Source organism: Delphinapterus leucas, chromosome 7 (assembly GCF_059928025.1).
Source record: "Delphinapterus leucas isolate spDelLeu-1000000601 "Yukka" chromosome 7, BTC_Dleu_Yukka2, whole genome shotgun sequence".
In the NCBI taxonomy this organism is placed as follows: domain Eukaryota; kingdom Metazoa; phylum Chordata; class Mammalia; order Artiodactyla; family Monodontidae; genus Delphinapterus; species Delphinapterus leucas.
This window is the reverse complement of record NC_143135.1, coordinates 70572263-70716441: the sequence shown is the minus strand read 5'-3', so window position 1 is coordinate 70716441 and position 144179 is coordinate 70572263. Positions and strand designations below refer to the sequence as shown.

At 39.6% G+C, this 144179-nt stretch overlaps 2 protein-coding genes and 1 long non-coding RNA gene across 12 annotated transcripts; 2 read left to right on the top strand and 1 right to left on the bottom strand.

The window, feature by feature from the left end:
- Positions 1-29018: 29018 nt before the first annotated feature.
- LOC111168387 (uncharacterized) lies at positions 29019-49275 on the bottom strand. 9 transcript variants are annotated; one of them, XR_016393895.1, is made up of 5 exons: positions 48840-49270; positions 47349-48188; positions 46618-46699; positions 35477-35530; positions 29019-30945 (listed from the first exon to the last, which is right to left on the bottom strand). XR_016393895.1 is itself a non-coding variant. In XM_089915421.1 (5 exons), the coding sequence occupies exon 1, from the start codon at positions 48322-48324 to the stop codon at positions 47956-47958; it is 369 nt and encodes a 122-aa protein (XP_089771547.1). In that variant the 5' UTR covers positions 48325-49275; the 3' UTR covers positions 29019-30945; positions 35477-35530; positions 36051-36177; positions 46618-46699; positions 47349-47955. The 9 variants fall into 9 exon arrangements, 5 of the variants coding, with proteins under 5 accessions (XP_089771547.1, XP_089771548.1, XP_089771546.1 ...); XM_089915421.1 differs by adding an exon at positions 36051-36177 and having other exon boundaries at positions 47349-49275; XM_089915422.1 differs by adding an exon at positions 36051-36174 and having other exon boundaries at positions 47349-49275.
- On the top strand, positions 48186-122070 carry SESN3 (sestrin 3). 2 transcript variants are annotated; one of them, XM_022562074.3, is made up of 10 exons: positions 48186-48556; positions 95048-95113; positions 97704-97901; positions 99359-99541; positions 101576-101812; positions 102549-102723; positions 108314-108453; positions 109277-109467; positions 111855-111999; positions 114058-122070. In XM_022562074.3, exons 1-10 carry the CDS (start codon positions 48479-48481, stop codon positions 114142-114144), a joined length of 1500 nt encoding a protein of 499 aa, XP_022417782.1. In that variant the 5' UTR covers positions 48186-48478; the 3' UTR covers positions 114145-122070. The 2 variants fall into 2 exon arrangements, with proteins under 2 accessions (XP_022417782.1, XP_022417783.1); XM_022562075.3 differs by having other exon boundaries at positions 48187-48556; positions 108335-108453.
- Positions 122071-139098: 17028 nt separating this feature from the next.
- LOC115802215 (uncharacterized) lies at positions 139099-141452 on the top strand. The gene is made up of 3 exons (XR_004022632.2): positions 139099-139699; positions 139809-139902; positions 140725-141452. It is a non-coding gene; the product is annotated as an uncharacterized LOC115802215 (long non-coding RNA).
- The last annotated feature ends 2727 nt before the right edge of the window (positions 141453-144179 follow it).

The window sequence follows — 144179 nt, the reverse complement described above, 5'->3', positions numbered from 1 at the left end:
AAGTGCAGGAAGTTATTCATATGTTTTGGGAACATTTTTAATGACAAAAAGAGAACTACATGAGATTTTTGTGGCTGATCCCCAGTTAACCAGAATATGCAATTAATCACAACTTCCTGATCCTTAAAATTCAAAGTAATCAAATAGTCTCTCCTTTCCCAGACTGGCTATCCCTTCACATTCTGATGAGAGTCTGACTTAGGAGTTGATATGTTAGGGAGTCTTTCAGTACTTTTCACTGCATCAGATCTTTAAGTAAATTCTTGGCCCCATGGGAAAGTAGATATCTGTTGACCTATTCTGTTGATTGATGGAGACTTTCAGACATTGAGTGATGTCCACCAAGTCCTCATAACACATCTTCATCAGAACCAAGCATTTCAAATTCCTTACCCATGCCTCAGATTTTCAGATTGTTATCTTGCAAAAATCCACAGCTTTCACCATTCCTGAGAGAGAAGAGTCCCTGATAAAAACCTGTTTTGACTCTAGTCTGATTCTACTGGTCAAGAATGAGGGGAAAATATGTATATGTGAAGAATAATCATCTTTCCAGGGCAGAGTTTACAGCCTCATAGACCAGATTAAATGGAATTGGGGAAAGATAATATGTAGAATTAAATTCTTCAAAGTATTTAAAATTAAGAGAAATAGATAATTCAAACATTTCTTTTCTACTGGAGATACTTGGACTGCTTTGCTTCCAGAGCCCATCTCTTTCAAAGGCGTATTATATTTTTATAAAGGAGATTTTGAACTTCTAAACACTTAAAAATTTTTTTTTGCTGGTTTGAAAAAGAAGGGATAAATAATAGGTAGAAGTATTACAAGCCAAATGTGGGCTAGAATGATAAAACACAAACCTAATACTCATAGAATGGGAAATTATATTGACACTGTGGCTCATGGATGTTTCTGATGCTTTCAGTGGAACTATTAAAAAGGGATATAAGTTAGATTATGGAGTTCTGTATTCTTCTATCACGGGTATTTTTTGTTTCTATGAAAGCAGTGCTCTAGATCTTCAGACCCTATCTAGATTTGATTTGCACTTGGCAACGAAAGACTTTGTATCAAAGAAGAAAATCCAAAAAAGAGATTTCATATAGGTCTTCTAGTATAAAAAAAGGAGAATTGCAATGTAATCTCCAGTATAAAAAAAAAAACAAAATTTGTAACTTCATTCTACTAATGAGTATGCATTTTTACGTGTTTTTGAACATCTCCTTTCTCTACAGCTGAATCTCCAAAGGTTGGCAAACACCCATTTTCATTGTAATAATGAACACTTGGCTATCAACATCTCAAGTGATGCTTATAACGTGAAACACAAAACTAGTGTCATCAAGTGGAGAGACCAGTGCCCTGGGCCTGGGAACCTGGATTCCAGCCCTATACAAACTAACTTTGTGATACTGGGCATTTACTCATTCTTTCTTGGTTTCGTTTTCCTCAGTTGCATATTTAGAAGATTGAACTAGACGATCCCTAGGGTTTCTTCCAGCTCTATCTTTATGTGAATTCGCATTTATGAAATTAGTTTAAGTCCTTTGGAGAAAGATCTCAAAACCTCTATAATCATTTTCCCAAATTAAGTGAATTATATTTCTCAGAGCATTTCTTTCTAGGCTACGGTAAAATGATGAAACATAGCTCTCTCCCCAGAAACATATGTCATGTTGAGATCGGCTCCTTTGAAATATATTGGTATTATTGAAATCATGTTGAGGTCAGATATGTGAACAAGGAAAATGTGATGGACATAGGTGAAAGGAAGTTATACAAGAGCAAAGATCTGGATAGTGACTCCAGACTAAAAAGTTTGGACAGACAACATAAACCTAGATAAGTCAGAAGTCAAGTCCAAACAAATCAGCCAATGCAACAAGAGTGGAGCAAATATGGTAGGTCAGAGCAGACAATGTTCAGAGTCTGGGATCAAAGAATGGATAGTAATAGCATTGAAGAACAGAAAACATCAAGGAGAGATCAGATTTTAAGGCATAGCTTATTTCCCCTCTATGCTATTTATATTTATAAGTAGCTGTGTCTATGGGTGCTCACTGTAGTCAGGATAATGTGAGAAGTTGTACTGATAAAGTAAGATACTGGTTCAAGTAGGATATTGACAAAGATTTGGGAAGATTGCTTTCCATCAGAAAGCATCAGAAGATTCAGATGACTTGAGGATACTAGAGAGGAGATGAGATAAGGAAGGAAAAAGCAATATATCTCTCTTAGACACTTGTTTTGTCCTGGCTCTGTATGGAAGGAAAACAAGCTACTCCCTACTTCCCTTTTGCTCTCATACCAAGATGAACCAGTAGAGCTAGTACCAGGGAACATGATCTGGGTAATGAAGGTAGGGCCATAATCCCCACCCTCACAGAGGACTCCTCACAATAACCGGCATAACCTTCACCTCTTTCAGAGCAACCCCTTGGGTTATACACAAGAGAACAATGTAGAAGGCCACTCTGTATAAGAACTCTCTTATCCATCTCTATCTGGCTGTGTGTGAAAATGCTCTGACTCGTTCTTCATTCAAATAGAAAAATTTAAGAGAGCAGTTGTTATAGAAATACATGGCAACGTAGAAGGTTCTGTAGACACAATAAAAGTTCCTTTCCCAAGAGAGAAATCTTCTTCTGTGCCAACTGACTAGTTAGAGAGGGATATTCTGATTTATATTTTCAATAAATCTTCTAGCAGCTCTATGGAGAGTACACTTTCAGGGCTGTAAGAATGGAAGCAGAAAAACCAGTTAGGAGGCTTTTTAGGAATCCAAGTGAGAGATGGGAGTGACTGAGAACTCCAGCATTCACCTGTATCCGTTTTCCTCACCTTCCATGCACGTGGAAGAATTATACTTCCTTTCCCCCTTGCAGTTGGGTGGTGATCCATGACTAGTTCTGGTCAATGGATTGGTGTAGAAATGGTACGTATTGCTTCCAGACTGGAGCATTTGATTTCTGGATGAGACCTTCTTGTGTTCTTTTATCCCCTCAAACTGTGGCTAGTAAATTTCCAGATTGTGCAGACACTTCAGTGAGGGGCCTGGAGTGTAGAGGAAGTGGAGCTGAGCTCCTCGCTGATGTGCAGTGGACATGTAACTGAGTGAGAAGTAGATATTTGTTGTTTAAACCACAGAGATTAGGGGATTATTCGTTACCACAGCATAACTTAGCATATCCTAAACAATATTGATACTAACGGTAGAAATGGTGAAAATTAAGTAGATTTGGGATGCAGTTCAGAGGTTTGATTGACAGGACTTTCTGACAGATTAGAGATAAATGGCAAAAGGGAGAAAAATCAAGGATGACCACGACAATACAATAAGCCCACAGCTGGCATTGCTAATCAGTTATAGCTCTTGTTCATACCGAGCTCAATTCCGTTTCACAAGCCTTATTAACACAAGCTCTAGAAATGTACTAGAGTAAGAAGGAGAGATGAATGATATGACTGGCCTTACCTGGGAGAGTATGGTCTCTTGCATCTTCTAATTCTTATAGTCTTTGACTCTATTAGGGGCTTAGAGTCAGTTGGTTAGAATTTTTTATCATTGGGTTGGGATGAAGTGAACACAACCAAATTCATTTCAACCTCCCCCAACAATAAAACTGAGGACATTGCTATACCATTACTAACTTCAGAGAAAGTCAGGAAATAACTGAAGCATTAAAAGACATCTACCTCACGGGCTTCCCTGGTGGCGCAGTGGTTGAGAGTCCGCCTGCCGATGCAGGGGACACGGGTTTGTGACCCGGTCCAGGAAGATCCCACATGCTGCGGAGCGACTGAGCCCGTGAGCCATGTCCGCTGAGCCTGTGCTCCGGCAACGGGAGAGGCCACAACAGTGAGAGGTCCGCATACCGCAAAAAAACAAAACAAAACAAAACAAAAAACATCTGCCTCAATAAATATTTTATGAAAACCAAAAATCAGAAAAAAAGAACTGACTTCTTGAGTAACAACTATTGGTAGATTTAGGTGTTCAAAAAACTTACCCTAAAATACTTCACCCTAAAGCTATATTTGATTGAACTAGATTTAAAAGGGAATTGACACAACAAACTGGTGAATATAACATAAAAGAAGCAGACTCACAGATATAGAAAACAGACTAGTGGTTACCAGTGCGGGGGAGAGGCAATATAGGGTTGAGGGAGTGGGAGGTACAAACTATTGGGTGTAAGATAGGCTCAAGGATGTATTGTACAATGTGAGGAATATAGCTAATTTTTTGTAATAACTGTAAGTGGAAAGTAACCTTGTCAAGTTGTATAAAATTTTAAAATTAAAACTAAAAAATAAAAGGGAATTTCCAAAGTCCTTTGTTGAAAAACCTTGCCGTCATACAGGACTGTGGCTCTGACACTGATTATGTGACTCTGGACAAGTCACTCTAACCTCTCTGAGGTTTAACTTAGTCATTTATAAATCAGGAGTAATCATGAAGGTTGTTTTGAGAATTAAATTAAGTAATGTGTATAAAACTCATTGTCAACTACACAGTAGTAGCCTAATAGGTGGAATTATTATTATTTTTAAAGACTGAACTACAGAGGTTCTCTTTCCCTTATTTTTGAGCCCACGTAAAACCTGATGAAGCTACGAAGGAGACATGAGAAGTTTAAATCACTATAAATTCGAATCATGACACTGTGGCATTTTCAATATATCACTGCCCTCTGACCCTGCATATCAACTCATGTGGGAGAAATTAAATCACTATTCACTGTTAGTTATTAGAACTAATGAAATCAGTAGAGCATGCTCTCACTAATTCAAGCATTTGTTAAGCATTTCTTTCTTTTTTTTTTTAAATTTATTTGTTTATTTGGCTACGTTGGGTCTTTGTTGCCGTGCACAGGCTTTCTCTAGTTGCCGCGAGTGGGGGCCACTCTTCATTGTGGTGCACGGGCTTCTCATTGTGGTGGCTTCTCGTGTTGCAGAGCATGGGCTCTAGGCTCATGGGCTTCAGTAGTTGTGGCGCACAAGCTTAGTGGCTCCGCGGCACGTAGGGTCTTCCTGGCCCAGGGCTCGAACCTGTCTCCCCTGCATTAACAGTCAGATTCTTAGCCACTGAGTCACCAGGGAAGCCCTGTTAAGCAGTTTCTGGTAATAATCACATAGACTAATCTTAGCTTAATTCTCCCCACCCCCAACAGATCCTACTTCTAAGAGGCTGATAGAAGGAACATATCTGAGCCTAGCTCCCAAATCACTCCAACACCAATTTCTCAATTCCCTAGATTTTAACAATGGAATTAAAGCATGACAGCTGAACACCAAAGATACAAGGGTATTGATAAAAGAACGGGAGCCCACCAAAAAGAATCTTTTAGTGACCATTAAGTTTAATGCATGCACATAAAAATAGCAATTTGGTCATAAGGTTTGAAGACACCCTGTATCTCTATTATGGTGCTGCCATGAAAACTAAAGCAAACTAGTCTTGGCAATAATTTAGAAATGTGATTAAGTCCAATCACGGGTAGGTACAATTTTAAAGAGTTTCTCTAATTAGATTCTGAACAAATTCAACCACATCTTGACTTTTTTCCCTTTGGGTTATCCAATAGCTTAGATAAGACGTGTAATGTCTATTCCCTAAGTCATTAGTTTTAGTTAACAGCTAATTGAGTCCTAGTTTTTGATATCAAAATTCCTCTTTGCATCTATCTCCAGGTCTACACAGCACAAAGCAATTAAAAACTCGAACAATTATACAGTAAATCTAGAGAAGTTAACTAATAAGATACATTCAGACTCTGGTTCTGTTTAGAGTGTTTCATTCAAAATTACCTGAAGGCCTGTTTGCAGTATGAATCCACATGCTAGTTTCTGATTCTCTACTATGACAATAGTTTTAAGAAATATTTATTGAACACTTATAATGGGTCAGATACTTGTGTTAGGCACTAGGAGTGCAAAAATGATTTACACTTTCCTGCCCTCAAGGTGCTTAGAGTCTAATAAGAAAGACACACGAACCACACTGACACAATGTGATAAATGCTTAGGGAGACGCACAGGTGCTGCTGAACTTTCAGCACACCTTGGCTTCCTCGAAGAGATGATACCTGAGCTGAATTATAAAGATACACAAGAGTTATTCACACAGATGGATTAAAGCAGGCACCTCGGACACAGGAAACAGCCTGATCAAAAGAAATGTAGGCGAAAACAACTATACCCCAACTAAACTAAAAAAAAAAAAAGTAGGAGCCACAGATTTGGAGACAATGATTTGCAGTTCAGCTTGGGATGTGTTGTAGGAGAATGAAGTAAACCTAGCAGGCATCTTGATAGAAAAAAAACAAAGCTGAGAGGAGAGTTAGGGCTGGGAATGGAGATTTGGAAGTCATCAAATGGTGCAGGAGAGGAAGACAGGGAAACACACCAAGGGAAAAGATCGTAAGGTGAGCTTGGGATCTTGAGGAGCACCCAGGCTTAAGGGGTGGGAAAAGGGGAAGAATTCATGACAGGAAAACAGAGAAATGATCAGAATGGTAGAAGAACCAGGAAAGAAACCCAGAATGTTGAAAGTTTCAAGGAGATGGCCAACAATGGCAAATAAACACCAAAATGCAACTAATACCAGCCTAAAGTAATATGCATTCCATTTAGCCATAGGAAGAACATTTACAATCTCTTAAGCCATTTCAATGGTGTCCGAGGAGTAGGAAGGGGAGCACGAGTTTAGATTGCGCTTCTTGACTAAGAAGAGGAGTGAGCTGAAGGAAAGTTAAAGAAATAAGAGGGCATTCTAAACTAAAAGGAAAGAAGTACTAGAAAGTAAGAGATTGACTAAGTAGAGAAGATAGAAGATAGTGGAAGGGTTGAGGATGCTGTGGAAATGTGAAGGAGCAGGGAGAACAGCTTTGGATAGGCCGATGTTCTTAATATTTTTTACTGTGGCCCACTGTAAGAAATACATCTCACACAGTACACCCTCAAAGATATATGCACAATCATAGATGTAAAGCAAAGTCTATGAGACAATATTTGCCCTTACTACATATTGTGTACCCTGAAATTTTCTTTTCATTCTACTTTATTCCATTAAAAAGTGCTAGTCATACCCTGATAGTTGATTTCATGCCCTCCCGACATATCAGGGCCCACAGTTTCCAAGAACACTGGAATGAGTGACTCTTCAATCTCAAACTTCAATCTCTAAATCTCTAAACCTTCCAAAGTTAGAAAAAAAATAAAGTAGGATAGAGATGAGGATAAATATATAGTTATACAGAGTAAGCTGAGGTATTTCAGTCCTCACGGCCTCACTTTTCTTTCCTTTTTTTTAGTTGAAGTATAGTTGATTTACAATGTTGTGTTAGTTTCAGGTGTGCAGCAAAGTGATTCAGTTATACATACATATATATCTTTTTTTTTCAGATTCTTTTCCCTTATAGGTTATTACAAAATATTGAGTATAGTTCCCTGTGATATACAGTAGGTCCTTGATGTCTATCTATTTTATATATAGTAGTCCATATCTGTTAATCTCAAATTCCAAATTTATCCCTCCCCCCTTTCCCCTTAGGTAACCGTAAGTTTGTTTCCTGTGTCTATAGGTCTATTTCTATTTTGTATATAAGTTCATTTGTACATTTTTTAAGATTCCACATATAAGTGATATCATACGGTATTTGTCTTTCTCTGTCTGGCTTACTTCATTTAGTATGATCACCTCTAGGTCCATCCATGTTGCTGCAAATGGCTTATTTCATTCTTTTTCACAGCTGAGTAATATTCCATTGTACATATGTACCACATCTTCTTTATCCATTCATCTGTGGATGGACACTTATGTAACTTCCACATCTTGGCTATTGTAAACAGTGTTTCAATGAACACTGGGGTGCATGTATCTTTTCAAATTATGGATTTCTCCAGATATATGCCCAGGAGTGGGATTGAAGAATCATATGGTAGCTCTATTTTTAGTTTTTTAGGGAACCTCCATACTGTTCTCCTTAGTGGCTGTACCAGTTTACATTCCTACCCACAGTGTAGGAGCATTCCTCATTGTAGTTTTGATTTGCATTTCTTTAATAATTAGTGATGTTGAGCATCTTTTCCTGTTTCTTTTGGCCATCTATATGTCTCTTTTGGAGAAATGCCTGTTTAGATCTTCTGCCCATTTTTTGATTTTTTTTTTTTAATATATATTGAGTTGTATGAGCTGTTTGTATATTTTGGAAATTAATCCCTTGTTGGTCACATCATTTGCAAATATTTTCTCCCATCCTGTAGGTTGTCTTTTCATTTTGTTTATGGTTTCCTTTGTTGTGCAAAAGCTTTTAAGTTTAACTAGGTCCCATTTGTTTATTTATGTTTTTATTTCCATTACTCTAGGAGACACAGTCAAAACGGTATTGCTACAATTTATGTCAAAGAGATGGCCTCACTTTTCTTAAAGTAAAAGTTGAGGTCATTAGTTGAGTCCAGGGAGAATGGAGCAGGGTGGAGGGCATAATGACAATGATGAAGGTATAGAAAAGTCACTGAGGAAAATGAAACAGGATGCTGAGCAGAGAGAAGGAAAAGGCTGCCCAGTGGTGCTGAGGACCCATTTAAGCCAGAAAGCAAGCATTTGTTGTAGCCCCAGGCTTGATGGTTCTACTGATCAGGTTCTCGGTTCCATCAGGTTTGTCAGTTGTATTTGCTACTCTTTCACCAGAGAATCTGGTAAATTCTCAACAAATGGTTACTGAGTGAATTTTACTCTACCTAGGTGAGCTAGTTCACTACCTGAGTTGAAAATGTCACACTGGCCGTTTCAATTCCTGTCTCTTGTGCAGAAAAGATACAATGCACCCTCCTTAGATCCTCCTACCTCCCGCCACCCCCACTAAGGCTTCCCTTGGGAGCTTCTGCACTCGGAGAAGTGTTGAACTGTCCAGTTGACAGCACTGAGCATGGCACTTTGCACCCTGTAGGTGCAAGCTGTTTACTGATTGGCATCTAGCTTGTGATACGTTGTGGGAGTGTGCTGTATAACCAACTTTGTGTTTATGCTGTTTGTCCAATAGGACAATTCTATGCAATGAAGCTGTGAAACAGTTCTCTGTGTTTGAAGCAATCTAGCTCCATTCATTCATTCAACAAATATTTATTGAACCCCGACTACATGCCAAGCACTAGGGCAAGCATAGGGATTGAGTGTGAACAAGAATGACAGGGTCCCTGTGCTTAGGGAGATAATATCCTCTCTGGGGGAGAAAGAGAGATGATTTTGTTTTATTTGGTTTGGTTTTTGAGTGATGGGGGAGGGGGGTGTGGACTGTACACATGCAGGAAGAGAGAACAGCACGTGCACGCTTAAGGCTGTGATGACGTGGCACATGGTGCTGGCGTGTTCCAGGAACTGAGATGAAGCCAATATGACCACAGCCCAGTGATGGAGGGGACAGGCACAGACTGGGGGTCTTGCAGGCATGTTAAAAATATCCATCTCCTAAGAACAAAGGAAAGTCATTTTGGATAGGGAAATGATGAACAGATTGCCATTCCTGGATGTACCTAGGCGTCTGAATACTTAACCAATTGTTTATCCTGGTGAGGTATCTCTCAGCTGACAGATTAGTCCCAGATCTGGTTTCTGTTTTGCTCTTGTAAGTATTGCTGAGCAGGGTCTGCTGAGCCACTTCCCTTCCACCCTCACAATTTCATTTTAATTGTGTAGGAGAATCTTCTGCTTCTCCCCCTTCCAACTTTCAGGCCAGATGGTGACAGGAGCCTTTGGAAGAAATTTACATTATTAAGAGCCTGGGGTTTGCAGAGCAGATAGGACTGAGCACTCAGGAAGTTTTAGAGGCGAGCTTAAATTTCAGTATCACAACAGAAGGCAGTACGGAAATTTCTCTTTGTCAGAGTGGAGAGGTTTGCCTCCACTCCAGTCCACAATGTTGACTTCATTCCATAGGGGGAATCTGGGAACTTCTAACTCCATTTTGCGGTCTCAGTTCTCTTCTGGATTGCCTGTTGCCCTGGGAGCTTCGGAATTCACAGGAACAACTCCCTTCCCTTCCCTCAGCTCCAGTGGTGACTGCGGTTCTAGGCTGGGGTGCAGAGCTGACTCGGGGAAGTACACCAGGCCGGGTGTGGCAAGGGAAACTAAGTTCCCAGGGCATGCACAAGGTTTATGCCTGGTGCCTGCAAATCTAGGCAGAATAATTCATTCAAATGACAACAGAGTCCTGCTCAAGGTGGGTGCCCAAGATTCAAGCACAGCTGTACCTCAGGGAGGCCTGGCAGTCTTGCCCTTGTGGCCACTGACATGGGGCTGATGCACTGTGTGCATTTTATTCAAAATAACTGCTCCTTGACAAGGAGACCATGACTCCAGTCTTAAGCAACCACCTTTGTTAACTGTGAAGGATGGAAGCTATTGTCGCCTTAGGAGAAAAAGCAGGAGCTGTTAGTTTTGTAATTATCTCCACTCCATTTGCTGACCTTTGACTTCTGCCTCTTATGCATTCTGAAACTCACCCTCCCACCCTGCTAAATCAACCCCAATTCTGGGAAGTTTCACGTTTTCCCCTCAGTTCTTTGCACCCGTCAAAGAAAATTTTCTTTAATTTAAAAAAATGTTCTATGATTGCAATTAAATCAACAAACAGACCTGGCTTTGAGGCCGAGCTCTGTGTTTCACTATTTCAGCAATCTAATCCCAATCTAAAACAGTACAGCTATACAATAGTGGAGATAATAAAAGTCATGTTGATGGGTTGTTGGGGAGATTAAATTCAATGAGATGATGCAGTGATTGGCACATAGCATGTGCTCAGTAAAGCATACACTATGTCCTCCACTAATCCAGGCAGCAGTGAATCTGGGGATTGATCTTATAGAGAAATCTTGGACACGAAGAAAACCTGAAGTTTGTCCACTGCAGCTCAGTTCTGTGTCTTCTTTGGTGGTGCAGAATTTAAACAGGATTTCCAGCAGTTCTAACTGCCTAGGTGAGGCGGTGTGGGTGGGGATGAACCACCTGCTAGATGCAGCTCTGCGTTATACAGATGCGCTTCAGGACTGCATGCCCTTCCAAGCAAATGGATTCATGTAATGGAAGTACAAGTATTCTTTATGTAGAGTCCAAATGCAGAGACAGGCTAGTTCCAAGCCAATAAACTCAGGGTTCCAAAGTCTTAATTTCCTAGAATTTGGTGAAATCCTCCCATAAACTTCTGGTGGGTGAGTTTGGAAACAACAGGCTAATCAATCCCATGCTTCATCCCTGTCTGTAGCTAATTCCACAGCGTGGAACCTTCTCACTGGGCCTTGGGGATGCTCGCTTTCACAGCCCTCCATTGAGGTGACTCATAGCTTGTTTACTGAACCTTGGATGGGCTTCTGGGCTCTGTGCAAAGTGTTCCAGAAACAACCCCTGTCCTTAAGTTCCCTTCCAGTCTTCTGTTTGTGAGTAAAATTGTACTTCTCCTTGCCCCCAAATGTACCTGGTTCTTTGCTACCTCCAGACCCTGGCTTGTGCTGTTTCACTTCCGGAATACCATCTCTGTTCCCTCCTCTCCTCCCTAACCCTGTTATCTCTGCTTGTCAACATTCTTCCTATTTGATTTAAGCTCAGTTCAGATACCACTCCCCCTTCTTCCTCTGAATTCTCAGCTTAAAGTCCTCATCTTATTCAAAGAATTACTTGGAGTATCATTTCTCCATGTATACATTTCTCTCCCCTAATTCAGTGTAATATACTAGGGAGAGAAATCATCATTACCAGTCTTGGTGTCTCCCATGACATTTACAGAACTTAACAGTGGACACTAAAGGTTGAGTGATTGATTGAGTCAATTCATTCATTCCACAAATATTTACTGACTGCCCACTATGGACCAGGCACTGTTCTAGATGTAGAGGATACAGAGGTGATTAGATAAGCAAAGTCCCTGTTCTTGGGAGTTCACATTCTGTATGAATAAATTCCAAAATTGTTTAAAAAGTAGAGGCAAGAGATGCTAAAACAACAACAACAACAAAAAACAACTAAAAAACCTGGATGTTATCACAAGACAAGAAACTATTGCAAATATCTACTCTCTTTGTTATTCCTATCCTGATTTTCCCATCGACTAATATTTGATTTAAATTACCACCTTCTATTGTTTAGTATTTGCTGGGAACTCTGCTAAGTGCTTCACAGAAAATATTTCATTGCATCGTCACAACAATGCTAAGAAACAAGAAGTAGTAAAATCCATTTGAGGAAACCATAGCCCCTGACGGCTAAATAGCCTACCCAGGCACAAGAATGTAAGGGAATGAAAACGCTGAGATTAGAACCCCACTCTACCTGACTCCACACAGACTATCTCTCAACCACTGTGTTGTATCAACCTTCAAACCTTAGCAACAAGAGTCTCAGTGCCATAAACCACATGGTCTACAGTTTGCATTTGTTGGTCTTCTGCTAGGCAAAGTTTCCCTGAAACCAGCCTTCGTTGCCAAAACTTTGCATGCCCCTTCTGATATACGTTATCAACTGGAAACATTTTCTCCATAAATTTCAACACGCTCAATTGCTACATTTAGAAAAACATGAGTCCAGTGGTTCCTTTCTCCAAAGATCATGTGTTGGGACAGCAGCCATTGTTAACCTGGGGTTCACCGTGTCACGTGCAACAACAGCTTAACCCCTTGGCAGGATTGCCACACCCATCCACCCAACATGGCAAACTACTCACAACGTGTCCATTCTCCACACGTTGTCAACGATTAATTTATAAATCACCTTCTAAAGCTCTCATGATTTCAACATAAGATGCCTTTATTGGGATTTGATATGATTCTATCCAATACCATCCCTGTGGGAAGCAGATCCAAACAGAATCAGTTGACCTTACAGGCAGATTCACGTACTCCTTAAAATAAGGCGTTGCGGAGCCAGCCCCCAGTGGAGAACGACGGTCTTTCAAACTTATTATATCCACTGACTATGTCTGGAACACACTCCTCATTCGATAAATGTCTGTTGAACAAATGAATGAGTAAATGATTTTTTGAATCACTCTGAAAATAATTTAAGGTAAGATGTATAGTGTGGCCAAAAGAACATTGAGCTTGCCAGTTTAAAAAAACTAAAAAAGAGGTTTTAATTCCTGGCTCTGCTACTTAAGACCTGTATTGTGTGCGGCATCATGCAAGTAAATGAACTGCTTTACAGTTGCTATAAATTGAGGGTATTATTTGGCCCCACTGTTGAGAAGAAAAAATGGAATAACATGGCAGAGCACCCAACAGTCTTGGTACATGGTAGGTCCTCACTGTTGTTTCTCTCCTTCAAAAAAGAAAATCCACTTGGCTGGGTTGCACTTTTCTGTAAAACATAAATGGAAAGAGTTAGATTAGATCTGGGGTGCACTCTTCTCTTGAAACTCTTTGTTACTTGGAGAAGGGGGTACGGAGTAGGGGTTCTCTAATTTTAAAAAGTCATTGACGGGCCAGAGGCAAGTGCTGAGTTACTCTACTTGCTGGGAAGTCGGCAGTGGCACATTAACTCACAATGGCCAGGTTGTTGTGCTGCTTGAAATAGCTGCAGGATTCACAGGAAGACTGTAAGTTAGTTGAACTTCATAATGGAGGGAGTTTCAAGTAACCAGATGTTCCAATTATCCCACATCAGTGAATGTTACTCTCATCTTCCAGAGGTTTTCAGTCCAGCGATCTGATCTATCTCCAGATATCACAGAGTCCAAATAAGGGAGAATGAAGTAAGCAAGATCTCAAGAAAACACTCAAGAGTGCTCGAAACACGATAATGTAATGTCAGCTCATTTGACTTGTTCACCCATTTCCATAGGCTCTGCCATCAAGTAGCTTCAAGAACTGTAGGTAAAGCTCAGGGTGCTGGTTCCAGGTACAGAGCAGACTCTCAAGAAATGTTACTGCCTCTCCTCACTCTTCTCCTATAAGAGATCCTCGTAACATAGCCACGGTATTTGGGCAAAAGCTAAAAGTTGATCAGAGAAAGAGGAATAAGAGAGTGCAGGGCAGTGGCTTTAGCAGCTACCAAGCTAGTGGCTTTGAGCATGTTTTTCGCCTGTGTAACTGAGTGACAACCACTTGCAAGTTACTTGTCTCTTTCTACCCTCTTATTGGTTCTTTGAGATAGGTATTGTTATCCTCCTGGTGACAGATAAGGACAACAGCTATCAGAAAGGTTAGAAAGTTCCCCAAGATCACACAGCTTGTGAGTATTAAAGCCTGATTAGAACCCAAGGTCCCTTTGACTGTAGATTATGGTTCTTATCTCCATACCTCCAGATCTTCAGCTCTAACATGGCATCTTAATCTTTTCCCATCTCTAAATATCTAGCAATTTATTATTTAATTCATTCAAAAATAATTGAGGTTCTACTATGCTAGGTAGAGTTGGGTGATATTGGGAAGAATAAAACATGAAATTTAAGATCTATGTGGACACACATAATAATAACACAAGATAGAAGTAGAGACAGTCCCCAAGGGGTTCTAGAAAAAGGGCCCAGGGACTTTAGAAGAGAAAGGAATTTGTCTTGCTGAGCAGGCCAGATGAGACTTCCTGATGGAGAAAGAACCTGCTCTAGACCTCAAATGTCTACTCAGTGTCCAGAGCAAGAGACTCTTCTACTTCCCAGGGACTGAAACTCCTGAGCTTTTTCTGCTTCTCCATTAAAGTTGAGAGAACCCCTCTGTGAATTGAGAGCTTGATGGTATTTTGGACAATTTAAAAGCAAGAGAACTCTGAGTGCCCATAATAAAGTACACTTCAAAATGCTTGCTTTAAAAGGCCATGACATTTAAGTTTCAGTTCACCTAAATTCTTCATTTCATCATCTTTGTCATTTGTTCCATAAATCATGGACACATGGACATCCAAATAATACAGGAACCTTACCATAAAGCTTCTCCTCTTGGTTTGGGAGGGTACAGGGTTTGGATTTCAAACCCTTGACACTAAACAGAGCTCTGCTTGGGTAGAAGTCATGCTATGGCAACAGCAAACACAAGGACACTCAGTATTTGCCCGGTGTGGTTCTAAGTGCTTTATATATACTATTCTCATTTAATATACACAGTTACCCTATGAGGCAGATACTATTAATATTCCCATTCGCAGATGAAACTCCAAGAGGTTAATTAATTTGCCAAATGTCATCCAGCTAGTAAGTGTCAGAGCCCAGGAATAAACTGAAAAAGCCCAGTTCTGGAGAATATGCTCATCACCACTATTCCACATGGCTTCCTTCTATGCTTACCCAGGTTGATTTACCTGGTTTAAAAGTAATAAAGGAAGAAAAACTAGCACTATTCTAATATGTGGGGAAAGCCGAAAGTGTTTTGTTGTTTGTTCATCTTTTTGTTTTACTGTAAACTTTTGGTTCAATGCATAGTCATAGTGGTCTCAATTTTGTAGGCTTAGATTTGAAAAATTATTGTTAAAATGTTTGTATTGCTATTTTCCTAACTATAAATGTAAATCAAGGTCATTGTAGAAAAATGTTTAAATACAGAAGAGACAAAAAAGAAAACAAGTCACTTATGAAGTAACCCCTGTTTACCCTTTGGGGTATTTTGTGGTCAATTATTTTTTCCTATGTAGAGCTTTAGCTTTGCCTTCTAGATATGCCTATTGAGGATCATGGTATACCCAGTTTAGTTTCTTGACCTTTGTCCATTTTGTACCTTGTTACTAAAAATTCTTCTGAAGGCTCAGGCTTCAGAAGAGGGCAGAAAAATATTCCACCAATTGGATATTCTATGGCTTATTTAATCAAACATCTATTTCAAGCATTCAGACTGTTTCCATTTTTCTAATTAAAATAAATGCTTCAATAAGCATCTTTGTACATTTTTATAACTGATATTACTTTCTTAGGCTTTGTTAAGATTATATCAGATTTGCTTAACTAATTCCACAAATACTAAACATCTACAATGTGCCAGCTGCAGGGCCTAAGGATACTATGGTGTTCCTGGGTCAAAGGGGAGGAATATGGTTAAGAATCTTGACATGTGGCTCAGGGCTTCATTTGAAAGGTTTTTCTAGTCATTTATGCTACATGAGCTGTTGAAGAGTTTGCATTTCACTGAATCCTATATGGATTAAGAAACATATTTTCCAGTTTGAAAGATGACAATTATGTTTCATTGTTGCCTTTGTATTTCTTTGATTTTGAGTGAGGTTATACTTTTTGGTATATTTATTATTCATAAATGTTTAATTTTTAAATTCTTGTTCACGCCTAGTCTAATTGAAGAAATTTCTCATTTCATATTTCTTTATAGCTTAAGAGAATGCAAAAATACTGCCTGAAAGCCTTAATGTTGCCTTTTGGTACCCATAAAAGTCAAGGTCAGGCTTTTGATGCCTCCAGCTCTCAGAAATCTGGGTTACTGGAGAATATCAAAACTGGGCGCACTGTATGAACTGAGGGCTTAGAATTACCTGGGCAGGGATAGTAAACAAATCTGGGCAGAGGTATAAAATCTGTTGGTCTCCTGGCTGAAGGAAGTTAACTGTATTAATAGTTGGAGTTCTTCTTTCTACAAAATAGTTTTTAAATCCTAGTTTTGTCTCTAAGTTTAATTGTTACTTAATATAATAGCATAAATTAGCATAGTCATGTCACTTAATGGAACGTGTGCATTTCACTGAATCTTAGATGCATAAAGTATTTCAAAGTACTTTAAAAAGATTTTCACAATCTATTGTCAGAAATGATGTCCATTTACCTTTGCCATATTCCATCAGTTAGAAGTAACCAGGTCCAGCTCACACTTAAGTGGTCACACAAGGGCATGAAAATCAGAAGGTGGAGATTGTTGAGGACTGTCTGCGAGGCTGCCACTCACACTCTCTATGCTTTACAGTTTTATTTTTTTCATAACACTTATCATTAGCTAAAATTATTTGCTTATGTTTTTATTGTCTATCTCCCTTGTCTAAACCGTAGCTCCATAAAGGCAGGGGCTTTGCCTTGTTTGCCACATTACTCCCAGAACCGCAACTGTAATTGGCACATAGTAGGTTTTAAATAAACATTGTTTAGTTACTTAATTAATTTATTTATTAATCTGATAGACTACAATGGACTGGGAAAGCAGTATTTTAGTGGTCAAGGGCAAAGTCTGTTAAGTCAAACAGACCTGACTTAAATTCCTGTCTTTGCCACTCACTAGCTGTGTAAATTCCTGTCTTTGCCACTCACTAGCTGTGTAACCTTGGGCACATTGCCTCAATGTCCACATCTGGAAAATGGGGATAACATTATGTACCTTGCTGAGTTATTGGAATTCACTTTAATCATATATAGAGATATGCAATATCATATATATTCACTTCATATCATATTGTATATATGTATTTTATTGTATTTATTTTATTTTGTATATATACACATATATATTTTAATACTACATAGATTTTATACCATATATAGTATATATTTTATATAGTATATATATTTTATATTTTTATATTTATTTTATATGTAGTATGTATGTGTGTGTGTGTATATATATATATATATATATATATATATAAAGACTGAGAGAGGGAGAGAGAACTTGGTACACAGTAAGTGTCCAGTACATGGTCATTATCACTACAATTATAACAGTTCAAAAGATGATTCTCCTGACCTGTGGGTAAACTCAGCCCAGCAACTGATGCTTTGCACTGAGCTCCTCTGCTGTGAACAGCTGCCTGAAGAGGAGACTGTGTGTCACTTCCTCACACCCACCCAGGGTCTTGTTTGGCCAAACTTAGCCATAGAGAAGGAGAAGTTGAGGGCGGGCATCCCAAAGGAGAGATCCACATTGTGTGGAGCTCATTTCTAGTTACTCCCCAGCTCCTGGCCTCCGCCCTCAGGTCGAGCTGCTGACCTTCACGGTGAGCTTGTGCCAACCCCTCCACACCCTTTCACTCTGGTACCCTAGTAACGGAGGGGGAGGCCCTGCCCTGAAGTTTCCCAGTGCCACCTGGGGTTTGGGAGCTAGCTGCGCCTGACCCCAAAGGAGGGCAGGGCTCTATAGGAAACCAACCCTCGGCACATGTCTTGACCATCTGAACTAAAGCGTCAGGGTCACAGTCTGATGAAACAAGAGAAGTCAATCAAATTGGGGTTAAAATTTTCCACTTACAGCAAATGATTCAGTTTCACACTAATCAACAACAATACATACACACATTTATAGTAATAATGTGTCCATTATGTCTTTGTCCAACTACTCCACAAACATTCATGTAGTACCATGTACCAAGTGGATTCACAGATGGGAGAAAGGATATTATAAAATCATGACAGAGTGCCGCAGGAGCTTGGAGGGAACACCTAATTCAGATAGTTATAAGGGAAAAAAAAAAAAACATTGAAATGGGTTTGGAGGAATAAGAGATTCCTTCCTTCAACTCATACTTATCTTACTTAGTCTTACTCTATGCTCTTGCTCTATGCTCAGGGAAGTGCAAGGTAATGGAGAAAAACAGTGAATAAGGTACAGTTCCTGCCCTCAAATTGCTCATGGTGCTGTGGGGAATCAATCGGTAGGTGAGAAGTCTCCTGGGAGTAGATGGGTGCAGGACTTTAGGAAAGGGAAGTCCATGGCTTGTTTGGGAGACAGTATGGTAGGTTGGCTAGAATACATGAAACGCAGGGTGAGGGGAACTTGGCGGGAGTTGGTGGGAGGCAGCCTGAAGGGAGAGGTTTGGTCTCGATGTGAAGAGCCTCATGCCAAGCTAAGGAGTTTCCACAGTATTCTGTAGGCAACATCAGGTTGTAGAAGGTGTGTGCAGAGGAATGATGTTACTGGATCCATGTCTACAAACACCCCTCAGGCACTTGTGTTATGTATAGGTTGGGGAGAACCATTTTCCAATTTTCCAAGCAAGAAATGACGGGGCCCTGACCTAAGACATGGGCAAGTGCAGAGAGAGAGAGATGGGGAGGGATTCAAGAACTAGATCAGAGGAAGAAAAACTACCACATATTGGGAAATAACTGCCTATTCTCAAAGGATGTTAGAGTCCTTTTGAATCACTTACTCCATCTCTGTTTCACGGATCAGAAAACATTCTTCCAGGAAGGTCAATAATTTGCCCAAGCATACAGATGCCAGCTTTATCCAGTCTGAAGTGACATCAGTAATTTTGGTTAATGCCATATGTATTAGTTTCTTAGGACTGCTGTACCTCTAACCAGGTGCCTTAAAATGACAAATTTATCACCTCACTTTTCTGGAGGCTAAAGTCTGACTGAAATCAAGGTGTCAGCAGGACTGGCCGTGCTCCCTCTGAAATCTGTAGGAGAATGTGGTTTCCTGGCAATCTTTAGTGTTTCTCGGCTTGCGGATGAAGCCCTCCAATCCTCTGTCTTCGAACTGCATCCTCCCTGTACATGTCTATCTTCACACCATCATTATCTTGGAAGGACACCAGTTATATCTGATAAGGGACCAGCTCTACTCCAGTATGACTTCACTTAATTTAACTAATTATATCTGTAATGAACCTATGCCCAAATAAGGTTGCATTCTGAGGTACTGGGCGTTAGGACTTCAACATATTTTGGAAGGGGGACACAATTCAACCTATAGCACCGTATCAAGTTGTCCTGACACGAAATGGCACTCTCTTGGAATAAATTGGCTTCACCTTGCCTAAATACAGGAAAGGATCTGCTAGGGCCTATATACAGAGGTCCAATCAATCAAAAACAGGCAGGTCTGGACTCTTGGTTAAAGTGCAGGTGCAATTTTACCCATTTCTAACTTCTCTGCTTGGATTTGAAATGATTGTAATAACGGAGGTAGGTCAGGGGATCTCAGATTTCTGTTTCATTGTATCCCTACTCAGTATCTCCATTCTGCTGTCCTAATATGGGCTGATCTTTCACAAATCCCTGAGCTTTGCCCACAAGCTATCAGTTTATCTCTCTGTAAAGTGGGATGAAGGTAGCTTCTCAATACATTCTCTCTGGCGCAATAAGCCTTGAGTGAACAGAGAATCTAAGACATTATATCTTAGACAGCAAATGCATATTTCAAGAGAAAGGCCCTGTTGAAATAATAGAATGTTACCGTTTCTGTAATCTTCTTGACTGCTGACTAAAGAGGAACCAAGGAGTCTAAAATAGCTAATTCGGTCTCGCCCAGGAAGTACACCCCCCCACCCCGACTTCCTCCTGTCTTCTCCTCAGGGCACCACAGCTGCTCTGACCTCTAACCTGCCCTGGGGCTTTCACATCCTCTAAGACTCCCAGTCTGTCCCAGTCGCAGAACGCTTTTCTAAACTCTGGGCACAAGAAGCATGTCCCCTTCAGGGATGTTTAGATGAAGAAGGGGATGAACAGGATGGGTTCAGATACTTGACAGTTCCATCTTTCTTGTCAAGAGTGCCAGGGCTTTAGAGAAGTATTAGAAAGCCCACCGCATTCATCTCAAGGCTTCCAGAAAAGTGAAACTTAGATCACAGTAAAGCCACCTTCATTTGGAGTTTGGGGTCATTCAAACAGAGCCTGAGCTGAAATTTAATTTCGTCCTAGCAGTAAGGATTTGCTGAGCAAATTAATGCTAGAGTGTAAACAAGGCTTCCCAAGTACGCCTAAGAGCCTGTAAGGGACTACCCGCTTTCAAGGCTTGGAAGCAATCCTTTTTCATGCTAATTACAAACCCTTCGGTATTTGTGAATGCGGGTCCCTCTGGGATTTCTATTTGCCAACAAGTTGTTTATTTCCAGTGTAAAAGGGGCGGTGGGTCTATGAATTATTGAGTAGCTACAACGCGCCTGCCTGTGCTCAGTGAGAGATTGTTCCTCTATATCTTCACAGCCATCCTTGAAGCTAAGCATTGCCCCAGTCTGCACCTGTGGAATGGAGATTTGACCGCAAGGGGCAGAGCCGGTAAGTAGTGGAACTGGGATTCAAACTTGGGTGAATCTGATCTCCAGAACCCATATGCTTTCCTCCAGCAGAACCACCCTTTGAACATGTTAGGTCTGCTTTTCTCTAAAATAAATTCCCAGAGTCAGTCTTCTCAATATTTCAAAATGGCTTGCCCCTAATTAGCCCTAATTAGCTAGCTTTTCTCAACTCTGTCTTCATTTCAGTAATGAGGAAAAAAAGAGGCAGTCGTCCAAGAACCAAGCTGTCGAAGGAGAGAGAGGTTACGGCAGGTCTGGGCTTATAAAATCCTAGTCCGCGGTGCTTCCTGAGACCTATGGCACTGAAGGAGACAAGGTGGAAAAGCACTCCCTCTTTGTTACATATATTTTGCTTTTGGAAAGATGTTTCCACCACTTGCAGGAGAGATGCCTCTGGCCTTAGTGCCGAGTTAGTGCAATTGTCCTCCCGCAGTGCAGGCTGGGTAGGTGAGGAGCCGGCCTGGGAAGTGTAAGAAAGAGACTGGGATGCTGCGTGAGTAGGTTTAACCTTTTGCGCCCTTTTCCGAGTCTGCTGTCACTGTATACTAAGGTCAGAAAAACTAATAAAATGCCAGAAGATAACTGCATGTTCTCAGCAGTACCACAAAGCTCTACCCTCACCAGCGTGAGCCGACTTCTGCAAGTCACCTCATAACCTTCCCACTTATTTTTAAAGCATACACAAAACACATTTTAGTGCAATTAGACAACTGGAGCTTTTGACCCAGAAATGAAACAGCTGTTGACTTCCAGTCTGCCCGTCTCCTCAGAGAGGAGACTTGAAAAATCAGAAGCAAGTTCAAACTCTATAAGGTACAGTTATTGAACTTCATATGTAGCTCATGGGCCCAGAGCTGCCCAGCAACACATAATGCATGAAACGAAACAGGTTTCAAACAATTATAAGGCATGACATATAAATCAAGCCTTTAAAATATTTATTAATGCTGCCTTTTTAATTGCCAAAAAGTACTCGCCGGAGAGCATAGCTATGACTCTTATTACCCATAGGACTGGCTGTTTGGACGCGAATAATCTTAACTGCTTGCACGCCCATTGGTACCCTTTCAGCTGAGGAGCCATTGAGTCTCAGCTTCAAGTGCAGAGGAAGTGCAAAGAGCCTCTGCACTTCAGAGCTGAGCTTGCTTTGCTAGGAGACCGTTGAGCAGAATCCCAGCACGCTCTGATTCATTCTGCCTGCTGATTGGCGGTTCTCCTGGCCGCTGACGTCATCCTGTTGCTGGGTGGAAAACTTCTGCCGCACCATCCTCGACACTGACTTCATTCAGATTGTCCTGAAGGGGACGGTGTACCCAGCAGTGAAATCAGATTACAGCTCAAATGGAATTAGAAGGTCTTCTTTTTGTGTGATCGTTTCACTTACCTTACACCTCTTAAATGAGAGCGTGCTTCCCCCTCCCCCATAATCTAGCAACCCGTTTTGTGTGGCAGTGTCTCCTCCAGGCCACCCAACCCCCAGCACCCTCTAGAGCACCATTTTCCTTTGAGTGTAGATGCAAGGTGTTTTAAATATCTCCCAGTTGAGCCTGGCTTTCTGACTAGTTTACGTTTCCCTTTATCAACAGATTTGAAGTATGTCCTTACTTGCCATAATGATTGTGAAGTAGTGCTTTGGACTTTCTATAATAAACCCTTTCTAGCTTTCATTTATTCTCCCAGTATTCTGTGAGGCACAGAAAACCAGAAGTGAGGACTCACTTGTCTATTGCCTTTTACAGATTGCAAAGCCCTTTTTATGTGCATCATCTATTTGTCCCTCACAGCAATCCCATGAGTGAGGTACTATTACCTCCCCGATTTTGTAGATAAGGAAACAAGCCTCCAAATATTAAATTCTTTGCCAGCCACATAGCTCATAAATGACAAGGTGGGGACTCAAACTCAGGCTTTCTGACCTTCATTTCTGACTTCTTTCCACTCGGACATAGCATCTTCTGGTCCTGGGAAATTAAGTGGTTTGCAAGAGCCAGTGGAGAGTAAAGAGCTAAACCAGTGCCAGGACCCACCAATCCCCCCTCTCCATACAGGGCCTTTTCTTCCAAACCTCTTGCTAGATCTCAAGAGGTTTTCTTTAGAGAGGTTCTTAGATACACATTTATTTTAGAAATTTCTAGGCTTTTACAAGCTTTTACTTATTAAGTGCAGCTTTGAGGGGGAAAAAAATAGAAGCCTAATAATTTAGATGCACATTTGCATACATTACATAATGCTTCTATAAGGGGTAAGAGTATCTAGTTGCAGGCTTATTTTAACTTTTAATAGAATGACTTTGACAGAGCAGAAATAGCAGGCTTAGTACCCAGCTCAGGTGCTTAGATGTCAGAAACATTTTTGCCCTGGCAAGTGGGGCTTTTCCTCATCTCTGAGGAGACACTGGATTTCTCTTGTCACTCTCCAGCTGGGATGATTAACTGCTCTTTGCTTGGCTTTCATCTTGCCTGGCACAGATTTCTCCTTCATCGCAGTCATTGCTCCAAACCCTTTCTCTCTTGAACTTTTCCTACCCATTTGAAATAGTTCAGCTTCCCTAAGTTCCTTTTACATAAGCAGAGCAAAAAAACATGGAACCCCTGGTTTGCTCAGGCGAAAACAATTCTCCCTCCCCCATCCTTATTTTTCAGTGAGACAGAATCCTTCAACAAAGGCTGAAGAGACAAAAATGTTGGAGGAGGGAACGTGGGAGTGAGGGGCACAGATGACTCAGACACCAAAGTGTAAGTTTTTATTTTCTCTCTCAATCTCTGTGGCTGCAGCCCCCAAACACATAGCACTAGGACTTATGTTTCACAATTGACATAGCTGATTTCATGGACTTTACATGCTTCTATCATTTTCCCAAGAGTTACCTTTTTCCCTCTGGGGACATCGTGGGACCATGTGTCCCCCTCCATCCTCCTGTCTCTCGCTTGCTGTGTGACTGACGCACACACGTCACTCTCGATTTCAGCAAAATGCTCTCTCTGAAACTGGCTTTGTTTCACACCGCTCAGATGTTCATGTTTTCACTGCCTGTGAAAGTATAAACTTATTAATTTTTATCTTTCTGGGTTATTTTAAGGTAACAAATAATTTTTCATATTGAAAAATAGAATCGGTCTCATGGACACCCCAGAGTGAACCTAGACAGTTCTGACATCCAGATCTCCCCTCTCTGTTCTGTGAACACAGCGCACCTTCGCTCCTGCTATCCTTTTGCCTGAAATGTATGTCTTTAAAAATGCACAGTTAAGACAGTAAATGTTTGGGAAAAAATCCTTGGCCACATAGCTAGTTGATGACAGTCAAAGCTAAAATGAGATTCCAACCTCACTTAATTATTCAACAAATATTTTCTTGTTGAAGTAATACATTAATGTAGGCTTAGAATTTTGTATAATATCCATCCGATTCCAGAGTTTTGGACATGAAATTCCTCTCCTGGGATCCCAGGAGTTAGAGCCACCCCCCTTCTCCCATTCCACCCATCCCCCTGCTCAGCCTGTCACTCTCCATTGGGAGGGTCATTTTGTCTAGAAAGTGATAGAGAGAATCAGGTTCATAAGTGTACATCATGTCCTAAGCTAGACAGTCTCAAAGGGCACTTCTAGCACAGCATTCTAAGTCTCTGGGCCCTTTGCAGAATTGTGTGTGCTGGCTTAAGAGTCTGGGTGCTGGAATCAGGCCTTATTCAAACCTCAGGTCTGCAACACACTAGGAGCCTGGGAGTAGGGACAGAAACTAATATAAATGTGTAGGCAATTTAATCTCCCCCATTTATGTCATTTTTTTAATAAGTCAAGAATAGTCATATACATACCTCTTATAAATGAGGATTAAATAAGATAATGCCTGTGAAATCCATATTACAGAACTGGGATGTGGGGTGTAGAAAAGGCCCAAGAAATGTTACCACGAATTTTTAAAAATTTTTTATACCATTTTTAAAGGTGATACTCCATTTACAGTTATTTAAAAATATTGGCTATATTCCCCTGTAGTACAATATATCCTTGTAGCCTATCTTACACGCAGTAGTTTGTATTCAATACCTCCCTCTCCCGACCGGTAACCACTGGTTTGTTCTCTGTATCTGTGAGTCTGCTTCTTTTTTGTTATATTCACTAGTTTGTTGTAATTTTTAGATTCCATGTATAAGTGATATCATACAGTATTTGTCTTTCTCTGATTTATTTCACTTAGCATTATGCCCTCTAAGTCTATCCATGTTGCTGCAAATGGCAAAATTTCATTCTTTTTCATGGCTGAGTAATACTCGTGGTGTGTGTGTGTGTGTGTGTGTGTGTGTGTGTGTGTGTATACCACATCTTCTTTATCCATTCATCTGTTGATAGACACTAGGTTGCTTTCACATCTTGGCAATTATAAATACTGCTGCTAGGGACATTGGGGTGCATGTAACTTTTCGAATTAGTGTTTTCGTTGTTTGTAGGGGGTATATACCCAGGAGGTGAAATGCTAGGTCATATGGTAGTTCTATTTGTAGTTTTTTTGAGAAACCTCCATACTGTTACCCACAGTGGCTTTACCAATTTACATTCCCACCAACAGGTTGCCAAGTACTTTTGTCAAACTGACAGAATTTCAGATACAATAAGAAAGAATCAAGGTAGCAAGGTATTAATGAAAGCAAATTTCAAAAATGAGTTATCTATAGTATCCCATGGTTAAAAAAACACAAGTGTGGGAATTCCCTGGTGGTCCAATGGTTAGGACTTGGCACTCTCGTTGCCAGGCCCTGGGTTCAATCCTTGGTTGGGGAACTAAGATCCCGCAAGCCGTGCAATGAGGCCAAAAAATAAATAAAATAAAATATGAAGCTTGCAGGGATAATATGAAAAGCTATAAATTTGTCTAGATGATTAACGTCAAAAAGAAGAATTTTTTTATTTTTTATTTTTATTTTTTTCTGGCCTCACAGCATGTGGGATCCTAGTTCCCCAACCAGGGGTGGAACCCGTCGTGCCCCCTGCCTTGGAAGCACAGAGACTTATCCACTGGACTGCCAGGGAAGTCCCTGATTGTTGTTATTAATAACCTTTGCCAAATTAAACCATGGCTGTTATTATATTTGGTATACCTGTTAACCAAAGTTCTGTTGGCAAAATCCAGCCAATATGTTGGGCACCATACAGTATTTTTTTCCTAGAAAGAGTTTTCCTATCTTGTAGCTAGAGATAAGTGTACTCTTTATAAGAATCCATAGCACTTGTGAATACCCACATCACAGTATGTGTGACATCGCATTTTAATTTTGTTACCTATCTGACTCTCAGTATGGGGCTGACATACCCTGCCCATGAAATTGGGGGATTAGTTATGTGCAGAAGGGGTTACACATCTCTTTTCTCCAGATTTCACTGCATCACTTGCAGAATCTCTAGGATAAACTGAAGACACTAAAAACTTTTTATGAAATATCAGGAAATGTTCCAGAAAGCAAAGGGTATGATACTGTGGCACCGACTCTGGGGAATGAATGTGAGGTCTTGTTACTGACCCGTGTAGAGCTATACTGGCCACAGACCTGGGAAAGGTCTGGAGGGCTAAACTCTATATTTCAATCCCTGAAGTGTATCAAATAGCCTGGCTGTTTCTGCAAATTCATAAAAAATTATGCAGGCTAAGTCACTGAATAAAGTGTGTATTGAGTGCCCACCATATGCAATACACTGTGCTTGCTGTTGGGAATATGGTGATGAGCAAAACAGCAGCCCCGTAATGATGGTCAGAGAGGTAACAAAATTAAAATACAATGTTACAAATACTGTGACACAGGTATTCACAGGTGCTGTAGGTTCCCATAAATAGTGCACTTTAGCTACAAGATAGAGAGCTTCTTCCCAGGAAAAAATACTATAAGGTGCCCAAGATGTATTGATGAATCAGTCAGTAATCACCCAGAAGGGAAACTCTGTTACTACCCCGCTAAGAGGCTTAAGGTCCCTCTGACACCTGTCACCAATTTTTAATGTAGGGTCTTAAGTTTTCTTAAAAAGAGGACATATTCATCAGATGGGCATATGGCATAAAGTTGGGAGAGAGAGCTAGAAAATTGATGACCAAAGCAAGATTCAAAAAGATATCGCAGGTTGGGAGGATGGCCTGAAACCAAGAAAAAATGTGAAATTTTGTATAAAAATATACATAAGAACAGAAAAAGGGAAAACTGGCTCAGAAGCAGCCTATGTGGGAAGACTTAGGGAATGATTAACTGGAAGTTCTTCTTGGTCTGACTGTAAGCTTCTTTTTTTTTTTTTTTTTTTTTTTTTTTCCGGTACGCGGGCCTCTCACTGTTGTGGCCTCTCCCGTTGCGGAGCACAGGCTCCGGATGCGCAGGCTCACCGGCCACGGCTCACGGGCCCAGCCGCTCCGCGGCACGCGGGATCTTCCCGGACCAGGGCACGAACCCGTGTCCCCTGCATCGGCAGGCGGACTCTCAACCACTGCGCCACCAGGGAAGCCCTGTAAGCTTCTTTAACAAAGCAAAACGTCATTACTAAACTATGGTATCCTTGAGGGCAGGAATCACATCTTAAATATTGAATACCCCTCCCTTGCCTTGCATAGGACCTAATACAGAGTGTGAGCTCAGTAAAACTTTCTTAAATGGAGTCAAAACTAAAGAGCCCAAAGTAGTAGACTCCACGAACGAATGGACTTTGGTCAGAGCCATCAGGAAAGACTATCAGCTCTCCCCCTATGTACCACCTTCCTGATACCGCTCTGGGCTTTCTCCTCCTAGTTTCTTCTTGCAGTAAAAATCAGAATCCTCTGCATGATTGACGAGTTGACCCCATCTCCCACCTGACCTCCAGCCCCACCTCACAGTGCCTTCCTCTATCCTCACACGCTGCTCCAGCACTTTTCATTCCTCCAAGGCCCCAGTGGCCCTTCCAGCCTGGTCTCTGATGGGAGACTCCACCCCACCCCCTCATACGTATACACATGTGTTCCACTCGCTTCTCCTGGTTCACCCTGGCTTTTCACTGTAACCTACGCAGGGAAACCTCCCCTGAGCCCCCAGACTTGGGCATGTGATGGTGCAGACCTCAGCTGTCTTGTGTCTTCACCACTAAATCTCAGGTACCAAGAGCAGTATTTCTCAAGCTTTAATGTGCCTATGAATGAATGAATGACCTGGCGGATCTTGTTAAGCTGCGGATTCTGATCCAGTAGGTCTGGGGTGGGGACCGAGAACCTGCTTTTCTTCCAAGTGATGCTGATGCTATGGGTCCTCTGAATCACTTTGAGTAGCCAAGTCTTACAGCACAGCTTGTCCCCGTGTCCTCACTGCCTTTAATCCATCCCCTTCTTTCCATCCTTACAGCTATTGCCTTAATGGAATCCTTTTGCATCTCTTATCCAGATGATCTTATCTCCCAGCTGTTCTTCCTGCCTCAGTTTCCTAGAGGTCCAACGCCTGGGTCTTACACCTTCAAAGTGTCTTTCTAATATGTAAACCCGTCATGTTGTCCCTCTTCTTTAAAAACTTTAGAGATTCCCTGTCACCTTGTAGGAAAAAAGTCTAAGCTCCTCAGTATGGCATTCAAGGCTCTACCCTGCCTACTTTTCTGATCCTACCTCTTTTGTACCCCAATCTCATATCCCACACTCCTGACCTATCAAAGCCTTTGCAGTTCCACAGACTCACTAGGCTGTTTCATTCCTCCCTACCTTTGCTCAGGCTGCTGACTCTCCCAGAAATACCCTCCCCCAGCTCCATCTGCCTGTCAGAAGTCCACACTCATACTCTGAATTACCTCCCCTTGGTAGGAAGTATTTCCAAGGATTCCCCTCTCCAAGGAGAACTGGCAGCTCCCTCATTTTCTTACCAAGTCCAAGCTCGTACTGCTCACCGCATGACAGGTCAATAAATTGGGAGACAATTTGTTGGGGCAAGGAGTAGGGACTTTATTTGGAAAGCCAGCAGGCCGAGAAGATGGTGGACTAGTGTCCCAAAGAACCATCTTCCCTGAGTTAAATTCAGGCTTCCTTAATACTAAAAGGAGAGGGGGTAAAGTCCTGGTTCCAGGATGTGTTAATTTCTTCTCTCCTGTAGACATTTACAGGTGGGCCTGGTCAGGAGGTTTCCTGTGGGCTAAACAAAGGTATTTTAGCTTAAGGCTCATTATATGGGAGGCAGGGTTCTCCGAGATGAGCCATTATGTATACCTCAAGCTATAGGCAACATCCCTTTAGTGATTAACTTGTAGCAAAAGCAACAGAATACGAAGGTTAAAGTAATTTGTTCTTCCCTATTACAATTTGGGTTTCACTGTAGCTGTCTATGCTGGACTATCTTATTTACAGGGAAGCCTCCTCCTTCTGGGCAGTGAGTCCTCTGAGCACAAAACTGTCTCATTCATCCGTGTTACCCTTACACCTGGCCCATGGGACACTTAAGACATGTTTAACGCATATGAATGGATGTTATCATGGTTTGCTCCAGATGCCGTATTTTAAAGGTGATGCTTTGACACAGTGGAGTCCTTCTAAGGAGGGAACACCAGTACTGGTCCAGAATCCCCGTGACATGAGAAACAGTTCAAAGAACAGTCTAAACATAAATCCTGAAGAAAAGATGTGCCTGCACATTGTAGGTGCTCAATATTTATTGAATGGATGAACAAATGAGTCATAATAGCTCTCTTCATATGGAGCTGTCAGGTAGAAGAGAGCACACACGCATCCTGAGTTACCTGTAGCTCCCAAAACTCCAACATTATATCTAAGGCAGAGATTTCGGTCCATTAAAATAATGAATTTCCTAACAAGACCAAGATGTACCAAACCGCACTTCCTCTAGGAGCCATCGAAATGATTTCTTTCTTTTACAAAGATAAAAACAAAGTAACACAACACATTCTCTGGACCAGTTAGAGTTATTTTTGTGGCAAATGACAGAAAAAAGTTAAGTTGTGGGTGATTTATTGCCTCTAATGATGTATGTCATCAGGACCCTCTATCTCCCGCCCTCTTTCCCTCTATCTCCCCACTCCCCACTTCCTCCTCTGTTGGCTTCAGTGTAGAGACTCCACACACAGCTCCAGCTCACTTCTCCCCAAAGCAAAGAAAGGACACGCTCCTCTGACAGGACCAGCTGGAACTGTGGCTGAACAAAGCCCAGTGGCCCCGGGAAGACGGTTCTCTGGTACACAGAGGATCACCTACCAGTGTAGGACCCAGTGTACCTGGGGGAGGAGAATAAGATGGGACTGAGGGTGAAGGAGGGGGCAATTTCCTAGACTAACACTGGCTAAGAGTTACCCGAAGTAAAAATAAAAGCTGGAGGACAAAAACAGCACTTAGCCACCGTGGCCTGAACACTTGTCCCTATTCCAGAACTTATAACTGCATTCAGTATTACATTTGCCCATAATATACATTCAGCTGACAAACACTGGTTATTAAAAATTCCTGAGCAATTCAACCCACATTTTACTAACCTAAAAAGATTTCACTATTCCTATAACATAGACTGGAAGACTTTTTCTGCGTTGACTGTCTTTATTCATTTCTTCAAAAAAAATGTTACTGTATTGAGGATACAATGAGGAGGAAAACTGTCCTCATGAAGCCTATCGTCTCGCAGAGAAGGCAGCCAAGTAAAACGACAATCACAAAGCAGGTGACAAACACTTTAAGAAAACAACTCGTCTCCATATTGTGGTATTGAGATAGAAAAAGATAAAGCGAAAGTTTCATCACATTCCTTTATGACCAAACATCGTTTTCTTTGTTAGCACGATTAGCTGCCTCTCTGAGATAGGATGTCAACTGGCAGAAATGTTATTTTGGCTGAAGTAATCTCAATGTTTCCCCGGCATAGCAGCAGAAGAAAAGGGATCTTCTTGGCTTGGAGCGCTCAGTTTCAAAGCTGGAAGAACTCATGGATGTAACATTGCAGTCGTTGGAAATCAGCGCCTTCAGAGCACAAGAAGCAACTGATCACTTCACATGAAATCGGCAGCTCCTATCAGTGGCTGGGTCTATAAAGAATAAAAAAAGGAGGAAGTGAGGAGATTAGCAATGTCTTGATTCCCACACCATTTAATCCCTTGTGCCACCCATACTTCCCACTTAGTCATCAGTTTCACTTATTTTTCTCAGGTTGATGTTTTGAACTTCTATCATGATCCCACAAAGTATATGACCTCTCAGATGTCACCTTGGCTGTGGACATCCTTTTCTCTGTCCATAGTGACATGGCATACTACTCGTCTTTCAGAATCTGCAGTAGGTGAAAAGGTTTGGGTGACACCCTTTTCTCAGGCAGAGAATAACAGCATTTTCTTTTACTTGCCGCTCCAGCCTGGATCATGTATTTCAGGTTATTTAGGTTTTGAGTGATGGTAGTGGTTGCTGAATTACAAAGCTCATCAGAATTCTGATCTCTGCTTCTCACCTTGCTTTTAAAAATTTTCCTGTCGCTTATTAAAATCTTAGTTGCTGTTGTTAAGTAGCAACTGTGTTAACGCTGAGTTAAACAGACATCTAAAATAACTGCTCTGGATTATTTTGCTATCCCTTCTGCAGGAGGCACAGATGTGGTGCACTCAGGTGATCGAAGAGGCAATGGGTTCCATTGTAATTGCTGTGGGCCCAGCTGGGCTGACATTTTAATTTCTGTCTCTTTTGTGGCTCCCATTATCCTGGGGGCCAAGGTAAGAACGTGTCTGGAATCACAATTTGTGGAAGGTTAGTGAAATTCTGGAACAGGGCCAGGACAATTCAGTGCTTGGGATGGATTTCTTGGAGTCTCTCCAAATGTATGGGTTGTCCATTAGTGCCACGTGGCCAGACCTAAGTTTAGAATAGAGAGTTAAGACAAAATTATGCTTACTGCAGCCTGGTTGTACAATGGAAAAAAACAGAACGGAGGTGAGTGGTCTGGAGAGGGTTGCTTCAGTACTTTAGAAAGCTAGGTCCACAGAGGAATGCTCCCTGGGTGTCTAAAGGGTTTAGGGTGCTTAGAAAGCAGTTCTTAAATAAATATAAAAGATGAATTACAGGGAAAATAATGGCTAAGACTGAAAAGGCTCTGGTTTGGGGAAAATGTTCTGTCCCCCACAAAGAAGGTAGTTCTATGTAATGAATAAAAGCATGGCATTCTGGTTCAGCCTGGGTGGGTGTCCCAGCTTCACCAGTTATCAGCTGTAAGACTTTGAGAAAGTTAACTTCTCAGAAAAGCAGCAGTCTTGTGAAGTTACAGTTAAATGAGGTAAGACATAAAAAGTGTTTAGCATAATGCCTGACACATAGAAAGTGTTATTTCAAGCCTTATAAGGAGACAATCTAAAATGTTATAATCCAGTGGCTTATAAGGTTTTGGGGTCTCAAACTACCTTGGGAATTTGATGAAAACTATGGATCCTTGTTCCTCAGGGGAAAAAATGCACATATATAAAATTTTTATGCACGGTTTTAGGGAATTCAAACATACAAGGAAGTACAACCATACACTTCAGGTTAAGATTTTTTGTTCTAGGGCTACACTCATTCCCAAAAGAGAATAAAGACATCAGTTTTATTTATTTTTTATATTTTTTGATGATTTATAATTATAGTCTCAACTTTTTAGAATTGGAGGGAATTTTATATAGTCTAAAGTCCCCTCGACCCCTGCTTTTTAGGAATAATAATATTAAGGTCCTAGGAAAACTTGGTGTTTCAGATAAACAGGGAATTCTTTATCAATTTCACATTTCTATAATTAAAAAGCTTAATTTTCTCTTTATCAGCTACCCTTCATGTTCAAGATGCTCCTTAAAATTGAGTATATTTCTACTCCATTCTTAGTCCTGTTCTCTGAAATATATTTACAGCCCTCAGAAGCTCACGTTCATTCAAAGCCCATGGTATTTACAACGATCTTTTTTTCCGTTGTGTATATTAATTAGCATATTAAAATCGACTCTGCTATACTTGTTTGATATTGTGCTATTTGGTGGAGAAGAGCCTTGCTGAAATGCGGTACTAGAGTAACAATTCCATCGGGCGGGAATTCAAATTAACAAAGACTTATCGGGCACCTACAATGGGACAGGCTCCATTCTGTGCACCTGGGATACATGAATGAAAAGAACTCAGACAGGGATGTGCGCCCTCAGGGAGCCTACAGGGAGCCTCAGGGAGCCTACAGCCTACAGTCTACGACTTGCTTTTGGAAGGATTTGGCTGGGGTTGAGATTCTGTTCATGGGCAGGACCAGAGCTAACCTGAAAGGTTATTATCTACATGAATGTCACCCACGCCTCCATCACTGTTCCTCAAGGATACTTACCTTCATTTGTTTCAACAATAGCTGACTCAGCACAGGCAGCACAAAACGCAGAATGGCCAAAGTGTGCCTGGGTAAAATCCCACCATACCTTCCCCCTGGCCAGAGCATGAACTACATCAGGCAGCAAATAGGCCATGCTTAGGTAAGTCATCTCTAGGCTTTCCACTGCAAAAATAGTTTAAGCTCTTCTCCTTTGCTTCCTGGAAACTTTGGGTGACTTTTGAGGGGAATGTGAACAAGAGAGCAAAGGTACTGGGGTTGGCAGTTTGCTCTAGTGAGAAGGGAGCAGAAAGTAGGGCTGATGATATGGGAGAGAGTCAGATGAAATAAAAGGGATGGGAGATTGGAACATGAAAAGTTGGAAGTAGGTCAGATAAGTGACATGCCAAAGGCAAGAGACATTAAAAGGCTCTGAAAAATCATGTGATCTTGTTGAATCTGCTTCTGGAGAAGCAGAGGTGACACAAAGTTGGTGTAGCTAACATGTCACTGGGATCCACGGGCTCTGAGGAATTCACCTAATCTCACTCTGAAATAGGGTAGAATGATGTCAATGAAGCCCCGAAGATAAAGAGCAAATAGAACCAAGCTGAGGGGGCGCGGAGCTGGCAGGTGGAGCTAGAGCCGCTCTTCACCCCCAGGTCGTTGTCCTGTCTTAGGGCTCAGATGGCTGTTCTTCACTCTGAAGATACTTTGGGCAGCTCCAGGGCTACAGAAATTAGGCCACCGACACACCCAAGCATCTGCCTTCCCTTTGCTTTTTCCACCTAGAAAAATCTTACCGCTCCTTGTTACCCTCCACATCTAGAACCTTATCCTTGTCTGGCTAAATCTACTCCTTAGTTCTTTGAAAAAGGGGAGAAAATCTTCTTGATGTTCTCAGGAGGATCCAACTCAGACTTTGCTTCAGGCCCTTTTTACCTGAGATGTCACTGCACAAGCAACTAAGAACTATAGTGAAAAAGCAAAAATTATGTTCCTGACATCTGAGGAAGGTGAAATCAACCTAAATGAGTTACATCATTTGTTCAAGAGAACAAAATCATTGTCTTATGACATGGTAATGCGGTGACTTCTTTCTCGTGCACTCAGAATCTTCAAGCCGTAATATTTTTGTCAGATGAATCGCTTATCTCTTCTCCCAGTGAATGCTATGATAGACAACAGTACAAATATCCTGTAGCCTGGGCCCTTGGTTTTGTAAACAACCACGAAATAAATAAGGCATTTTGCCTGATGACCAAGGCAGACTCATAAATAGGTTTCTATAAACAGAGGGCAATTGTGAAAGGCAAAGAGGAAAGAATCCATGGCTTGGTCCATGCTTTATATATCCTGCCCATTACACCTCCCAGAAGACCCTCTCAGCCCAGACCTATATTTAAAAAAAAAAAACAGACCTATTTATAGTATGGTTAAGTTCTTCTAGAGTCATACAGAATACATGAGGTATATTATCTTTTGTGATTTTGTCCATCTCCCTAAAGATAGTTACCTCCTGTAGAGTAAAACTGAGAATCATCAGCTATTGGCTAGTAGGCAAAGCTCTTGATGGCAAGAGCCAAGGCACTCTATCTTAGGACTCCAGCTCTTAAATGGGGATAATACGTCCCGTTCATTAACTGGCAAACTGCAGTTCTTCAGTTAAAAGCTTAAGGAATGGGACTTCCCTAGTGGTGCAGTGATTAAGAATCCTCCTGCCAGTGCAGGTGACATGGGTTCGATCCCTGGACCAGGAAGATCCCACATGCCATGGAGCAACTAAGCCCGTGCGCCACAACTACTGAGCCCACGCGCTGCAACTACTGAAGCCCGTGCACCTAGAGCCTGTGCTCCACAAGAGAAGCCACTGTAATTAGGAAGAAGCCCACACACCAGAACGAAGAATAGCCCCTGCTCGACACAACTGGAGAAAGCCCGTGTGCAGCAATGAAGACCCAACAAAGCCAAAAATAAATAAATAAATAAATAATTTAAAAAAAAAAAACTTAAGGAATGATTATGACTCACTATCTCTAGCTTAGCAAAAAAGAATTTGTTGGGAATTCCCTGGCAGTCCAGTGGTTAGGACTCCACTGCGCTTCCAAAAGCAGGGGGCTCCAGTTCAATCCCTGGTCGAGGAACTATGAAGAACTAAGATCCTGCAAACTGTGAGGCACGGCCAAAAAAGAAAAAGAATTTGTTGAGAGCAGGACACATAAAGGCATATATCCATGTGTGTGGACGCATACACTCACCTAATACGCGTGAGAGCCCAAGTCCCAGAGAAGATGGTCCTTCTTCATCTTCATCTAGAGAGAGGTTACGATGGGGGTTACATTGTGGTCATATAATTTCTCCAGACACTTAGGTTCTTCATTTTCCCACAGGCTCTCTGACACAGAATTCTCTATCTTGTAATGTGATTGAACAGACTAACTAAAAGAAGACCAAAATGTACTTTGTGAACACAAGTGCAATAAAGATGCTTTGATGATCAACCTTGCATGTTATCAAGTACTTGAGGCCCTTTTAAATCAAAACAAACAGTGGTAAATGGCATCAGGGAACCCAAAATATTAAAATTCAAGTAAATTTCAATTGCTACTGAACAAATATATTATTGTTGTATGAAAAATTTTAAAAATAATAATAACTAACATTTATTGAGTGCTAATAATAGGAGGAACACCGTTCTAGGCACTTTACAGAAAGTTTTTCATTTAATCCTCAAAAAACCCTACAAAGTAAGTACTAAAAAATGAAATTTGAAGAGTTTTTGAACAGCAACTTGATTATACAATACCGAGATAGAAAAAATTTCACCCGTACAGAGTTCTTAGGTGATACATTTCAGGTCACAGCTGAAGTTCCACCTGTGTAATATATTTTCATTTGTTTCCATTCCTCAGCATTCCAATTCCCCATAGACATGTGACTCTCTAGATGTTCATGTCTTCTTAAAGAAACAGAAAATGCAAAGCGACAGGCCTTGAGTATACAGAAATAACTGTAGAGTTATTGCATCAACAGCAAGTCCAACACGACCACAACCCTTCTAGTATGGCCCAGGGAGAAGCACCACTTCCTTTAATTTCCCATCCACAAAGTTTCCAAAGTTGTGGCAAAAACAATCCTCACTGGTCAGGTGAAGTACCTCCTTTATTTTCCAAGGTCTTAGCAAATCCTAAGAACTATTTTACCTACAAGATAGAGAATGGGTTCAAAGGTGGCTGAGCTCAGAATAAGCCCAATATAAATGAGAGAGAGAGAGAGAGAAGGAGAAGGGGAAAGGGAAGAAGGAGAAGGAGAAGGAGAAGAAGGAGGAGAAGGAGGAGAAGAAGAAGAAGGAGGAGGAGGAGGAGGGGGAAGAGGGGGAGGAAGGGGAGGAGGGGGAGGAGGGGGAGGAGGAGGGGGAGGAGGGGGAGGAGGAGGGGGAGGAGGAAGAGGAGAAGGAGAAGAAGAAGAAGAAGAAGGAGAAGGAGAAGGAGAAGGAGAAGAAGAAGAAGGAGGAGAAGGAGGAGGAGGAGGAGGAGGAGAAGGAGGAGAAGGAGAAGGAGTAGGAGACAGAGAAGAAGGAGAAGAAGGAGAATAAGAAGAAGAATGGGAAGAAGGAGAAGAAAGAGAAGAAGGAGAAGAAAGAGAAGAAGGAGAAGAAGAAGAAGAAGAAGGAGAGGGAGGAGGAGGAAGGGGGAAGGGAGAGCGGAAGAAGGAGAAAGAGGGAAAGAGGGAAGGGGAGGGGGAAGGAAGGGAGGAAGGAGGGGAGAGAGAGACTTAGAAAGGGAAGAAAAAGCAGCGGCTCCTGCAGAGACAAGGCATGTGAGGCACAGGAATGGGAACCAAGAATATTCCAGATCTATTCTGGTTAGCTGAGTTGAGCTCCTCCAAGGCTAGTGATTGGCCCTACGGAAACAGATCACTTGTTGAGGCACATTCCTCACCTGGCAAGTTGAGTCAAATTAAAGCATTTATACCCGTTCATATTTATATGCCTGGTCCCCTTTGTATTTCATAAAGACCACCACAGCGATCTTTAATCTGCAAACTGATACAAAGCTGCCCTCATTCACTTTATCTTTTTCTTGACTAACTACTTAGTTCTTGGAAACATTCAAGGACATTTAACTTTGACTTCTGTTTTTACTTTAAAAAAAAATCTTTTTGGTTCAAAAACTCTAGAAAATCATTAAACTGGGCCAGCAGGCGTGAGGTCTGAATGAAGGATAAAGAGTGGAAAGGGAGAAAGCCTTTTGTCTCTCAAAGTTTTCTTCACAGGCAGTTGCTCACATAGACACATTAGAATCACTTTGACATTAAACTTGGAGAGAAGCAGTTCGGCTAATAGATTACTGATCTCCATTCTCCAACTGGGAACACAAAACATTCTAAAAAGTTTGAGAGCAGACTTTCTTAATGAAACGTAAAAATTTTCTATGTGCAAAAATCAAAATGCGGTTTTCTGGCTCAGCACATTCCAGTTCTTTCTTTTGAATATCTGACTTTTCACATCCATTTACTAATGAGAACTAAGAGTAATACTTCATATTTGTAAGTGCTTGACATGTAAGGAAAGGAAGATGGTTTTAGTCTCTTTTGATTGAAAGAAACAGGCGCACTCAAGTTACTTCACAAAATTAATGGTGGAAGGAGATTCAAATAGGGGAAGGGGCGATTACAGGGATACATAGCAGGGACCAAACTGGAAACACCCAGGATCGAAGGCACTTCTAAATACAAGTGTCTTAGTGTCTTTGCCTTCTTTCTGTGCATTGTCTCTATGCTTCTTTTCCAACCAGCTTCCTCAGCCTTTACTCTCTATCTGTTCTGCCCCTTCATAGTTTTAGCGTCCATATGGTTCATGGCATCCTCTCACAATCTGACTTTGCTGCCAGCTGGCCTGGTGCCTTAGTTTCCAATTGCTGAATTTCCCAGAAAGGCAACTGATCGGCCCAGATCATCATTTTAAGCTAGTCCATCCAGATAGCTGGCCAGGTCACAGAATGTCTGTCTTCCAGCAAGCATCTACCCCTTGGTCCACTCATCTGAGACAAGGGGCAAACACACAGTATAGAGCACCACTGTGTAGAATGAGGCCACAAGCAGAAAGGTTTCCTTAGAGGAGAATCTGGATGGGACAGGTTGAGATAAATATCTCTAGTTCGCTGGCAGATTATGTGGAAACCAGTTCATTCACCTTCTTTCTTAGAGGAGCTAATCTCAACCAATCACAATGGACCCAGATCATCCTTGATACAGCATGTAAGAGGAGCAATGGCAACTTCTTTCCTCTCCCCTCTCCCTCAACTTTATCTCCATTACATCCATCACTTTACCTTCATGACTAACCAAGTGCCTAGGAATCATCAGACTTATACATCAAAACATTTGGGATTTCAACTTAAAGTGTCAACAAAAGAATTTTTCACATCCCAGGATCATTTAGTTTTATTTTAGAGTAACATGCCAGTGGGCAATAAAATATTAGAATAGGGAATAATGCGTATTTCTTTTCCTACTCCCATAGCATTGATCTCAGTAGGAATCCAACTACTGGAGGTGCCCACACTGTATTTGGTGGATGTTGGGAGATCTAAGTCAGTGGACCTCACAGTTTGGTAACCTATCACAGAGAATTAGTTCAAAGAATATTTACAATATTCTGAATGTACAATGCCAAGGCAGGACTGAATAATACTATAAACACTGGCATCAAGCAAATCTGGGTTCAAATCTCAAACGTCTTGTAATAACTGTGACTTTGACCAAACTTTTAATCCCTATAAATCATTTGAAAAATGGAGATAATAATAACCATTTCATAGGCATCTTATAAATATTAGGTAAGATAATGTATATAGGATATTGCAAAATGACTGGTACATAGTAAGCATTCAGTAAGTGATAGTGGTTGCTTTTATCACTATATCTATTATGATTATAGTATCATTACCATGGATGTTGTGGGGATTAGAGAAAATAGGTTAGAGATATGAGGATTACCTTCAAATACTTTAGAGTCTTAAGAGAGATAAAATAGATGTACCTCTTAGAAATGGTGCCTACATTTAACCTGCACATGCACGGATGGAACTCATCATGGTGGTGGCCTGAGTGAGAACTGTCAAGTGTGAAATAATGATGTTAAATGATATTCTTTAATCTGGAAAAAGAAGTTAAATAGGGATAGTGCCTCTTAGAAAAAGAAAGGAGGATTGCTTCCAGCATAAAAGTTTGTCTACTGTACTGTAAGAAGTCAGGATTCATAGGAGTTTTATAACTGGAACAGGAACTATATTAAAAGGAGAATTGAAACAACAAGATGAGAGTTGCAGATGCAAAGGACCTACTGGCTGGAATATGGGGGAGTCACTGTCAGAAACAGTGGACACCCCGCCACTTGGGTTTCCATTTTACTTCCTCAGGGAGGCCTGGACCAAGTTAGATTCCCCTGCTCTATGTTCCCTTCCTGTGTTTTCCCTACTATAATACTCATTACATATTGGCATTACTTGTTTGAAGTCCATCTTCTCTGCTAGATTATCTGTTCTGTAAGACCCTGACTCTCATGTTTATCACTTTATCTCCATGGCTAGCCAAGAGCCTGGCACGTGGTAAGTACTCCACAGACATGTTGAGGAAATTAATGTGTGACTGCAGGAATGAATTGAGTAATGAACATGGAATTAAAAGGTGATCTCATTATATACTCTTCTGTATTGTTCTCTAGTATTTATAAGGGTTAATCCTATCCTCCTGTTGACATTGTAAATTGCATGGAGACACAGCAAGAATTCTGTATCATGTGTCTCCATCACTACCACTAAGGCATCCAGTTACAGGCATAAATGCTCAAAGGATCTTTCTGAGTTCTTTGCTAATAATTCTCTTACCCTCTATTCTCCATTTTCTATTTATCTTCTACAGCAATGCAGAGATTATACCCCAGTCTCACTATTAGATTATAAACTTATCTTTTGTTATTTTTGTCGCCAGGACTTACCACTTGCTGAGGGTCCAATAAATAAATGAGCAAATAAAAAACTATCTGTACAGCATGTATTTCACAGCATACTCTTCCAAAGTTGCAGCCTTCCAGAATCTTACAAGATGCTATTGTGATTCCAAGCTTGCAGCTCATGTGGGGATGCCAACATTTTATCTTTGAAATTGCTGTGTTTGTTACATTTATATAATTGTTGAAAGTTGCTTCTTGAGAACAAGGCAAATTTTACCTTTGCATGAAAATCATTTTACAGTTTTAAGACAACTTGGGAACTTTATTTGGTAAAAATATGTGTACTCACTTTCCAGTTAACAAACTCTAATACATCCAACCATTTCATCCAACAAGCTTTTTCAAGCACCTCCTCTTAGGTTCCAAGTACTTGAAATACTCAGATGAATAAGACTCATCCCTGAAGATGCTCCAAGTCTGTATGTAATTGTCACTTTCAGAAGGTCTGAAAGTTGAAGTATAGACTGTTTCCTTCTAAAGGTCCCTTCAATCCCACCTCGGTTCTACATGTTGATTTCCTGCAAATCCTTCACAATAGAATACTATGTCATCTAAGATACCCGAGTCTAAAAATTATAACTCTTCTGTGCTCTTAATTGGATCGTACTCCCAAACTCCTTCACTTTCATGTGGATTTTTGTTTTATTTATCCACTTTCTTTTCTAACACCCAGACAGCCAGCATATTTCACAATGATCTTTCCTTAAAATATATAAAATTATTTCTCTATCTCAGTTTCCTTACATCTGAAAGAAGGATATTGAGAACTGGGGAGAGTGAATTTAGATTATCAAGGAGATGAACAGACTCACAGAAGAAATAAGGGAACAAAGGAAAACCAAGGCAACTTTGGGGATTTTTGAGACTAGAGCTGCTTTTACTTTCTCCCTGCTTACTTGCAGAAATTCTCCTACTTCTCCTATCTTACTAATCCTGCTTGCACTAGATTCTCATGGAAATCCTAAGACAAAACAAATTCACAGAATTTTAGAGCTTGGAAAGGTCTTTGCAATTCTCAGACACGGATTAACCACAAATTTAATGAAATTTAAACTTTAGTGTCCATCACTAGCACTGGCCCCTTCCAAGGCCCTTGGAGAGGCCAAAGCAATGTGTTCACGTGGTCATATTCTTAATTAAATTTCAAAAGCAAGCTATTTTAACCATTATCGGTAAACACCACAGTCTCTTTTCACTCAAGTTACCTCTTTCAAACTCTCCTTCATGCTGGAAGAATTGGGAAGCCATGTGTATTGTTGTTATTCTGGCTAAGGGAAAGTTAAGATGCAGACACCTTTAGCTTGGGTTTGGTGGGTTATAGACAGAGAGCAAGATCACAGTCATTTCAGTGCGTGGTTGCTATTTTGAGTTGTCCCAACGTAAGAATGGGTTCTAGGAATATTTCTATCGCCCACCGGGCCAATTCACACGCATCAGATCACAAAGATGTAGGTTGGAGGATGTTTCATGATGCCTAACTATTCTAGGGCACTAGACTAGAGGAAAAAATTGAATTACCTTTCTATTTTCTCCATAGAAGATAACATTTCAAAAATCATTGTCATATGAAGAGGAAATCAAAATATACAGCCCAAAATATGTAGGGAAAAAAGTAATACAGGGTTGTGTCAGGTAGTTAATTAATAGAGATTTGTTATTTATTTGGATTTTGTGATGTTTATAGTATTTTCAACTTTTTAAAGTTTATTGATTCTATTGATGATTTTAAATAAGTATTTGCTTTCATAAATAATTTTGCATCCATAGTTTTATATTCTTTTATTAAGTAAGGTCCCCACATTATATAAGCTTCAATTTTCCTACAATCTGGATTTGGCCCTGACCCTACTTAATCACCGTTCCACATTTAATAGGTAAGAGAACTGAGACCCAAAATCACATCGTTTACAGCACTACTGAACTAAACCCCGGATCCTCTGACTTTCTGTCCATTGCTATTTCTACTACCCTACATTACCTTTTGAGAAGTACCTTGAAAATCAAAGATCTTCACAGAAAAGAAAGAAACAAATAAAAAAGATCTCCTGACCACTGTATATAATAATAGTAAATATTTATATAGCATTTCTTATATGTGAGGCATTGTTTTACAGTGCTTTACATATAGCTCATTTAACCTTCAAAACAACTCTATGACCAAGCTAATATCAAGATCCTCTCTTCAGATGACAAAAATCAAGACATAGAACAGTTAAGTAACTAGACCGAGGTCACACAGTATGTGTAACATCCTTTGTATTGTGGCAGCTAGCAGCAAACATTTTCTGAGGGCTTGCAATGTTCTAGTCACTTTGCTGAACACTAAAGTGCATTAATCTCATTCAATCTTCACAATCACTCTTTGAGGAGGTAGCATTATTACTCAGTCTTACAGATGAGGAAACTGAAGCCTAAAGACAGTAAGTAACTTGCCCAAGGTCATATATCTAGTAAGGGGCAAAGTCAGTGCTCAAATCCATACCTGACTAGAAAGAAACACTCTCATGGTCCTTCTTCTATTGCCACATTCCCCTTGGTCCCTTTCTTCTAAAGCTACAATTAGAATGGGGATGCGGGCAGACTTAGAATAAGGAGTGGGGTGAAGAGTGTAAAGGACATAATAGTCCCTTCTTAGACAACTGTCCTTCCCATTTTGTACACACACATGCACACACACACACACACACACGTGTCAGGGTACCTAGCTATCCATCATGATATTCCTTTTTTAAATATATGTTTTTATTGAAGTATAGTTGATTTACATATCATGATAATCTTTACATCTGACCCCTTTCCTCAACGTTTGCTATAGCCAAGAGATGACGTTTCTTTTCCATTCATATTCTATAATAAAGTTAAGAGGGACAGTCAGCAGATCAGTAATTTAGGTATTTAGGTGCTAGAGAAAGTTTATAGAGGTGGCGAATCCTTACAAGGATCAAGAAGATAATGTAAATAAAGTGGCAAAATAGAACCCCAAAGAGTGACAGAGATGTTGGTAAACTAGAAAGTGCATGTCCAAACCCAAATAGCAGGTACTGGGTTCCAGCAGATGGTTGCCATGTGGCAGTATGAGTCCAGTGTGATCAGATCTGACAAATTTTCAAGAGACACCAGAAATCTAGAGTGGGGGGGGGGGGGCGCAAAATATCCTAAATTATAAATATTTAAAGTAATTCAATGTTTAAAAAGCACTGTGCTGGCTAACATCTTGCAGGCCAAACAAACAACAACAAACCCACGTCTGAGGGCCTCGCTCGCCTTTGCAGTCTGCTTTACATGGGGTTAAATGCAGGAAACTCTGAAATAGGAAGTTAAAAGAGAAAGCCAACAAAAATTTGGATGTTGGTGGAATATTTGTTCTTTGAAAAATGAGCTTTAGTAAGAATAATTTTCTCGGTGGAGGTGGGCGATGGAGGGGGTGGGATGGGAATGGGCACTCAAGCAGTGGCCTTTTTGGATCAGATCCTCTTAATTTCTCCTTTGGAGTAGTATTGGTCTTGGACCACAGGAATCTAATTAACAGCTCAAAGGGAGCAATCAATTTATAATTGTGTGAAGTACAAATTCCTTTGTGCACAAAACAAATTACAATATTTGCAAATTTGTAAATAATGCAGTACTTTCCCTGAAATCCAAAGGCTTTGGGTGCTCCCAAGGGAAAGAAAAAGAAGTCTGAGGAGGCAAAATGTTAGAAAATGACCTATTGTCTCAAGAAATGGAATTTAAAAAATATCTTCAGTAATTGATTTTTTTCAATCGAATCCTTATTTAGGAACTATAAATGGGCCTGTTCTTAGGTCAGTAGAATGAGAATATCTAGAGAAATAAACAGTTTCAAATCCAAAAGTCACAGCACGTTACTAACAGGGTATCTTCTTTCAAAAGCACCGAGCATTAAAATGTGCCTCAGCCCTCCCTCCCTACACCCTTGGTTTGTGGTAGAAACTTTCATTTTATAAAAGAGATAGCAAGTCCCAGTTATGATCATTATGTACAATGTCAGAGAAGGAATTGGTGACAGATAAGGACACGAATCCAATCTCTCTGCTTTGCAAAATAGTTGTTTTGAGCCATTCAATTCACAAATATGTATTGGGATCCTTTTATAAGTTCCTGTAGCTGTTATTAGAGATTCAAAAGAGATGTTCTAGAAGAACTTATGGTGTACTGAGGAAAGTCAGAGTGAAAACTCCTTATTTTCTCCAAGATTTTTTAAGCACTTCTCTTCAAGTTGGTTGAGCTAGGAGTTGGGAGTGGATAAGTGAATGGAGTCCATCCCTGCCCTTAAGGGGTTCACCAGTCTAATGAGAACATAGAATTTGAACCAATCATTTCAGTATTGAGCTTGATGCTAAGGAAGAGCTATAGGAAAGCACTTTGGATGCTTTGGCAAGCGCTTATTTCTACCGGGAGATCTTTCAAAGAGAAAGAGATGGAGGGCATTCAAAGTAGAGGTAAGTGGACTATTGACTGGCCTTCTATAAGAGGATGACAGATCAGATTTGTGCTTTCAAATGATTCTCTCCCCTGTGCTCTTATTCACTGTGAGTTGGTTGCAAATTGGTTAAACCTTTCCACAAAATCTTTTAGCAAATTGCATCAAAAGCCTTAAAACATATTCATATCCTTTAGGTTAGAAATTCCATATCTAGGAATAAAAGATGCTGCCAGAAACTTACATATGAGGAAGCTTATCAGAGCATTATTATTTATAATCATGAGAAACTGGAAACAACCTACATGTTCCATAGTGGAGTAATGGTTAAATAATTTACGGTACATCCAAGCCATGTGATTTTATGCACAACTAGGAAAAATAAGTCACATTAAAAAAAATAGTTCAAAACAAGCAAAAACTATTTTTAAATGATGTGAAATGTTTCATTCTCATTTTGTAATTAAAAAATTAAGAAGTAGTGCTCCACATTGGTTGTTAATTTTCACCCAGATCTTACTTTCCTAAAGTTCTTTCTTGTTTTAGATCAACCACACAACAAAAGGGGCGGAGTTTTTCCTTGCTCTGTACAAAGTTCAAAGAATGGGCTTTTGTTTCCTTCCCTCTTAACTAACAATGCGATCCAGGATTTGCAAGTCACTTATTCTCTAAGTTACAGTCTCCTTCTGGTATCCAGGCTAGCTGGGAAAGAAAGGGAGGTCAGGTGAGGAATGGAAGAGAAAGGAAGTGTCCAGAAGTTGAACATTACCGTGAGAGGGGAGAAGAAGGATGATGGGACTGAGGGTGTGAGAACCAGAAGAAAGAGTGGTCATTGTGTATTGAGAATGAGTTACTGGATTGGAGATTTCAGGGGTGGGACACAGACACATATACCGTGGTTCAATAGAAGAAATGTTACAGTGCAGTACATGGTTGACTGCCAAATAAATGACAGTATAGACAATGTTATAACAGTTTGGAGGATTTGGTGGAGAGGGCCATCATTTGGTCACATACATGTATATGACCATGGATCAATGAAGAGATTCCTCTAAAACCTCCTTTTAGCAATTTTTGTTAGACGGTATAACTGTATAGGGCTGGCCTCTCTTGGCCTCCCTCTTGAGAGATTTAGTTATGGAAGAACTTAAAGGACTGCACTGTGAAAGAATTTTAGCTATTAAATAGAAGGAAAGGATATAAAAAGTATATGATAGAAAATAATTTGAAGTTAAAATACTGTTTGAGAAAACTCAGTCTCTGCACAAAAATTCACTTCATCCTTCAATTTCTCCTTTCCTTTAAAATGTATTCACATAAAATCTGCTTTACAAGCCAGGAACATAACTCAAGATATTTACCATTAAATGGGGACACCTATGTGTTTCAGTTCTTAGGACAACTGAGACCTCCTTTCTCCCTGGATTTCTTGGTTCTCTGCGTTGAAGTGTACGTAGTAATTTCTCCCTTTGCTGAATCTTCTTGCTTTTACAGTTTCTTCTAACTGCATGTTATACACCTTCCCCATGCCATTGCTATTCTAGGCTCTATAAATCTGCACAGCACCAAGAGAACTTTAGCTATCACTAGTTAAATGGGTCAACACATTTACCCAACCACATAACTTAGACCCTTTGGGGGTTTTCCAGTCTATTTTAATCTATTTAAACCTGACACTGGCAGATTTCCATTTCCTTTGTTCCTTGTGTAGACTTGGTTTATGCCTGTTGGTCTCTAAAAGGGACAGAGAGGAGGCAGCTGTCGAAAAATGAGGAGATTGGCAGTTTTAACCACACAATTTGGTCTAATAGCTTTGATATGCTAAACTTGCTAGCTCCTCCAAGTGTACCTTTCTGATTTTGCATCACAACACTACACTGAATCCCTAAGGAAACCAGGGTAGTTTTTTAAAAAGAAAGGGAAGAAAAGAAAGAAATGCAAACCAGTGAAACCGTTCTTTTAAACCATCTCCACAGATTCATTCTGCCAACTGCAGGCCTTCACAAATCCTCGTACACCAGAGACCTTTAAAGAGAAGCAGAGAATACCGATCGTGTTCTCAACAGCGAAAACAGGTGATGTCATAACGCACAGTCCTATGTGGTCCCGGCCAAGGCCGGGTGGGGAGCTGGGGCGCCAGTGCGCACGGAGCTCCGCGCCAGTGGGCAGAGCAAGTTATCTCCGGGGTCCGGAGGACACCGGTGAGGACCGGGCACCAATCAGGTTCTCGCTCGGAGCCTGCCTTTGTTCTCACTGGGGAGCAGGTTTCCGGGCGTCTCGCGTCGGGAACCAGCATTCGACTAGCACGCGCGCTGCTAGCTCCTCGGGAGACCTCGCTCCCCCACTCGCCTGTCCCCCACACCCCGCCAGCCTGAGCTTTCCCCAATTACATCTGCCTTCTCTCCCCAGAGCGTGAACGCCAAAGTCCTAAATCCATTTTTAGCTTCGGAAGAGGCAGGTCCAGCCCAACAGTTTTAAATGGCAATTTGTTCTCTGAACCTTCGCTTCCAGGCAGAGCTCCATGCTCTGCGTTTATCTAACCAGCTACCTCAGAAGGACTTTTGGGTGGAAGACAACCCTGTCTCTTTGGCCTTTTCGTGTTGGACAAATAAAGGAATTTTCGTTGCTTAGAGACTGCGAGAAGGGGCTTTAGATGGAGGAGGAAACCACTCACCCACAGGTTTTGTGTCTTTTCTTCCCTCTAACTCGATTATTGGTGCAAATATACTTAAACATCTATCCCCTACCCGCTGCCGAAGCCTCAGGTAACTGGTCTTTTGCAAAACAGGGCTCACGATAAATGATGCATAAAGTTCTTTGAGATCCCTGGATGCAAAGTGCTACGTGATTGCAGTCTTCTTTACAGCTAAGATTTTGGTTAAGAGAAAGCCTAACCACTGCCCTGACGGTAAGGACGTTTTAGCTCCCCCCACCCCCACCCTCTTTCTCAAGAAATCAGGAAATATTTAGCTCAGTCTTAGACCCACTAGCGAGCTCTAGCTCCCAGTTACTTATCTCATTCCCTCACCATTTCTGCAGAGACCTAGAGCAGGGGCTGTGCCCTGTCTTAGGGGAGGGGCTGGACTTCACGGGGTTATTTGCATATGACACACCCTCTTCGTCCTATTGGTGGAGCAGCACACTGTATTCCCACCCACTCCACTACCTAACTAACCCGCCATCTCCCTTCAGTTCGGAGCCTCGGAGACAAACTTAACTTGCCCAGAGATTCAAGGCGTCTTCGGCCTCTCTGATTGGCCGGTGCAGCTCCCAGCCGGGCTCTAGTTGCTCATTGGCTGTGGGCTAGCGCCCGGGGGGCGTGGCTGGAGCGGTCCGATTGGCGGGAGGGGGCGGTGCCCGAGCGTGGAGGTGGTGAAGGTGGTGGGGAGGCGGGGGCGGGGCCGCACTGAGGCGCTGCTGCTGCGGCTGCGGCGGCGGCGGCGGCGGCGGTGGCGGCGGCGACGGCGGCGGCAGCGGTGGCGGCTGCTCGTCCTAGCCTGGCGGGGGCGGGGGTCTGGAGGATGGGGGCGGGTGGAACAACGGGCCGGTGAGGAGCAGCCGCCACCGTCTCCGCCGTCGCTTCGGTAGCCGCCGCGGTGGTCGCTTCGGGCAGCCGTTCGCTCTCGGGGCGTCGCCTCCCATCCCGACATCCCGCCCGGAGGACGCTGAGGCTGAAGCGCGGCCGGCGGCTGGGGGACGGTCCGGCCCCTCAGCTGCGCGGGCGGCCGCAGTGACAGCCCGGCCCCAGCCCGCCGCCCGCCCTCGCCCTCGCCCTGGCCCTCGCCCTCGGTGCCCGCAGCCACGATGAACCGGGGCAGCAGCAGCCCGTCGGCCGCCGCCAACTACCTGCTCTGTACCAACTGCCGGAAAGTACTGCGGAAGGTACGGGCTCGGCCTGGGGTCCGGCCCGAAAAGGGCGCTTCCTGCCGGCCGCGGCTCGGGCTGCTCGGCCCCGGGGCGCACTCTTGGAGCAAGGCTCAAAGGGATCCCGGGGCACCTTCCCTACGCCGAGACCCAAAAAGGGGGCATGGGTTGAGAGTGGAGGGTTTAGCCTGCTGCTGCTTTTGATGTCTGCCGGGACAGACGCTAGTCCCCAGGGGTTGGGGATTTGGGGCCGCGGGGGGGCGGGGGGACCTGTGGTCTGTTCCTCCGTTCACCTCCTTACCTTGCCACCCCCGGCCTGCTCCCAGGGCGGAGGGAGGGACGGACCTGTTCGATCCTCCTCCCAGTGCTCTTGATGGAGGTCGGTGTGAAATCAGAACTGCTTGGTCTGGTCCAGAGGACCTGGCTCCCTCTTTGCTGTGCCTAACTCTTGCGGGTGTTGTTTTTGTTTATTCGGTTGCTTCTGCCTTCCTTGCGCGCTTTCCCCGAACACTCCCTTTTTACATTCTTTGGATGGTCGTCTTGTGGCTGCAGTTCGATCCTGAAAGGAACTGGTAAAGCAGCTTGAACTTTATGCCCATGGGAAATGCTATTCGACGTTACAGTTTCTCAAGCTGGGGTTGGGGGAGGTGGAGACTGAGGTGGACGTGAGTTATCCCTTTTTAGCACTTACTCATCCCCAGCCCCCCGGTGTTGCTCCAGAAAAATCAGACGCAAAATCAGCTTATTGCTTCCCAGAGTGACTGATAGAAAGTTTACTCCAGTATTGTTTAGCTTACTTGGCTTAGTCGCTCCGTTAAGGGGGGTGGGGTGAGGGGGCTGTGAAAAGATGTCGTTTTAGACGGAGAAAAGCTTTTAATCAGACTTTAACAGCCGCCACTGGGTAATATTATAATCAGTTTATTCTTCTCGAGACTCTATTTTTACATTTCATTAAGTGGAAACAGTAGTTGAGGTGCTTCTGTTTGTCCAGTACAAATGAATTAAAATTGCTGAGCTGTGCAAATGCGTCGGGACTGAAAGACTAAGATGAATACCGCACCGTTTTTAGTCAGTTTCTCTAAATACAGTTCAATTGGGATTGTTCTTTATATATTAAAAAAAAAAAGAAAAGAAAGAAAGCATGTAAGTAAGCAAGCTCAAATATTTGCGCTCTTTGTCCAAAAACTGTTTTTCTTCCTCTGTGGGTCAGGCCAAGTGCCAATCAAAGTTGTTTTTCAAGCCTCTTTTCCCTGCAGTAGGGCTGCTGCTTCCCCCCCCGCCCCCCCCATTTTATTTGAGAGCATGAAGAAAGCAAAGGGGTTGCATATTTGAAGTTAATCAAACAGTGAAATATGCCTTAAATTGTGTTTATCGGATATGTTTTTCTTGAACCAGATTTTTATTAAATGTGCATGTTGAATATGTGCAGTTATTTTTTTCCATAAACTCTGGGATCAAATTACAGTTGATACTTGCTCAGCTCATTGTAGGGCAGCTCGTGAGAAATGTAATGGATCAGAAGCGCAGAGCAGCTTAGTTGAATGTTAACTCTTTCACTTCTGGGCCAGATGGCATCTGAACTTAGCTTTTTAAAAAATGATGATGATGATGATTTTCCAACTTTAAAAGTGATGTTATGTCTTTAACATGAAAAAAAAAAGTGTTGTTGAGACATGTTTGATTAAACTAAAGCCTGGTTTAAAAAAAACAGCTAATTTTTTTTTAACTGAATAAGGGAAAAACGAGCTGTATTGACGTGGATTTTTTTTTAATGGCTCTGTCAATTTGGTGGACTAATTAAATTTTTGGAGGTAGCAGTAAGTTTCAAAATCTATTTTTCTTTTGAGAGAACCATGGCTGTGGATCCATGACCCTTTGCTAGCTTTCAAGACATCTTTATATCTTTCTCTTAGCTTTTAAGAAACTATTTCTATTTACCTAGAAGGAACATCCTCACTTCTAGCTATTATTAAAAGACAGAGGTAGTATATGGAAAATGGATATTCACCATTTTCATATCTTATAATTGCTATGCACACCTCTGCTAATTCCCAGTTTTCAGTAACTCCAAGGTATTTAATATTGATTCATGCAGTAGCATGAAATAACTTTAGATGGAAATGGGATTGTTTGAGCCAGTTATGGCATGACTTGGCAGACATTTGTAGCTTTTTAAGAGTGCCTTAAGTGCTCTTAAAAGATATCAAGTGTTTAGCATTTTAAGTTCTTCATCATTCTAAAAATAGCATGTAAGAGTTTTCTAATAAAGAAATGGTTTTCTTTTTGATAGAAAGTATATAACTCTAAGCAAAATTCATCTATAACGCTCAAAATGGGATTCTCTGGATTTATCTTGTGTTTTCCACTTAATAAAGTGTTCAGTAATAACCATGTGAGTCACAGCATTTTGAATTTTAGTTCAGTGTAGTTCATGATGGAAGAATGAAAATCATGCACATCCAGTGTGAATTACTCTTTGCTGTTATAATCCTAATTATTGATGGAGGAAGAGTTACCTTTATTTATGTGGCATGACACCTTTTTCTCTAAGTGGCTTAATTTGTTGCAATGTATTGAATTGGGGGGGAACTTCAAAAAGAACTGGATTCACCTTCAAAGAAAATAATTTGGTTCAACCCAACATCTGAAAATTTAATTGTATATTGTATGAGAATTACATTTATTCTTAGAAGTACCTTCATAATTTTGATTCAGTGTCTACCAAAAAAAAAAGAGACTTTTTTACGTATTAAATATACCTAATTTGGTAACCTTAGGTCAGTAAAAAGAATGGAGAGGTAAACCACATAGGGAAACAAATGAACAAACGAAACTCTCCTCAAATCTATAACTCCTACTTATTCTAACTTGCTCTGTTATCAAAAATAATTCAATAAAGGTTTTAATAAAAGAGGAAATGTTTCTATTTACTTTGGAAAAGCTAATGAGTTGTGAAGTGTAATACATTTTACTTGAAGAAATTCCACTGACAACTAGATAAATTTCAAAGTGGAGTGCCAAACTGCATTAAGAAAGGTAGGTAACTCTCAGTCCACTCATCTTCCAATAAATAAAAGGGTGCATATTACAATGTATTTTGAGTATTGAGCAGTTAGTGCTACTGAAGTGAATAAAACTCTGCACTTTAAGTTAGAGGATTTACCACTTTATAATTCTTAATATGTTTAGGTAGTTCCAGTGATTTATCTTTGTTGGATATTGCACTTTTTCCCCTTTGCTTATATGATCACTTATTTTGACAACTTTTTGATGAGTGAAGAGACTGGGAAAATAAAATGGGAAGTATTAGTTTAAGCCATATGAACCTCATTTTTATAGTCAAAATTGTCAGTTAATAGCAGTTTTATATGGTTCAACCAAAAGAATCGTATTGCTTTGACTGTGGATGAGTAGCTGTATTTTTCTTTGGTTAATCAGGTTTCTTATGTACATATTTTTGATTGTCAAAAGTAGTTTTTTATTTAGTTTTATCTGAAAATGAACTAGACAGAGACCAAGCAGTGAATTTATGACAGCAAGCCATTATGCAGTGGTTTTCAAACTGCTTTTTACGGAGCCCTAAGATGCTTCAGTGTTCAAAAATACTTGAGTTGGATTAAATTTTAAGTACTTTTTAAAATTATAATTTAAAAATACAACCACCCAAAAATCTTTTGTTACAAGACTATTCTTGTGCAGGCCTTGAATTAAAATTTATTCTGCTCCCTTTGTACATATACTTGAACATTTTTGTTAATAAGACATTGATCAGAAAGATTGTCATTGATTATGAAGGCACTGGCCTTTAAAAAACCTTCCTTCCTGTGCATATCTACTCATGTTCAATTTTCACTTGTGAGAAAAACTTATCAGTAATTGTTCATTTTTAACTAAAACACTTATAAAAATGCTTTTGTGTATTTATGTGTTTCATAGTTCAGATTCAATGTAAGGTTTCATTTGTAAAGGGATTCTACTGCTTCTATAACCTCCCCACCACCAAATAAATAAACTGCTAAAATATAACTGCAAATGTAGTGATACTGGGAGTCACAAGATATGCTCATCATTAGGTTTTTGATAGGTCTTTGAATTTTGGGCAAGTTAGTTCACTTCTTGCAGCCTAGTTTTCTCTGTAAAATGTACATCATTTCTACTTGCCTTGCAGGTTGCTGCATAGCTGGAGAGAGGTAATCTGTGTTAAAGTACTTTGTAAGCCATAAAGTACAACTACAAATATAAGAAAGACAAGTCTATGTATTTTCCCTATTCCTAGAATAGGTCTTTTGTGTGTTGTGGCAATATATTTCAATACATACGGAGTAATTTGGTTAGTCTTCACTTTTCTGTCTTGTCTACTTATTGCCTGTAAGTGAGAGGTAAAGATATTATGCTTTTAATTAGAGTGATCAACATACCGATTTTTATTTGCATATTCTACCCCTCCCTCTCCTTAAATAGTAATCCAATGCATTGATTTTGATGTTTCAAATAATTAAATAAAATAAAATTGCCTTTTGGACACCTCAGCAGATGAGGGATATTGGTATTAAGTTTGAAAAGACTAAGAGTTAAGGATGATGGTGCTTAATAGAAGTTGGGGCAAATCTAGGGTAAAGCAAAGAATGTTTAATTATTTTAATTTAGGAGAAGAGCCTGGAAGTAAAAACATGTCTCAATCTTTTTCTCCCGATTTCTTCATCCTCTTTTTCCCCTTTGAAGGGACTGGGTTATAACTTATGTTTGGGTAGACCTTCACAATTTTTACAGTGCTTTCACATTATTAGTTGATTCTCATAAACTGAGAAAATTTAAAAGGCATGGACTCTGTCATACAAGTCGTATGAAGTCCATTTAATTTTTAATAACACCTCTGTAATAAGCTAAAAACTACATTCGAATTGTCCCCTGTAGTATTGAGGCCATCAGGGAATATCCATCCCCCCCATCCCCCAGCTTCAGCATCTGTGGAATGCCTATAGGTACCTAAAACTCTCCAGGTAACATTAGTTGGAAATGTGACTTTTAGCCACTCTTTGACACATTATTGCAGATCAACTGGAGGGGAAAGAGAAGAGTTAGCTGGCTATTTTTATTATCTCTTTAACAGTAGTTTGGTTAATTCTTTAACGAGGTAAAGCACAGTTCTCAAATATGATCTTCAGACCCTGGGAGTATCCAAGATCATTTCAGCGGGCCTGGGAGGTCAAAACTATTTTCATGATCATACAAGACTTTATTTCTTTTTTCACTGTGCAAAAGCAGCGGAGGTAAAACTGTGCTGGCCCCTTAGTGTAACTCAGGGTAGTGGCACCAAACAATAATCACTGTTAAATTTTGTTAAATCCTGACCCTTGAGTGATGAGAAGTATACCATGTGCTTCTACTGCACAGCAATCTGGTTGTCTCTAGGGAAAGAATCTGTGCAGTTGTTTTAGTTGCAAGCTAAACTAGCCACTTTTAAAATGAACCCCATTTTTACTTAAAAGAACACCTGTTAGGCAAACTTTGGTTTGTCATACTTGGGTATTTGATAACAATTTTCTTAAGATTGAGTAATGTGACCCTGAAAATTTAAGGAAAAACACTGACAATATTTATTGCCAGTGATAAAATTCAAGCTTTCAAGGAATAATTCGAATTTTGGAAAATGTATATCTGTCACCATTAGCCTGAAAGCTTCCCAGTTCTTAAAGGTTCTCCTTTTGAAAGCAAGGGTGATTAATGGGTGTGATTTTTTTTTTATAGTATATTATATTACAAAATGTGTCAACGTTTGGAAGATCTGCATGACTCAGTGAGCCAGTATCTTTTAAATGACCAATGCATGAAGACATTGCTACTCAGGACCTTTCTTGCCTTCTCAGCTCAGAACCAACCAATTAGAGCACAATGGACATAATCTTTGCCATCTGACCATTCTTTTTACCACTGCCAATGAATATTGTCAGTTGTTTTCCTTGAATTTTCAGGATCACTTGACTCACTTTTGAGAAACTGTTTATCAAAATCATGCATGGGTAAAAAATCCATTCAAAATACAACATAGACAAATGAATTTTAATATAATATAGAAAGTGAAGTTTACTGATGGGGCTTCAGATTCCACATTGTGACTCACCTTTCAGAAGCTCTACTTGTCAAGTTTTGGTGTAGTATCAAAGCAGAATATTCACAATTATCTCTTGCATTGTCCAACTAAATATCTGTGTGAGGCCAGATTTTCCTTCCATACCTTCAATCAAAACCTATCACAACAGATTGAATACAGAAGCAGATATGAAATCCAGCTGTCTTACATTGAACAGACATTGAAGAGATTTACAAAAATGTAAATCTCTTCCATTTCTTTTGTTTTGAAAATAAAATTATTTTTATAAAAACCATGTGACATGATAACATGTAGTGGATTTGTTATTATTTTAAATGAATTAATAGACATTCAAAATTTTCTGTTTTAACTTCTACACTAAATCCAATAGTAAATATTGACAGTTATAACGCACACATAAAGAGAAGCTCTTTGGGGACCTCAAGAGGAGGTCCTCTTTGGAGTTCCAAGACCAAAACTTTTGAGAACTGCTGAGCCAGAGATCCTGACAGCGGTGTATGTTGCATATACATGTAATTCTTTAGAGTGTCTATGGGGGAAATAAAAGGCTAATATCACTGGCAGAAAATGTAGATAAACCCAACCCAGTCATCTCTGTTCTATGTGGGGATCACTTGCAGATGCTGCCTAGCACCTTTCAGTGACATCTCAGAAGCTTCTCTAGTACCACAGTACAGATGGTCCTTGATTGAGGAAGGTTTGACTTACAATTTTTTGACTTTATGGTGGTGCAAAGGTGATAGGCTTTCAGTAGAAACTGTATCTTTGAATTTTGAATTTTGATCTTTTCCTGGGCCAGTGATATGCTTTATGATGCTCTCTTGTGATGCTGGGCAGCACTAGCAAGTGGAGCTCCCGGTCTGCCATGTGATCATGAAGGTAAACAGCCAATTCACTTACAACCATTCCAGACACATACAATCATTCTGTTTTTCACCTTCAGTACAGTAACAGTAAGTTCCATGATGTATTCAACACTTTATTATAAAATAGGCTTTGTGTTAGTTGATTTTGCCCAACTGTAGGCTAATGTAATTGTCCTGAGCACATTTAAGGTAGGCTAGGTGTACTAAATGCATTTTTGACCTAGGATATTTTTGATTTATGATGGATTTATTGGGATGTAACCCAATAAGTGGAGTAGGAGCTGTAGTAAGACTTAGACTTGCTAGAGATATCTTTCTGTAAGTTTTGTGAGCATCCCTTTACCTGGTAGAAACCGGGGATGGACAAAAACAAAGCTCTTTGGCTCTAAAGGAATGCTCTCCTTAGTACTTACTATGCAACAACTAAAGAATGGTCAGATCCAAAGATTATGTCCATTGTGCTCTAATTGGTTGGTTCTTGGCTGAAAAGGAAAGAAAGGCCCTGAGTAGCAAAGTTAGCCTTTTTTTCTTGAAAGCTGAGAAGTGTGGGAGAAGTAACAGAAGAAGGGACAAGGATCAGAAGAAAGAGGAGTGTATCAATGTAGACTACTGATAACTAGATTGTTTCAATAAAGAACAAGAAAACCACTACTGTAGACAGGAGATAGGACAGCTCTGAATGTGGAAGTCCCTAAATATTGCAGCCCTCTAAGGTATAGGGCATTTTCCACTTTGTGTGTGTGTGGGGGGAGTTGGGAGAGGGTGGGTTACCCTGTACACAAAGCTATGGCAGCCAACAACTACCTGTAATTCAGTGTGGTGTTGAAGGCATGGGCATAAGGATCTATCTGATTACATCTGGTGAGACCTACGAATGACTACCAGTAGCTGACCTGTCCATTAGACATCACTGTGGTAGGAGTGGGGATAGAGGGAGGAGGTGGAATTCACAATACACAGTACATACGTTGCCAAGCCAAAACATTTAGTAGTGTGTTGTGTTAACAGTTACGTTAAATGTATGAGTAGATGTATAAACTATTTGAAAATATCTATCCTATACCATCTAAACCTACAGTTAACATGTAGAATTTCTATTGTTCAAACTTTTTCTTAACAACTGTGACATCTCTAAAAAGTCTTTCCTAATCTTCAAACGTTTTTTTCTTCTGTCTTCTGGACTGCCATGCTAGTCAAGTATACTGCATTTATTGCACTTTGCATGTTGAATTATAATTAAAATTTATATATATCTTTCCCCTACTAGGTTGCCTCTTATTTGGGATCAGGTTAATGGAAAGTTTATTTTTAGCAAATATTGGCAGTACATTTATATTGAATACAGTATAATCTAGCTAAGAAAATGACAACTCTTTCTCACTTTCCAAGATTTGTCTGTTCTTTATAGCCATATTTTGTCCTCTTTATTGATAAGATTTATCTGAACACTTTGAGAAGTTTAATAACAAAAATTATTTTTTCATCTTTGTGACCATGAGAATGTTTCAATTAAATATCATACCACTTTTTGGAGGGAGTTCTGATAGGCAGCAAGAATGTTAGGTAACTAAGAGGATCAGGACACTGGCCTTAGCAGTTGGTCTCTCTCAGTAATGTAAAATGGCCATTGCTTTGATAGGTACACATGCTTCATCTCCTGGAATCTGCTAGACTTCTCTAAGGGAAGGCTACTTTAAAGGAGTAACCTTTAAACCTCAATTTCTCTGCAGGTCTCCTCCTGAGGTTTGTTTCACCAGAGAATTCTGGCTAAACCTTTCCCTCTTCTACCTCCCCCAAGTCTTTTACTTTGATCTCCTTGGCCACCAAGGAGATCACCCTTGGTAACTGTTAACCAGAGAATTCTTCATAGGCCTGGACTACCTCTTAGCTAGCCTTTACTTTTTAGATCCTCCCAGAAGTTATTTATTGGTCTATGGGCCAGAATACTGACTGCCGCGCTAAGGGACACGTGAATATTATGGGTTATTCAGTGGTGGGTTGCATTTTGCTGCTCAAAGCTAATAAGGAATGACAGCCATTTTACCTATGTTTCACAAAGCATGTATTGAACATAGCATATGCGTAAGTATGACCAAGTGTAAAACTGGCTGACTCGGGCCATGTTATTTCTTGTACCAGAGATTTTTTAACGTATAGATTTGAGTAAGACTTACTTTCTCTACTAATTAATAGCTACTTGTACTGCAGGTATATGTTCTCATTTCTAGATATATATTTTATTTTTACATCTTCCTATATTGCAAAGATGGAACTAGGCATTTGAAGAAATGAAATCTCTCTTTCTTTTTTTTAGATATATGCAGAATTAGAAAGTTCAAATTTACCTCACATGTAACTAAAACTGGATTTTGTGGAAGACAATGGTAATTATCTGAGGCTGTAACTCTTAGTTTTGAAATGCATTTTATAATGTCAATAACAATAGTAGCTTCTATTGAATACCACCTATGTGCCATGGACTGTGCTAAGTATTCAGGCCCTACATGTGTATTATTATATTTAATCATCACAACAAACCTATAAAGAATTATTATTCACACTTTATGGATGAAGAAACTAGAGCTCAGAGAGCCTTAGTTACTTGCTTAAAATCATAGTACCAATAAGTGACAGACTCAGGATTTAAAACCAGTCTAACTCCAAAGCCTGGCTCTTTATACAGCTATAAACACTGTACCTTGTACTTCACATGTTTTCTTTATGTACAAGATTCAGAAAACGTAAAATTAATGAAACAATAGGACCTGATTACTTGAGATTAATAGGAGTGATTTCAAGTTCAGATATTTTCTACTACTTTAATTTTACATGAAAAATGTAATTTTTTCTCTTTATAAGATTAAATCAATGAGAATCAAATTGAAGTTCTCATTGAACAGTTTTGACCTATCTAGTTCATTGTTTTATCTATGTAAATCTATTGTTAATTTTGTGACCATTCTTATCCCAGGATATATTTTTCCTAATTTCCCAGCAAACTTTGACCGACTCCTTTTGCCAACCAGCCATACATTAGTTCAATAACATTGATTCATTCAATAGTGCTATAATGTCTGTGACCAACGACACTGTCTAGAAACATTTTACATATTGTGTCTCATGAAGAGGACCTCTAGAAAACATTCTCACTTTTTGGTAAATTTTTTTTTTGCAGTAACAAAGAGTTAATTTATGAAGATAAGAAGTAGCATGAATGATTATTTCCACTGTTCATTTTATTTAATTAATTAATTTTTATTTTTGGCTGCGTTGGGCCTTCGTCACTGTGTGCGGGCATTCTCTAGTTGCGGTGAGTGGGGGCTACTCTTCGTTGAGGTGTGCGGCTTCTCAGCGGCAGCTTCTCTTGTTGCAGAGCATGAGCTCTAGGCATGTGGGCTTCAGTAGTTGCGGCACACAGGCTCAGTAGTTGTGGCTCACGGGCTCTAGAGCGCAGGCTCAGTAGTTGCGGCGCACGGGCTTAGTTGCTCCGCGGCATGTGGGATCTTTCTGGACCAGGGATCGAACCCTTGTCCCCTGCATTGGCAGTCAGATTCTTAACCACTGTGCCGCCAGGGAAGTCCCTCCACTATTCATTTTGGCTTCCTGTGTTAAAGCAACAATGATAATGAAAGAAAACGAGGAAACCCTGGGACTTCATCCTTCCACTGGCCTTCCCCTGCCAACACCCCTACAATACTGTGTCTGCAGAAGAGTTTTTTGTCTTACAAAGGGAGAGAGATTTGTGGGAAGACGTGGTTTTGCTATTTGTTAATTGGAACTCTTGAGAGTTTTCTGTAGAAACACAGTTAAGATATCTAGTTAGGTTCTGCAGTACTGTTAATGTAACTAGTATTCTTAATAGCCATTTACTGATTAGGCTGGAAACCTAACTACTAGGTATAAGATTGTTTCCAGGGGAAGATACATTGTGAAATCGTAAGTAACTGCTTCACTGGAGCTATCTTTCCTAACTTGTATGCTTAACACTAAGAAGGGTAATGATTTTGACAAAAAATATTTTTTAATATGTTCACTCTGAGGATATGTTTGGTTATTGGTTGTTGTGTCTAATAGGAAGACTGCAGTCTCATCCAATATTCAAGCAGGAGTTGATGGAAGGGATAAAAATTGGATGATAATCAGGATGTTGAGATAACCAAGGGCCAGTATCAAGCTGGCCTATCTTTGTTCACTTTGTGCTCAGTAAGACTCTAGTCCAGAATGGTGCATTTTAAGCTGTTTCTACTACCCATTGTTGTCTTTAAGGTAATATAAATGAAAAAAATAATCAATTTTAACTCCCCAGCAAGTTTCCTTTTTATTTGAAATTAGGAATTTAACATGTGTATCTTAATTCTTTTGATATAAATTAATAAAGAAAACAAATTAGCCCAGCAAGTTTACTCCACTCAAAAATAATTAAAACAAAACAAAAATCACCTAAGCTAAAGGTACCTTAGCACTAAACCCCAAGTGATGCTCAAATTCTTTTATCAAAGCTTTTTTGTATAATATATTACTTGAAATTAATGAATTCTCAGATGGAGTGTGGAATCCTATTTGTGTTACAGTTTTATTTTTTTAAGTATGACATATAGTTAATAATCTTGTGAAATATCAATTGTTTTATATTGTACAACTATTAAAATGACTACAAGGTCTAGGTTCTAATATTCTTTACACAAAGTATGTGGATTATTGAGCACCCAAGATTAACATGAACTTATAAGTATTCTTTTGACTATGCTAGAGACCTATTTAATATTTAGTGCCCTTAAAAATGAGGGGAAATATATATTTTGGTAAATAGGATTGTAGAAACAATTTTCCTTTTTTGGTAAAAATATATGGATTGCCATTTTACGCTCATTCTGTGTCTCAATGCTATCACCCTTTAATGGCTTTCATATTCTTAAGCAGGCAAGAAATGTAAAGGCTGTAAACATTTATAAACCACTCACAAACTTTGTGAATATCTTTCATTCATTTATTCATTCAACAGACATGAAGTGCCCCTGCCTGTTAGATGCAGAAAGAACCCCAAATGAGGACCCCAAGTCAGGGTTCTTGCCTAAGCAATGTGATGAGTTGCAACACACACCTGGATCTCACAAAGAGATCTTCAAGATTATGCCCCTCCCTTGGCAGATAGTATAGATCATGTTTGGCAACTGTTTCTATAAAGGGGTAGATAGTAGGTATTTTAGGCTTGCTGGCCCAAAGTAAGGGCTAAGTAGCTGTCTCTGTGACAGCTACTCACTTCTGCCTCTGTATTGTGAAACCAGCCACAGACAATTCATTAAAGAATGGATTCAGCTTTATTCCAATACAACTTTATTTAGGGGTCCTGAAATTGTAATTTCGTATAATTTTCACATGTCATGAACATTCTTTTGATTTTTTTTTTCAGTCATTTAAAAATATAAAACCCATTCCTAGCTCCCAAGCAGCAGAAAAAGAGGTGGCAGGCCAGATTTAGCCAGCAGTCAGAAGTTTGCTGACCTCTTGGTGTAGAAGCAGTGCAAAGCATTTTGCATCAGAGACCTCGGTTAGGTGACCTTTCTGATAGGCCTATTAAAAAGTTTTTTCTATGTAATTCTATCTACTTTCATTGGTGTACAAAATTAATCAAAAGCCAACTATGTAATAAACATTACCATTTGTAAAAACATCTAACTGGAATGACCTGCCTATTTAGTACCTGGATAGAGAGCATGTAATTTGGATGGATCCAAAGTAAAACTTTAAAAATCTGTAGATACTGAATATACTTGAAAGCACATTTGTCAGATCATTTAGCACCTATAAACAGAGTGTTTTTTACCTCTTTTGAAATTGTCACACCTTGTTTGAGTTCAGTGGAAGTGCCATTAGTATTACAGAGGCTAACATTTTAATTAAAGTTACATTTTGAGAGTTTTCCAAAATCTAATATGAGCTGTTTGGATTGATATGTCACAGTGCACAACTAATCACTTAAGAATCTGTTTTTGTGCTGGCCAGAGTCCCCGTGTTAGTATCACAGAGCTCTGTTACTCATACTATCTTTGAGGTCTCACATGAAGAGAATATACAGTAGCTCCATAGACATTCCTATGACTACAGATTGGCAGTGCAACAAGCATTGTAGTTTTTGTTTGTTTGTTTGTTTTTGTTTTTTTTGCGGTACGCGGGCCTCTCACTGCTGTGGCCTCTCACTGCTGTGGCCTCTCCTGTTGCGGAGCACAGGCTCCGGACGCGCAGGCTCAGGGGCCATGGCTCACGGGCCCAGCCGCTCTGCGGCATGTGGGATCTTCCCGGTTCGGGGGCAAGAACCTGTGTCCCCTGCATCGGCAGGCGGACTCTCAACCACTGTGCCACCAGGGAAGCCCTGTAGTTTTTATAGTAAATAATTTTAAAGAGTTGAACTCTGTCTTATTGCATTAAAGTCCTAATTCCTTATCTACCTTCCTCAACCAACATTCACATAGCGGCACTCAAGAACATTAAATGAAATGAACACATGCTCCAGAGCTGACAAGAGTAGTACCTGAATGCAGAGATACGTGAATGTTGGTATTGGAGGGTGTGTGTGAGGGGAAGATAATTCCATGGAAACAAACCCCTTTCTGGTGAGTAGAAGTGATGGCTATCAATAATTTTAACCTGGAAAATCATTAGCTATTCAAAATACTTTTTATGGAAATGAGCTTTAAAAATTTCACACTGAGCATTTAATCAGTGAACATAATATGGCACCATTTATCCAGGTCCCACATTTGTAAAAGCATCAGTATATGATATTTTCCATGCTTGAGATCTAATGATACCCAGAGCAATGACACAGCTAGTGCAATGTGCAAGATTCAAACCTAGTCAGTCAGAATTTTCATTGAAATGAAGATCGGTAACTATGCATTTTAATAATGTGTCCTCCAAACTACATCTGGTAGGGAGTTCTACTGACCAACTCTTGTTATGATTGCATATGGTTATGATGATATGTGGGAGAATTAAATGTACATAACCCATGTATTGATACGGATGATCGTTCTTGTTCTTCTATCTTATGAAGTAATCACAAATCTGATGCACTTGGTTTAAAAAAACAAATTTCCATAATGTCTAAGCAGCAGATATTAATGGAACACATTTTACTTTTAATTGATGTTCAGCTTCTCAAGGTAAGTACATGACATCTATGTGTTTTTCTATTGCTTCCTTTACTAATGATCTGGATCAAAGCTACTGCAGAGAACATATTTGTCACAATGGCAAATGGAAAGATTTGATAATTAATGAATACCTGGATGATAAGTTCATTTAACTTCAGATATTTTTAAGGAACAGTTTCTTACTGAGTAAGAAACTAACTCAGGTTCCTGCCATCAATGTGCTACAGGGAGTTGAATCTTTTAGAGTGCCAGTAAAATTTGAACATGCGTGGCAGTGTGCATTTAGTAATTTTAGTATTTAACAAACCACTGTGTTTCGTGAAAGGTACTCTGATGTCATGAAAATGAAGTGATTTGTCCTCTAGAACTCCTAACTTGTCCATCACTTTTTTTAGCGACAGGTATGCATTTCATGACCATAAAAAAGGAGAGGAGTGCACTGTTACTATAAAAGGCCGTTTCCTTTTATTCTATCTTTATAGTCATTTTAATGCATTTTAGTGTTTATGGGTAATTAACTATCTGACAGAGCTGTAGAGCACTTGAAAACTAAAACATAATGTGCTGTCAGTTGTGGATCAATCAATCCAAGATCAAGGATTTCTAAAAATGAAGATGTAAGTCAGTGGAAAAGCTAGATGGGACTCATAGAAACTCGATACATATACATTTTCTGGAGCATATGTAATTGTCATAATTGATTTACAGTTATGTCTAAAAATTTTACATTCAAGTACTAAGTTCCTCTGCACAATTTAATAGTAGATACTTGTTTTTCAAGGATTCACAGGCGACACAAGCCATTTATTGCTGGTCAGGGGGTTATTTTCCTGAACGTCATTGTAACCTCACAGCAGCTATCCAACCACTAGATAGCAGTTTTTTAGGAATTAACATAGTCTTGATTGAATTAATAGCCTTTCCAAATTGCTATGATTTACTGTTTTCCCCGAGGGACTGAAGCTATTGTTTTCTTTAAAATGGTTCATTTTGGGAAAGATTGAAGTAATTTATTAACAAGGAATAACAATTCTCTAATCTAAGGAGTTTGTTTAAGGTCTAGGACAATGGTTCTTGAAGTGTGGTCCTGGAGCTTGCAGCATCAGCATCACCTGGGACTTCGTTAGAAGTGCAAATTCTGTACCCCATCCCAGACCCGCTGAATCGGAAACTCTGGAGGTGGGACCCATCAATCTGTATTTGAATAAGCCCCCCAGGTGATACGGATGCACTCTATGGATTGAAAATTACTAGTCTAGGATTCTTATCTAAATACTTCTACAAATCAAAATTTATACATCCATTTTATGTTCAGTATGCGTTATCAATTATTTGAGAAATATGGGAAAGGAGGAAATTGTTTCCAATTAAATTGATTCTAAAGCTCTACTCTTTAGAGATAATAATGGCAAGTACCAGCTCTAGAATCAGGAAGATTTCTTTTGCCTGTTTTAAAAATACAGATTTGAGACTTTCAGGTACAATTTGCTCTTACCTTGAGAAAAATGTTATTACATTGTTGCTAGATTCTGAACTTCAGCTTAAGGAAAAAAAGAGATGGGTTTTGGAAACTTGTTTATGACTGAAATCAAGTGAAAATATCTCCTGGAATTGCTTGTCTACATAAAAATAGGTGTTTTAGCACTAACACTGGTAGACTCTGATGGGTTTTATCATCTTAGGTGACTTTTATTGCAAGGAAGATTGATGTTTTAAGTTTTCATGGAAAATAAATTATCTTAGACATTTTTTTCTTAAATAGAAGGAGAAATGAATATATGTGTCTTAAAGACAGATTTAGAATTGCCACATTGTCTTTTTTAAATTATTTTGAGTCTCTTAGATAAGAGTAAATATGTATATAAATTATGAGTGTTCTTTTTTACCTGTAAACTGGTAGCTTACTCTTCAATTACAAATGGGATGTCAGGAAGCCTGAAAATTAAAATAAAACAAACTTAAGGAATGTATATTACACATGGGCCCTAGATAAAAGGATAAAAGATTGCTCTTTGAAAAGGAAAGATAGTTCCAGTTAGTTGCAGTTCATCTAGGATAGTGAATATAAGTACTTTTATTTTGTTGCATCTAATTTTGAGGTAATGGGAGTTTTCTTCATATTGTCTCTACCTTAGTACTAAAATTTAACCTGTGTTGCTCTTACTCAGGAAAAATAATGGACTGTATTAAATTGCCCCCTTCTAACCCACTCCCAAATTTCCCTTATGTGTTGGCTGCCCAAGAAGCATTTTTAGTGACTTAATTCTAAACCATGGAGATCGATGCCTTTTTATTGACCACTTTTTTATCCTCCTTCTGTGAGGAAAGGACTAATGTAGTACCTTAAATAGAACTGTCTCCATGGCAATGGGCAGTCAGCTTTTGACTTTGACACTTATAAAAAAGGAAATTTTAAAAGGCATTTTCATGGTCTAAAATAGCAGTACAGCAAAACTAAGGTATGAGACTATTTCCTGTCAGTTATTGCATGACTGATTAAGCTAGCATAACATCTTTCTTTACATAGCACTTTTTGTCGGAGTATTTCAAAATGCTATACAACAATTCCTTCCCTTAATTAATGAGTGCTAATTGTTATCTTCAGGTTAATAGAAAATTTGAGGAGCTCAGATATAAGATTAGAATTGGGTCCCTGAGAAAAAAGGGTTGCCTAGGTCTGGCTGTAATTTTATTCTCATAAGGAATAAAAATACTGACTAAATTATGGGCCATTCTTTTTTTTTTTTTTTGCGGTACGCGGACCTCTCACTGTTGTGGCCTCTCCTGTTGTGGAGCACAGGCTCCGGACGTGCAGGCTCAGCGGCCTTGGCTCACGGGCACAGCCGCTCCGCGGCATGTGGTATCTTCCCGGACCGGGGCATAAACCCGTGTCCCCTGCATCAGCAGGCGGACTCTCAACCACTGCGCCACCAGGGAAGCCCTGGGCCATTCTTGATTATAGTTAAACAGAATTATCTCTGAAACACTGGAAACAATGACAAGATTAAAAATAAAAGCTTAACAATTTCTGCCATCTTTTTCTAACTGGTTCCTACAACTGGGGATCTGTGCATTACTTCTCCTGTTAAAAGACTTCCCTGGCAACCGCCTCCCTTGTTGCCTCTTGCATCCACACCCACATAAGAGGTAAAGCCCTGTAGTTCTCATTGTTGGGCCACCTAGCCTTCCGTAAATGTCAGGAGTGTGCTGTATATTAGAGGTTAGAGAGTAAGACCACATTATCCTTTGTAATCTTTTGTCCTTTTCTTTTCTGTATTCATTTCCTCCTTGACTAAGCCTTATCTTAGTATGGGGTTAATTTCCAGTTGAATCATCTCTCAACTTAAAAGTATCATCAGTAAATACTTAATACTCTGATGTTACCGTTAACAAGGGAATTGATTAAACAAATTATGTGACATAAATGCAGTGGAGCACTAGACAACTCTCAGGATGTAGATCTATGTGTTGATGTGAACTGATGTCCATAATAGGTTATTGGGTGGAAAAAAAAACCTTTATTAAGGATATTAAGTTTTTCCTTTTTTAAAAAAAAATAAAAAGATAATACAGAAGGAGAGACTCCAAAATAAATAGTATTTGTTTCTGGGTGGTGAGGTTACTGGAAATTATTTTTACCATCTGTTTCTCTTCATTGCCTTTTGTTTGTTTTAACAATAAATATGTCTTTTATAAAAATGTTAAGACTCTCAGCATTTTGAAATAATAGAGTAGAACAAATTAAGTGAAGGATAGTGCTGAGAGCAAATCCAAGTGAGATGGTAAATTGAAGATGCCTTGAGATGTAAACAAAAGTTCATGCATTTAATAGATAACCATCGAAGCTACAGATAAACTGCCAAGGGAATAATAATGTGTGTGTAGGTGGCTAATGAGAACTCAGATATGTAGTCACAGATGTATACAATCTGAAAATGAATGAAGGTATCGTAGCTGTTTCTATACCATATTCCTTTATGTTATCATAGCAATCATTCCAGGATTTCCCTTTAGGAACCTTATGTACTTACTAATATTTAATCAGAAAACTAGTTTTTTCTCTTTAACTGAGAATTCAAAAGATAGCTGCAATTGTATTCTTTTTTTTTTTTTTTTTTTGCAATTGTATTCTTTTGCTTTTATACTGTATGGTAGGTGAGACATTGTATTTTCAGAAGTGTATCAAATCTGTAATTTGAACATTATATATTAATCTAGAGGTGTTTTCAATTAAGACCTAAAGATAGGAAAAGATGCTTAATTTGTGAAATAATTTAATTTACAGTTACTTAATTGGTATTTATGTTCAAGGGTTTTTGAAGAATACAAAGGTATACAGAATATGACCTAGATTTTAGAGAGCTTACTGTGTGGTTGGAAAGGAAGACCTTTTCTAAATTATTATGAAGGGAGGTAAAAAGGAAAACATATATCCTTTTGGCTTTTTATAGATAATCATAGATTATTATTTATCTTTAACAATTATGAAGTCATGAATAAAACTTCAATCACCCAAATATGCTAGTGTATCGACAAAAAGGCTAATCAAGTATTAAATATCAAATACTTGTTCTTATTTTTAAGGCAGAGTGATGTGATCTTGATGACTTTCTGCATTTTTAAGGATTTTTTTAAATCTAAGTTTTAATTCTTGAAAATGAGCATCACATTATAGAGTATCTATAACCAGTTATTTTGTAAATGAGTGTTTCTCACCTAAGTAGCTTTATTTTCTAATTTTGTTTTCCATTTTTAACTGTCTGGGTCATTTGTTGAGCAAAATATTGAATTAAGCGACTACTGTGAGTCAATTAATAGTTTTCTAAATCCAGTCTAGTCTATAAATCTTTTCTTTGACTTGTTAGATAATGATTAAACACTTTGACTAGTTACACTGAACTTTATGAACTTGATGTTGCATAATTCTAATAATAGCAAACACATGTAGTAGATAATATGGCACTGTTTTAAGAGCTTGACAGGTATTAGCTCATATAATGTTTTTACTATCTGTTTCAATAGCCTTTTATTCACCCCGTTAGTGAGGAAGGGATTTGGGTCATGGGGATCACCAAAGAAACAACGCTCAACACTGGACAGGTGAGATCAACAGTTTATTAGTTACATATACCACAGCCCAGGGAAAGAAAACACCGCATGCCACTCAGGCCATAAGGAGGTTGCACTCAGGAGTGAGCAATCAGGGGCCCTGGGAGGGAGGTTTTGTAGTATCAAGAAAGTGAGGTACCTACTGGTTCCTGTGGGAATCTGTGATTGTCTTGCTTGAGTAATTCCATGGCTGGTGGGGAACTGAAACCTGCCACTCAGAGATCAGCAGGAATTGCACCTGGTCCATTTGATAAGAAGGGTTATTTCGCCAAGGGACCTTATCTGCATGAGCAGAGTGGGGAGAGGAACTTGTGTTTGAGCCATTTGAGGTCTTCCTGATTTCATCAGATACCTAGGCAGCACGTAATATTGAGCCTTAATTTTAGGCTTTACACTATACGACACTATGAGGTAGGTACAATTATTAACCCCATTTCGTAGATGAGGAGATCAGGTACACAAGCTAACTTACTTAAAACTATGATGACCACACCTCCAACCGTTGTCTTATATGTTTACGTTCCCCCAACCTAGATAGAAATTCTCAATATCCAGAAATAAAAGGAAGGCATATAGAAATTCAATGTTTTACACCCATTTCTATCTCGTAAATAGAAGTGAACTGCTTTTGTGTTTGTTTACTAGTTGTCATGAGTTTTCATGCATGTGCCCTGATGATTTTATTTCATTTCCCTTTATAAATCTATAAACTCTGATATAAGTGAATACCTTTGCATTTCTTGATTGAGAGTTGTTGGATATAGTCATAATCAAGAGAGGCAATAGATTTGGGTTTTGTCTTCTAAGAGCCTTTAAAAGCAGAAGAAATATTAAGATAATTTGGATTTTATTCTGTCTAGCATGGGAGGGAATGGTCTACTGATCTAGTGTTTCTATGAGTAACTTAGCTATATTTCTTATAAATATTTAAAAAAACCTTGGGGTGATAGAAATTTTGCTGGTTTACTTGATTCCAACTTTGGAATTTGCAAATGTGATTTGTCATTATATTTTTAAAAACATACTTTAACTATACAACAGAAAGTAATTGATGGTTATCTGCGATACATATCCTGTTTTATCACTCTAATGATCCATTTTTCTTGATAAAATTGGGTATCTTTTTCTGTGGATTTGGTCTTCAAATAATGCAAATCTAATTATAAACTGCCTGAATTAACCCTGGTTTTGTTTTTACTTTTCTTTTTTATTATGGCTAAATCTTTGATATAAGGAAGATAAATACTTATTTATAGAGTATTACTTATCATGAACTATATGACAATTAAAAGCAGAATTTCCACACTTGAGTTTTTCTCATTGCCTTCACCTTGCCTGTGAACTTTGTCAAATTAACTTTTTTTTTTTAAAAAACAATTTCACATCTATTTATTAAATAGTCTTGAGTCGTCTGGTCCATAGGGATAATAAACTTTTTTAGTATTCCTTTCTGTCTTAATGAGAGCTGTGCTTCACTGATGTAGTGTCATAATGCAGCATGCTGTTAATTCTGCTGTAATACTTATGCAGATTTGTTCCAATTGATGTAGGGAATAATTTGAGCATGATGGTGAATTTTGCATTTGCTTATGGGCAATTTCATCCAAGAGAAATACTAGGTGAATTCAGAGAACCACACCTAGTTGACCTGAACTGCCTAGGAATACCCTAAACACACATGTTGCTCAAACATTCACCCTCCACCTCAGTTCACCAGTGTGTTTTGAGCTCTGTCCATCCACATCTGGTGTCACAACTTTCCATCCAATTTCAGATCATCTTCCTTCCACTGCTTCATAACTCACAAGCTGTAGACCCTCCAGCACGCACTTCCATAAACAATCTTTAGATCTTTTTCTAGGTAATGGGCCATATTTACTGTAATGCTTATATATTTTTTAGCAATTTAATGTGTGTGAAACTTTGATACTATTTTTTATTAGGTTCCTTTTTTAAAGTGTAAAACTGATGCACTTTTTTTAGTATTGTGCCCTTAACTTCACTTTCCCCATAAGCCTGTGGTTTTATTGTATGATTTTGCACAGTGCAGTGAATTTTTAGGGGCACATATATTGTGTTATAGCAGAATGACTGTAATTGAAAAGGTTATCTTCTTCGTTTTTTTTTCCCTAAATTACCCTTGGCTTTTAGTTAATTCATTGTAATAGTGTGATTAGCTTAGTAAATTTACTAATTATAAATGTGATAAATCAGGCATAGAAACTCAGTAGATTTTTTTAAATAATTAGATCATTAGAGATCACAGATATCTTTAAAATATGTCACCTGTGAGGGCCCCAGAGGGAACTGTCATGTACTCATCACCTAAATTCATAGTTAAAAGCATAATTTATTATTGTAACATTATTAAAATTTATGTTTGGGGGAAATTATGGGGAAAAGGAAATTACAAAGTTGTAAAAAATCATGATCTCTAGTAAATTTATATTTATGCATCTACATATGTATGCTTAGAAAAACATTGGAAGGATAGAAATCACCATGTTAACAGTAGTAGTTTTTGTATGAAGAATTTTTGTTTGTTCTCTGTGTTTTTCTTTATTTTCCATCATGAGTAAAAGTTAAGCTTTATAATGAGAAAAAAAGAAAAACTACAGAGGGGGGAAGAGCACACAAGTTGTGGGGTGCAGTATAGTACTAACAATCATGTAATTTAATTTTTAATGAAGCTCTTAGGAAAACATAATCCAGAATGGAGGGAAATTAGTAAATCTTGCCAGAAATTCTGTCTAAAATTTGAATATAGGGCTACTTTTCATTTTGTGCCCACTATATTCTTGACACAGTACTAATTTTTTTTTCTTCATACCTTATCTCATTTAATCCTTATAACGTATCTTATGAAGTTGAGATACCATCCCCACTTGAAGAGAATAAATTGAGGCTTGAAGAGATTAAATATTTACCTGCTGCCTTGGATGCTGCACTATTATCAATATAATGCATTACTTTTTCTCTGAGGAAATGTGTGTTTTTGAAACACTTTTGTTTATTTTTTATTTGTAATAAGAAAAACTATCATATTGTTCTCTAAATTAGAAAAAAGCACTTATTTGGGGGGAAAATGTTGTTAACTTTTGTAGAGAAGGACCCCATTGCCTTAAAATCTTGTGGAACATTGCCACTCAAGGCTTATGAATCTGTATTTCATGTTTTGCCGCTAAAGGAATAAATGTTACTTCAAGGCTTATCCGTGAAATTAAACTGGGCCCTCTGTTCCATATAGCATTCTTATTTGATATTTTCATGTTTTTCTCTGAGAAATCAAATAATAACATTAACAAAATACAAAAGAAATCATTGGCTATCGGAAATGCAGATGTCCCTTGGTACCTTGCAATTATTTAAAAAGTATTTGCCAACTAAATTCTGATGATTCAATAATCACACGTCTATTCAAACTGTTATTTAAAATAATTGTATTCACATGGGTAAGAGTGTCAACTTCGTTAAGTTCACTTCTGCTCTTGAGTATAACATAAAATCACCATTTGATTCATCTTTAAATCCTCTGAAAACTATCATTGGACTAGTTTTATTGATTTGGAAATGTACTTTCTCATATGAACTTAATCCCTAGGTCTTATAACCACTTATATAATTGTGCTGAGAAAACTCAAGAGTTGCCCCCACTGTAATACACTCCTCTTAGAGAATAGATAGTTTGGAGCACAACTAGGGAAAAAAATTCTTTGCTTTAGAAAGTAAAATTAAGCTTTGAAGGGCAAACAATAAAAACTCATGGGGAAGATCTGCAGCTTCAGCTTTTCCATTGGTATGCTTCTTTTTGGACTCACTGCCATACTTGGAGGAAGCAAAAGCATCTTCTTCTCCATGTGGAGAAGCAGCAAGACACCCATTAGACAGCCAGCACCAGCTGCCAACAATTGAGTGAGGCATCTTGACCTATCAGGCAATCTGTACGTGCTGATAATTATATACATGTTTGGCATAGCAATGATCATGTGGCTCTTCTTATAGAGGAGAAAAATCTTGTATCTTTTGGAGACTGCATTCTAGGGAAGAAACAGCTGTATCTGAAGACCTCTAAGATTATATAAACTCCCTAAAAATATGTTAGGGAAGTTAGAACTCACAAATATAGACAGGCCTAGTAATCCTTAATGCTGAAGCTAAAAATCTGTAATACATTTTTAAATAGAAATATCTGAGAACAACAAGTCCGTACATCATTTTGTGATGACTTTGAAAAATAATTTATGGTATTTATAAAAGATTATAAACATTATTAATCTTATAAAGATTACTTACAACGCTTTCATCATTCACATAAAACAGCTTATCATAATCCCTTGATTTATTTGGGGGGAAAAAGAAACGAGAGAAAGAAGAAAAGCTTTAAGCAACATGGATCCTGACAAGAAATAGATTTTTTTATTTTTAACTTTTTTGGAGTATGGTATGTTTTCTTAACTGGATTATTGAAAAGAATCTTAGATATACTTAAAGTCATTCTGTTTTAAGTATGTATACATTATATATATATATTTATAATATAGGTTATCTTCTAATCTTGGCTTTATAACATTTTACCGAAAACTCTTTTTTAGTTTATTAATATACTATAAGTAAAATGGTTATCTTTAAAATAACATTTATTTTAAACTAGTTAAAACAATGAGAAAGTAATTCTAAAAACAAATTGGTTATTTTGCTTCTGAAAACTTTCTACCAGCATTTAGAGCCCCTCACAACATTGTGTATTACCAGAGAATGTTAATGCAAAAAGGCCCTTAGAGATCATCTTTCTCATTTTTTATTTTTCAAATGAGAAAAGTGATGCCCCAGAAACTGATCAAAGTCTCTCAGTGCTTGAGAAGGGAAAAGAACTCAGGATTTTCATACCCTTTTCATTGTATCACCTTGCCTATATCATTCAGTTACATATCATTCTGTTTATTATTGTTTGAGGTATATATGTCTAATTTCACCAGCTAGGTTGTAAGCCCCTTTTAGGTAGCTTTTATATTGATACTTTGTATATTCTTAAGAGAGCTGTTACATAAGCTGTTTAACAATGAAGAATTCAGTGCATAACTGAATGGTTATGGATGGTTGTTTGATTTGAATATGTGTTTTTAACTTAGAATGCTTAGTGCAGTGTTCTGGTTCCCATTAGATGTCCTTTTAATGCTTAAAAATTAGTAATGCTTAAATCACATGAATGATCGTTATTTATTTTGAGTTAACCAGAAGACAATTCAGTATGCTAACACTGAAGACTTAAGTACAGGCCATCCTTAGTTAAAATAAGTTGTCTGTTAAAATAGAATAAGAAAGAACAGAACATTGCATGGATAACATCTGTATGTAAGCTAATCTGGAAAGTGGGAGGAACTATCAAGAGAATGACAAATTAAAGAAAGTCTTCTTGATTATTAGAAAATAATTATTTTCACAGATCTCAATTGTAACATAATTGCAGCATGTTCCTTCAATCAAAAACTACATTATGAGAATTTTTTTGCCAAAACAAATTCAAAAGCTTTGGATGTTGTGAAACAGCGGTCCCCAACCTTTTTGGCACCAGGGACAGATTTCATGGAAGACAGTTTTTCTGCGGGGGAGGGGGGATGGTTCAGGCGGTAATGTGAGCGATGGGGAGCGGCAGATGAAGCTTTGCGTGCTCCACGGCCGCTCACCTTCTGCTGTGCAGCTGGTGGTGGGGGACCCCTGTTGTAAAATAGTTCTATTCATTTATAATAGGTGTGTGTGTGTGTGTGTGTGTGTGTGTGTGTGTGTGGTGTTTTTTAGGACTACCATGAGTCCAGGATGCCAAGAAATGATTTTTAAAGTGGTTGTTGTCCAAAAATTTTTACTTAGTATCATTAAATGCGTAATAGGCTCAGTAATACATAGGAAAATTGTGATCAAGCAACATTTATTGAGCACCTGATTTGAATTAATTATTCAAGTTAATTAAGATGGAACACTTCTTTTATAATCAAATTGGTGATAGAGAAGATAAAGACATGTGTAAAGGTATGACCCAGAAAGGAGACAGTTCACTGGATTTGAATGATTCAATATTGTCTATGTAGGAACTCAGTTGGGCCTCATGAGATGAGTGAGCAACATTGTAATAAATATGAAGAGGGGACATGGCATTCCACATGGAGGTTCAGGGATGAAGGAACAGAAATATGCAAAAGAATATTTGGGAGTCAGCAAATCAGTGTAGCCGAAGTGAAGTGTTCAATTCGGGAACACTTGGAAGACAAACACTGGAAAGCTAGGTAAGGGCCAGAATGTTGAAAACCTTACCTTCTTTGTTTCTACTGTACTTCCCCCAATCCCCATCCCCCACCCCCACCCCCACTGGGGATAAAGTAATAGCCTAAAATCGGTAGTGGTGATGGAAACAGAAAGCATAATAGAGTCACTGAAAGAAAGTTTGTGAGCAGGTGGTATTAGAACCTGGTATGAAGTTATTAAGCGTTATGGTGTTATGCATGATAGGAAATTTGGGTCTAAGTGCAGATTAAAATGATAAAGCACTTGACTCTTGCCAGCAATTTCATCTCCCTGAACCCCATATCCTTCCATATACCTGCCTTATAAACGTATATCTCTGGATTATTAGAATCAACCTCAATCCAAGCTGCCTCATTCTGATTTCTTTTATACCAGTTGGTGTCACCATTATTCATCCATCCATTCATCCAATTCCGAATTCTGCGAGGCATCCTAGACATCTCACTATCCTCATAGCCAATCAGTCACTCAATTCCGTTTATTCTACCTCCTAAAAAACTCTCAACATAATTCCTTTTCTTAATCCATACTGCTTAGTTAAGCCAAGTCATCTCTTTCCTAGAACTTATAGTAGCTTTATAATGGGCTTTATTGCCTCCAACTTCCCCACCCCAGTCCATTTTCCAACTGATGTCAGAAATGCTTTCTCAAAAGACAATATCCTTTTAATATTGTCTGTCATTTATATGAATTCAAAACTCTTGGCATTCATGATATGGCTCTTGCTTATGTCTCAAGTCTTCTTCCCTGAGAAATATTCAGGGATCATATAGAAACAGCATATGGTTCTCCAAATGTGTCATGTCTTTGTATTTTCTTTTCTTTTTTTTTAAACATCTTTATTGGAGTATAATTGTCTTTGTATTTTCTATTCCTTTTCTCCAGGATGTTGTACCCTCATGGACCTAGCCATCCTTTTCTAGGTAGTCTAACAAATCTTTATTTCTTCATAAAGAATTATCCCATCTGGAGGGCAAGTTTGATCCATCCTCTTGCAGAATTAGGCTTTCCTATCTTCGTCATCTCCATTAAAGCTCCTAACAGGTATTGTAACTGTGCATCCAAATTTATTCACCTCGTGTTTCCTTGAGGTCAGCACCTATACTTTATTTATCTTTATACTTCCAGTTCTTAGCCCAAGACCTTCCAGATAACAGTCTTTAAAAAATCAAAAACAATATTGAATGAATTAATAGTTCTTCTTTATAAAAGTTACAGTGCTTAATCTTAGTAAGGTTTAAATATACATAACACATTTTTTCCTCTTTAACTTGTAAAGTACCAAAACTTTATTGTAATAATTGCCATTTATTAAATGCCTGTTTCATGTCAGGGACTTTGCTAGGCACCTTTAAAAAATTATCATGAAAAATGACACTCTATACAAAAGCAGAAAGAACAGTGTAATGAGCCCCCAAAACCTATCACCAAATTCAACATCGGCAAGATTTTGCTACTCTTACTTTATCAATACTGTGGTGTTGTTATTGTGGCTGAAGTAATTTAAATTAAATCTCAAAACTCATTTCCTTTTACCCCTACATATGTTAGTATGCATTTCTAAAATATACAGACACATTCTTGTATAGCTACAATGCCAGTATCACACTTAACAAAATTAGCAATAATTGCTTGATATCATTTAATACCTCATCTTATTCAAGTTCCTGCCAATTGTTTAATGTCTTTTTCGAGGTAACTCTTTCTGAATTAGGTTCACCATTACATTTGGTTGTTAGGCCTTTTAAGTCTCTCTTAGGAGTGTTCCTCCTTTTATTTTTGTTTTTGTTTTTCATGGCTTTAACTTGTTGTTTTCAGCTGTCCTCTAGAATATTTTGTAACCTAGATAGTTTTCTATGCTTCCTCATGTCATTTCACTTGCTCCTCTGACCTTCTATTTCCTATGAATTTGAAGTTGGGCCTGAAGGCTTGATTAAGTTCAGGTTCAAATTATTTTTGTATAATAGACATTTTCCTCATCCTATTTTATGGCTATGTTGATATGTTAGATTCCTGCAAGTGGGATTGCTGGGTCAAAGGGAAGATGAATATGTAGTTTTTCTAGACATTGTCAAATTCCTATCGGTGGGGAGGGGTTTGTTTGATTTTGCATTCCCACAGTTTTTGGGAATGCCTGTTCCCCTATAGTTTTGTCAATAAATATGTTGCCTAACTTGGATTTTTGTCAATCTTTTGTGTGAAATATAATATTTGCTTTTCTTTTTATGAGTTACTTCTTCTGTTAATTGCCCATTCTTTGTTCACTTTTTGATCTTGTTGTTGGTTTTTCCCTCATGATTTACAGGAGCTCCTTATATAATTGATATATTAGCCATTGTCTGTGTTAAATTGCAAATATTTGTCTTCTGATTTTGTTTATTGTATTTTTGTACCATAAAAAAGGTTTTTTTTTTTAAGTGTGTGTGTGTGTGTGTGTAGTTGAATTAGCAATTTTGTATTGTTTCTGGATTTTGAGTCATAATTAGGGAAGTTCCATTGGTTTGTCTATTTATGTGATAACACAACTCCTTTAATTATAAAAGTACTATGTTTTACTATATGGCAGAGCTTGCACCCCTTCTACATTGCTCTTCTGTTATAGGGTTTTCTTGATCGTTCATGCTTAACTGTTTTACAATTAAGTTTATTTTACAAATAAGGAAATGAACACTTCCACAGAAGTTCTATGACCATGTAGTAATGAGAAAAGTAAAAAATAATAATTGTTCTTAATGGTTTCTTAACACTTTGTCTTCACGTGAAGGTTACTTTTAGCAATCCTTTTGCAACTGTAACCGTTTATAAGGATACATAATTAAAAGGAGGAGAGACGAGAGTGTATTGGAAACATTTATTTCAATCAGTGGTTCCCAAAGTGTGGCAGTGGACCTCTAGCTTTTAGCACAGATCAAAGCAGTGGCATTACACTGAAATAATAATCATTATTTAACTCACCAGCCTGTATTCACACACACAAAAAAAAGTCAGTTTCACTGAAGAATATCCTTGATGAAACAGTAAAACTTATGCATTTTATTAAATCCTGACCATTGAATACTTATCATTTTAATAGTCCCTGTTTCAAAATGGAGAATAAAAACAAAGCTCTTCTCCATGCCAAAGTATGGTGGCTGTCTTGAGGAAAAGCAGCTGTGGGACTGAGTTGTGAGCCAAACTAGTCATTTTTTTGAACACCATTTATTTTTATTTATTTATTTATTTTTTTGCGGTACGCGGGCCTCTCACTGCTGTGGCCCCTCACGTTGCGGAGCACAGGCTCCGGACGCACAGCCTCAGCATCCATGGCTCACGGGCCCAGCCGCTCCGCGGCATGTGGGATCTTCCCGGACCAGGGCACGAACCCGTGTCCCCTGCATCGGCAGGCGGACTCTCAACCACTGCGCCACCAGGGAAGCCCTGAACACCATTTTTATATGAAAAAATGACCGACTCATAGCTATGGTTATTCAGACTTGGGTATTTAGTAGATACTTTTATAAAAATGAACAAAGTGAATCCACCACTCCCGGGAAAACAACTGATAGGATTTATTGCCAATGATAAAATTTGAACTTTGAGGAGAAAAGAATTTTGGAAAACAGGTATCTCGACCATGAGCTTGACCACTTCTCAAAACTTAAAGATTTTTCTGATATGAACAGTGCTGACATTAACACATTTTATTTTAAATAATATATTCAATGTGTCAACTTTGGAAAACCTGTCAAATGCAGTGATCCACTATTTTCTAAATGACCAATGGTTAATAATACAAAATCATGCATGGATAAATGATCCCTTGAAAGTATAAGATAAACCAATGGATTTTTTTTTAATTTTTAAATTTAATTTTATTTATACAGCAGGTTCTTATTAGTTATCTGTTTTATACATATTAGTGTATACATGTTAATCTCAATCTCCCAATTCGTCCCACCACCATCACCACCCCTCTGCCACTTTCCCCCCTTGGTGTCCATACGTTTGTTCTCTACATCTGTGTCTCTATTTCTGCCCTGCAAACCGGTTTATCTGTACCATTTTTCTAGGTTCTACATATATGTGTTAATATATGATATTTGTTTTTCTCTTTCTGACTTATTTGACTCTGTATGACAGCCTCTGGATCCATCCATGTCTCTACAAATGACCCAATTGCGTTCCTTTTTATGGCTGAGTAATATTCCATTGTATATATGTACCACATCTTCTTTATCCATTCATCTGTTGATGGGCATTTAGGTTGCTTCCATGACCTGGCTATTGTAAAAAGTGCTGCAATGAACATTGGGGTGCATGTGTCTTTTTGAATTATGGTTTTCTCTGGATATATGCCCAGTAGTGGGATTGCTGGGTCATATGGTAATTCTATTTTAAGTTGTTTTTTTTTTGTTTTTTTTGTTTTTTTGCGGTACATGGGTCTCTCACTGTTGTGGCCTCTCCCGTTGCAGAGCACAGGCTCCAGATGCACAGGCTCATGGCCATGGCTCACGGGCCTAGCCGCTCCGCGGCATGTGGGATCTTCCCGGACTGGGGCACAAACCCGTGTCCCCTGCATTGGCAGGTGGACTCTCAACCACTGCACCACCAGGGAAGCCCTATTTTTAGTTTTTTGAGGAACCTCCATACTGTTCTCCATAGTGGCTGTATCAATTTACATTCCCACCAACAGTGCAAGAGGTTCCCTTTTCTCCACACCCTCTCCAGCATTTGTTGTTTGTAGATTTTCTGATGATGCCCATTCTAACTGGTGTGAGGTGATACCTCATTGTAGTTTTGATTTGCACTTCTCTAATAATTAGTGATGTTGAGCAGCTTTTCATGTGCTTCTTGGCCATTTGTATTTCTTCTTTGGAGAAATGTCTATTTAGGGCTTCTGCCCATTTTTGGATGGGGTTGTTTATTTTAATATTGAGCTGCATGAGCTGTTTATGTATTTTGGAGATTAATCCTTTGTCCGTTCATTCATTTGCAAATATTTTCTCCCATTCTGAGGGTTGTCATTTCGTCTTGATTGTAGTTTCCTTTGCTTTGCAAAAGCTTTTAAGTGTCATTAAGTCCCATTTGTTCATTTTTGTTTTTATTTCCATTACTCTAGGATGTGGGTCAAAAAAGATCTTGCTGTGATTTATGTCAAAGCGTGTTCTGCCTATGGTTTCCTCTAAGAGTTTTATAGTGTCCAGTATTACACTAAGGTCTCTAATCCATTTTGAGTTTATTTTTGTGTATGGTGTTAGGGGGTATTCTAATTTCATTCTTTTACATTTATCTGTCCAGTTTTCCCAGCAACACTTATTGAAAAGACTGTCTTTTCTCCGTCATATATCCTTGCCTCCTTTGTCATAGATTAGTTGAGCATAGGTGTGTGGGTTTATCTCTGGGCTTTCTATCCTGTTCCATTGATCTATATTTCTGTTTTTGTGCCAGTACCATATTGTCTTGATTACTGTAGCTTTGTAGTATAGTCTGACGTCAGCAAGTCTGATTCGTCCAGCTCCGTTTTCTTCCCTCAAGGCTTTGGCTATTCAGGGTCTTTTGTGTCTCCATACAAATTTTAAGATTTTTGTTCTAGTTCTACAAAAAAATGCCATTGGTAATTTGATAGGGATTGCATTGAATCTGTAGATTGCTTTGGATAGTATAGTCATTTTCACAATATTGATTCTTCCAATCCAAGAACATGGTATATCTCTCCATCTGTTTGTGTCATCTTTGATTTCTTTCATCAGTGTCTTATAGTTTTCTGAGTACAGGTCTTTTACCTCTTTAGGTAGGTTTATTCCTAGGTATTTTATTCTTTTTGTTGCAATGGTAAATGGGATTGTTTCCTTAATTTCTCTTTCTGATCTTTTGTTGTTGGTGTATAGGAATGCCAGAGATTTCTGTGCATTAATTTTGTAACGTGCTACTTTACCAAATTTATTGATTAGCTCTAGTAGCTTTCTGATGGCATCTTTAGGATTCTCTGTGTATAGTATGTCATCTGCAAACAGTGACAGTTTTATTTCTTCTTTTCCAATTTGTATTTCTTTTTCTTCTGTGATTGTCGAGCCTGTGACTTCCAAAACTATGTTGAATAATAGTGGTGAGAGTGGACATCCTTGCCTTATTCCTGATCTTAGAGGAAATGCTTTCAGTTTTTCACCATTGAGAACAATGTTGGCTGTGGGTTTGTCATATATGGCCTTTATTATGTTGAGGTAGGTTCCCTCTATGCCCACTTCCGGGAAAGTTTTTATCATAAATTGGTGTTGAGTTTTGTCAAAAGCTTTTTCTGCATCTGTTGAGGTGATCATGTGGTTTTTATTCTTCAGTTAATGTGGTGTATCACATTGATTAATTTGCATATATTGAAGAATCCTTGCCTCCCTGGTATAAATCCCACTTGATCATGGTGTATGATCCTTTTAATGTGTTGTTGGATCCTATTTGCTAGTATTTTGTTGAGGATTTTTGCATCTATATTCATCAGTGATAATGATCTGTAATTTTCTTTTTTTGTAGTATCTTTGTCTGGTTTTGGTATCAGGGTGATGGTGGCCTCATAGAATGAGTTTGGGAGTGTTCCTTCCTCCTTAATTTTTTGGAAGAGTTTGAGAAGGATGGGTGTTAGCTCTTCTCTAAATGTTTGATAGAATTCACCTGTGAAGCTATCTGGTCCTGAACTTTTGTTTCTTGGAAGATTTTTTAATCACAGTTTCAATTTCATTCCTTGTGATTGGTCTGTTCATATTTTCTATTTCTTCCTGGTTCAGTCTTGGAAGGTTATACCTTTCTGAAAATTTGTCCATTTCTTCCAGGTTGTCCATTTTATTGGCATAGAGTTGCTTGTAGTAGTCTCTTATGATGCTTTGTATTTCTGCGGTGTCCGTTGTAACTTCTCCTTTTTCATTTTGAATATTATTGATTTGAGTCCTCTCCCTCTTTGTCTTGATGTGTCTGGCTAAAGTTTTATCAATCTGTTTATCTTTTCAAAGAAGCAGCTTTTAGTTTTTTTGATCTTTGCTATTGGATCATCATGTTTTCGTTGTCATTTGTCTCTAGGTACTTTTTGGTTTCCTCTTTGATTTCTTCAGTGATCTCTTAGTTATTTAGTAACGTATTGTTTAGCCTCCATATGTTTGTGTTTTTTACGTTTTTTCCCCTGTAATTTATTTCTAATCTCATAGCATTGTGTTCGAAAAAGATGCTTGATATGATTTCAATTTTCTTAAAGTTACCGAGGCTTGATTTGTGACCCAAGATGTGATCTATCCTGGAGAATGTTCCATGCACACTTTAGAAGAAAGTGTAATATGCTGTTTTGGGATGGAATGTCCTATAAATATCAATTAAATCTATCTGGCCTATTGTGTCATTTAAAGCTTGTGTTTCCTTATTAATTTTCTGTCTGGATGATCTGTCCATTGGTGTAAGTGAGGTGTTAAAATCTTCCACTATTATTGTGTTACTGTCGATTTCCTCTTTTATAGCTGTTAGCAGTTGCCTTATGTATTGAGGTACTCCTATGTTGGGTGCATATCTATTTATAATTGTTATATCTTCTTCTTGGATTGATCCCTTGATCATTGTGTAGTGTCCTTCTTTGTCTCTTGTAACATTCTATATTTTGAAGTCTATTTTATCTGATATGAGTATTGCTACTCCAGCTTTCTTTTGATTTCCATATTCATGGAATATCTTTTTCCATCCCCTCACTTTCAGTCTATATGTGTCCCTAGGTCTGAAGTGGGTCTCTTGTAGACAGCATATATATGGGTCTTGCTTTTGCATCCATTCAGCGAGCTTGTGTCTTTTGGTTGGAGTATTTAATCCATTCACGTTTAAGGTAATTATCAATATGTATGTTCCTATTACCATTTTCTTAATTGTTATGGGTGTGTTTTTGTAGGTCCTTTTGTTCTCTTGTGTTTCCCACTTAGAGAAGTTCCTTTAACATTTGCTGTAGAGCTTGTTTGGTGGTGCTGAATTCTTTTAGCTTTTGCTTGTCTGTAAAGCTTTTGATTTCTCCATTGAATCTGAATGAGATCCTTGCCAAGTAGGGTAATCTTGGTTGTAGGTTCTTCCCTTTCATCATTTTAAATATATTGTGCCACTCTCTTCTGGCTTGTAGAGTTTCTGCTGAGAAATCAGCTGTTAACCTTATGGGAGTTCCCTTGTATGTTATTTTTCATTTTTTCCCTTGTTGCTTTCAGTAACTTTTCTTTGTCTTTAATTTTTGTCAATTTGATTACTATGTGTCTCGGCATGTTTCTTCTTGGGTTTATCCTGCCTGGAACTCTGTGCTTCCTGGACTTGGGTGGCGATTTCGTTTCCCATGTTAGGGAAGTTTTCGACTATAATCTCTTCAGATATTTTCTCGGGTCCTTTCTCTCTCTTTTCTCCTTCTGGGACCCCTATAATGCAAATGTTGTTGTGTTTAATATTGTCCCAGAGGTCTCTTAGGCTGTCTTCATTTATTTTCATCTTTTTTCTTTATTCTGTTCCATGGCAGTGAATTCCACCATTCTGTCTTCCAGGTCACTTATCCGTTCTTCTGCCTCAGTTATTCTGCTATTGATTCCTTTTAGTGTATTTTTCATTTCAGTTATTGTGTTGTTCATCTCCGTTTGTTTGTTCTTTAATTCTTCTAGGTGTTTGTTCTTTAATTCTTCTAGGTCTTTTTTAATCATTTCTTGCATCTTCTTAATTTTTGCCTCCATTCTTTTTCTGAGGTCCTAGATCGTCTTCATTATCATTATTCTGAATTATTTTCCTGGAAGGTTGCCTATCTCCACTTCTTTTAGTTGTTTTTCTCGGGTTTTATCTTGTTCCTTCATCTGATACAAAGCCCTCTTCTTTTTCATTTTATCTATCTTTCTGTGAATGTGGTTTTTCTTCCACAGGCTGCAGAATTTTAGTTCTTCTTGCTTCTGCTGTCTGCCCTCTGGTGGATGAGGCTATCTAAGAGGCTTGCACAAGCTTCCTGATGGGAGGGACTGGTGGTGGGTAGAGCTGGGTGTTGCTCTGGTGGGCAGAGCTCAGTAAAACTTTAATCCGCTTGTCTGCTGATGGGTGGGGCTGGGTTTCCTCCCTGTTGGTTGTTTGGCCTGAGGTGACTCAGCTCTGGAGCCTACCTGGCTCTTTGGTGGGGCTAATGGCGGACTCTGGGAGGGCTCACGCCAAGGAGCACTTTCCAGATCTACTGCTGCCAGTGACCTCGTCCCCACAGTGAGCCACAGCCACCCCCCCGTCTCCACAGGAGACCCTCCAACACTAGCATGTAGGTCTGGTTCAGTCTCCTATGGGGTCACTGCTCCTTCCCTCAGATCCCGATGTGCACACTACTTTGTGTGTGCCCTCCAAGAGTGGAGTCTCTGTTTCCTCCTGTCCTGTCAACGTCCTACAGTCAAATCCCGCTAGCCTTCAAAGTCTGATTCTCTAGGAATTCCTCCCTCTGTTGCCAGACCCCCAGGTTGGGAAGCCTCATGTGGAGCTCAGAACCTTCACTCCAGTGGGTGGACTTCTGTGGTATAAGTGTTCACCAGTTTGTGAGTCACCTACCCAGCAATTATGAGATTTGATTTTATTGTGATTGCACCCCTCCTACCATCTCATTGCTGCTTCTCCTTTGTTTTTGGATGTGGGGTATCTTTTTTTTTGAGTTCCAGTGCCTTCCTCTTGATGATTGTTCAGCAGTTAGTTGTGATTACGGTGCTCTCACAAAAGGGAGTGAGCACACGTCCTTCTACTCCACCATCTTGAACCAATCTCAAACCAATGGATTTTTATGTAACAGAGTAAGAAGTTTATTGATGTGGTTTCAGATTCTACATTCCAACAAACTTAAAAGCTACTACTTATCAAGTCTTAATGTAGTATCTGTGAGGCTGGATTTTCTTCATGTTGTACAACAAACAGATTGAATACAGAAGTGGATATAAGAATCCTGTTTTCTTTAATTAAGCCAGATATTTACACAAATGTATAATGATGTTACTCTTCTTAGTAAACTTGTTTTGTTTTGTTTTGGAAACTGTAGTTTCAAAAACATTCATTTGTGTTAAAATGTAATGGGTTTATTCTATTTTTATTTTTAAATGAATTAATATTTAAATTTTTTCTTTGATTTAATTTCTAATGTAATAATTATTGATAGATATCACTCACATTAACAAAAGCTTTTGGGGTCAATATTTTTTAGCAATATAAAGAGGTTCTGATATCAAAAAGTTTGTGAGCCATCTACTTACATGAGCATAACAACTGGTTTTTTGTTTTTTTTTTTAACAAGTGGTTTTAATTCTGATTATAACAGGTTTTAAGTTTACCTGTATACACTAAAGCACAGTTTTGTAGTCCTCTGTTAATAGATTTAGGGATTGACAAAATAGAGATGAAGAGATGAAGTTCATGAGACAAATCCTATTTTCTATTCTAGGCAAAAATTAAAACACAATTGTTCCTTTCAAACTTCTATTCTTTTCAATTGTATTGAAACTGAAGTTTAATATAATTCGATGTAAAACTGAACATACTTTAATTTGCTCAGTTGTGTTCCTGGCAGGCTGTGTGAAAGGTACTTTCTCAATTTAAATGAGAGCATGAGTTCTTGTTATTTTTGACAACTCAGTGTATAAAGAAGTACTGGTTTTTCAAATGGCTGAATGCTTGTTTTGAAAATCTCTAGAAATCAATTATATTTAATGTTTTTTTCCCTGATTCCTCTAAGCTGAGCAAGTGACCTGTATTTTGTTAATCATTGGGTTTTGAAAAACCTGGAAACTGTCCCGTCATTCTGTTTCATTAGGAAAACTTAGAGGCCTTTTGATTTTGTTACAACATGGGTGGTAGATACTAAATACAGATGTTTGACTTAAAACTCTACTTTTCCTTCATATACCAGGTAACTACATTCACAGCATATTTTTTGTTTCTCCAAAAGACTAGTAGCTATCAGCCATATACTGAGTAATATTAGAATGTTCTGTAGCCATAATTGTCTCTAATAGGAGTCTTAATTTCAAAAACTCCCAACTTTTATTTCTTTTAATCTAATTGGAACATAATTTTAATAGGTAAAGCTTTCTAAAATTAAAAGCAAGTTTTACTGTTACACATTACAGACATTAAAAATTGTTTGAGGGAATTCCCTGGTGGTGCAGTGGTTAGGACTCTGCACTTCCACTGCCAGGGGCCTGGGTTCGATCCCTGGTCTTGGTGAACTAAGATCCCACAAGCCTGCGGTGCAGCCAAAACTAACTAAATGAATAAAAATTGTTTGTATGGAAGTAAAGCACTTCTTAATACTTTTGTGGGACCTGGGGAGTGATCTTATAATTAGTGGTAGTAAAGTATATTGTCTGTATGTTAATAAGGAAGCATTGAGTTAGGTAGCTATTATGAAGTTGCATTATCTCAGGTACAAGGCGTAGTTCTCTTCTCATTTTCTTGGCCTTAGCCCAAAATTTTACAGCATGTTCAATGAGTATATTTTGTCATTCTGCATCTCTAAAGAAAGTGCTTGACACTTAAAAGCTTTTATAGGAGTCTTTGTTGCTCAAGATCAGTGTCATGACATGCAATATCATTACTGGTTTTTAAGAAAGTAGTACAAGTTATAGGAAGTGTGCAGGTCTTGCTTGTTTTAACAACATAAAAAGATAAACAAGTGGAGAAAAGTGAATATTTGTCACATAGGGGGCCCAGACGGTACAAGGAAGGTAATGGATTGATGTCCAGGACTGTGGTTATTAGTTTAATTTATTGGTATTTCTCAATAAGAGTGCAGAGAACGGCCTCGAGTCCACAGGATGCTCTTCCCTGCTGAAGGAAGAGAAAAGGGATGGAAGAGCCTGTACCAGACTCCTGTCTCCTCAGTTTAACTCAACAAATGTATGAGTGTTTACTATTTTCATGTTGCTGTACTGTAATGCTATAGATACCATGTTAGAAATGGATCCTGCTCTCTAAGGAGCTTACTTATGGTCCGAAGGGAGTGATAAGATAATGATATATGTTAATAGCTATAAGCGAGAAACAAAGTATGATTGTGAATCTTAAGAAGAATAGATTTAAATTACTAGAAGAGCTTGAGAGTTGGTGGGAGTGGAGGAAGACCAAAAGAGTTGGTATTTGAGCTGGGTCTTAGAGGAAGGATGGGTAGAATTTCAATAGAGATAAAAAGGGAGGGCAGAGCCTCAGGAAATGCTGGTTCAGATCTATCTAAATTCCACAGGACACAGAGAAGATCTGCCATGTTAGAAATACCAATTTTTATTTTATAAGTAAACCTAACTTAATTGATTTACGCTACTCTGTGGTATTACATGGAAAGTGGAAAATGAGGTGTATTCTTTGCTACTTGCCTCTGGATGGCACTGGACTGGAGCATGATTTTAGGTTTACTTTCAGTTTAAAGGATTAGCTAGCGGTGTAGTTTAAAGGCTATCCTAGGCCCATATTTGTTCTTCTTTGTAGGTTTGTGTCACTGTGTGGTTGTAGAGGGTACTTGTGGTCCTTTGTTTTTAGAAGTTTGCTATTTCATAGACAGGATGTAAATATGAAAACTTGCCTGCACTTTGAACAGGGTCACCCATGTGTTCTAATGAGTAAAATTTAAGGGATTTTGTTACTAGCCAAGGGGAAGCTCATTTAGAAACTCAAAGTTTAGAAACTTTGCTCTATGGATATTCATTTTTAATTCTTTTAGTGCTAGGATGAGGTCCATTTATCTTTGCGTACTTAATTGCATCTACTACAACAACTACTGCTGATTTCTACTAGTAATAGTAATACTCATGGCTACTGTTTCCAGAGTACTCAGTAGGTGAGTTTGTTTATCTTTAGGCCCACAAGTTAGTAAAACAAAATTTATCTAACTGTTCCTACCGAATGGCACACCAAGGTTTTTTGGTTTTTTAGTGAGAGTTGCTTAATTCATTTCCTGCAACTCATTTTTTGAAAAGAGATTCTGTTATTCAAATGGCCACTTTGTAGAACTTTCAAAAATGGACCTGAAGTTTACCTGACACCATACACCATACTAAAGTTGAAATACTCCAAGATGAACAAGGTACTGTCCCAACCCAATAGCACCTGACAGCTTAGTAGGGGAATGAGGAGGTAGGGAAATTGATAAATGCACTACTTTTAGTGGAAATGTTTTGAGATTTCAAGTTAAAAATCTTACTCAGTATGTGTTGTTGAAGAAGGCTGAAATTCATGTTATTAGTGACAAGATCTTTGCAGTGTTCCTCAAGTGACTATACCCAGTGGTGGAGCTGTTGCAGCAAGGGCTTGGTAGCCTTGGTTTTAATAGCTTGGTTAGAAGGGGAACTGAAATCTCAGGATCTTGGAGACAGGATTCCCCACTTACGAAGGGGAATTTCTAGTGCTCTTAAGAGCGTCTGCAAATTTCTGCCACACCCTACATGTGGGGCTGGGCTCCTGGTGCTCTTGGGGTCCCTATACCACTCTAGCTCCAAGGAATAGAAGAGATGTTGTGTGATTTGCAAGATTCTTGCCCTTGATGCTATTGCTGTTTTCTGCTTACCAGTCTTTTCTCACTAAATGACCTCAGATCTCAGTTAGTTATTATAATACATATCTTTATTGTATTGAAGGTCAATACATATTTTTAACCTAGAGTAGGAGAAGTCACAATTTTATTAAACAGTCTTTTAGGCCATTTTGGGATGGTGGGAAGTAATGTATATTCCAGGTAATGACAGACATTTAAATTTGAGTTTACTATAAAATTAAAAATCTATTACAATTAATCTAATTTAAAACCCATCCTTTTCTCAATTAGGGATAGACAGTTTTTAGAATATCTCTGTGTTCTTTTCCATTTGCCCTTTCCTTCTGAAATATGTAATGTCATCAATTTCTATAAACCCAGTCATTATTCCTGAGATTGTCTGCTAAGGAATAAAAAGACGACATCAGCATTATTTCTTAGCATAGAGCCACCTACCCATCTCTGCCCTTTCTGCAGTGGTTTCTGCCAAAATGGAACATCTAAAAAGAATAGAAGGAGAGCCAACAACTGTAATTTACTGCTTGTATTGATAATTGCAGTTAGCTTTCTTATGGTCACAATTAAAATTTTTATTCGGGGTATGTGTTTTATACTTAAGATATTTTGTCATTACAGTATGTTAAAAAATGTTGAAGTTGTTAAACTATCTTCTAAGGATACCTTTAAAAATCTTCAAAAATTGAGGGATTAGTATGTTAAGTGGAGTCAAATTTCTGTTTTGCCAGAATTTTTTATATGTTGAACACATTTTTTTAACCTCTTAATGTCTGTATGTAAAGTTAATTATACACATTACTCTCAATATTATTGTCTCCCATAGATATAAATTCATAAGCAGCTTTTACATTTTAATGGGTAGAATTTGTATGTTTTTTGCTTTTCCATTTTTAATGAAATAAACTGAAGAAGATAAATGTAAAAATTAAATTGAATAATTTATTTTAAAGATATTTAGTAGCTTAAAATGCAGCAATTATTTCTCCTTAGCAGTTGACCTTTTAGGGGCAAGTAATTTGCTGATTACCTCTAAAGTCTCATAATTTTAAGAATTCCTAACGTCCACGTAATTTTCTAGTGGGATTAATTTATATAAAGTGATCTAGTAAATTGCCTAGCAGTTAAGTGTCAAAATAAGCAATTTTCTAAATATAATTCATCTTTATCCTTTTAGCGTTTTGTTTTCCAGCACATAATTACTTAATAGGCATAATTTCACCTGATGAATTTCAAGCATAACTTCTTTCAGCTATAATAACACATCTGAAAAAAGAAACTTTCCTTATGTAGCATTCTTGAGATCACAACCCTTGTAAAATAATCTCTTAGGACACATGGAACTGATACATAAAAAGTATCAGTTCTTATTTTATAACTGGTTTTTCTCTTGATTAAAATTGTAGGATTTTATGGAAGAAAAATTTAAGCAAATACTGTGACTGCTGTCTAAGATATTTGAAGACAAATCACAATTAAATTTACTATTGTTTAAAATTTCTTAAATATTTTATAACCCCTTTTATTTTTAACATGAGTCAACATTTTAGAGAATTTCCTTTCTTCTTTTCAAGTTAGTGACTTGAAAGTTGTCATCAAATTAAGACTCTGAAGAATGGCATCTGCCAGCTTTTCTGCCATCATCGTTAATTTGTTGGTTTTATTGGTTTTGCAGTCTTACTATCCAAATAATTTTTATATTTCTATGAAGTTACCTTAATACTTGTTTATTCTGCTTATGTTCATTCCTGAATTTTTAACCATTTTGTATCTTTGCATTATCCGAGTAGCTGAAATCAAGACTAATCAATGCTATGGAGCAGTGCTGTACCATAGAACTTTTGGCAATGATAGAAAAATCCAGCTTGGTACCCACTAGCTACATGTAGCTCTTATACACTTTAAATGTGGCTAGTGCAATCAAGACACTTAGTTTTTAACTTCTATTTAATGTTAATCAACTTAAATTTAAAGAGGCACATGTGACTAGTGGATACTGTAATGGAAAGTACAGTTTTTTAAAAATCCAGGACTTGGTTTTTGGTTTTACTTTTTCACAGAAATGAAACAAGGTTTATGATTTCAAGGTCATTGTGTAAGATTCACTAGTATGATCAAAGTCACATATTCCCCAGGATAAGATATTAGCTTTATACTTAAGAGAGGAAAATATGGCAATATTATTCCTCAAAATTAGTGTAGCTATGGGTTACTTTCACTTCTAATATAGAACAACCCTGGAATTCTTCTATTAAGAGTAGCATCTGTTGAGAAAGTATATTACAGCTGTTCAAGTTTGAGGTGTTTTATTATGCTTTAGGGAAAATTGACAGAAGAAAAATTTTAAATGAAATATTATTTTGTCTTGTACTTTGCGAGTTTTTTTACATTTTTATTGTGTTATCTCCTCAAAAGCAAGGGTCTGGAATTGACATGATTCTCAGCTGTGAGGGGAAAATATTTCTCAGCATAAGAGACACTCTTATGGTTGAGATGGAGCTGGGGAAAGGGTAACTGAAAGATTTTGTTGGGAAAAGGCAATTATAGGATTTAGCGGCTGTTTGAATGCAGGTTCCTAGGATGGAGAGTCAAAGATAACTCTCAGAGCCAGGGTTACTGGTGTTGTGTGGTGATTTATAATTTATAGAGGAAAGTGAGGAACAACCTGTTTAGGGTAGGAGATTAGTCTGAAACATGTTGATTTTAATGTTCCAAAATGCCCCAGCAGTTCAAAATGACCCAAAGCCAGATGGAAGGGCAGAGCAGAGCTAGCTCTGAGCTCAATAGCAAAGATGCAGCAGTCAGTCGCAGGGCTTGCTTGTTTTTCACATCACATGCCCTTCTCTCTCCTTAATCTGCTCCACCCTCCTCCCCCCAATATAGTGAAGCTCAACAGTTCAGTAGAGTTTTGTTTGTATCGAGAAGATGGAAGCTATGGATGAGAACGCTCACTTGAGAGAATGAATGTCAACGAAGGAAGTGCAAGGAATGTCTAGGAAGAGTGTAGAAGTGTTCAAAGAAGTCAGTGTATTGGATGGTTCAGTGCTAGGAAAGCTGAGCTAGGGGAGAGTTGCCTAGCAAGAAGCAGATGTGAATTGTCCATGGAGGTGAGAAGGCCAGTGATTGCAGGGGTAGCATCTCAGCTGGGATCTGAAGAGTGTGGGCAGCTGTTGTTCAGTGGGTGTAAAGTTTCAGTTATGCCAGATGACAAAGTCCTGGACATCTGTTTTCAGTACTGTGCTGTGCACTTAACTTGTGAGGAGGGTAGAGTTCATGTTATGTGTTTTTTTACCGTAATTTTTTAAAAGGGGGAAAAAAAAAAGTCCTTGATATCTTTTTGCAGGCTGTAATATGTACAGACATTGAGACAAAGATTCTCAGAACTGGCTGATTTTTTTTTTTTTTTCTTTTCCTGAATTGTTTCTGTCTGGATTCACTCTCAATTCGGTTGAGAGGATTTCTGCAATTACATTAAGATGCTTGGTTATGGGATTCAGTAGGTGTGACCATCAGACCAAAAACTCTGCAGAGCAGTCATTTAACATTTCAAAAAGGCATTAAAATGCCTGAAGATGTGATTAAAAGAAAATCAGATGTAGTCTCAAGCAGCCTTTCTGTGATGGTGGAACCTTCTGTGATGGAGATGCCTGCACAGGCCTGTACAGTAGGAGCCAGAGCCACGTGTGGCTGCTGGGCACTTGAAATGTGACCAGCATGATTAAGCAACTGGATTTTGAACTTTATTTAATTTTAATTAATTTAAATGTAGTCACATGTGGCTGATGGCTGCCACATAAGGCAACACAGGTCTGGAGACTTCAGAAAAGTGAATCAGGACATGAATAAAGTAGGAACCCAGTCCTTGGGCATTTTAGATTTGAAATAAAAGCTGAGGAAAGGTATTACAAGGTATTACAGGGGACCAGAACTCCAGCTTATGGTTGTAAAGGGAATCTTTTGGATATGGTGCTATCCTATTTCTTTTGTGTTTTATTTTATCAATTTTAAAAACATACAGAAATAGAAAGTAGGTGGGGAATAAACTTTCAGGAAAATGAGTTTTAAGTAGAATTTACAAGCTGCCTTGATTGTTAAAAAAATTTTTTTCACCTTCATATAAATATGCAACATGGTCAACTGAGACAATAGTAGAGTCCTCACCAGAAAATATGCTTCTTTTACAGAAGCTGGAAGTAGGCTGATCCTTTCAATAGTGACGCCATTTTAAAAATATAACCGAAGAAGGATACGTGCTGGTATAACTTTAAAATGTTAGTTTTCCCTTCTCTTCAGTGTATAAATAGCTCTCTTAGGTGAGGCCACGTCATCTATCCCCTGGGCTATTGCACTAGCTTCCCAACTGGGGTTTTGTTTTGTTTTGTTTTAGGGTGTTTTTTTGTAGTTTTTTTGTTTTGTTTTGTTTGTTTGTTTGTTTCGTTTTTGTTTTTGTTTTTTGTCTCTGGCCCAGGGACCACATCACTCCCAGAATTGTATTATTAAAAACACAGATCTGATCACAACTCTGCTTAAGGAATTTTACCTCAAATATGTATACAATTAAAAGTTTCAAACACATTTTTGAAGGCTGTTTTTCACTTTTGAAGTTAGTGGGTTAAGTGAACATTTTCTCAGCTGATGAAAATAGAATTGGTAAAGCATTTCCATTAGCATATTGGTAGTATGCAACAAGAACTTTAAAGATTTATAACCTAAACCCTAGTAAATCCACATCTGGGAATCTTTCTAAAGAAACCATCTTAAATACCACAAAATGTGCCCCCAAGTCTCTTTATACAAAGATATTCATCATAGCATTATTTATAATAGTGAAAACTGTATATAACTTTAATGGAAAATGACTAAGTAAATGATAATTAATAAAATGATGTCTTCCCATATCACTTTGTATATGCATCTGCTATGGCCTATATCATATGATACAGTTAATGCATTTTTGCCAATCTACTCCTTTTTTGTGTCCCCACTGTGCCTAGCACATTGTGAATGCTCAGTGAATATTTGCTGAATAAATGAACAAATGAATGTTGACACAAATGAAATCGTGTCAGTTGCTTCTTATCAATTGGTTAAAATTAATAGATGTTATCTTCTTTTAAGTGCAGTTCCATTTGTGATGAAACTGTATTTCAGATTTAATTCTCTGCTATTCCAGAAAGTATTTTTGTAGGCAAAATAACTATTTCAGACATTTCAAGGTAAATTCAGTTGATAAATATATCAAGTAATGATTTTTATAAATAAATCATATTAGTAAAAATCATTCTCTTTCTCCAAAGTCCCTTTGTACACTTTTAGTTTATTTTTCTCTCCCTGTATTTTCTCTGAATTTTATGTATTTTTATGCACATAAATTAAAGCCTCCACTTATCTCCCTATTGATATATTTTCCCCTCAAACCTGTGATTTGTCCTCACAATCAGTTCCTCTGGCTGCTTTGTTTATTTGGAATGATCAGTTGTCAAGGAAATTGCTTTTCACATACTAGCGCATTAGGCTATACTATATAGAGAGTATTCGAAATTTTATTTTCTATAATTTACTAAGGCTAGCAAAGGGAAGAAATCTGTTATTTTCTTTTAAATTATTTTTCCAGGTAAATCTAGATGATAGTTGATGCAGACAAGAAATACCAGTATTAGAAATTCTAAATTATTCCTTTTGACATGGAATCCTCTAATGAACTTCACCAGTAGATAGAGATCTATTTGTCATCACTTCACAAATATAACCTAGATGCCTACTTCTTTCTGAAACATTAGCAGTTTGAGATGATTATTATTTAATATATTTATCTCAGTAGAACTCTGAAATTGTTGAAGACTGGGTGCCAAGCTCCCAAGGGCAGGGACCATATCTGTTTTGCTCGCCCTATGTCTTCAGTCTATCACAGTATCTGATTAGGTTCTCAAAGAATTGTTGAATGTCTGACTGCTTCCTAATGAAGTAAGGGATTTAAATAACTGTTTTGTGTTTGGTAGGCTCTTGGATTGTAAGGAACAAAAAAAAATTCAGGTTACCTTGTGGAGAAAAAAGAGGGAGGGGGAAGGGAGAGAAAGAAGAGATGATTAGGCTCTTCTCTTGCGAATCTGTAGAAACTCTAGTGGTTTTCCCATAGAGGCTGGTATCTGTTGATGCCACTCTGCTGCTGCTTCATTGTTTTCTCTTCGCCTCTGCTTCTGAGAGCTATTTTGTATCTCTTCTCTGTCAGATTACATTACTTTCCTATAACTCTAGTACTCTAGAATCTTACTGGTCCAGCCAATTACCCTCAGCTCTGGGTAGAACTTTTTTCATCAAGGCACTCGTGGGCTGCAGATCAGCTTCTGTGTTGATTGGTCTAGTTGTCTGTGGCCAGGACACAAGGTCATGTGAAATAGTTATTGCCATCCTCAGATAGGAACCACCTAGAGCTGCTTCCTCATTTTAGCAGTTTCCTGAGGAGGGCTTGGTGGCAAGCTTAATATTAACACTCCTTTCCAGCAGACATCTGTTCCCATGTTCTTCAGTTTCCCAGTCTTTATAATATTTATAAACCATGGCATAGTCCCTATTTTTATGTAATGACTTTGGAGGGCTTCTATTTCAGAATCTTAGGCTATCACTTTTATTATAGAAAATTAAGTGGCCGTTCCTCCTATCTCTTCTCCTGGTTAAAAAGGATTTCAAAGCCTGAGAGTTCTTCATCATGCGTACCGAGAAGGAAGTTAGTCCCTGATTGAATGGGGACACCAAAACAATTTAACAAAAAATTTTAAAACTTAAAAAAATAAACACTCAGACATACCACTGGCAATCCAGCAGTTGTTAATACTAAATAGAATAGCAGTGGAGCAATAAGCATTGCTATAGTCTCCATTTCTTAGATTAAATTAACCTCTGCTTCTCCAAGGTTTACATTTTTCTTACTTAAAGCTTCAAAACTTTATATTAAACATGCTTATCCCTATTTTATTCAGAAAGAAGAACACAAGTCAGATCATTGCTTTGGGTAGTTGTATGTAATCCTCTTAGAATTTAACCTTTCCTTTAGTTTTCAAATTGAGGTCTAACAGTGTACTAGTATACTATTAGATATGATTTTATTATGGAGGTTGATGGTTTTCAGTCACGTCAAATATGGGCTAAAAAATCTATGGTGCTGTAGAGTGTTACTGAGGGAAATGACATTTGGGGAGCCTACTGTGTGCCCAGCACTGTGGTAGGAGCTTGTCTGTCCCATTATCTTGTTCATGCAATGGCCATATGGGGTTTTTGTTGTTGTTGTTTGTGTTTTGCGGGGTGGGTGGGGGGAACCAAGACCTAACACTTACTCTGATTTTACATAATTCTATTTATTTATTCCATTTATTTTAGTACCTCAGCAGTCAATCTGCACCAATTTAACTTTACATAGAAAGTCATCATTAACACATAAAACTTTTCTTTTAAAAACAGGATAAAAGAATCAGAGTATCTCAACCCTTGACAAGAGGACCAAGTGCCTTTATTCCAGAGAAGGAAGTAAGTTGATGTCTTAATATACATAAAGTGTGATTTTAAAAGTAGCTTAATTATGTCAAAGAATATCTCCATTTTTTTAACATGGAAGTAAACCTGTGTTTTGCTCTTATTTCTTATTTATATGTCAGAAAACCACAGAGGTATTTTCATTTCAACTTCACTTAAAAGACTGTGCGTGTGATAGTCTGCCTTTTTATTTTGGAGTTAGGTAGCACTGCAAAGTTAGAATAATATAAATTTTACCATATTTGATTTCAAATATAACTTTTCTAAATAAAGCTGCTAACAATGGTAAAACAATATTATTTTGAAGGTTTAAGGTTTTAAAATGGCTAGTGTTTCATGGTGATTATAGGTTACATAAATGTTAAGAAAAGACATTTTGAAATGAAAAAGTGAGTTTCCCAACTAAACCTGTTGAAGAAAACATGATATTATATCACTAGTAGTTGATCTTTTCATTTGGTTCTAAGTCTCTGGTGGGACAGAATGTCACAGAATCTCCACTCCAAGCTGCACCTTTGATGAGGGTGGGAAGTTAAGACGGTAAATGTTGAAAGAAAGGATGTAAAATGACACGAAGGAGATTATAATCAATACAAGATTTCTGTACCTATTTAATGGGTATATATCTCTATGAAGGATCACAGCAATGTTTAGGACCTGTAGATTCCTAGATGCCTCTAAGTTATACTTGGGCTAAGAAGAGTTTAAGGACCACTAAATGAGTTTTTCTCTGTTTCAAGGAGCTATTAATTCATATTAACTATGGTTACATATACTGATTTACTATTGGCTGCAAAGATATCATTTATCTTAAAGCACCAGCATTATTCTTTATTGTTCAGAAATTAGTCAACACATATTTATAGAGTACCTATTATGTTTCAGGCAACGCGTAAAAGAAGGGATGAGTAGAGTTTGAATAATAATACATGCCAGGCCATTGCCACAGTCAGCAATTCCATCCCGTTCATTTGCCTTTTTAGTGACCTTACCATCTACATGAAACTCCAAAGTTAACAGTAATGTTTCAGGAGCTCAGTGACTGTGGCTGATCTCGGTGGTTAACATTCATTAGAGAAACTGCTGTGCTTGTCCTATGTCCCTCATAGAGCACAGGGTTGCTCTTGGCGGAGTGATTGCCTCATATATATATAAAGACTTCCTGAAACACAGCCATTTACACAGTATGTATTTGAAGACAATCTGGTTTGCAGAAGCAGCTGCTGTTTTCAGGCTCTGTTGCATCATATGAATCTATTAATGTATTTTAGGCATCAGTTAAACAGAAGAATCTGCTGCTGGAAAACAAAACAGAAACAGCAAATATTCTGTCCCTAATTATATGTAGTTTATCTTGATGCTATCATATTTTTAACTATCATCTTGGTTCCCTGTAGTTGACAAAATGGGAGGAAATGGGCAAATGGAAAGATATTTGGTTTTATAATGAGCCAAAGTGGAATTGCCTCTTTTTTATACCATTGTAATTAACATTTCCTCACAATTTATACTTTTCAAACATTACGTTTCCTTTGGGATTAAATTTTCCTCAGTCAGTAGTGTCTTTGTATAATTTGTACTTATTTTCAGAAGAGACTGTGAAGCCAGCTCTGAAAAGTAAACAGAATTTCTTAAGAGCAGTGTGGATCTTTGAAAAGACCATGAGTCTGGACTTTAGGAGATTAGATTTTAGACCGGGCTGTGCTATTAAATAGCTGTATGAGTTGAATTTAATCTTGAGTCTGTTTCCTTATCTAAAATAAGGGACACATTCTTCTTAGGTCTAGAACTCTAATTCTAAAATACCAATAAATAATGAACCAATCTGAGAAATACACATCTGATGTGTATTAATTCCCACAGAGCATGGTCCTTCTAAGAGGTGCTAATAAGCTCTTAACACCTTCGGAGCCAATTCTTGGTATGACACCCGAGCTGTCATTGTTTATAAAGCTATAGGTAAATAATCTATTTTTGAGAAAGCTCTTTTGATTCTCTCCAATGCAGCATGTTCATTGTAATAATTTACTTTGTTTTTAGTAATTAACATGATAGGCTCAAAATAGGAATTCTAGTGTCCTTATTAATTTTTCAATTAACACTTTCCTATAAATTATCATATTTTTCTTTGTCCCTAAAAAGACTGCAGAAAGCTTTTTTATGTTGAATAATGAAAAAAGCAAAGGATCAGTCTGAAAATACTTGTCTTAAGATATAGTGATTAAGTATCTTCATAGGCTATTGAGATAAAATTGTAAATATATGTAGTCAGATGCCAGTGCTTTTGCCTCCCCAATTTTGCCTTATGTGCCTGGCAAAGCAGATGGGAGCTTCTTTTCTCCAATTTCATAGCTGTGTGTATAATGTTTGATAATTTGACATTTGTTGTTTAATAAATTGTGGTCCCAGAGCCAAAAATGCATGGGCTTTCTTTTTCATTTCTGTTTCTAATATGAGCAACTACATAATTTCAGTGTCTGTTAATATAAAAAGAACATTCATTTGCTTCAATCGTGGCATAATGTATGTAAACCAAGGGCGTGTTTGCAAAAATCATGATATTGTTTTGTTTCTTGATTGGAAGGTTGTCCAAGCAAACACAGTGGATGAACGTACTAACTTTCTTGTGGAAGAATACTCTACATCCGGTCGCCTGGACAACATCACCCAGGTCATGAGTCTGCACACGCAGTACCTGGAGTCCTTCCTGAGGAGCCAGTTCTACATGCTGCGCATGGACGGCCCCCTTCCTCTACCACACCGGCACTACATCGCCATCATGGTGCGCTGTGTTCACGTGACATCATCCTCACTTGGTCCCTCTCCCTCCTAGTATTATATGTGTGTGCACAGCCAAGTATAATTAGGTAGAAATAAGAACTGAAAAAGCCTGTGGACTTTTGGATCCCAAGTCCATTGGATACATTTTGAATGCTTTAAGCCACTTAATGTACTGAATGTTTCTCATTTAATTATTAGTAAAGTCATTTTCCATGTTTAATCTCTTATGATTAAAGATGCTTGTAGGGCCCAAAGTAATATCTCTAGTAGCCCACAAGTTTTGTTTTTGCTCCTGATAGCTTTGTTTTATTATTAATATAAAACAGGTTGTTTGTGCCATTTTAGTCATTCTTTACAAGATGAACATCACTAATTTGGCCAAATAAGAGGAAAGTATCAGCCAGCACCAAAGGAGGCTCTGGATAAAAGAAGAATTCTTAAGTGAACTGTAACACTTCTAAGTTTAGTAGTTGGTACAAACTAGTTAGCTAGTTAATGTTTGGGGGGGGAGAATTATAAATTGGGATGATAGGCAGCAGGAGTAATAAGGGTAGAAGCAGTGCTACAGTTGGACTATTGCTGGAGGAAAGAAGAAGACAAGATGCAAGTGCTATATATTTGGAGAGGTTAGTGGAACGGCTGGGCTGGCAGAGTGAGCAGAGCCAGCCAGGAGTTAGTTTTTATCCAGTTTAATTTGTTTATGCTCTCACTGAAGTTTTAAACAATAAAAAAGGGCTGCATCCTGTGTTTTATTAAATGATGAACTTGACAAAGCTTACTCAGCTTAAGGTTTTGATGACAGTAAGGCCGAAAGCCAACTTAGAATGGTCACCAATGAAGAGAGAAATAAGATGTAGAAAATAGAATAAAACAATACTGTTTAACTGAGAAGCAGCCTTGAGGAAATGAGAGGTGAAAAGTCTGTTTTGCATGGATTTACCAACTTATCAAGGCTGATGCTGGCTTACGTATGAAAGAAAGGGTCAGTGAGCTTCAGTTTCACCTCAATAGGAGGATGGGCACAGATAAGGCTGATTCACAGTTATCTCAAAGGGAGTACGAGAAATACTCAAACTAGCATACATTCTGAATTGGTACGGTACAAGTTAATGAGATTTTATTGCTTTTTAGGTAGAATACAGTTGATATCATTTACCATAATGAAATGAACATGTATTTCCTTAACGTAAATAGAAAATGGGTTCTAGGTTGACCCGTACCACTTCTGAATGGGAAGTAATTGGCTTCTTGTGACATTAGCTTATATAAAGTATCAGCTTTATGTATTGATTCAAGAATCTATGACAGCATTGTGATGAAAGTTTTAGGAAGAGGATTTTGTAAGAAAAGAATTATTAGCTATAAAAATTAACTCTATCTCAGTGATTGGCTTAGTAATAGTAGAATAAGACCATACCATGTCTATTTTATCCACTAACTTTTTTCTTTGTGTTTCAGGCTGCAGCTAGACATCAGTGTTCTTACTTAATAAACATGCATGTGGATGAATTTTTAAAGACAGGAGGTATTGCTGAGTGGTTGAATGGTTTGGAATATGTACCACAAAGACTGAAAAATCTTAATGAAATAAACAAGCTGTTAGCACACCGACCCTGGCTGATCACAAAAGAGCACATTCAGGTACTGAGTGTTTCTTTCGGGGAAAAAAAATAGTTTACTAACGATTTTCACTAAGAGTTAATTCTTCAGTTAAGTATTTTACTTAAGACTTAATTTTAAACACTTGCGTATTAGGAACTTGAAAAATAAAAAAAATAGTGTATTAATATGTGTAGAAAAGATAAATTTAGAAAGTCAGTGGGTTTAATTTAAATGTAAATGAATATTTCTCTTCAAGTAGTCAGTGATTAGCTTATACTAGTGCTTTAGCGAGTAGCTATAAGAAAAGTTGATTCCTATTTTCAAGCAGTAGATAGAACAAAGAACATGCACTAGCAAGATAAGATACCTGGGTTCTAGTCTCCTAACTTTTTTACCCACAAGTTTGTGACCTTTAGTAAGTTTACTTCTGTGGGCCTTGGTAGTTCACCCTTCTATAAAATGAGGGACCTAGATTAAATGAGTTCTAAACTCTTTTCTAGTTCTAACATTTCATAATTTTAAGATTTTGAAAAAGTGGTTTTGCAAATAAAAATGATTTGCTAACTGGTGTGTGTATGCTTACATGCCTCTAGAAACTAGAACTTAGATAAGAGAGAGAACTGTGATTGACTGGAGCACTTGCCCTTCAAAAGGAGTGTGTGTGAAAGGCCTCCAGGGTGAGGTTGTTGTATAATATGCTTAGCACTGTGCTTGGCACTTGGTCACTATTCAATAAGTAGGAGTCATCATCTAAATCATTATCAGTAGAAGCCTTAGGTATTTAAAATCCCTGCTTCTAATGCATAGAAATGTCCTTGGTTTTGTTTTGTTTTGTTTTGTTTTTTCCTCATCTTGTTAGTTATTTACCCAATTAAACCAAACTTAGCTTTTGTCAATATGCATACTCTCAGACTTTCATTATCTGTTGGGGATTGTTTATAAAAATATGAACAAAGTTATAGCAATTTGAACGTGTAAGGGAAGGGAGATATAGTCCTGGGCTACAATATAGCCCATGCTTAATAATTAATAGAAGACAGTGGAGCCCCATGAACATTGCACTTTTCAAAAAGTTTGAAAAGCAGAGAAAAATGTATGTATACTCGGATTATATAATACTACTTATAAAAATAAAAGAAGATATGTAAAAGTTACATTAGAGTGGTAGAATATGATTGATCTTCCCTTTTTTTCCCCTGAGCTTTTGGTAATATATTAAATTTGTATGTAGTTAAATAATGGAGAGTAAGGCAAAAGCAGTTTTTTGGTTTTGGGTTTTAGCTGCGAAGTGAAACAAATGAAGGTTTTACATTTGTGGTGGGGTGGGGGGGTGAAGGCACAGCAGGACATATCCCCACACATCCACACGCACTGAGAAAGAGACAGACAGACAGATAGACAGAGATGGATGGGAGAGGATCCCTGACGGATTAACAGCTGGAATTGGTATTGGAGGGATTACTGCTTTTAATGGCTTCACTTATGATTCCATCATTCATCTGGAGGATCCAGTAAAATAACGTATAAAAAAGTGCTTTGATATTCTTTATGTCCTTTCAGATGTGAGCTAGTATTCTACAGTTTCTCTCATCTGCTATAGGTTCTTCCTCCGTCAGAGAAGATATCTAAAAGATAACTAAAAGTTAACTTACTGAATACATTTTTATGTGATTTTTAAGGTAGAGTCTCTACCTTAAAACCTTAAAATGAATGATTTTGCTAGAGAATCTTTAAAGTCCCTTCCCTACTTAAAGTAGCTTCAGTGTTCTTGGATTCTCTAAAATACCTTATTAAAATAGCATAATATGTAAAAGTGCTTTGGAAGCAGAAGTTCCATTGTATATATAAGGAATTTCAGAGAAGCCACGACATACGTCTGCTGTTAGGTTTGATAGGTTTAATGTAACATTGTTTGAGCAAAGCTGTATCTTTAATATATGAAACATTTTTAAAGGGAATTTTAAGTATTATAAATGGACATGTGAAATTTTATAGATTTTTCCATACTTTCTAAAATTGCTTTGTAGCATTGTATGATTTTCACTTTTACTCTGATTTGCTTTTTCATTTCAGAAACTTGTCAAAACCGGAGAAAATAATTGGTCTCTGCCCGAACTGGTACATGCTGTGGTCCTACTGGCACATTATCATGCTTTGGCAAGCTTTGTTTTTGGTAGTGGCATCAATCCAGAAAGAGATCCAGAAATCTCCAATGGATTCAGGCTAATATCAGTCAACAATTTCTGTGTGTGTGATCTCGCTAATGACAACAATATAGAGAATGCATCTCTAACAGGCAGCAACTTTGGGGTTAGTTTTCCTAACTGTTTTCTTTACTACTTTGCCTTTTAACTTGCTACGTTAAAAATATGTAGAGGGCTTCCCTGGTGGCGCAGTGGTTGGGAGTCCGCCTGCTGATGCAGGGGACACGGGTTCGGGTCCCGGCCTGGGAGGATCCCACGTGCTGCAGAGCGGCTGGACCCGTGCGCCGTGGCCGCTGAGCCTGCGTGTCCGGAGCCTGTGCTCCTCAACGGGAGAGGCCATAACAGTGAGAGGCCCTAGTACCACAAAAAAAAAAAAAAAAAAAAAATCTAGAGAATTTATCTGATTAAACAGGATATTATGTACTTGAAATATTTCGTATAATTTTTATTACTGTAAAAATTTAACCTGTACCTGAAGTTCTGAATTGTCTTAAGGAAGCTTTTAAAGCAAATAGATTACAAATCATATTACAAATCGTAAGGCTGCCTCAATTTTCAAAATAAGTGTTAATGTAATTTAATATATACCAAATTCTAGAATTTTAGATTAAATAAATCCATTCATATAAACTTTTTGTATTTATAGCTGAAGCAGAAACACTACACTTCTGAAAATGTTTGATTTTGTCATATGATTTTCTTTGGAGTTACTGGAAAACCCACTTAGGAACTTAATAACTCTGCTAGTGCCACTATGCATAAGGTGACATTGGGAGATGGAGACATTGACTGGAACAACTTTTAATATTAATAACACCCAATATTATCTTCTCTGGCTCCAGATCGTCGATTCTCTAAGTGAGCTAGAGGCCTTAATGGAAAGAATGAAAAGGCTTCAAGAAGAAAGGGAAGATGAAGAGGCATCTCAGGAAGAAATGACCACTCGCTTTGAGAAGGAGAAGAAAGAAAGTCTTTTTGTGGTCTCTGGAGATACTTTTCATTCATTTCCTCATTCAGGTGCTTTTTTATTTCACTGTCTTTGCCTTTTAGTTGTTCTTAGAACCCTGACAGACCACCTTCCGTATTTTCCATATGGATATGTCCAAACGGTTTTACTACCACATTCCTTTAATTTAATTCTCCTCTACCTGACCCTGATGCCATTGCTTCCCCTCTTATGTTGGTGTATCTTTGAATATATTTCAGATTCAGTTGAGAGGTACTTCAGTTTTGTAGTTCATATTCTATCCTGAATAAAATTTTTTTTCAGAGCAGACCAGTTGCTTATAAGGTTAGATAGGAATATTTAATCCATCCTACTTTTGTAATGTTTTTTAATGATAAGTAAAATTCTGTTTCGACAGATGTAATTTGTAGGAAATATCTCTGCCTTTTTTGTGGGTGGGGAGTTATGTGGGAGGATTGTTCTCACACTGCCACTTTTTTCCAGATTAGTTCTAAAATTATACTGCACTTGCATTTGCATTTCTTTGGAGAAACCTTTGGAATTTTATAAAAATATATTATTTAGGTCATTTTCTTAGATTAAATTTGGAGGAATTCATTCTGTATTAAAAGCTAGGCTTCTTTGCTCTAGTCTTAAGAACACACTTTTTTCCTAATACTCTGAGAGACTTTGAAATAGGAGGGAAACTTTCCAATTATGACTAAAAAAGATATTGAACACCACATAGTAAATGTTATTAAAATAGCATAGACTCAATAGACTTTGAAAGCTTAAACCCTCCAAAGTCATCAATCTACATAACATTTATTTTTATAGTTCCCTTGGTTTAAAAGAGGGTTTCAAAATGACTAGTCATAAAGCTAGTCAGTCTCATAAATCCTGAGGGTAATTGATTTGGCCATGACTTGTTTGTTAAATATAGCGTTGACCAATAGCTCTCAGAAGTTTTACCAGGAAGAACAAGAACCCCTTTTATCATTTCCCCAATGATTTTTTTTATGAAAGATTTTATCTACCAAACTGAGTATATTTAGTAATAATTTCTCAGAGCTTCTAATGAGCAGGAAATGCCAAATATAAAGAAGCTTATTGTTTTGGTTATTGATTTACTATTCATACTACAAACATTTATTGTACCCTATGTAATCTCAGCAGGGTGGTAGGTACTAAGCTTTCCAGGCTATAAATAAGGCATGATTCCTGCCCTCTGGGGGGGCTCTCATTGCTAGTGGGAGAGAAAGAAATAATTACAATACATGGCAGAATGTGAAGGGTATATGGACCCAGTCGTGGTGGGGGAGGAGTGTGGACAGAAGGGGTCCTAGAGGAAGACTTCCTCCAGCTGCTTGGCTCGAAGCTAAATCTTAGAGACTTGAGTGCAAGGGAGTCTGACAGTGGCTGGGGGATGGGGAGTTGGTGGTAAACAGCATACCTGCCTGAGCCAAGGCACGGTGATAAGGAAACAGGATGCTGGGTGCAGGACGTAACTCACGAGGTAGGTAATGTGAGGAGGAAGCTGATTAGGTAGGTAGAGGCCTTATCATGATGACCTTTCTAACCTTAAAGAGCAAGTAACCTGCCCTATTTTGGACATGTTGAGTTGCGATGTCTCTAAAGCTTCCAGTCTGGAGACATCTCATACAGTGCTTCTCAACCTTTAATGTGCACTTGAGTCACTGAGGAATCTTGTTGAAATGCAGATTTCTATTTGGTCCATCTGTGCCAGGATCTGAGAAGCCTCATTTCTATCACGTCTCCAAGTGATGCCCATGCTGCTGGTCAGCAAACCACACTTGGAGCAGCAAGTGTTGAGCTGGAGAGGGTTTTAAGCCCAAGATAAAGTTTTGGAAGTTATCAGCATATATTTGGGAGTTAAAATCAAAAGCGTTGTTTATAAAAATCATCCAGGGAAAACAAATGGGACAAAGGAAAGTAATGAGCCTTCTAGGTAAACCAGTATTGTAAAATGTAATTGTATTAAGGTTAGTAATATCTATTCACTTTTAGACATTAATTTTTGTGTGTATGTATGAAAATTTTTAATATACCCCTCTTTATAACTGAAATAGTAAGTAGACAAAAATCCAGAGAGTATTTAAACTTATTTAGCACACTTTAGCTAATGGATATATATAAAACACTGTATCCCAATCTGCAACATATAGCATTTTTTCAAGCGCACATAGAAAATTTCCCAGTGTCAACCATATACTGTTAATAAAACAAATATCAACAACTTTTGAGATTAAAATTTCATGGAGCATAACTTTTGACTGTAATGGAAGTAAGCTAGAAATCAGTAACAAAAATAACTGGAAACTTCTCAAGTGTTTAAAAATTAAGCAGTATACTTCTAAATAGCACAGAGTGAAGGAAGAAGTTACAATGGTTAGAAAATACTTGGAGCTGAATAGTGGTGAAACATGGCATAGACATTAATTTTTTAAAGCTTCTCTAAGACCATTAGAGCTTAAAGGACATATAAATGTTTTATTTCTTTTAGGTTTCTTTTTTTAGTATTGAAAATATATTTTACCTTCTTGGACCCTTGAGCAAGGACTTCTAGCTTCTATAGTGAATTTTGACTAGCAAGTCTTAGACCCTAGCCAAAAATTATGTTCTGGTTTTAACAGAAAAGGCTGCATCATTTATAAATTATTCAAGGAAATAAATTGTTTCATTATTAACTCTTCACCATTCCCAGTACTAAATTTGCTGGTCACACAAAGATAACAGAAAAATGACTCAGTATGTGGCTAATTGAATTATTTTTATAGACTTACTATGTTTTAAAATGGAAATAGAAATTTATTTTTCCCTATAACAAGTTTCTTGGTTTGATCAGTGTGATAAAAGCATTTTAGATTCCATGCAGAGATTCTAAGAATAGTTTTTCAAACCTCTTGGAGAAAATAAATGTTTAAATTGTTCTACAAGGGGAGAATTCTGTAGCTTGATAACAGAGTTAACTACCTTTTATTGTTTTTTTTTTTTTTTTCCAAGTTAGAATGGTGCTCCATTACTGTAACACAGTATTTTCTGTAGTATATTAGTAGCCACCTCTTAGGAGCAGAAGAATGCAGGTAATACGTAAAATCATATTTTGAGTCCAGAGTTTGAAATATCTGTTTAGATAGAATTAAGATTAGAGTTTTATATTTGTCGATCAGACACATTTTTTTTTAAATTTAACTTCTTAAGGTAAATTTAGGAAAAAAATATTTGTAGTGTGAGAGAACTTTGTATATTTCCTTCTATGGACAAAATTGCCTAGAACACAGATCTTGACTGACTCCTAATTTGAAAATGAATATATGGATATTATTTGGAGGATAAATTCTATCATATTTGGTTTTACTCTTTATTGTTTATTTTAAAATGTTTAAAGTTCCTGTGACAATTCAGAAATATGTATGAGCAAAACAAAAGCTAAGAGCAAAGTCAAAGGAGCCAGCTGTGTAATAGTCAACTCCAGGATCGATGTCCGCCAAATTAGACCACCTGGCTGTACAGTGTAGGGGGAAGATCACTTCAAGAGAGGAACTATTTTATAGAACTTATTTATCAGTTCTATAAAATAAGCTTATTTTATAGAACTGATAAATAAAATTAGTTTATAGAACCTATTTATCAGAGACTTACTCACTGGTCTTGGTTTAACCTGCAAGACTCCTAGTTTTCATAGCAGCCTCAGTGATTGCTACTACATTTTACATTTTTGGCTTCACTTATATTTATTATGTGATGAACTGAATTCAGGAAAGCGTAACGTCGTCCATACATGTTAGGAGATAATGCATTGAAAACACCATTTTTTAAGTGTTTCTATTTATCTGAACAGAGGCTGGAACACAAGGAGACAGGACAGTGGTTGTGGGGTTGGGTGGGAAGAAGCCTGAGCTTTCTCTTCGGAGAACTGCAAGTCACCTAAAAGCTTCAGATCAGTTTAAGTAGTTTAATGTATACAAGTTTCCCACATCATCTTAAACTAACCCACACTGTATTTGTTACTGACACTCAGTACTGATAATGGTATTAGTAACTTACAGTTAGTTTTATTTCTTAAGTATATATTTCTTAAGTATATATTTATTTTCATATTATTTCTTAAGTATATATTTCTTTTCATATTAATGAAACAATGAAAAAATAGATATTAAGTACATAGCATAGTATCTGGTATATTGTAAGTACTCAACAAATGCTAGTTTCTTCTCTTTATGTGTAATAAGTTACGTAAGATTTTAATAAGCTGCTTCCTAGGTTGGGTAGCCTGGGCACTTGAGCTTTCCTGCCTATATTAAGCACCCTAATTAGTCCATGCCAAGGGAACTAAGGAAGGGTCAAAACTCATGAGAAAAGAATAATTGCTAGGATTTTCATGAGTAGCAAAGATTAAAGATAATTCAGGTACTACTAGTCTATTAGGTATTTCAGATGAATTACTGTAATTCCACTTGTATTTTAAGCTTCTTAAGACTGTCCACTTGAGGATTATAATTTTTATTATGTCACAAAATTGCTTCATTAACTACTTATTTAATATTTATTTAATTAAATGTTAAATTTATTTAATATTAATTAAAACACTTATTAGGAAAATACTGTTCTTTATGTGGAAGAAACTAGTGTTTTATTTTGAAAAATATGTGTTCATTTTCTAGAGTAGAAGGTAGTAAATAAAGGTTGTTCATTCCCTTTTAGTGGTTGAAATCAGAAAAAGAGTAATTATAAAGACAGACTAACCTAGGGAAAAAAAATAAGTTAAAAAAGAATTATCTTTAAATCAAATGAACATGCATTGGGCATTTACAATTTTTCAGTGGTAAATTTTTAATATTATCAAGTATACAGAAGTCAACTGTCTTAAAATATTATTATAGTCTTCTGTCTTTCTGAATGCCATTTTGATAATATTCTAATCACAGCCTCAGAAGCACATTGTTTACTTCATATATTGTATACCTTGTTGTTTCCATGTACACAGAAAAGCGCATGTATCTTAGGTGTAAAACTTAATGAACTTTACACACAAACTGATCCTTCCTGTTTAACTAGCACCCAAATCAACTAAGGGAATAATAGTGGTACCCAAAAGTCTACTTTCCTCCCTATTGTGAACCCTTACAAGTTCTCCCTGGATGCCTCTTTGTAAGCTAAAAATGAACTCTATTGAACTAATTTTCACTGTGAATACATCCAGATGAAACACCATCTAATTTTAATAAAATTCATCTTAACATTAAACTCAATTTTAAGTGGTCTTTCACCTTCATCCCTTCTCTTTCCCCACATCCTACTTCATCGCCTGGAGAGATCAAAATTTTTTTTAAGCTTTATATTCAAAGGCCTGTGCTATCTTCCTTTTCTAAATAAGTAAAACACATGTATTGATCCTTGACTACTACTATTTAGATATTTAGTCAATTTTTTGCCTGGGTAACTACAGCTGAATGTTGCGATTGCAAATATTTGGTAATGAAATTGTATTCAAAACGTCAGGTAAAGGTATTTTATGTGAATTTAAGCCATGTAGTCAATATTGTCGCTTTGGAAAGCCATGGAAAAGCTAAGCGAAAAAGTGGAGGAAAATGAAGCTGATTCATTTGTTCTAACTCCGTATGGTTTCCTTAACACTAGGTTGTTCATTATTGTCCTTAGATTTTGAGGATGACATGATTATAACATCTGATGTCTCCCGATATATCGAAGACCCTGGTTTTGGGTATGAAGACTTTGCCAGACGAGGAGAGGAGCATTTGCCAACATTCCGAGCTCAGGTATGAGATGCCTTTAATTCAGAGGAACTGGAGAAGAGATACTGTCATTTTAATTGTGAAATGTTGAAATGTAAATAAATTGACTTCTAAATAAATTAATAGAGCATTTCGATAGAATCTGTAAATATATTTAACCTGGTTTTTGGCCTTGTCTAATTTGATGTCCCAGTTGATGGATTATTATTTCAACATTAACCCCCTTAGAAGGCAAAAGGAAACTGCTTTATTCAGTTACTTGCATTATTACATGATAGTTGTTTAATGTCCTTTTTTGGAGAGGGCAGGGAGGAAATTGAGTGATATGTTCACGTTTATAATAAAAAGGCATTTTGTAATAAAATCATATACATCAGTAGTTACGGGCTTAAGGGCCACCCCCTCCCCAGCCCTAGAAAAGAGCCATAGTAGTGATGTGGTTCATAAAAAGAGAATGAGTGTGAATAAAGACAGACTCCTCCATGCTTGCTTCATATGATCTGCTAACCATCCGTGTCACTGAGTAGGTTTAGTCACATAGAAATATTCCAAGGTCTTCTGGGGTCCTTCCAAATGACGGCATAGTTTGCATAGTACTTGACGACAGGAGGTAACCAGAGTTCATCACCAGTGTGCCAAACCCTGGACCCACCGAGGAAACAGCACAGCACTCCCATCTACAAACTGATGTGAAGCATTCTTGGTAAAGCTGCAAACTTGGAATTAGTGAAAGAATTACGGACTTTGAAATATCTCCACTTACTTGCTTCAGTAGTTATACTTAAAAACATAGACTTTAAATGGAGAGTGACCATTTTGTAATTGGAGATACATTTTATTTTTTTAGGACTATACCTGGGAAAATCATGGGTTCTCCCTGGTGAACAGACTTTATTCTGACATTGGACATCTTCTTGATGAGAAGTTCCGCATGGTCTACAATCTCACCTATAACACTATGGCCACCCATGAGGATGTTGACACAACCATGCTGCGCAGAGCTTTATTTAACTACGTTCACTGTATGTTCGGAATCAGGTATGGTCATCATGGAGACAGTTTTATATGTTTCTAAGTGAAAATTCTGGCATGCGTCTTACTTCCATCCCATTGAGAAGTATATGCTTCTGGGGAGAAAATATTACATGTGGACTTCTGATTTTTAAAAATTAATTCTGTCTTATAGAAAAGCATTTTTCTTTGTTTAACTGTTACAAATCTTAACATGCATATATAACTATAGTAGTTAGAGTCTACTAAGAAGGGAAAAGAATATCAGTAATCATTGCGGATAGGAGAGAATCACTCAATTTGAGAAACCTTACTGGACGAACTGGACATTTAAAAATGTATATATTATGTCCCTTTAGATGGCAGTAAGAAGTGCTGGTTGGTTGGTTGGTTGGTTAGTTTTTGGAGGAATGGTAATTAAGGTATAAATAAAACTAGGGTAGAGTCCTCCCTCATAAAGCTCACATAAGCTCACATAAGAACACTGAAACGGGGCTTCCCTGGTGGCACAGCGGTCGAGAGTCCGCCTGCCGATGCAGGGGACACGGGTTCGTTCCCCGGTCCGGGAGGATCCCACATGCCGCGGGGCGGCTGGGCCCGTGAGCCATGGCCGCTGAGGCTGTGCGTCCGGAGCCTGTGCTCCGCGACGGGAGAGGCCCCAGCAGTGAGAGGCCCCAGCAGTGAGAGGCCCACATACCGCAAAAAAAAAAAGAACACTGAAACGAAACTGTAAGTCAATATAAATTAGTGGTCTCTAAATTTAGAAAATTAGAATTGAGAGGACAGGGAGTCAATGAGTGAACGAGACTGAATGGTCTAATCAGGAAAGCTCTTTTGGAGAACATCCTTTTTGAGCTGGGTTTTTGAAGACTTTTATGGAGAGGGATTTGCAGAAAGAGAAAATCCCCTTCAGCCAACTGAATGAATACATTCAGTTGACTGAAGAAAATCCTCATTCAGTCAACTGAATGGATACATTCAGTCGACTCTATACTATATCCTTTCTGATATAGTATCAGAAAGCCTTTATGGAATGGAATTAAAATTCAATTTGTTAAGCAATGTGGTTTCTATAACTTTTTAAAAGATCCCAAATTTCCTGAAAAATCAACTAATAATGAAATAGTCCACCTAAAGGACACTATTACAATGGTAAATAATAAATCTGCTATTTGCCCATTTACCATTCTAGAAAGAATCATCACACTTTAAAACAGATATTATACCAACCTAATTAAGAAAAATAAACACTAATAGATTTTAATTCAGTTGCAATAAATATTTATTATGTTTAAGACAATAAATAACAAATATTATGGCAATTATTTTTCTCTGTTGGATGCTACTAAATAAAGTTTATATAAAATCCTGGAGGCTTTTTTTTTTTTTTTTAAACTAAGCGTTATGTTTGGGTTAGAAAGTAACAGAAAATATAGAAGAGAAATCCCACAAGCCCCCACTACTACATTTACCCTTGTATCTGCCTCTGTGCCTGTTTGCTCTTTCTTCTCTCATATTATGGATGAACTGTCTATACTCCTATGCTCTTGGGCATAGAATCCCATCTCCTCTCATCTTCAGAAGATCCCTGTTCTAGCAATTCTCCCTTCTCCCTCCTGCATAATCAACTTTACTCTCTTAATCAGATCTTTCCCATCAGTATATAAACATGCTATTATTTGTCTCATCATCTCAAAAAACAAAAATCCTTTCTTCATCCTTCTATTCCCTCTGGCTATCGCCTCATGTTTCTGCTCCCATGCACAGCAAATCTCTTTGAAAAAGCTTTGTATGTCTACTGTCACCATTTTCTCATCTCCCATTTTGTTGTGAACCGACTGCAGTATCAGGCTTTTACTCCTGTTATGTCAACAGAGCTGCTCTTACTGAGGTTGTCCATGACCTCTGCATAGCTCCTTGCCATGGTCAGTTCTCAGTAGCATCTTCTTCGACTAGTCAGTAGCATTGGACGCAATTGATTATCCTCTCTTCCTTGAAATGGGAAGCCCTAGACTCCTGCCTTAGGGCTCAAATGTCAGCATCTCAGAGAAGCCTTCCTGCCCGCTCTATCTAAAATCACAATTCCCCTCCCAGCCTCCAGTTGCATTTTATCTCCATAGCAGTTATCACTATCTGATACATTGTATGGTTTTCTTTTTCATTTCTTTCTTTTTTCTCCAGTAGAATTTAATCCACGGGTCCAGTGATTTTTGTCTATTTTGTTCATTTGTGTATCACCAGTGCCTAGGGGAGTAACATGGCACATAATAGACACTCGGTAACTATTTGTTAGGTGAATTAACGAATGAGCTTTTGGTATTTAATTACTAGATAATTATTGTGTCTTGGTATAATTTTAGAAATCAGAAATTTTGATTCTGTCATTCTAAAGCTTGTTGTCATGTTGCTTATAGGTATGATGACTATGATTATGGAGAAGTTAATCAATTACTTGAACGAAGCCTGAAGGTTTACATTAAGACAGTGACCTGCTATCCTGAGAGGACTACCAAGCGCATGTATGATAGTTACTGGCGTCAGTTCAAACACTCAGAAAAGGTGTGTTTCATGACTAAACCTTTTATCGTAGACAAATATTCAATATAAGAAGTAATGATTATGAAAAAATTATACATGAAAATATTAATAAATTAGCTCCATCAAAGAAATGGAAGTGGCATTATCTGGCCATCTGTTTTTCTTTCAGTGATTTTACATTAGGGTTTATTAACTAAATTTTGGTTCTGTGTTTTGTCCAGTGTGCTGTATAAAGTAAAAGTTTAGCATTGGCCTTTGAAAGATTGGAGCTGAATATTGATATTTTAAAAGGACATTTGGGAAACTGTCCACCATCCTACTAGTAAAAATCAAACCTTCAGAGATGTTGTGTGAGCTATAATTGTATATTATTGTATGCCCAGAAGGCATATCCATTTAGAGATTCTTTCACTCTAGCCATTACAGTTAACCTCTTAGAACAAGGGTTTCTCACTCCAATTTGGTAATTTGGTATTTTGACAATATAATGGATTTGGATCTTTGAGCCAAATATGTTATTATATGAGGATATTTCTTTGGATTGAAATATATAGGAATCCTTATTTAAGACCTAATAAATGTTAAGGATCTTTACCAATATACTAGTACAGTATAAGTATGGCTATAAATCCTAGGTCTTTGACCTTAAAGGCCACGAATCTTCCATTTATATCACAGTTTCTAAGCTTGAGAGTAAGAAAACCTTTTTAGGGTCCTAATATTCACTCAGTAACCATATGACTTTGATAAAGAATGTTATGACCTCAATCCCTAGCAGACTTTCTTGAAGTCTTAGAGCCGATTACACATCATATAAATACCCATTTGCCTCCAGCATCTCTCCGAGATGGATCGCTATGCTCTGCTTATATGTTTGCATTAGATTTTCTCCCTTTACTAGGTGGTATCTAGAAATTCTCCTTACTCATCAAGAGAATAGATCCAACAATACATCTAACCTATAGAAAGATATCAAAATAATCTAAATATATCACAACGTATTTCTTTGTAAACATTTTGAAAATATGTGGGTATATAATTTAACCTATCGGGTGAGCTGTATCCCCCCCAAAAAAGTTAGGTGCTTGTTCACAGCTGTATCTGAAAGACTCTAGGCAAGCTGTGCATATCTGAGTACCAGACACTAATTCCAAACTGCTTTAAACTTCACATTTTCACTTTAATATCTCCCAAGTACAGGCATACCTCAAAGATACTATGGGTTTGGTTCCAGACCACTGCACTAAAGTGAATATCACAATAAAGGGAGTCACATGAATTTTTGATTTCCCAGTGCATACAAAAGTTATGTTTACACTATATTGTAGTCTATTAAGTGTATAATAGCATTATGTCTTAAAAAACAGTGTACATACCTTAATTAAAAAAATACTTTTTCACTAAAAAGTGCAAACCATCATTTGATCCTTCAGTGAGTCATAATCTTTTTGCCGGTGGAGGGTTTGAAATGTTGTGAGGATTCCCAAATGTGACACAGAGACACAAAGTGAGCAAACGCTGTTGGAAAAATGATGCCGATAGACTTGCTTGACGCAGGGTTGCCATAAACCTTCAGTTTGTAAAAAACACAGTACCTGTAAAGTGCCATAAAGCAAAGCATGATAAAACGAGGTATGCCTGTAAATAGTAAGAAATGTTTTTAAAAGCCTTCCAAGGAATAAGCATAGGCTATAAGAAATGTGGGGCTGAGTTTTAGCCATATAAAATTTTACAACTGGAAGAAAGTATAATTTGTAGGAAAACTGTGATTTGTAAAAATTAGTTTTATTTTATAACCCAAAAGATTGACTGGCTTTACATAACATCGATCCTAACAAAATTATTGGACTTTTTAAGACTTTAGGGGTCATTTTTACTGCTCACTTTTTTTTAATAAACGCAGTTTTCTTATGAGTATTACATCATGTACATGCATAAATATGCCCAGGCATGTGTGTTTGTATATGTGTCTGTAATACCCATGAAAAACATTTGTGAATGTCTGATATATGAAAAAAAAATTAAAGTTTTTTCAGTTGTTTATGATGGTCACTAAATTGGTAACACTTTCATTTCTAGGTTCACGTAAATTTACTTCTAATGGAAGCACGGATGCAAGCTGAGCTTCTCTATGCTCTTCGTGCCATAACTCGGCATTTGACCTGAAGCATCATCCAGGGAAAATGTCATATATGTGTAAAGACCTTTTCACATAGGATATACATCAGAAGCTGTTTGTGATGTAGCATCAAACATTATTCAATTCTCTAGTGTCAAAGTTTTAGCCGTTTTTTTGGGGGCGGCTGTAATGTGCAATGATGTATTTTCTTTTTCTTGATGCTTAACATGACTAACAATTGCAAAAATAATACTGAGGAGCACTACTTGGCATTGTTTATAGTTGGGTTTTTGGATACTGATCATAAATCATGAACCTGGTTTGTTAATGCTTAACTTCAGTGCTTTGGGGTTTGTGTGTATGTGTATTTTTGTTCTTTCCTTTTTTTTTTTTTTTTAATATGGAAAAGCGCTTACAATCTGCTCAAGCAATTGTTTTTCAGATATCGGAATTCAGCAATGAATGACCTCCTCTGGCCATTCTAGAATTTTAATGTTGTGTCCTAAATCTGGTGGAGGAGAAGCATGCGCTGTTGAACTAAGCTGCTCACAGGACACTCATCTGTGTCCCCAGGAGATTATTTGTCAGGCACTGTTTATTTTTTATTTGTTTATTTGTTTGGGTTTTTTTACTGCTATTGGCGATAACATGAAATGTGATACAGCCATTGTCCATAATTTAATGTGAAATTGATCATGATGAATTCTATAGCATGCTACTGAAATGCCAAATTCAGCTAGTTTCTTTCTCTTCTGAAACAGAAGTTTCCGTTTTCCATATCAGATGTATATATTAAAAGTGGAATTATGCACAATCCTTTCTATCACTGACAGTAATCCTCAGTCATCAGAAATAATCAGTGCTTGCAGGGCTACATACAGTTCATTTAGTTGGCACATATAAACATGTACCCACATAAGACTGACCAAAAATTTTCTTTGCACATTTTTCTTTTCTCATAGTGTTTTCTATATTGCAGTAAGCGGAGGAAGGTTATAATATACCTATATTTTTTCCTGTTAGGCTTTTAGAACTTATTTTCCATGGTTTTTCTTATGATAGGTTAAACGGTTTATTATTCAAAGGTAAAAATTGTGTTTCTATGCATTAATGTGATTGAACGACAACAACAAAAGAGTGCAATATGTTAAAAAAAAAATACTCAACAGACTTTCCCCCTACTATGTCACTGCAGAAGTGTCCTTTTAACACAGAGCCATAAAGAAATTTGGTTCAGATTTCTTTATTGCCCAAGGCTTTTGCCTTCCTGGGGTTGAACAATGTTCCTTTCATAATGCCAAAGCATCCCCTTCCCCAGAAAAATCTCTTTGGACAACTGGTTTAAAAAAGATCTCAAGTCTTAAGGGAAGAAAAAGCATCCCAAAAGTCACATTTTTGCATTGGTTTATGTTGCTTGATTAGATTATCTTCACAGAGCACAACATTATGTGTTTATAGCTTTAATTTATATTATGTTAATGAACCAGTGAAGTGCCTAAAGAGATGCTTACAGCTATCCAGTAGGACACAACTGCACTGCTTAAACACTTTTTGGTTAACTAAGGGTGACTTGAATTTTACACAAACATGCTAATTGTTTTAAAACAGATCCATTTTTTCATAGTGAATAAGATAGTTAAAATTTTCCGTTAGAGTTCCCACAAAGATTTCATTTTAGACTTACTTGTTATCTAGGACTTACTTTTTTTCTCTCATGAAAGAATTGTGGACTAGTGTTCTGTTCAATCATTTTCCCCTTCCATTTATCATCCTTTTCTGGTACGATCCATTAGGTTGCTTTCTTTTAGGCTTTGTTCTAGATAAGAAAATAGAAAGATGACTGTAAACCTATGAATATGAGATAGTTCTGCATTTTTAGATTCCAGGATTTTGTTTGAAATCTTCCACGTGAGGAAAAAAATTGCTAATTTTTTTTAAGACAGGGTGGTTTATTTAAAGAGATTATTCAAAGAACTCATGTCAGATCTAGTCTGTTTTGTTTATTGTGTATACCATATGTTGATTTTATGCCATATCACATTATATAGATATGTGTTAAATACGAAGAAAGTCTTTAGGGGAATGGCAAAATACGAATGACAACATGCATGTCCATTTGACTTCCCTAATTTTAGAACTTTCAAGTTCAGGATATCCTTTACTCTTGACTTTTTTTTTTTTTTAACTAGAATTCTTTCAGTTAATATCCCTATGTTTTTGTGCAGGTGACCTGTATTACAGGATAAAAAATGATTTTTATATATTGAAAAGGAGGAGAAATTCTCACAGAACACCATATGAGCTTTAGACCAAAAGGGGAAACAAGGTTTAAGTAACTAAAATGGCCACTTAGTTTTTGTTTTTTGTGTTCCCCCCAACCCCCGGAAATGTAGGTAGTTGGAGTTGGGTTATGGAAATATTAGTGCCTTTACTAGATCTCTCTCCTAGCAAGGTTTCGTATTAGCTCAGCATTGATCTGTCTCATCACTAATCAGGAAAATCAGTTGACTTGGAACTATAAACAAAGACAAAACAATATATTTATGAACCTCACTGAATCAGCCTAGAAAAGTTGACTTTGAAGGTGCCAAAGCACCTGCCAAGATGCAGCACGCACAGCCTTCCAGGTTGTGAAATCCATTGTACAGCGAGTTTGCTGTGAACTTCAGCTAATGCAAACTTGAAATTCGGATGCGGTTTTCCAGGGTGGTATTTTTTCAGAGTATTGAATTTACTATGTAGTAATTTATAGTATAGCTTTTTATATTAAAATGTGATATTTTTAAAAGAGGTATCTGGTTCAATTGGTGTATTGATGTGACTATACGATCTGCTAACCCACCCCTTGGGCTTGCATTGTGCCAAACTGAGATGTGCGGGTGTGCGTGAGAAAAGCACACGTGAATGGGAAGTCTCTAACTCCGTGGCTTATTATTTTCAAAATAGTCTAATAATCCACTGATGTATATGCTTGGTGGATAGCCGTTTACTTTTGAATTTCAAATTTTCCCACTTCCAGTTATAACTCAATTTCTCAGATCACCTTAGGAAAATCCAACTACTCTCCTCTCTGAAAGTAAGTCTTGAACCCAATCCTTTGACTGCGGGAGTGGCCAGGCAGGTGCCTCCTCGGAGCCTTCAGATGGTGCTTCCTCAGATGGACTCGTGATAATTAGAGGAAAACAGGCTTTTGAGACGGGACAACGTATTATTTCTTCACCTTTTTGAGCTAAGGATACTATCTCAGTCTCAGGAAGAATCTTTGTCCCATTTGGGGTACTTTTTAAATAAAGAATGGCTAGTGTGGAATCTGGGGCATGGCCTTGGCCTGTAATTATGACTTTAAACTCAAATAATAGTGACAGAGCAACACAGGACTGTCTTAGAACAGAAAACTCGATGTCAGCTTTATATCAAAATCGTATTTGAACCAGAGCCCCTAGTTTAATTGTATTATAAAGTCCCTTAAATTGGGATTGACCTATATACACTAACTAATATGTATACAATAGACAACTAATGAGAACCTGCTGTATAGCACAGGGAACTCTACTTCATTTCACTGTACAGTAGAAACTAACACAACATTGTAAAACAAATATTCCCCAATACAAAGTAATTAACTAAGTCCCTTAAAGATTTTAAATGCTTCTAACAGCTAGTTAACAATATTCCTGAGCAACTTTCCCACCTTATAGAGTTTTTAAATCCAAAATCTTAGATCTTTACGCCACAGCAAAATGAAATTATCAACGAACAATTAAAGATCTGTACTTAAAAATAGTTCACCACTTTCATGCAGAGCGCATGCATACATGATGGTAAGATTCTTTTAAACACTAAGGACAATTCGTGAGGGAAAAAAACATTTCAGTGCATATTATAAAAATGATTTGCACTGTGCTAGTAAAATGAGGTTTTTGTTTTGTTTTATGTTGTGTTTTAAAGACAATTCTAAATCATTCCTCTGGAAAGCAAGACCTTAAACTCTTCTCTTTATCTAAGGGGACTTTTCTTCTTTTATGCAAATAGACGGTCTTGCATGAAGCGAAAATTATGCAACAATAATGTTATATAAATAGTAGAGGAAATTTGCTAACAGTATAATTCAACAGTAAACTGAAAGGTATATGGCTCCTCTATTCAGATCGAGTTTTAAGTTACCGAATTTTATAGTCAGAACCTATTCTAGGTGGCCATAATCATAAACTATGTTTCCCGATTATATCCCTCTGGAGACTGAGAATCAAATAATCTTTCCTTAAAACAGTACTGTAACATGAATGTATTCATCTCGGTCAACAGAACTTCAGTGCCCCCTGTATGTGGAGCTTACTTCCATGCTAATTTGGCTTCGTTAGTAGTATCCGCTCAGGTGAGACCTAGAACAAAAATATCTGGGGTGAAATGGATCATAGAGGTAGAGGTACCTGTCAAGGCAGAAACCTGTGAGGAAGGAAGAGTCTTTCAAAGAACACGTGGAGCATAATTCTAAGAGCGTGGCTGCCGTCAGCATCACACACCTAATCTAAAGGAGCACTTCCTATTGTGGGAGCTTCTGCCTACGTTCAGCCCGTCCTTTCCTGCCTGCTTTCTCTTCCTCCAAGTGCCTCGACCTCTACCACGCTCGCTCTCTTCCCCTCCCCTCAGCCCATCTTGGTCTGAGCGCCTTTTCACAATCCAAACGAAACATCACCAGCCACCTGCTGATCGTCACCAGCATTTACTTTTCCCAGTTACTTCTTCTCCATCCATGAGGAATACGACTTGTCCCAACTCCCTCGAAATCCCTCTACCGTCTAGCTATATTTTGGCTAACCTTTGCCCTGGACACCCTACCAGATCTGATGCAGCACCACGTGTAATCTCGTCCATCCCATACTGTTCTACCCTTTCCCAGCTGCCAAAATATCTTGCTCTCCTCTACCTCATCCCCAAAGAGCCTATAAACTCAGAGTATCCAACCTTTTCATGGATTCACTCTCTGTTGTTCAGTAATACTACTTCCATATTTTAAATAAATCATAGAAGATTTTTGCCTTCTATCAAAGTAGGAATCTTTATATTTATACGTGATACAGAAATTGAACTATTTCTACCATGCAGAATTTAGCATTTAGCAGGATTTTAAAGTGATTGAATTGCCATCTTAACCTGGATCTATATTTGGTTAGTCCAAGTTATATGAATGTAAAGTGAAAATTCTCCAGCAATCCAGATTGATCTGTAACCTATCAATGGAACAGGAAGTTTCTGGCATACAAATGGGTGGTGTTTCAGACATTTGTTTTATTGGTGTCATTTGGGCCTTGAAACACATTTCCAATAGAAGGACATATGATAAAGGATGTTTAGGTGGTCCCACTGGATCACAGAAGACCATTTGATTTATAATATAGATAAAATACCATAAAATTGGCTACATAATGGTTTGATTAAGCTTCCCTAGTTTAGACTAAGCTTCTAACCCCTATTCCTACCCTATTCTCATGCGGAAAAATGAGCTACGGGATGAAAAGGGAATGCACTGCCTTTTCAACCATGGCTGCACTTCCGGTATATCTAGACAGTATCATTAAGGAACAGGAAACGCACAGAAGAGGAAGAAGCATCAGGTCTTCCTCTCTGGCCAGTGCCTGCTCAGTGTGGTCCATAGATGAACACTGTCAGGCTTCTAACGTGGGGCGTGTTTATCTATAGACCTGAAGACAAACCCCCCTTGTTTGAAAGTACAGATTATTATGATCTACAGTGGTATTTGGATGGCCTTCCACGCCCGTTCATGAAAAACCCAACCTGATAACAGAGTCTAGTCAATTCCTTTAAGGGCCCAGAAATGAATAGATGCCTAGTTAAGAAATGAGACTTGAATGATGGAGACTGAAAGGATGGTTTTTATTAAATCATATGTCATGAAGTGTTCATTCTAGCTTTAATTATGACTGCACCACCATGAAGTCCAGAGTTGAAAAAAGAAGGAATATGGGGGCGGTGGGCGGGGGGATGCCTATCTGATTCTTTTCAATGCTTGTGGAAATCTTTGAAATAATAAAATGCATACTATAAAATAGCCATTAGAACAAACACCCCATTTTACAGCTCATAGGACAGCATCAAATGTTAGTAAGTCTAAATATGATAAATGTAATTTTTGGTATATAAATTTGCTAAAACAGTCTATTTTCTTGCACCCCTCAGTTTAACCTCTTAAAAAATGAATGTATAATTTTAACAGAAAGAATATCAAAAGGAGAGACACTCTCTAGTCTTCAATGTTAAAATATTGTTTATGAATGCCGATTAGCTTAAGTATATGCATTATGACACTTACTGAATGGAACTGGTCATACGTCTCTTTCTTGAGTTAGTCTTTACAGATTGTCAACTGACTCCCAAATCTGATAAGAAAGGATCAAAAGGTAGGGTAAAGGAAATGTATCAGTTGGGTAGCCAAGAAATTTCCTTCGTAATGTTGAGACTGTTTTCTCCTTTCTGAATTTCACTGGTTCGCTAAAATAAAGGGTAAGCATTAAATGGTACCCTTGTTCATCAAGGAAAGAAAGTCATCCCAACTCTATATCTACTGCAGATAATTTCCTTTACATCCATATATCTTCCCTGGAAAGAAAATGCAATTTTCCCCTTCCTCTTTCTCCTCACATTTACTCTTTTCAATCCGATAAGATAGACACAGAAAGCAAACCACAAGCCAGTTTGGCATCTTCTCCATGCTAATAGAATACTCACAGCCACATGCACAGTTGGAGCAAGGTTACAAAGAACCCTGTCAGGTCAACTTGGAACATGGCCTTGCTACTGGGATTAGCTCCTTCAAACCTGAAAATAACTTTCCTGGTCATGGAAGAACTGGATGTATCCTTTAGCTTAAGAAATAGGATTTGAACTTGAAATCTCTTTTTTTTTTTTTTAACCTGATTTTGCAGAGCAGCTACATCATGAATGTATATATTAAGAATTTGTAGCTGAATTGCACATGAAATCAGATTGCCAACTTCTTATCTTTCAATTTTAGACATCATTTTATCCTTAAGTTGTGAGTGATATATGTAGCATGCTGTGAAACGTCTGTTATAGTTCTTTAATTCATCAGTATTAATACAGAATTATCTTTTGCGTTCCTTGGTACTTTTTATTCCATGTAACCAGAAGCTGTGATGTTTTGCCTTTGTAGTCCTGTGCTTTGTTACTGTAATTTTTTTTTTTTACGAAGCACGTGACTTTGGACTAACGTGAGGCGGATGACGTGATCTTTAAGACTGCTATATATCTATCAGTCTCTTACTATATAAGGTTTTCAATTAGAATAAGCTTTTATCAAATAGATCATTGATGCAATTTAGGATTCACACAATTTTCAGTGTCAAATGGCGGTCATACATTTATAGTTTCAATTCTGAAAATAGCAAACTTGCTAAACAGCCACTTTAAACTTGTTCTGGCAAATCAGACCCTGCTATAGATATAGTCTAAGTTAGTTAACCATATAAGGCTTTTCAACTATTATGCCCTCCACATAAGTCAGCAGTTAAGAAGATTATAGAACCCATGAAAGCTTTTTGTATGTATAACTAGGTTTTATTTTTCTTATGTTGCTGATTCTACAGTTCTGACTAAAGCTGACCTGAATGGATCAGTTTTTGTGTAATATTCCTAGTGCTTTAATGCCTCTTTTTTTTTTTTCTTTATTTTTTTTTTTTGGAGGGATGGGTAATATTATTTGAACAGATGCAGAAGGAACTGTTGGTGAGTCAAGGCAAACACATTTGAAATAAAGGAACTGTGTATTAACATGTTAACAATTCATAACTGCACTTTTTATGACATTTTGAAAATCTATTTATAGGTACAGAACAATGGGTTTTGTTAAACTGTATCACATTTATACTTGCAGAAATTTATTTCATTGTTATTAGTAGGAATTTTATTGGTTCAATAAAATTGGCAAAACTGAACACTGTTTGCTTTTATATATATATATTTAAATTAATATTGGAGTAGCATTCTTGCCTAGGTTTGTTTCTGCTTAAATTACTGGACATGCATTCTGAAAGACATCAGCATTGTAAGAGTCATTTTTTCCCCCTTATTTCTTCCTGACCCAGTTTTCTTGTGATATTTCTTACAGTCACTTGATACTGCATTAATGGAATACTGCAATAGTGTAAGTTGTGCAAAACGTACAGTTATTGTTACCTTTGAAAATGTCCATTATGATCTCAGCAATAGGCAAATTCGTTTCACTATTATCTCTTATTAACCAAAAATAGTAAGGTAGAATGAGGAAAGGGGCATTGAACCTGGGGTCAGAGCTTGAATTCAAAGCTCGTTTTTCACCTTCTACTAGCTTTGTGACCTTAAGGAATTTGATCTCTAGGAACGTCGATTTCTGTCCCACAATCTGAGGGGGATAATGCCTTCTTGAGATGGTTGTTTGAGATTAGGTGAAGTGTAATAATATATTTGAAATATGCAGCACAGTGTGCAGACTCTGAGTGAATAAATGAGAAAGCCCAGAGAATACTCTTGTTGCTAATTGAAATAAAGAGTTAGGAAGGAGAATTTGGGGGGAGGGGGGTTTATACATGTGTAATGTGAGGTTGACAGTAAGACTCCCAAGTAGAAATGTAAAATAGTCTTTGGGAAAGTTATAGAGGATGTGCAAAGCCTTTTGTGCAGCGTATTCCAAGGAGAGCCCCTTTTACTTCTGTTAGCTCACTGATTACATAAAAATTCATAGCAAAGGCAAGAACTCTCCCTCTGTGCCATGCGTCCAGCTGTACTGGGAGATCAGCAAAAACCAGCTTCTTGCTAATTAGAGTCTGTCTTTTTCAATAATATTCAACCTCTGGGAGAGATAAAGGACAGGACACATCGGACCAAACTCAGCCAACAGCTAAGTTTCCACTTCTCCCCCAGTCCAAACTCCAGCTTTCTGACCCTCGCTCCCTAGGAATTGATTAATAACTTTGAGCCATTTTTTAAAGTAAAATGAAACTCCTTGTTTATGTGGGTATTTGATCTTTTCACATATATGATCTCATTTAATCCTCACAATAACTTTGTAAAGAAACGATGCCATTTTACAGAAGGGGAACTGAGTCTTGAGAGCTTTGCCCAAGAGTTGGCACTTAGAATCAGCACAGTGGGAATTTGAACTCCATCTTTCTGATGCCACTTTTATACTAAACTTCACTACCTTAATTCAGCCTAAGTTTCCTAGGTTAATGATATAAATGACTATGCTCTCAACAGGACATTTTAACTGAAAAAGAAAAGGATAGTCCGTGCTCCAAACAAGAGGTTAGATAACTTACCTCTCTGGCTAACTTGCAACTTTTTTTAAATTTTAAAAAATAGATTTTTTTTCCTCCAGTCCTGAATGGGCCTTACGATTTAAAAGATGCTCCCCGAGGGAGAGGCTCACAGACCAATATATAAAAGCAGGACTTGTCAATTTAAAGGCCAAAAGTCTCTCCAAAGAGAACAATAAGCCTGATCCTAAAGAAGACTCAGGAAAGCTTACAACCGTGTTACTTTTTTATTTTTAGGACCATTCTGTATGGTGGAAGTTACCAATGCAAAGTCATAGTTTCTAATGTATGTAATTTTCTCCTCCCATAATCTCATGTACTTGAGATGTTTCAAAACACAGGTGGGCCCAAATCTTTCCATAGAACTCTTTTTTAAATATATAAACTTACTTACTTTATTTATTTTGGCTGCGCTGGGTCTTCGTTGCTATACACAGGCTTTCTCTAGCTGCAGCGAGCGGGTCTACTCTTTGTTGCAGAGCATGGGCTCTAGGCATGCAGACTTCAGTAGTTGTGGCTCGTGGGCTCTAGAGCCCAGGCTCAGTAGTTGTGGCACACGGGCTTCATTGCTCCGTGGCATGTGGGATCTTCCCAGACCAGGGATCGAACCCGTGTCCCCTGCGTTGGCAGGCGGATTCTTAACCACTGCGCCACCAGGGAAGTCCCTCTTCTTTTTTTTAATTCATCCATAGAACTCTTTAAAAGGAATTTGAGACAAGAATTCTTAATACTCCCTCTTACACTGGCCTGCTTCTAAAATAAACATAAACAAACCCTTCGTCTTCACATCAAGAGGAAACTCAGGCAGAGTCTCCTGGTTACAGTACTTTCACCGCCCACTGACTGTCTCCTTTATTTGCTGAGGCAGCAGTGCCAGCCACTCCACACACACCAGCTGCTTCACACGCCAACCACTTTACCGTGGCCCATCGGTAACTCCCTCCTGCCCTGTGCTGTGGCCACCAGCTCCGCTCAGGCTGGGGCCAGGTTTTCCCAGAGACAGTGGGAAAGCACCTCTTAGGTCTGGCTTCCTGCCCCGGGGCTGCTCTGAGTGCTTGTGGCAGGGTGCCAGATGGACCTGCCTCGACACTGGTCATGCACAACCACAAGTGCAGGGAGTTAACAGTTAACCCCTGAGCAGTGACTAACTAGAGACAAGGGATGAGTGTTTCCTTCTTTCCATCTCCCAGGTTGCAGTTCAGAGACTCAGAGGGCCTGGTGGAATCGAATACCAGTCTACTCTTTCCTCCTTTTCCTATTTCACTCCCCCGGTCCTCCACTCCAGCCACTTGATCTCAAAGAAACCTTGTTCTCGGGCCTTGCTTCCTGGAAGTCCACGCCAAGATAAGGCAGTGCAGTGCAGTGCTGGGGTTTATCGAGCAGGTCCTAGAATAAATTCAAATCTCAACTCCACCATTGGGAACTATCTGGACTTGAACAAACTACCTGATCTTGTGGTTCCTCCATTTCCTCATCTGTAAATACAGATAACAGTAATAACAAAGAAGACATAGCCCTTGTCGTTAAGAAGGGGGAAGTGTGGGTAAGAGGGTAAAACAGGCAACATCAGACAGCATAGGAAAGAAGATAATAGCTTGTAATGTGGTGTCGTAAAAATAGCCATCATTTATCAAGTTATCATGTGTCCTATCTAAATGTTAGGAACTTTAAATACATTATTTTATTATAGCCCCCTTGCAAGCAGGTATTATCCCCATTTTAGAGAGTTAAAAAGAACCTTCCTTCCGAGGTAATGAGCATTAAGCTAAAATACCTTTGTTTAGCTCACAGGAAACATCCTGACCAGGTCCACCTGTGAATGACTGCAGGGAGGAAGAAATTAACACATCTCCTCCAGAGGCTGATGGGAGCCAGGACGTGTTTGACTTTACTCCCTCCCCTTTTAGTATAAAAGGAGTCTGAATTCTAACTCAGGCAAGATGGTTCTTTAGGCCACGAGTCCACCGTCTTCTCGGTCTGCTGGCTTTCCGAATAAAGTCGTTATTCCTTGCCTCAACAACTCGTCTCTCGATTATTGGCCTGTTGTGCGGCGAGCAGTACGAGCTTAGACTCAGTAACCAGATGCCAAATAAAGAGGAGAGTCCTGCATTTTTGTCTGCTGTTAACAGTGATGGCTTTTAAAACAGTGAATATTGAAACAGGCACTTCTAGAACTGCTACGATTTGGACTTGCAGAGATTGAGGAACTACATGTTTAGGCAAGGAGGTCGGAGGGAGCAAAAGTCTGCTGCAACATGCAGTGCACGTGTGCGGGACCTACATTAGAAGATGAATTTGGAAATTGTAATTTGGTCAGATGTGCAGGGTCTGAAAGGCCAGGCTAAAGGACTTGTATTTATTCATTTGGAAAAGGAGATGAAAGCCATTTTCAATGGGTCTTTAGCACAGGGATGGATGTGTCCCACTTTAAAACAATAGCATCTCCTTGGCAACCAGAGCCCAACTAGAATTTCAGGGCAGCATGGAAACAAGATCTGCAAGGTAACTGTGATGCCTTCTTTGGGATGTTTTCTGAATATCTTGAATAATTTCCTGAATACTTTTGCACATCCCCCTGGATGATGTACTCCAGGCCATGATTGGTAAAGCTTAACATACTCAAAGCAGACAGTTGCCATACAAGGCCTTACCTTCCCACCTACGTGCGCAGAGACTCTTTCGGTGCCCAGGACCAGTGTGAGACCCTTCGGAACTTGGTGCCTTCTAGCCATGCAATACCTAAACAGATAACGATTAAGTGATGGATGTGGCAGATTGTTTGTATAAATGGCACCATTTGATGTCCTCCCTGGACCCACACGCTTTGGAATGTGACTTTACAGCTTATCTTATTAAGAGGTAGGGTCTGTTTCTCCACCTCCTTGAATGTGGGCTCTTCCTGTGACCAAGTTGGCCAACAGCGTGGCAGAAGTGGCATTGTACAAGTCGCAGAGCTAGGCTCTAAGGCCTTGCACGCTTCCACACTCTCTCAGAATTTGGGCATGCCTGGGCTAGCCTGCTGGAGGACTAGCCACTTGGAGCAAGCCGAATTGCCCCAGGGGTTCTGGTCAAGATGTGGGAAAGCCCAAGCAAGGTCAGTTGAGTCATTTAGCCTGACTGCTAGCCTGACAACTGACTGCTGACTCAGGGGGGTGCCTCACTCAGCCCAGTTCAGATCAGCAGAATCACCCCGCCAACCCACAGACTCATGAACAGCATTGTATTGTACACCATTGCGGTTTTATGGCTGTATGTTACACAGCATGGCTGTGGCAGTAGATAACTGATATAACATCAGTGCTGGAAGTGGTTAGCACTTCATCCACAGAGAAACTGGATTGGAAAAATTATTCTTATATCACAGTCTGTGAAGGATAGCCTTGAGAATAGTTGTAGGGATTTTCATTTATAATCTCTAAACTAGAGTCAGCGTCGTTGGTAACAACAATCAGCCCTTTGCTCATCCCTGTCCTCAGAATGTCCATCTTCATGGGGTGAAATGTATCACATTCCTGTTAAGATTGTTCTTAGGTCTTCATCCTCAATATTTTGGATCCGAAGTATGACTGTGCTCATAACGGGGCTGGTGAGTTTAGGGCCAAAAAACCCAAACTTTAAAGAGTCACTGAGGAACTTATTAAAAATCCAGGTTCATGGAACCATCCCCATTAATTCTGATTTAATGAGCATGGGCAGAGACCAGGAGTCTCCTTTTTTTTTTTGAAATTTTATTTAATTTATTTTTCTATACAGCATGTTCTTATTAGTTATCTATTTTATACATATGAATCTCCATTTTTAAAAAGTAGCTCTGGTAACTGGGGGCAGCATGGTCAGACTTTGAGGGGAAAATGGTTCAGGTTACAAGACGAGCTTTCCAGTTCTGAATGTAATAAAACTATAATATGGGGTCATGCAACCGGGTAATAATTGAAGTCTGTGAAAAGATAAAAAGCAAACCAATCCACAGAAAGACAAGTGGACACAGAAAGTCATCATGAATAAGGTACAAGGAAAAGAAATATTTTTCTCCTGGCCTTTCACTGAAGTTTCCTGCGCTACTTCTATTTCTACCTCAAGTGAAGTTTAGGCTAGATTAATAGTTCTCAATCATGTTGCACCTAGAATCACATGAGGACTTTAAAAACACTGATATCTGAGAACTGCACACCCACCCCGAGATTCTGGCGGACTTAGTCTGAGGTGCCAGCAAGACATTTGGTTTTGAAAAGCGCTCCTGGTTGATTCCAGCGTCCAGCACATTTTGAGAACCAGTGGACAAAATTAATAACACCTCCCACCAAGTAGATCTCTTCCTAACAGTGGAAAGAATCACAGCCCAATTTATGACCTCTGGGCAGAATGGGGAGAAGACAGCTGGATTAGGCAGAGAAGAAAAGGGATTCTCATTTGCTTCTAAAACCATACTCCATGGCAGAGTCTTAGAAGTGCTGGGACAGTGAACACGGAAACATACACCCAGTTCACATGACCCCAGGAAAAGAAGGCAAGTGCCGACGCTGGCTTGTGGGCGGAACAAGTTTTGCATACTGAAGTCATCCTAGATGTCTCTGTCTCCGCAGTGTGTACACTTAAAAGTGTGGTATACAGCTTACATCGGGTCTTTGATAATTAACTCTCTCCCTCTAAAGTTGTGGTAAGAATGCTTGTCTGGCATTTCAGATATTTCTTGAATGCACAGATCCTGTGTGACGTACAATAGTCCCATGAAAATAAGACTTAGGGGAATTCTTGAAAAATTAATGGACTCTGGAAGATTACAAGTCTAAGCAATGGTTCTCAAACCTTCTCCCTGTGCATCGGAATCTACAGGGAAGCTTCTTAAAAACAGAGATTCCTGGAAACCACCCGAACTTACTGAATCAGAATGGGAGGTCAGGGGTCAATACAATTTCCCTTTTTACAAGCTCCCCACACAAATTTTTATGCACTCAGCACCACAAGAGTCTCCTTTTGAGAACCATGTATCTTTGGGGGCAGGCCCCCTTAGGGGGTTTTTACACAGAGTTACACAGCCTTAAATCCACTTTGACTGTCTCCACCCCCTCTCCATGTTCAGTATATGACTGGGAAACCAAAGAAGTTTGCCATGTTATCAAAGCAGCAAATCAAAAGGCATCCAGAAGAAGCTGCATCAAAGATGGGCTCCCGGCCTTCCCTGATGGCGCAGTGGTTGAGAATCTGCCTGCTAATGCAGGGGACACGGGTTCGAGCCCTGGTCTGGGGAGATCCCACATGCCACGGAGCAACTGGGCCCGTGAGCCACAACTACTGAGCCTGCGCGTCTGGAGCCTGTGCTCCGCAACAGGAGAGGCCGTGATAGTGAGAGGCCCGCGCACCGCGATGAAGAGTGGCTCCTGCTTGCCACAACTGGAGAAAGCCCTCGCACAGAAACGAAGATCCAACACAGCCATAAATAAATTAATTAATTAATAAACTCCTACCCTCAACATCTTCTTTAAAAAAACAAAAAACAAAAAACGCATACGCCCTTAAAAAAAAAAAAAAAAGATGGGTTCCCCACGGTGAAAATGAGCTCCCCATTATAAACTTCGGTTACAAATGTCTACTGAAATGGAACTTCTCAGTCAAAAGGCAAAAACACTCTTAATGCTCTTGATACACATTTCCGAATTGCTTCCCAGAAAGGTTGTGCCAGTTTACACCTTGCCAATGTGCATGAGATGCCCATCCCTATGGTCACAAGCACTCCAGACGAACTGTATCTCCTACGTAAGTTTGCCCAGCACTGGCCTTCATGGGATAAGATAGAAATACGCTGTACCTGGACCAAGGAGTCAGTGAGGGGCAAGGCTCAGACAGCCATGGGACTTCTGAGCCAGAGAGAAGGACTCTGACCCCCTGATTGATTCTCTGTGGTTTTCAAGAGAAGTGTGGCTCTCAGCCCGGAGGGACTGTGGCAGCCCCAGCTGCTTGGCAGAAGGTTGGGGGATGCTGCCTATGGAAGCAGCTCCTCTGGACTGAGGCCGGGGCTGACTCCATGGAGAGGGCCCCCAGGTGGGGTAAGGGAGTGACTGAGAGGGTGGGAGGTCGACAGAGTCGGCGAGGTTGAAGGCTTCAGGAGAACCTGTCCTCTAACTTCAGGTGACACAGCCAAGTTATCCCTGTGCTCTCTCTCTCAGCTTCCTGGTGCTGCTATGGGACTCCAGGCTGCTTGGGGATGTGCCTACCAGACTTCTCCTAAAGCAACATACCCATGTCTCTGAGGGGTAGATTCTAGCCAACTCCTTCCATAGAGCACTTTCTATGTAAAACAGTATTCTGTACCTAGAACCATTTTTACTCAGTTCTGGTGGGCCCCAAAGGATTTAGGATTTGGCGACGTGCTCCCATATTCCAAAGTGAAATAATGGCTCACGAACTCAGGAGTAGCAAGAGAGGTCCTCCCACACCTGTTTGTGATCCTTAACCTCAACCCCACTCCTTGATAAAGGAGCTGAGGTTGAAAAGGCAGGAGGAGATTTCTTTACAAAGAACTATGTTTGAGCTCCTCACAGAGACCATTCTGAGGCATTTATACATGTCTGGTGCAGTTTAAAGAACCCCATGGACAGTGTTCACCTCCAATCTAGAAGAAAGCACACAGGCTAGATTACGACTCAAGTTGCCCAGGTTGGCATTTGGCAGGGGACGGTGCATGAGCACTCTTAGACCAGAGGAGACCTTGGAAGCTAAGCTGGCTGGAGCCATCTTGAAGGGACACTGTCTAAGAGGGGGCCTGCCAGAGGAAGGTGGGATCTCAAGAGGACACCCAGAGAGTGCATGTCCTGAGTCAGTCCCCGTGTTGTCAAGGCTGTCTCAAATTGTGTGTGTGGAGGAGGGAGGGATGACGTGATCAGATCTGCATTTCAAGAACGTTCTGGCTGGAGCATGGAGAATGGAGGGGACCAGAGGAGCAGTAAGAAGGCGTGTTAATAAGCCAATCAGGTGAAAGGAGCCGGTAGCATGGACCAGGACGGGGACTGCAGAGATGGTGAGAAGTAGGTGGATCTAGAAGATGCCAAAGAGGTCAAAGTGATTGAATTGGGGGGAGAGTAAACAAGGAGGAGGCACCCACGACTCCTTGTTTCCTGATTTGCCCATGTGGCTGCCTGATGGAGCCATGGACTCAGAGAACCCTGGAAAAGGGCCACGTTCCAGGGAAGAGACCATGTGTTTTGCCTCGGTCATGGGAATTCGGGTGACTTGAAGACACACAGACAAAAATGTCAAGTAAGCAAATGGAAGCTTTGGGCCGGGGTGAGATGGCTTAGAAAAAAAGAGTGAGACGTGAAGGCAGCCTAAGAGCCCACCTTGAGAAACTCAACAGTCAAGGCCAGGACGAGGAGAAGGCACCAGTGCCGGGAAAAGAGGAAGAAAAGGAGCTGCCAGAGACCTGACCAAAACGCCATGTGCTGCACCTGTTCTCAACGCTGGCTGCACAACAGGGAATAAAATAGATGAGTTCTCTGCCCGCACGGAGTTTACAGTCAGGGGCAGGGGGGCAGGGAACAGTAAGCAAGAAAATCTTAACATTATAGAACTAGAAATTGGAATAAATGTTGTAAAGGGAAAGACAGGGAACAAGAGTGAATTGTGGGGCAGGGAAGGCTTCTCGGAGGAGGTGACATTTATGCAGATTAGCTCACCCACACAGGATGCTAATTTGGGGCAGCTGTCCCGGGGCAAATGTCACCGGGATCCCTGGCAATTTCTTAAACCCTTGGCATTGGAGGCGCCAGTGCACAATGAAGAGAGAAGTGTTTGGAGAAGGGGAACTCCCTGGTGCCTGTTATCTGCTTCCCCACTGGAGAATGTTCTTCCCTCCCCAGCTCCTTCCCTGCAGCTGCCAGGGGCCCAGTGACTAAGTGTCTTCAACGAGTGAGTGTCTCCCCAAAGAACGGGAGAGGACCTGCAGAACTGACCCAGGACACAAACGCCCGGCCGTGAATGGGTGGGAGAGAAGCTGTCACAGCCCCTGGTCCAGTCGGAAGGTGTTTGGGCTCTTGTTCAAGGCCTGAGACCTGAAGACCTGGCTGGCACTGGCCACTAAGGGAGCCAAGTCCTTGTTCAAAGCTAAGTGCCCCAGAGGGTGTCAGGTACCACTCAGCCCTGCCAAGCAGTCTGCAAAGAAATGCTAACTGGGGTTGCCATGGTGATTGCTGTGCTACAGGCACGCGGGTGGGGTTGAGGGGTGGGTGTCTGCTGGCGGTGCCTCTGGGGCCTGAGCCTTGGGAATAGAGCCCAAGAGCTCCACCACCCGCCTGAAAGACACCCCAGCCTAAGGGTGCATTTATACACTCAAAGCCCCTGTCAGACTGCTCTATTGGATTTCTTTTAATTGATTTCTTTGAAAGTAAACAGTATAGTATTATTTATATACAATCCCATTAACTAAGCAAATGGGAAGCCCCGTTTTAAGGCAGCCTCCTTAAGCAGTGTGAGAAAGCACGAAGCCACAGTGAAGAGCTTAGGCTCTGGGGTCAGACAGACGCAGGTTGAAAATCCAGCTCCACCACCTGCCGGCTCTGCCCCCTACCGGTTCAGTGACAGGCAAATTCCGAAACTTCCTTCCGCCTTCCTTTGGTTTTATAGGATGAGATGACAGAACCTTCTTCACAGGGGTGTTGTGAGAATTCAACGAGATGATATCTGTAAGGGACTTGATAATAATAGTAATGATAACAATGCTAACATTTATCGAACGCTTCAAGTACATCGAACGTGGTCAAAGTGACTCACCCGAATGAATTAATGACCTATCTCATGGAACTGGAGACTCTTAGGTTGAGATTCTGAAGATCCTTTCCCAATCTTAGCCTGACCCCACCTTTCTGGATTCCTTTTATGATTTTACTCCCTCCCCAAGCCAGACACAAGTCCTTGGCTACAGCTGCGCAGGCCTCTCTTCTCCTCCTTTTCCAGCCGCTGCCCTCTCTCACGCCTCTGACCACGCTCCCCCCTCCCTGGGTTCACTCGGCGCCACCTTGGTCTACCAAACTCCTACTCATCTTTCAGGGTGCAATGCAAATGTCACCTGCTCTTTGAAGCCTCCCCCGCCACATCCAGGCAGTCAGCTGCGCCCTCCTCCGTACCCCCACGCACTTCCTGCACACCTTCTGAATGATAATAACAAACACAGGTGCCAAGCACCATGCTGAAGTCCTTTATTTTAGCTCATTCAATCCTCACAGGCACCCTATAACATAGGATTGGTAATGAACCCCGTTTTAGGATGCAAAACTTAAGGCCCAGAGAAGCTAAGTAACTTGCCCAGTGCCAAGTAGCCCATAAGCAGCAGAGCCAGGGCACAGGCCTTATGACTCCAGAGTCGGTGCTGGTAACCGCTGCACCAGACTGCTTCTCCCTGCCGGTGGGGGCCCAAGCCCACCTCCTCCAGCAGGTGGGGAGAGCCAGAGATTGCGCTGCATTCATTTCAGCAGCCCTGCCATCCAGCATAGCAGCTGGCGCCCAGGCACATGCAAACTCCCCCTCCACGCAACCCCACACACACTAAACTAGACTATTTAAGGAGAAACCACTAATCCAGTAAACTCACCCATGTGTCCTGGTCTCTTTTTCTTTCTGTCCTTGATTAGGAAACTCAGCTCTGAGTCCTGTCCAAGGGGCCCAGTAGAGTCTCTTTGAAGTTGATGAATAATAAAGAGCTTCTTCAAGTTTATTGAATTAAAAACAAACAAACAAAAAACAGCTGTTTTTTTCCCCTGGGGAGAAGTCTGGAGCCTAATGATAAAATAGAGACATATTATTTGTCATGACACCTTTTCCCATTGAAAGGAAGGGAATCCATTTCTAAAGAAAAGAGTAATAACAGAATTCAAAAGGTAACTGGGCTTCCAGAAGGGTCCCTCTCTGTCCGGGCAGCTCCCAGAGGCAGCTGTGAGGCCAGAGGAAGTCTTAAACAGAGAGCTTGAGAGGGCACCGCTGACCACGAAGTCATAGCAGTAGCCCAAGGCCCCAGCCCAGCTCAGCACCTCTCAGCCAGCGCTAGCTGGGGAGGCCAGGAATCGCAATAAGGGGAGAATATTTGAAAAATCTTTGGAGTTAGAAAGACTGAAAAGTTGCCCAGCCGGTGCTGGTCCCTTTGTTTGTTTGTTTGTTTCCCAAGTCTAGTGTCTAATTTGGGTGTTTCCAGGATTCTAGCCCTTTCCTCGTTGGAAGCAGATCATGTCTGGGGCCAACCGGTCCTTTGCTCCAAGTCACCCATGTTCCTCGGGACATTTTCCCCCTTAAAAACAAAAGGTGGGGCTTTGTCAAGATTCAGCGGCATTCCTCTCAAAGCCCCAAGGCTGCCTCAGTTCAGCATGCACAAGAGGAGGCCTTTGAAGGTGCTAGGGCTCATTTCCTAATAAAGCAGGCCAAGAAAGAACCAACATCTTTCAAATTCAGGTCCTAATCAGCTCTGTAAAAAATGGATTTTTAAGCCAAAGGCTTAAATTTGGACAAAAGCCTCAGATTTGAAAAATGCTTGAAACTAGAATTGGGAGGGGCCGGGGGTGTGGTAAGGAAACATGGGAGTGGGGAAACACGGGTACAGGGTTTTGCCTTCAGTCTGCAGTTACTAAGTTCACGAGTTTGTACCTTCCTGGTCCCATTGCTAAGTATACCCTGAGCACATATTTGTACCAAAACTCAACACGGAAATCAGAGTTGTATGTCACAGGGTTGCTGTCCTTGAGTGATTCACCATCCCACCAAGGACAGGAGACCAAAAATAAGCAAACGTCTGCATATAAAGGTCTTGGCACATGGTAAGTGTCTCTCAAAGTCACTTCCTGGCCTCCCTTCGGGCTGCTAGAGAGGACAATGATGTGGCCACTGGTGGTGTCTCTGGGTGGAAAGGAGCACACTCTCACCTCGGAAAGAGAAAGTTCACTGTGGATCTAAGTGCCCAGCAGGACTGGTGAGGTGGGAAATGGCCAGGGGGTCCATGATGAGTGAGAATTGGCTGGTGGGGGGCAGGGGTGGGTGGGCAGGAGGAGGGTGGGTGTGGAGGGCAGAACTCTTGATCGGGGCGCCGATGCCAGGCACAGTGGTTGGGCCTCGCCCAAGTTTCACATAGGAGCCAGACTCTGACCGCCATGTATGTGTTATGCGTGTATGTGCGTATGTCTGTTTGCTTGCTTGCTTTTTGCTTTAATATTTTATTTAAAATACTTAATACGGGCTTCCCTGGTGGCGCAGTGGTTGAGAGTCCGCCTGCCGATGCAGGGGACGCGGGTTCGTGCCCCGGTCCGGGAAGATCCCACATGCCGCGGAGCGGCTGGGCCCGTGAGCCATGGCTCTTCGATTTTCCGTTTAGTTCCAGGCCCCGTTCCTATTACCCATCACTCAATTCATACATTTATGTCCCCTGCCCACACTCCACAGACGCTTATGGCCTCAGCCCTATAGCTAACAGGGAAATTGGACATCTTCAGAATGACGTAAATGGTTGTTCAGAACTGTCACTTGCATGTAGAGTTGCCAGATAAAATACAGGTGCTCAGTTAAATCTGAGTTTTAGATAAACAGAAACTTTTTTGGGGGAGGGGCATGCCACATGGCATGTGGGATCTTAGTTCCCCAACCAGGGATTGAATCTGCACCCCCTGCGTCGGAAGCGCGGAGTCTTAGCCACTGGATGGCCAGGGAAGTCCCCTAGATAAATGGAAACATTTTAATATGTCCATACAATAAAAATTATTCATTTTTTCTAAATTTCCAATTTAACTGAACATCTCGTTTTTGGTTTTTGCTATATCTGACGACCCTACTCCTATAGCATATGTCAAATTAATGGGAAGAAAGAGAGGATAAGACCAAATGCAGAAGTTGTACAGCCCCAGAAAGAGACAGATAACAGCTCCTATAATACGGCAGATGGCTGGATTGGAGATGAACGATGTTCTGAAAAAAGAAGGAGCAGAACATGCAGCCTGGTTAGAGACATGGGGCCAAAGCAGAGAATAACCCAAGAGTCACAGAAATGCAGTTCACGCTATAGCTCCACCACACGTGGGTAATTAGACGAGATGCTCCCAGCCTCGGTTTCCCCATTACCACCTCCTAGCCTGTGGAGAGGAGTAAAAAGATCATGGAAGTGCTGCACAAACAGGAGTTGTTATCACAAAGGGCCCAGCCCTATTCTTCCCCACACACACCACTGCTCCAGCCAGGCCTCTTCCATGCTGTCTCTACCCAACTATTTTGATCACAGGGTAAATGTCCCCTTGTTCCATCTCCCTGTTGCCCACTCTTCCACATGGGTACTTGTAGGACTCAAGAGTTTCCTGTCCTTGGCAAACTGGATGACCTTTCCTCTGCTTTTGTTTGTTTGTTTGTTTGTTTTGCGGTACGCAGGCCTCTCACTGTTGAGGCCTCTCCCGTTGCGGAGCACAGGCTCCAGACGCGCAGGCTCAGCGGCCATGGCTCACGGGCCCAGCCGCTGCGCGGCATGTGGGATCTTCCCGGACCAGGGCACGAACCCATGTCCCCTGCATCGGCAGGCGGACTCTCAACCACTGCGCCACCAGGGAAGCCCTCCTCTGCTTTTTAATGAGCGGTTGGTAAATGTTTATTAGGGCAGAGATGGGGACACAGTCCCACAAGCCAGAAGCTCTGACGATCCAGGTCGCCATCAGCCCATGACCAAACAGCCTCTGGGTCGGAGCAAATGTACTTGGACCTACACCTGGTTCCTCTACCAGGCAGAAACCTGCTTTGCAGACGACGCAGGGCAGTGGCCCTGAAACTGACCCTCCCCTCCCCACTTTTTGTGACTTGGGACAGATCGTGTGGCTTTTCCAACCAAACGTAAGGTTTCACTTTTTTTACTGGATGTCCTTTTATTTTCGTTGTTTTTTCCCTTTCTTCATATCCATGTTACAACTAGTGCTAACACTGCAAGTGTCTAAGCAATTTCTTTCTGAGTTATACTTGATGCAGACATAAGACTCTCTCTCTTGCTTGGATTCCTTCAAGTCACTTGCCCCACCCTCAGAAAGCTTTGCCTTCCTTACATACACGGCCGGACAGGGGCTCAGGACGGGAGCTGCACTTTTCCTTGGCCTCTGTTGCCACCTGCAGGATCATTTGGGGGAGAGTTCAAGGACGCTGGATGGCAGCGCAAAGAGAAGGCAAAGGTAGCGTGGAGTCTTTGGGCTTCAACGGTTGTCAAGAGATTTCATAAGGCACGACCTCATCGCCTCTCTGGCGCTCCAGATCCAATATTTAATTAGCTGCATGGCTTTGCGCAGTCACTTCTGTGAGTCTATTTCCTCATCTCTGAAACAGTATTTGAGATCCATAAAATCGCTTTGATAGTGATTATTGAGGGGTCACTCATTCATTTATGTGTTTACGAAGCAAACACCACATCGGATACAAAGACACGAAAAAAAAAAAGATTTCCTGGAGGAAATCACAGTCTTACAGTGGCATCAGTCAAACACATAGGAAACTGTCCGTTGTTGTGAGAGAGGTATGACCGAAGTGTCGTGGGAATTAAGTAGTGACTAACTCTGTCTGGTGCAAGCAGGGAAGGTTTCACAGTGGAAGTGCCACACGAACTGGATTTGGAAAAACAAACTGGAGTTGACCAGAATTCGGAAGAATGTACAGGAGTCATCCACCATATAAAGAAGAGGGGAAAGGACATTCCAGAGAGAGGGAGCAATGAACCAAAATGCTTTGACTCAGCTTGCTCTAGAAAGTTCCCAAGGAGTGAATGAACTTTCGCATCCTGCAGCAGCCTTGGTAGGAGAGAAGTGTGAGGAGAGAGAATTTTTCTAACTTCAAAGCCAGGAGGCAGCTGCTCTCGCTGCCTATGGCAAGGCCCGGCCCTGGCAGGAGTGCAGGATGTAGATGAGGAAGACGAACAGACCATTCAAGGCAGGATTGGGAGGTTCGCTCATGACCCGGGCACTCACCACGTGGCCTTGGCTAAGTGAGCCATCCTCTCCATGCTTCAGTTTCCTTATTTGCAAACGGAGATAATAATACCCACCTCAAGAGTGTCCTTGCAAGATGCAAGCAAAATCAGTAACCCAGTGCCTGACACAGACATACGCAGATACATTAGCCAGTGGAATTACTATCAGAGGTGAGCCTTCAGGAAGTTATTTTACCTCCCAAAGCCCACGTTCCTCACCCATAAAATGCGAATAACAATGTTTGGCCTGCACGCATCAGGAATTTATTGTGACAATACCATCAAGAAATATAAGCTGTAAAGTTCATATAAACCTGAGTTACAAACAAGAGAGAAGAAGATGAGATCATCGAACCTACTTTTTTTTTTTTTTTTTTTGAGGTATGTGGGCCTCTCACTGTTGTGGCCTCTCCCGTTGCGGAGCACAGGCTCCGGACGCGCAGGCTCAGCGGCCATGGCTCACGGGCCCAGCAGCTCCGCGGCATGTGGGATCTTCCCGGACCGGGGCACGAACCCGTGTCGCCTGCATCGGCAGGCGGACTCTCAACCACTGCACCACCAGGGAAGCCCTCGAACCTACATTTTTAAGATATACTGAGTGCCTGCTACTTGTAAGGCATTTTCACTTTCGTGACCTCATTTAACTTTTCCTGAAGACAACCTTCTGAGGTTAGTACCACGTTTATTTTCATTTTACGTGTGATGCAAGTAAGAGTCAGAGAGGTTGGTTTGTCCATTTACCAGATGCTCTCTGAACAGGCCCTGTGCCTGAGCCATGAGCCAGAGAGGATCATGGGAGCTGTGATGTGCACGATGGCGCCTCGAGCTCAGGGCTTGGACTCCTGTGTCTCACTCATCCTCTCGCTGATCTCTCCAGCCTTAGGGTTTTCAGCACCGCCTATATGTATCCCGACAACCCCACATTTCCATCTCCAGCCCAGCCCTCCCGAGACACGAGTGTCTGCCTAGCCAACCTCTCCACTGGCTTTTCTAATAGATACCTCACCCTGAATATGTCCAAAATACAGCTCTACTCCTCCTTTCCTCCACAGTCTTCCAGTCTCAGTCAGCAGCAGCTCTATCCTTCCAACTGCTTGGAGTCATCTTCGATTTCCTTCACACCTCACAGGAGGGCAGGAATCTTTTTTCTACTACTTTGAAAACTACATCCAGAATCTGAGCACCTCTTTCCACCCCTGCCCCGCGAGAACCTCACCATGGCCCGGATCATCACCATGGCCGGATCATCACCATGGCCATCATTTTGTTGTTACCTCCTATTCACAGCCAAGTGTGATCCTTGTGAAGAGTAAGTATCCACCTGTTGGGCAAAACCCACGAATGGGTCCCCGTATCATTCACATTAGAGCCCATAAAATGTCTGCAAAGCCCTATACAATCGGCCCCCTTCCAACAGACATGCTCTAGTTATTATATGTATTGCTTATTGTCTGACTACAAGCTCGGCCAGGGGTCCTATACTGGCACATAGAAATACGCCTTGAATGGATAAAATGACTGCACAAGTGTTTGATTACTTATAGGAAATGCTATGAACAAGATGTGCTTCTCTAAAAGGAAATTCACAGGGAGAGAGCCAGAATCCATCTGGATCTTACAGCTCCAAGCCCAGAGCTCATCCCCTAAGGAAGACAGTGTGCAACCCAGTGCCTGGCACAGAGCAGGGGCTCCCACAAGCTAGATGAACTAGAAAATGAAGGGATTTCAGAAAGCAGGGAAAGCCTTCCCTAACCCTCTTGCAGAGGCTGCTCAGCCGTCCTGCTCTCTCTTTCTCTGTCTCCCTGCATGCGCCCATGCACACACACCAACGCCCTGCCTCCCTGGGCCTGCTTTCCTTCAGGTGGGGGCCTTGTGGCTCCTTAAAATGTGAACAGCTCTCAGGAGGGGGAATAAAAGGAGAGTCACCAGGACAGAGTCAGCTCACACTGGCTGTGCTAGAGAGGACACGTGCAGGAACCCTCTCCCCTGAGCCTTACTGCAAGTGAGGGGGAAGCCAGCACTGCTGGATCTTCTGGAGGACCGCGATGAGGAAAGGGAACGTCATGGCTGTAAACAGGGAAGACATAAGTCCCACCTCAGCGGTTGGGTGGAGAGAGGAGACGTGCCCAGGAGCCCTCGAGAACTTAGAATAAGGTTGCCCTCTGCCGGTAAACCTGTGAAATCAGCCCACAGAGGAAGAGTGCAGAGATAAATGTGCAAAAAACAGCCCGACTAAACCGTAACCTGAGTGCGTGTATTAACACACCTCAGATGGGGCGCATCACAAAAGAGAGGAGGAAGGGGACACGGATCTAGGTAAGGGCGAGCCTTATGGGGCTCACGGAAGTGTCTGGTCACGTTGAGATGGGTTAACAGACTGTCCGAGTCTAATGTCCCCATACCTTTGATTCATCTAACTCTCCAGCTCTGAGTTCACCGTTTTCCAGCAACTTCGCCGGCTCCGGCCTCCCACTGGGCTTGCCAGCAGCGAGGAGACGCACCCGCAGGCGAACTCACAGGTGTGGACCCCAGTCTCCCTTTCTCGGTGTACATGAATAAATGACGCTCCGCGTGGCTAGCACAGCCCAGCCCTTCCCAGGCGGGTCACCAGTGCTGTGCGAGCGCCGCGCACAGGTAGGATCCAGAGGGGGCGAGCGGGGCGAGCGGGGCTCGGATCCCGGAGCCGAGGGCTGGCCTCCGACGCCCCAACCGCCTTCCCGAGCTGGGATCGGGTCCCACCCGGGTCTCCAGCGGGTCCAAGGGAGGCCCAGAGGGTAACGCAGAATTGGGTCGATGAGAGCGCAACTTTCTGGGAAGAGTCTAAGGCTTCCTTCCCTCTGACGCTCAAAGGCTACCGGTCCTTGGAAGGGGAGGAAGGACACGATCCGGCCAGCGGGAAGGAGCCTGGCTCTCCCATCTGGACTCGGCCTACTTCTTTGACCTCATCCTCCCCGCAGTGCCGAGTGTCACCAGAGATGCAGGGAACGGGTGGGTGTCGGGAGCGGCGGGGGCAGGACCCCAGACCCGCAGGCGGGCACAGCCGACAGCGATCACAGGGAAGAAAGATTCTCTCAAATCCCCGTTCCCTCCTCTTTCGAGCCCTGGCCTCGGGAAGGGAGCCCCGGAGGCAGCGGACAAGCCCCCAGGGAACCGGGTGGCGACCCAGCCGCCCTCCTCCAAGCTGTCAAAGGAGGCGCCGGGTGTCCGTGTAGAAGGGAACGAGGTGTGTGTGTGTGTGTGTGTGTGTGTGTGTGTGTGTGTATTTTCCATCTCCCGGTACTACAGTGGGGTGAGGTTGTTTATCCCGGTTTCGGGCCTGTGAGCCGTAACATCTTTTTCAGGCGCCGAAGAAAACAGGCTGAGTGGGGCTGGGAAAGGAGCGCAGTTGCCGAGAGGAAGGGGCCTGGATGTCACCATGCCGCCTCCCCGGGGACCTCGGAACTTGGTGCGGCCACACCACCGGCGGGACAAGACTCGATCCCGCCCAGGAAAGGGAGCAGCTTTCTCTCCGGCCCACCCCAAGGGAAAATAAACGGCCTCTGGCGCTTTGCTGCATTCCTGATTTTTAACAAAACTATTGTTGGAGGTTGGCCCCCGTGCTTGCTCCTCGGCGGGAGCAAACCTGCCCACTCCCCGGCCCGCGGCGGAGCCAGCGCCGCCCAGCCGGCAGGCCGGGAACAATGCCTCTTTGTAGCGGGCCCTCGAGGCAGCTGCGGCCCGCCACGCCCAGGGCCCTCCCCTTAGAGAATTCCGAAAGCAGTCTCAAGCCCTGCTCTTCCTCGAGGTCTCGACCTGGGAAGAAAGCAAAGCATCCTTCCTAATCCTTCCGAGGGGGTGAGAGAGAAGGGAACTAACTTTTCCTGCGCCCCGTGTGTGCCAGCCCTTGAATCCTCCCTGGCAGCCTTGTCCAGAGGAATTATAACCCGCCTTTAGTTTATGTGCCTTGTGCCAGGTGCCACAATGGTAAATGGCAGAGGGGATCTCAAACTCAGCGCTAAAAGAAATTATATATACATATTTTTTTTCTTTTCACCACCCAGGGTTGAGGATTAAAGCCATTTTGACATTGTCCCTGGCATTTGCTTGACTCCAGTTCTTCCATATGCCCCAAGAAATAACATCTTTCCACCCCTCTTTCACCCACCTCCTTGGTTGCCTGATAGCAGTGGTCACAGTGTGACTGTTTGCGGCAGGGTGGGGGTGGGGGGTTCCTGCCTCCTCGTTCGGTTCTGAGAGGACAGTGCCATCTGTTTGTTGGGTGTGCTTCCAGAATGGTCCTCTTCTCTCCGGCTCTGGCTTGTCAGCCCTCACTCAATGCTCACACCCATCTCGCAGTGCACTGCCAGGACCTGGGAGCACCTAGTCCCTCCCAGCCACCTTGCAGAAGGGCAGAACCTCAGGGCTCCCATCCTTTGAGGGGCTATTGGCAGCGTCCACAGGCATCCACACAGGATAGAGCCAGTCCCAGGCCAAGGATGATTGCCAAAGGCACGGGGCGGTGGGTGCTGGCTGTGGGGTCGCTAAGGGACTACAGACCCAAAGTAGAGACTGAATGGCTTCTTGGGTGAATACTGACATGGGGGTGCTGGTTATTTGTGGGGAGGCAAAGATGCGGTGCTGGTACTCACAGCTCCATACATTACAAACGTCTTCCCCGACCCCACCCCACCCCTTTCCCTGCATTCTTCCTCTATTTGCACTGACTGTGAACCACTTCTTGCCAAATGACTCAGTACAGATGGGAAGTTTAATTTATTTGATGGAGGCCTGTATGCTATCTGGATACCAACAGTCACCAAAAAAAAAAAAAAAAAAATTTGAACTACCTAAATAAAGATAAAATGCCCAGTACTGGTAACTGATCGATGCAAAATTTGCAGCCCCTGATGGACCCTGAATGTTTGGATCAATCAAAAGCAAGACCAGGGCAATATATGTGGGGTTCATGGACCTCAGTAATTTTGAGGCAAGACGGTCAAGTGAAAAGTGTGTAGGCTCCAACCTGGCTTACAATACCAGTTCTGACACAAGCTGTGTGATCTTGGACCAGTTACTCAAGCTCTCAGAGCTTCAGATTCATCCTCTACAAAAATAGAAATAATAATTCTTTATTTTGGCACAGTTATTGTGAAGAGTAAAGGAAATAACATATTTGAAAGTTCCTGTAGTACAAAGAGTGTTCATTTTATTGTTGAAAATTCTATTAGTAGGGGCTTCCCTGGTGGCACAGTGGTTAAGAATCTGCATGCCAATGCAGGGGACATGGGTTCGAGCCCTGTTTCAGGAAGATCCCACATGCTGTGGAGCAACTAAGCCTGTGCGCCACCGCAACAAAGAGTAGCCCCTGCTCGCTGCAACTAGAGAAAGCCTGCGCATAGCAACAAAGGCCCAACGCAGTCAAAAATAAATAAATAAAAATTTTAAAAAGAAATTTAAAAAGAAAATTCTATTAGAATTGAAGCCAAAAATGATTTCTGTGATCACGTGTTTAAAACCTCTGGAAAGACAAGCCATCAGATGTCTTTGGGTGCCTCAGGCAGGATCTGCAGGTATGAGAAGGGAGAAGGAGAAGGTAGAATGAGGTCTGGGGGTTCAGGGACTTATTTCCCTCTTGGTTTCCCAGTTTGGGTGCAGAGGGAGGAAACATGGTGTTCTGGCAGCATGAGTATGTTTTGGCAACATTTCAAAAATTGTCCCCCTTTTCTGATCAACCTGCCCAACTCCAGTCTCTTCTCTTCTCTCCTCCCTTCACTCCTTTCTCCTTCTCTTCCTGTTTCTTCCCACACCCATGAGATCGCAGTTAGTCCTTTTGAATCTCAATTTCCTCCTCTGAAAAGCTTGTAATAAGAGTAGTTCAAAGACCTAAATGTAAGGTCGGACACTATAAAACTCTTAGAAGAAAGCATAGGTAGAACACTCTGACATAAATCACAGCAATATCTTTTTTGATCCACTGCCTAGAGTAATGAAAATAAAAACAAAAATAAACAAATGGGACCTAATTAAATTTAAAAGCTTCTGCACAGCAAAAGAAACCACAAATAAAATGAAAAGACAAACCAGAGAATGGGAGAAAATATTTGCAAACAAAGCAACCGACAAGGGATTAATCTCCAAAATATAATTAGTTCATGCAGCTCTATATCAAAAAAAAAATGAACAACCCAATCAAAAAACAGGCAGATGATCTAAGTAGCCATTTCTTCAAAGAAGACATACAGGGAGTTCCTTGATGGTCCAGTGGTTAGCACTTGGAGCTTTCACTGCCAAGGCCTGGGTTCTATCCCTGGGTGGGGAACTAAGATCCCACAAGCCAAACAGCATGGCCAAAACAAAAAGAAAGAAAGAAGAAGACATACAGATGGCCAAAAAGCACATGAAAAGATGCTAAACATCACTAATTATCGGAGAAATGCAAATCAAAACTACAGTGAGGTACCACCTCACACCAGTCAGAATGGCCATCATCACAAAATCTACAAACAATAATTGCTGGAGAGCGTGTGGAGAAAAGGGAACCCTCATACACTGCTGGTGGGAATGTAAGCTGGTACAACCACTATGGAGAACAGTATGGAGGTTCCTTACAAAACTAAAAATAGAACTACCATATGATCCAGCAATCCCACTCCTGGGCATATACCCAGAGAAAACCATAATCCGAAAGTATACATGCACCCCAGTGTTCATGGCAGCACTGTTTACAATAGACAAGACATGGAAGCAACCTAAGTGTCCATCAACAGAGGAATGGATAAAGAAGATGTGGAACATATACACAATGGAATATTACTCA

Bases quoted from the DNA above. Each gene is read 5' to 3' on its own strand.
- LOC111168387 (XM_089915421.1), bottom strand. From the start codon at position 48,324: ATGTCGGGATGGGAGGCGACGCCCCGAGAGCGAACGGCTGCCCGAAGC.
- SESN3 (XM_022562074.3), top strand. From the start codon at position 48,479: ATGAACCGGGGCAGCAGCAGCCCGTCGGCCGCCGCCAACTACCTGCTC. The intron at 48,557-95,047 runs GTACGGGCTCGG...TTTTAAAAACAG, and splicing joins GCCGGAAAGTACTGCGGAAG to GATAAAAGAATCAGAGTATC. The intron at 97,902-99,358 runs GTGCGCTGTGTT...TTTGTGTTTCAG, and splicing joins GGCACTACATCGCCATCATG to GCTGCAGCTAGACATCAGTG.